We start from the raw sequence: 144,179 nt of genomic DNA, 5'->3' as shown, positions 1-144,179 counted from the left end.
TCTAGGGGTTGCTGGCATCATTTCCAGAGACTGGCATGTACGTTATGTAGGGATCCCCAATCAGTGGCTTATGAGCTGCATGTTGCTCACCACCCCTGTTGATGTTGCTCCCATGGGCCTCAAAGTAGGTGCCCATTTTTAATTTCTGGCTTGAAGACAAGTTTTGGAAGCACAGAGACACACGTTTACTCCTGTTTAGCTTCCTGCAGGCCAATACACATGGGGCTACTAAATAGCCAATCACATCCCTTGACGCCCCCAAATTAATTTTTCATGCTTGTAAATTAAATTTGTTAAACCAGCTGTGGCCTTTTTCACCCAAAATGAATGCAGGAAAAAGCTTGTGGTTGTTGACAGGGGCCCATCAAATTGACGCTGCCCCTGTTGTGTATTTATGCTAGTGACTATCACAGATGACTTGCTACCAAGTATATGATAACATTGCCCTTTCAGGTTGGAATATATTCAGTAGATCTTACAAGAAGTGCTGTTTGTACATGTTTCATTTCTTTAATAATAAATAAATAAGTAATAATACAATGAAACCAATCTTCAGTTCCAAGGTTCTAGACTGTTTAGTACTTAAAATGGCTAAAGCAACTTATTGCAAGCAATAAGCAAAATGCATTTCCAACAGAAGCTTTACTTATTGGGCACATGGTGGACACAAGCATTGCCCCTTTGATAGTGACAAGAAACTCATATGGCTCTAGCCCTGCTGTTTGGGTCCAAACCATTCCTTTGCATATTTATTGCAATAGATTTTCCTTAATGTAAAAAAGAATAAAAGATTATCACTACATGAATCCTCCCCTCGATATCATCCATTATGTAACAAAAATGTGCCCTTGTTTTTGTATTATTATTATTATTATTATTATTAAACTACATTGTTGTCTGTATGAAAGCATAGTAGCTCGGTGGGTGCATACCAGTGACTTTGGAATTGAGTTATCTGATGCTTTTACTGACTGTTCTAATTAATGGCCTGTTGATCCAGGAAATTGGCTGAACGTTCTAATTCTAGACAGCAGTGACCTCAAAATCTTGCAAATCAGTGAACTGAGAGATGCTTGTAAAAAAAAAAACCCAGGAGCTTGGCCAACATACACTGTTATGCAATTTTCAAAATGAATAATTCATTATTATGAACTTAACAGCTGGGAAAGAAAAATCACTCTCAAAGTTGTCTAAAATGTACCCAAAAAGACTAAAATGTGAACCGCCCTCCCCATGCAGCCTTGCTTTGGCTTGGACTTTAATAGAAGTCACAGTGAGAGCTGCCTTGAACCAATCTGTGCAATCAGATCTAAATGTCAGCAATGATGGTCAGTTATGACGGAGATATAAAAACAAAAACATAACTCTGCTGTATGAACACTAATCCACGAATCCAAATCCCGAAAGGAAAAAAATCGGATTGGAAATGAAAATTTTGCGACTTTTTCGTTGCCAACGCGATTTTTTCGGATTTGTCGCGACTTTTCCGTCGCCTCCGCGACTTTATCGTATTTTGCGCGACTATTTTGTCGCCGTCATGATTTTTTCTTATTGAGCGATTGTAAATGGCGGAAAAAACAAATCCGATTTTTTCGCAACAGCAACGAAAAAGTCATGGAAAATATATGAAAAAGTCGCGCCGGCGATGAAAAAGTCAGAAAACTACCGATCATTACAAAAAAAACGCATTCGGACGCCTTCGGACTGTTCGTGGATTAGTAAATCTCCCCCTAGCTGTACTCCTACACTGGGGTTTCAACTCAGGGTTCACTGACGGTCTTTATTTAAAAGGGAACTCTACTTAAGCTTTTTAAAAAATAAAAATAATTTTAAGCAACTTTGCAATATAAAATATAAAAATATACAGCCTTTCATGATTATAAATGTAATACTATGGTTTGGTTACCTAAGCCTGACCCCATTTCTCCTGCTGATCTGACTGACTACTTTGAGACTCAAAAGAAATTTAATGGTAGTCCCTCAGCCTGCCTTCAGCCTGCCTCCTCTAAATCCCACAATTCCCTGCACATGTGATGTCAATAAGGAAAGTAACACCACGTTGCAATGCATTATGGGGTATGTAGTTCCTGCATGCTGTCTGTAAGCTGTGAAGAAGTTGGGTTTTTTTGTAACATCAAAGTTTGTCTCTCCCCCCCCAGCCAGGATTTCAAATGATACAGAGAAGAACTGTTGGATTTTAACATATAAAATGGTATTTATTTATACTTTTGAAGAAACAGATTACAATGATAGGTATATTAAAGGTTTCTGTGTTGTTTGGGGCTCTTAACAAATTTTGGTTAGAAAGTCAAGGTTTCCCTTTAACAGTAATGAGCAGAACTGCAAAAAAAGTGCAAATGCATTGGAGTCAATGGGCTTTTTTTTTTGCATTAAATGCATTGGAGTCAGTGGGCTTCTGTTCTTATGCCAAATGCATTGAAGTCAATGGGCATTTTCTTTTGCTCTTAATACATTGAAGTCAACTGGCTTTTTTCTTAATTCCCATGCGAAAAAAACACACATTTATAGGCAAAAAAAAGCATTCCAAAATCCTCATTTCCCCACTCACATTTTCTTGTTTTTAGAGGTTTTTGAAACCAAGACTAAACTCATTTCCACAAATGTCAGTCATTTATCTAAAGATCCGAATGGAAACAGTACGAACAAAAAAAAGACATGGGGAAAAAGTGAAAACTACAACTTTTTTGTATGGTCACACTAATGACAGCACCCCGAAAACCTCTAAAACCACGAAGCAAAGAAAGATCTTCTAGTTGTAAAAGGGACATCTGCCATTGACTTATACATGTTCTCAACAGGTTTGAAAGGGTGTATTTTGCTTTCAGATTTGTCTTGGTTTTGTTGCATAATAAAATGTGAAAAAAAAATTTTCTGCTAAGAAATCATATTTTGCTGCAAAAAATACAAATTATGAAAAAAAATGTGAGCAATAGTAAATGCTCCCCGTAATATTTTCAGTCTACAGCCCTAAAATGTTTGATGCTACTATTGTCATTCCTGTTAAATGTAAGTCTCTAATGAGGTTTGCCTCAGCATTAGCCTTACTTGAGCATTGATGCATGGTTTCTGGCTCTTATCTCCTTGCTTTGGCTCCTCTGTTTCTAGTTCTGTTCCTATCCTGTTCCTGTTCCTTGCTCTAGTCCGGTTCCTTCTTCTAGTCCTGTCCTAATTTTGTTGCTGTCTGAATCCTGCCCCAGTTCTGCTCTCTATGTCCGCTCTGTCCCTCTGTCTTGACCGCACTATCCTGTTCTGTCCCACTTCAGCCACTTTATCCTCATTCCTGTCAGGTTCCAGTTTCTTCGCCCTCTTTGTCCTGCCTAATCCAGTCTTCAGTGTTCCGTATGCTCCTGTCCGCACATTATCAGCCCCTGCTTTAAGGACTCATACCTCCCCCATCTCCTCATCTGCACCCCCTACCATCCCTGACAGAATGCTCAGGCCCCAAGAGTCCACAATGGCTGTTACTGTGCCCTCTAGCCCTAATCCTAAGAAGTCTTAGTTTTCCTTGGCCACTTGGAGATACTTTGATGGCAACCCTGATAAACTATCGGTTTTCCTAGAGGAGGTTGAACTGCTCTCAAAGTTCTTCTTGAACTCCACCCCAGAGAACAAGTCTCTCATAGTGATGTGAGAAATGTTTTGCCAGGCATGGATTCACGACGAATTTCCGTGTTTCACCATTGGTGGATTGTTTCTCGAAACGGATAAAAAAATTCACCACAGAAAAATTTGCTGCACGTCAAAAAATTGTCGCCCGCGTCAAAAAAACCAAAAGAATAGCTGCGCGACAAAAGAATATCCACAGGTGACAAAAGAATAGTTGTTGGCGACAATTTTTTTTTTTGACGCACAACATTTTCACCGTTTTGCTAATATTCTTTTGAAAGGTTCACGAATTTTTCGCCGAATCGAAATGGGACAGATTCGCTCATCACTAGTCTCTCATATTATTTTCTTCCTATTGGAAAAAGTACCTTGTTCCTGGGCTGATGATTTGAGTTCTGCCATGTAACCCTTGGTTGCTCATCCTGCTCAGTTTGATGGCCCCTACCAGGGTTGAGGTCAGGACCAAGGAGAAAGCTGGGTTCAGAATGTCCAAAATGCGGTATCCAAGGGGTTAAACATGTCTCAGGTCTAATTCATGCAAAATTTGTGGCAGGTGGCAATCAGTGTAGTCAGGAGAGGTATCCACATGTATAACAACAGATTCTTAGAATTAGTGATATATTTGCTATTGCTCACAAAATGGTTAACATGGAAATATTACATAAACCACAGATCTCTGAACTGTGGTCCTCTAGCTCTTGTTTGACTTCCAGCAAATCTCTAACATCCTTTATATAATCCTAACACTATACTACTGATTTTTATGGAACATATTCATTATTAATTGTTATGCATCAATGTTACAGGAAAGCATGATTGTACATATTTTATCAATCAGTGAACAAAAATATTTAACTTTGCCCATAGCTTACAATTGCATTCAGTTACTCCAACCAGTCCACCTTCTGCAGGACCAAATCAAATACATTTCCGCCTTGATTTGATTGAATCTATTGGAATTTTGATAGAAATTGAGACAGAATTATTAGGAAGTCTACAGAATTATTAGGAAGTCTGCAGAAAACCTGCAGGATTTCCCATTCAATATTTTATTAGAATTCATTTAAGTTAATACATTTAATACATTTATGTAATAAGTTATAAATAAGTTGAAGTGGGGTCAAGCCCCTTTCCTATAGATTTGTACTCTATTAGGTCTGGCAATGATCAGGACAGGAAGACTAGCACCCCTGAGGTATGGTAATGACATCCTATTCACCCCCAAATATTTTGCATGCAAAAGAGTTATTTGGATAGATGCTATGTACATATGTATAATAATATCTCCTATTGTTTCTCCATAACAAAAATATGACCATCAAAAGCTAGGAATTCACATATATAGTTGTATATGTTGTGTCTTGCCCCAAAGTATTAACAACAGTTTAATGCCTAAGAAAAACAGATTTACTAAAACGCTAACATTTTTTCTTTTTAAAAATTTGAATAAACTAATTTTCACGAATGTCTGACATTTACTAATTTGCCTGAAAAATTATGGACGAGTTTTCCCATAGACTTCAATAGAGTTTTTATGCAATAAATAATCTGGAAATGGATAAGAAGATTAGTCAGTCATTGAACCCGGTCCATTATATCAAAATCTACCATAAGGAGTAAAAATAGTAAAAGGCCTGTGGCGGAATTGCTGGTGTACCAATGCAGTTATCAAACAAGAAGCTAATTTTAAGGAGGACTTACCTTTTAGAAACCAACATGGAAAACATGATTTCTACAGTAATGTCAGGTTTGTGCGCCTGAGGGCTGTTGGTTTATTTATTTGCACAATTAAAAGCAGTAATCAAATATTTTTCTCTTAACCACATGAAATAAGTACATTTTGTAAAAGGAAGGTTTGTGAAGAATGAAATTCAAGTCATTTCCAGAAATGTTTTGGCAGGTTTTTCCAATAATAGAAAAAAAAAAACCCTATTCAACTTCTTCGGTGCAAATATGGGTTTCATGAAATGTGCCACAAATCTTGTTTAATATAATTTTGTATTGGCAAAGTCAGGGCATGTATAAATTGTACAGCGGTGCCAGAGATTATTCAGCTTTACTTGCCTGCATCGGAAAGATTTATTCAGCGCTGATACCCAATACCCACGCACAAACACATCAACAAACTGCGTTTCACACTGGATATCTCACAAAGGCATCTACTTCATGAGTTCTGCATTTGGACAGGAGCACGACTTTTGTTTTTTATTATCAAATCAACTGAAAGAGTGTTATCTTTTTCTATATACATTGCATGTTCTGATTTAACATTTCAAAATGCTTTCTCATGTCAGTGACAATCTTAATAAAGGCCAATTAGTTCCACAAGGCACTTTGTGATGCACAGCCCTCTGGCTTGATTGCGGTGAATGGTGGGTATTTCCTGTCTTTAAGTCCACATATGGATTGAGTAAGGCAGTGGCAGAGAGACTACTGTTTTCCTTTACTACATCTTCATTTCATTCCCCCCCCCCCTTTTTTTTGTTCGGAGACTTAAGCCTCCCTTTTATTTTTCCTGGCTCTGCTGTGAAAATACTGAACAATGTTTTTTGGCTTGTGGTTTTGTTTCAGGTTGTGCCAAGGAAACTGTTTGCAAAGGAGTGTGGCAAAACATATTTTGCACTGATACTTATCATATATGTTCAATTACACCTACTGACCTGGCCATAGGAAAATAGCAAGACGTCAATGCTAGTCATGGAAGAAACCATTGTTTAGGCGATAGGGTGTAACCTTAATGCCATTTATTAATATACATACATTTTTTTATTTTAGTTATACACAGTTCTTGGGTTAAAAGTGCAATACAGTGTGCTATTGTGTTTGTATAGTATACAGTATATCCTTTTCTCCTATTTTACATATTTTATAAAGTGTATAGAACTCCCATGTGTAAATGTTTAAGTACCACAGAAGTGAAGTTCAGAGGCTCCTTAAGGGACTTTTTTACACTGATGTTTTGATGTATATGATTTAGAGAAAAAACCTACATTTTATTTTCTATGGTCCCCAACCTTTTTGACATGTGAGCCATATTCAAATGTTAAAAGGGCTGAGGAGCAACACACACAGGAAAAAAGTTTCTTGGGGTGCCAAAGAAGGGCTGTGGGTGGCTTTTTGGAAGCTCAATGTAGACTGGCAACATACAGGTGGCTCCGTTTGTCAGTACATCTGTTTTTTATGCAATCAAAACTTGCCTGTAAGCCAGGAATTCAAAAATAAGCACCTCCGTTAATGCCACGGGGAGCAACATCCAAGGGGTTGGTTGGTGATCTGTGGTCTCTACAGTAGAACAGACATGTAGGCTAATACTATAATATAAGAGGGCAAATTGCAATGTTATGCACTTTAATTTATAATCTGCAGAAATATATAGAATAAGAATAAATTCAATCTTAAAAAAATACATTAACAATATCATTTTAAATCTGAAATCATTATTTACTAATTTTTGAATTTAGAATTTTTGAATTTTTTTGAAAAAAAAAAACTTGATCGAATTAAACCACGAAAAAACTCAAATGCATGGAATTCGTATTCTAGTCATCATTTTCAATGGGTCTACAAATTCTCAAAAAAAATGCAAATGGAAAAAACACATACATTTTGTCTAGAACAACTCCCATTGACTTATACACAAAGTTTTAGATGCTAAAGTTTAACATTTGAGTTGTTTCCCCTTAATAAATATCAATCATTTGAGTTTTGGAAACAATAACTTAAATTTGGGAGTCTTTGTGGACCAATGGGAATACCAGTATGAACCAACTGTTTATTATGGCCAAGCTACTTTTAATCATTGTGGGGCTGTAGGAACTGTAGCACACCCTAGCACATTTATGGTAAGGAAAAAAAGCATTTTTGTGATTTACAGTTATAAAATTGCACACTGGTCTTCAGTAAAGAAGATAAACTCAGACTTAAGTTAAAGTCACACTGGAGCCGGTAATATTTTTTCCCTGAGTGAAATATTTATTACCAACCTGGGATGACCAGAACTTCAAGTCCCTTACCTTCCCCAGGACCTCCCTCCTGGTAGTGAAAAATCACCTCCTCTTCCATGTTAGCTTCTCCTGCCCTACTCCGCATGTTCATTGTGGAGAATTAACATCTCATTGCAGGCGCATGGTTTTTCCTTTTTCTCTACCCTGTTCTTTCCAGTTCACTAATAGTTTCCTAATAGTCTGGTGCCCGAAGCTACACTGAATTTAGTGGTTCTTAGATCCATTATAATGGAACCCTTAGATCCATGATATTGATACCCTTAACCCCAACAATATATCTATATCGCTCATTCTAGTTGAAACATCCTGCATATGCAGTATCATTTGCCCTTAGAAATACAAGCACAAGCAATGGAAGCACCTGATTTCACTACCACACATAATGACACAATCTGCAAGTCTGCTCCTAAAGGTATAGTCTTAGTAAACTGTATTTTGTCTTGTAAGTCTTGATCTACCTCCAGGCTGGGATATTTTATAAAAAAAATTGTTATTGTATTTCAGCCTGCTGTGTCACAAAGAACCACATACAAGCTAAATGGGTGACATGCCAACAGGCCTCTACATCCAAGCAGAAAAAAACTATAACTTTATAATTTCATAATGTTTCAGACACAGACATAGTACTGGTTTGTGATCAGTCATTTATTTAATCAGTTTACAGAATATTATTTGGTCTCAACATTCCTGTTCTACATTTACATTAAAAGAGAATACACTGTATAGATTTATATTAATAAGTTACTGTTGACCTGACAATGTTCTGATAAAAACATGAGTCTCTCTTGCTTTTGCCCAAATACATAGCATGTCATCTTTTAGTTATCCTAAATTATCCTTGAATTTACAATGCTTACATAAGATCAGCTGTCTCAGTGTGCTCTCCAATAGTTGTGATAACCCTGCTTTACCAACTGTCCACCCCCATCTACTAAACATACCTGATGCACCCCTCTGCCTGAACTTACCAACACAGAAAGGTGGCAACCCTACAGGCAATGGTACGCTAGTTTTACTACTGGGAGGCTTTCAATGGAGAGGATCTGGTTTACAAGCAGATATTGCAGAAAGATTACCTTAAACCTTACAATCCCCATTTCATACAACTTTCAACTACCTTTTACGCAACTTTTTAAGGGAGCATGTTCAGTTATATTAAATAAACATCTATTGGATAATAATAAGAATAATAAAAAAAGCCACTGCCATACAAATACAACACCTTCCCTTCCTCTAGCTTTTACCACAAGGACCCAGCTAAGAAAGGGTTGTTAATATAATGATGTTCTACCAGAGATTAGGCGAAAGCGAGGTACAGAGCCCTGTCCTTACCACTCTACCCGCTCTAAGGGCTGGGGTGCACATCCTGGTGCTGTTTTTGCATGGAAGCTGAATATTTGATATGGTGCTCTGTGTAAAGTAAAGCATGCCCCTGGATGCAAATAAAAGGGAGATTTTATGGTAGAAATTATGGTAGAGTGCAGAGCTCAAAACTGCCTAATGATAGATATGAGAATGGATTGGGATACTGTTGTAATCCCTCAGCAGACTGATTAATGAAACATAAACATTAGTGGGTCTTTATGCTAAACAATGATCATAGGACTAGGAAAAATAAGTCAAATATGACCAAATATGACCAAACATGACCAAACGGATGAGCTGGTATGGGGATGATCTGATGGGGCAACACAGTAGCAAAGTGGATAGTGTTGTTGCTCTGTATCACTGGGTTTCTAAATTCAATTCCAGCGCGAGCATTTCAGAGAATTTATATGAAAATTTATAAGAAATTATACACCGGGCTCCTGATACAATTGCCAGTGTGGGTGACTGTGAAAAAGACATTAGATAGTAAGCTTCACTTGGGAAGGAAATGATGTACAATCTCTGAATGAGTACGTGCTGCAGAATATGTGGGCGCTATATACATGAAGAATAGTAATGTAATATGGGACATAATCAGAAAAGAAGAAATTAAAAATGGAAGAGAGCATAAACTGGAAAAGCATACCCAGATTTGTTTACAGTCTGTTCTGACACAAAACATAAAACTCTATCTATAATGTGCATACCTATACACTAGGCCCAGTTTAGCAAATCAATTTTTGAGGTTAAAGTGCCTTTACTTCTGCAAATGACAGGGTGGATGTGACAGGGAAATCATACTCTTGCAAATGAAAAGCAGCATTATTTGAGAGTGTCTGGTAAGTGTGTGGTGGAGGTAACTGTGTGTACAGCAGGGATACATTTCTTTCCTGCTAGAAAGTGGAGGTAAGGGAATATTTTTTTACATCATTTGCAACACGAAAACACAAAACGAACATATTGATCCATAAGAGATATCATAAAAGGAAAAGGCCTAAACAGCCGCCCGTTTGTTTAAATTAAGAAAAGATGGTTTAATAGTTGTTTATGGTGGACTTGCAGCAAGATGATGTAGCGTTATGTGGACCTTTCAAACATACATGAGGGGAAGTGTTATTTGTATTGTTAAATTTACATTAAGCTCACCTCAATTGCATCATCTGCAAAATAGACCTTGGGATAATGGCATTTAGGGAGGAAATTGCAACCATCTTCAGAAGTCTGCAGTATAATGGAGAAGCCTAATTAATTTAACTTGCTGGTCTCCCATAATGGACGCACTTTATCATATCCACAGATGGAGCTTGAAAGAATTAACTATGTTCTTTATCCCAGCCGACATCTCCCTGAACTGAGCTACGCAGAAGAAATTTCCTTTATGGACTGCCTGATGGAAAATATATTGTCTACAAAAAAAGTTAATTTGTGCTTTGTATACATACTAATAGCTTCAAACATTGGCTTTATTTTCTTAAATATTGCAGGAATCCTGTATTTCCTGAATTAAAACTATTAAAATAAAAGAAACACCAGAAAATAAAAAAAATGGTAATAATTATAGAAATTCTCATTTTGAATACCTTTACTTTCTTTTCTTTTATGTCAACATACCTTATTTATAGTGGCAAACGCAGCTCTCCAAAATCACAATGTTCATTGAACCCATCCCACTGCCTTCTACCCCATGTTCTGAGGGAATTGACATTTTAGGCATCTGCCTGTCAGAGTTGATTTAGACCCAAATACGTGCAAATGGAACAAAATGTGCCCATCAGTGTCAGTGAGTAGCCGAGGATCAGCGGTTTTGCTGCTGGTCTATTAATGCCAGCGGAGAAACCACCACTTGTGGCATTGGCCTAATGTTTTCAGGGCCATCAAGGGAATTATAGAGCCAACATGTTGACATTTTCAGGTCAGAACTCTGGACCCAAGTGCTGCAAGACAGGATTATACAGTGTTACCATATGGCAGTGTTACCATTTTCTGGAGCTCCAAGACAAATACACTTTCACCTCCACTCAGAAACCAGCTCTGCTCTGATAATATTTTTTTTTTTTTGCTTTATGCCTGAAAACTGCCGACTTTACATGTAAATAATGACATTCATTTCAATCATCATGTTCAATACAAATGAGTCAGTGCAAATACATTGTTCAATTGTATATATTAGGATGAAGGTTATTACTTTAAGAATGTGGTTGAGTTCTTGAGTAAAAATATTCACTTAGTCTGCCAAACCGGAACATGAATTATTCACATTCTTTTCAAAACTGTAGGAAAAGGACCCCTGTTCGCCACTCTTGGGTTTTTGTGTCTTTTTCTTTGAAGACTGGATTTTTAATTTGTCATGGGATGCCAGGAGGCCACCTAACAAACACCAACTGCCTGTTTAATGCTTGTCTCAAATAGTTAAAACAAGTTCCAGTTTGGTGGTATTTTAGTGAATATGCTCATCTTTATGAACAAGGATTAATCCAATCATGGCTTGAGCAGAACCTTCAATAGGATCCAACCACCTTCTTTATGAACAAATAGCTCATTGATTGTTTAAAGTTGTGAATAACATTTACCATTTTTAGGGTTGGTTAGATACATAGTGGAGTAATCCTAAGGGCTATGACACAGGGTTACTTACTACTTTTAGCTTGTAGCTACTCGTGGCTACAAAAAGCCAGAAAATACCCTGCCATATACAATATTGAATACTGAGAAATGTCTCTGCTAAAACACACTTAGAGACAATTATCAGTATTGTCTATTTTGTAGCCACAACACGCCGAATACAAGTATAGTAGCTCCATGTGTCATTGCCCTAAAGCATGTTATCTTTTGTGTACATGGTTATTAAAGGATTTGAAAATAATAGGCATACATAATAAAATGCATGATTACCTACTAACAGATCATTAAAATGACAGTATACCACCTTTTCCTACACTGATTTAAAGAATAGGGTTTGTGATTTTATTTATGAGATACATATGGATTTTGTTATTTTTTGCTCTAAATGGGGTAAAATTTGCAAATGAAACTAAAGCCACATTCTACTTACTAAACCCAAAGAGCAGAGTCAAACAAACCAGCAGCCAATAAGAAGCCTCTGTATAATGATCTGCTATTTATTGAAAGAGATAACGGGCTATAGCTGGGGGGGATTTACTGATACAGATTTGTGTCAAGGCCACAAAGGCCCAGGCCTAGGGCAGCATGAACTTAGGGGCAGCATGCCGTGCTTCAACTTTACTCACATATGGAGCACTGTTGTATAGGTGAGCTGGACATTTCTGCGAGTCCTGCCCCCAGTGCTCAGTGTGTAAGACAAATGGATGCAATTCTGTGCAATCCTGGGGAGGGTGGGAGCTTGTGAGAGGCGTGACTGACAGGGGGCAGCCTTTGGGCTCCCATTGGATAAATCTGGCACTGGTTTCTAAAAAGGGACAAATACCTGAAAACCTGCATACAATAACTTATATTTTTATTTTGCGTAATTTTAATTTTATTTGCCACTTTAAATTAGCAGTGCAACTTGATCACATTTATTTTTTCTCCAGTGCTAGAATATTTATGAAAAAATCTAAAATCAGAAGATATTTAATTACACATGGTTATATTAGAGGCTGTAATTAGCAGAAATATTGAAATTTTAAATCCCCTAGGAAAAATATGTGAAACATTTAGTACCCCCTCTTGTCACAACTGATCTGACAGTAGGGGACTGTAGTTGTGAAATCATAACCGCTTTTCATGATGAGGAAGCATTGCAGGTATGGAATGATAATTATAATTGTTCTCTGTCTGCTGATAAGGAGTAGTCAGAGCATTTGGCAGAGCAGCGAAGTGCATGCAGCTGGCGGTTACTCACGGTAATGTTAGGCAGAAGATATTTATGGATGCTCCCTGTCATCATTACATATGAAAGACTTGATTCAATTAGGTGTTTTACTTTTTTCCTGATGTTCATTGGGACATTGCAGTACTAAGGAGAATAAGCACATTGTGCTACTTTATTGTGCCACTTGAAAAAGGCGTTTTGAGCAAAATAAGAACAATAAGTACAGCACTGTGTACAAAATTAGTGCTATATAAATATACATATATGAGACACAGACCTCCAAATAAACTATTTAATAGTGATGAGCGAAAATTGCGAAATGGTGAAAAATCCCTAAAATGCGGCTACTATGCATTTTTTTGTGACACGTCCGTAACTTTTTTTCGCAGCAAGTTTTTGCAGCAGTTTCACAAAAAAGTTCTCCAATGGTGAATTGGGGAGTTTTACAGCAAATTCATGCCTGGTGAAAAAAATTGCTCATCACTAGTAGTTAAACATTTTTTATTAAACCTGGAAAAAGACAATTTGCCCAAGCATAAATTCTTATCAAAACTCTTTAATTCAAATTCTTAAACATGTTATATGTCAGCAAGCCAGAGCAGCATGTGTTTATTCCTTGCAATGTGAGTTTTTTGCTACCCAACAATAAAGATCACTAATTAGTAGTGATGAGCGAATCTGTCTGTTTCATTGAAAAATTTGCAGAACTAGCGAAGAATTTGCGCTGGTGTCACGCAACATTTTTTTTACTCATCCACGCCTATTTTGCTGCAACAGCACCCATTTTGCCATAACCCATGCCAGGACCATGACTTTATTTTGATGCGCGACAAATTTCTCTGTGGAGAAATACAGAAATTTGCTGCAAATCCATGCCTGCCAAAAAAATTCGCTCATCACTACTAATTATCAACTTGCAGATTTGTCATTCTGTCAGGGAAATTGAAATGACTCCATATTTGGACTCCATATTTGGTCATTGAGAGGTAGATTATTAAATTGCCAGTATACAAGACCCACCTTCTCCTTTTGTTTTGTTAGCAGACGTCCATTACTCAGGGGAATTCTCTGTGTACTGGGAATCTAAGGGACACATTTATCAAAGTACGTCAGGTCCGAAATACAAAAAATTCGTATTCGTACGTACTGTGCGTATTTTCTGCGATTTTTTCGTACATTTGCACGAGTTTTCTGTACTTTGCGACAAAATTTGTGCGACAAAATAGTATTGTCGCGCCAAGTACGAATAGTTTCAGAATTCATTCAAGCTTTGGTATCATGACAGGTTGGAGCTGCAGAGTGCCATTGATTCCTATGGGAGGCTTCCAAAATCATGCACAGAAGGATCAAAGTCAGAAAGGTTTTCCCGCTGTTTACAATCGTTTAGGTACGAAAATTTCGTAATTTTGCTGATCACCAATACAATATTATCGTGACTATTCTGATTTTTCTGTAAGGATTTTCGTGATATTTGCGATCATCAGAAACTATCGCATCTAATCCGAATCTTTCCCATTTTGGGATTCAAACTCGTACTTTGATAAATGTGCCCCTAAGTATCTACCTAACAAGGACCAAACATGGAGTGGGTTCCATTTCCCTTTTTGCTTTGTTTAGCTCAAGAAATATCAAAAAACATCAATTTTGTGAGATTAAAACAATACAAAAAAGTATGTTCAGCACAAGCTCTTTTAATTAAATCCATGTTGAAAAGGGGAATATACTGTCCTTTTAATATTCAGCCACCAAAATGAAAGAATACATTTACTAAGCCTTTAAGTTTGGGCATGAGATCTATTATCCAGAATGTTTGGGAGGCTTTGTGTATAAGGAGGGATCTTTCTGTAATTTGAATCACCATACATGTCAACTAAAATCATTTAAACATTAAATAAACCCAATAGGATTGTTTTGCCTCCAATATGGATCCATGCAGCTTAGTTACCATGAAGTACAATGCACTGTTTTATTATTACTAAGAAAAAGTTTTGAAAAAAACTTTTAAAAAAAAGAATAATTTACATAAAATATATTCAATGGTAAATGCCCTTCCCATAATTTGGAGCTGTCGGGATAATGAGTCTCCAGATAAGAGATGCCAAGCCGGTATGATAATTTAGATTTAAGCTATATTATTGATATCCCACTGTGCTCCCCAACCTGCTGGAACTCTCTACACTTACAATCTATACCAACACTAAAGAGGTAAGGAATACTGCTGTAAATCTTTGATACAAAGATGATTTGAGTTAAATTTAAGAGAATTTCTACATGTGTTGTTACCCAAAACAACAGCTTTATGGATTTCAATTAACCAGTTTTTCATTGCTGTAAACGTCTCAGAGACAGAAAGATGGATTTACATTGCCTTACATTGCGCTGCTTAATCCTGGCCATCGAGAAGTTGTGGGCGTCGTTCTATCTTCGGTTATTAAAAGCACAAGTTTTATTTGAGAAATGTGAGTTCTGGATTTTTTACACATGCTATGTTTTGTCTTATGGTATATGAAATATATGAACCAATGTTTTGCTTTTCATGGTAGTTTCCTTTGAAAAGCTCTAGGAGTGGAGAACCCATGCTTTTTATTAGCCTCCCCAAGCACCAAGCTTACCTTCCTCCCACAACTCTCAGGAAATAAACTCTTTCAATGTTGCAGAATTCCTGGTAATGAAATGAAAAATATTTCAAACGCACATGGCTTCACACTTCAGGGGATTAACACAGAAGCCAAACTGAAGCCACACATGTGAAGCTGAAAGCGGACTGGTCTATCCAAGAAATAAATAAATATATAATTAAGAGATTCAACAATTTACATTCAAACAACCAGTATTAAACCTAAACCATCCTAAACACCCTTTTTTAACATCCAAAAATGCTGGTGATCCTATATGTGCAAAGATATTATGCACCAACCTATCCAGGAGGAGGAGTTGACAGTTAAGTTATCAGCTTGATGTGGGATCTCATTCCTGGTTCGATACCCTGTGGCAACTCTTATTAACCCTGGAAAAGTCACTTACATGACTTAAGCAGTAACTCATAGCAACCAATAAGATGTTTAGTTTTAAACAGGTGACCAGTAAATGCTACCTGCTGATTGGCTGCCATGGGTTACTGCTATTGGGCAAATTTAGTGATTTTTATTACATAACCCCCTTAATCTTTTGTTGTCCTGGTGTACTTGCACCCATAATAGCTGCCTTGCTTTGTGTAAAGTCCCATGAGAGAAAAGTGCAAATAAATGACTCCCTTTATACAGTTACATTTACAGTTTACACTAGTAAATCATCACAAGGTATTGCCCAATGTTTAAGAAAAAGTTATCGCGAGACAAGTATTTACTTAGAGACATTGGGTTTTATGGGAAGAAAAAATGTTCCCATGGTCGATTGTCAGTAACAGCCAATCATTAATTTACTTTCATTATCCTAGTAACACTAGATCAGTGATCCAAAACAAGTGGCTCAGGGACGACATGTTGCTCCCCAACCCCTTGGATGTTGCTCCCAGTGACCTCAAAGCTGGTGCTTATTTTTGAATTCCTGGCTTGGTGGCAAGTTCTGGTTGCATAAAAACCAATTGTACTGCCAAACAGAGCCTATTTAGGCTTCCAGTCCACATAGAGACTACCAAACAGCCAGTCACAGCCCTTATTTTGCACCCTCATGAACATTTTTCATGCTTGTGTTGCTCCTCAACCCTTTTTACATTTGAGTGTGTCTCACTGGTAAAAAAAAGGTAGGGTATCCCTACACTAGATAATAATAAAGCAAATTTCAGACTGGTTGCTAGGACATACTGTGCTTAGGAAACATATGAAATTTGGATCATGTAACCTGGTACACATAACACCATGCCTCCTACATTTTATCTACTCCTCTATAGTGATGGGCGAAATGTTTCGCCAGGCATGGATTTGCGGCGAATTTCCGCATTTCGCCATTGGCAGATTGTTTTGCGAAACGCCGTGGGAAAATTCGCCGCATGTCCAATAATAGCCGCGCGACAAAAGAATAGCTGCGGGCGACAATTTTTTTTGCCGCACGACATTTTCGCCGTTTCACAAATTTTTCGTCGAAACGGAACAGATTCGCTCATCACTACTCCTCTATCTTCCCACCATTTTATCTTTTTTTCCTCTTATGTACTGTACCTCTATTGCCACACTCACATCTACCCTTCTGTTTTCCTCTCTCCTTTTCTCATCTTTTTGATTTTCTCCTCTCTGTGCTCTGCTTTCTCTTTTAGTTTTTTTTCTCTTCTCAATTTCTTTTCTTCTTCCTTCCAACTATTTTATTTTCATCAAATGGGAATATACAGTATATAGCAGTAAATATTGCCCTTTTAGTTCTTTTTCCTTAAGCCACCATTTTGTCATGGTCTGTGTCATCCCTCAGAGATCACCTGACAGGAAATAATGCAGCTCTTACTGTAACAGGAAGAAAGGTGGGGCAGAACTCTGCCCATTAATTGGCTGATGTGACCTAACATGTATGTGTGCCCTTGGTTTGTTTGTGTGCACTGTGAATCCTATGATCCCAAGGGTGGCCTTAGTATTTGCAATGGCAGTTTTTTATTTCAGATACCCAAATGGCACACATATGACTACAAAAAAGTTTTTGTCTGAAAATGGTTTATTTAGATGAAGCAGGGTTTTATATGGGCTGTTTATGCAGTTTATTTTTATAGAGACCTGCGTTGTTTGGGGGTATAATTTTGCTTTGAACATTAAGTAAACCCAATAGCATTGTTTTGCTTCCAGTAAGGGTTAATCATAACTTTGATAATATCAAGTTAAGTAAAGCTTTTGTTTTACTATTACATTATATATATTAACAGGGGAATTATTTTAAGCAAAGGTGAATTATTTGATTAAAATAGAGTCTATGGGAGCTGGTCTTCCATAATTTGAACCTTTCTAAATAACTGGTTCCCGGATAATGGATCCTATACCTATAATATTATTATTGTTGTTGTTAAAACAACAGTTTGGATTATAATGACCCTTTTAGTAGCTATACAGTGGTATCTTCACATCGGTTTGTTTGTTCTTTTAACCTGTTCCCCATATGTACCATACAATCATTGCATTACTCTGGCTTCTTTACAATTTGTCATCTTCCAGCCATAGCTTGAGTGCAATAGGTCACAGGGACAGGCCCTCTGGCTGTTATAGGGCTCCAGTTCCCACACACCTCTAACATCTAGCTGGGGGATGGGTGCCAAAGTTGTGCAACAGCTACAGTTTCAACGAGTGCCTGTTCCTACTCCATGGGGAAGATTTATAAAAATTCCCATTTGAACCACAAATTGCAAATTTGAGTTTCTAAAACTTAAATTTTCGAGATTTACTGAGTGCAGAAAACTGGAATGGAAAAATTTGCATCCAAAACATTGTGAGTTCAGGTAGAAATGAATAGAAACTGTATTCTCAAAAAGTAATTTTTCAATTTCAGTTTTCTAGACTAATTTGAGTTATTAAAAATAAAGGATAGAATGTGATTTCACTGCATATGAGTAGTTTTTTCCACATTTTTAACCAAGTTTTTTACTAAATGACATTTTGAAAAAAAAAAACTTGTGAGAAATTTGTCCCTGTAATAGTACAGGTATCAGACCCCTTATCCGGAAACCCATTATCCAGAAAGTTCCAAATTACGGAAAGACCATCTCCCATAAACTCCATTTTAATCGAATAATTCACATTTTTAAAAATTATTCCCTTTTTCTCTGTAATAATAAAACAGTGCCTGTACTTGATCCCAACTAAGATATAATTAATCCTTACTGGAGGCAAAACAATTCTATTGAGTTTAATTACTGTTTAAATAATGTTTTTAACAGACTTTAGGTAGGAGATCCAAATTACAGAAAGACCTCTTATCCTGAAAACCACAGGTCCCGAGCATTCTGGATAATGGGTCCCATACCTGTATTACATTACTTGAGTTGCCCACCCTGAAATTATTAAACTATTACAGGCTCACACAATTTTACTGGTTAAGGAACAAATATTTTCTTTTGAACCCCTACATTTTATTTGTGGGAAAATTGGGAAAAATGTGGGGTTTTGCTGAATGAGTCTTACAAAGATTTATTTTGCTTAAAGGAGAAGGAAAGGCTAAGTCACTTGGGGGTGCCAAAATGTTAGGCACCCCCAAGTGACTTAAATCGCTTACCTTGTACCCTGGGCTGGTGCCCCTGTTAGGAGAAAACAGCACCAGCCCAGGGTACCTGTAGGAAGCGCTTCCTCCTTCCTTTTTCTTCTGCCGGCGAAATCCGTGGGCCGGCGCATACGCAGTAGAGTGAAAAGCCGACTTTCTTGTTTAAGTTCGGCTTTTCACTCTACTGCGTATGCGCATGCAAGCGAATAGGAAGTAGGAAGCGCTCACTGCTACCCCGGGTTGGGGCTGTTCTCTCCGTACAGGGGCACCAGCCCGGGGTAAAAGGTAAGCGATCTAAGTCACTTGGGGGTGCCTAACATTTTGGCACCCCCAAGTGACTTAGCCTTTCCTTCTCCTTTATTGTTATGGTAACCCACAGGACGTTTGTCGAGAGTATAAATAAATATATATATACAGATATGAGTTATCCCGAATGTTTGGGACCTGGGTTTTCCAGATCAGGGCGCCTCTCTTATTTGGCACCTCCATGAACTTTTATGATGCTTGTGTTGCTCTCCAAGTCTTTACATTTGACTGTGGCTCACGAGTAAGAAAGGCTGGGGATCCCTGCTTTAGACAGTGGTCCAATATTGCTGCATCCAGGGATAGTTAAGGAATACAGAATGTGCCTGTAAATGATGTTGCAAAGACCGTGCTGTATTGTTCATTGCTGGTCTCCCTGTGCATATTCATGCTTCCCTGGAAACCCTTGCAACATGCTGTCTCCCTTATATCATAACACCATCTGCCAAACCTGTGTTTTTCTGACACTGCCCAGACTGCTCACGACACAGTGCTACCATTGCAGCAGTGAATCCCTTTTTATTGTAACCTGCCCAATGTACAAAACTCTTTCTACTGATACCTTAGTAAATACCCCTAGGGTTTGCAATAGTCCCTTTGCTAAATCTGCATGCACAATCCAGAAGAGGCTAATGACTTCCTCAGGATTACTTGATCAGATGAAGGGCATAGTAGCCACGGTACTTGATCACTGAAAGAAGGAAATACCATGACATGGTGAGAAGTTGGCTATAAAGTAATCACGACATGAAAGATAACAGGGTATTGCAAGATTTTAGATCAGTGGGTGTGGGATGATGTCTCTTGTTCCTTCAATCACCAATAATTTCACTTTTTTACTGTTTTTTTCTGGATCTCTTTTTTTTCAACCCTCACATCCCTTTTTCTTCTTCATTTATAAAACACTCCTTTCTTCTTTGCTATTTCCACACTCTACGTCCACCCATTTGTTCTTATTTGCAGTTTTCCAGATCGCTAATCTGATTTTTTTCCCACACCCAAGAGCTCATTGAAATTGGAATGATCCTAGGCCTACTAAATTCCTGCCCCACTGGCTGGGGATGTTTCCTGAGCTGTGACACTTGATCGCAGCCATTGGCCTAGACATCTGTGCTGTTTTCCCTTTGATCAGTTGGAGCAGGCAAGCAGAGCCTGTTGATCACAGGAACAACACTTACTGGTTACTTAGATTTTATTTGATTTCCTTTCTCAGGCTCAGCCACAACAAGCAGTGCTTTTTACCTTATTCTGTGTTTTCCATCCGTGCCAAATACACATGCATATGTCACAACTCCGTACAGCCATCATCATGCTTGCACCTTACAGTAATATCTTTATAGCAAAATGACAAACAGTAGGAAAAAGAGAATGTGTGATCCCTGTTTCAATCATTCATTCAGTCTCCCCAGCCAACATGAAAAGCTGGGCCAGAGTTGGGCAACAGGTGGCCCAAGGCAATGCATATCAGATATAAAACCCCCACCAGTTCCTTAAAGCCTTTATTTACAACACAATGTCATTTTTTTTTCTGACCAAGGGTCAACTATCAGCTTGGGCTTTACACCTGAAAATCTGCTCTTTTGGTGACCTTGTCAATTTTCGCCCATTTATCTGATTTAACTAAAGGGGCTGAATCATCAGCTGTGCTCATGTGACCTGGTGGGGGGGTGTTTGCTATAATGTATTTATGTATGTATATCTTTATTTATAAAGTACTACTTATGTATGCAGTGCTGTACAGTAGAACAATAAATTAATACAACAAACAGGGGGTTATTACAATAATAGATAAATACGTAGTATGATAACAAATACAAATAAATACAAGGTACAGTTGCAATAAGTTAAGAATCAAAGAGACAAGAGGATAGAGTTCCTTGCCCCGTAGAGCTTACAATCTACAGTATTTAGGAGGGTAACTTACAGACACAAATAGGCAAATATAAGTGCTGCAGGTTACAATGGGTGACTCTACAATATAAGTGCTAGTTCCTCAGGTGCTGTGTGAGTGCTCCAATAGGCAGTCTAATAAATATATTGTCCTGGGGATAGGGGTTGGCAGAAATGGAAAGTTACCTGGGTAGTGATGAGGAAAAATGCCCCTTTTCACATTGCAAAAGAATTTACAAAATAGCAAAATTCTGCTAAACAACATGACAAGGGGACTCCTCAATTGCCCTTCGCCTTCAGCCATTCCTCTGAACCCCATTGTTACATACATTAATAAAACACCAGGAGCCGGAAATGGGTTAAAAAGAGGCCACAGCATTTATTCACATTTTATCAAATAAATAGGACCTTGCCAGCCTCACCCCAAGGCAATATTCAAAGCCAGAATTCCATAAGAGATCGCTACTATGATCTGCTGTTCCTTACTGAAGACTTGAGATCAGCACTATGTCATTATATCCACCACTGAGTATTAGGCTGCCTCTACCTACAGAGAGGATGGCCCCAAACTCTGCTACCAGCAGGAGCTGCATCTCCCACCATGAGAGAAGTTCAGCAGCCCTGCTGCCGGTCCTGAATCTGCAGTGCCTCGATGATAGGAAATCCAAGCAAGCTGTCACCTAGCACAAGCAGTAGTAGCGTCTGTATAATCAACCCACCGTGCAGTCAAAGGAGAGAAGCTCCTTTCTCCCTCTTCTAAAATTTCCTGTGCAGTACTCTGGCAAGGTCCTACCGCTGCTGTGACAGATACAACTTAAAATACATTAACATATATCAACTGTTTTGATCCAGAGGAAGGCAAAAAACCCCAGCCTGAAGCCTGTGCCAATTATGCCTCAAGAGGGAAAAAATTCCTTCCTGACCCCACCTGGCGATCGGAAAATTCCCTGGATCAAGGATTTGACTTTCATTTAACATAAATAATACCATGCAGACTCTCACATTCATACTGTATAGTGTTACCGAAACCACAATATAACAGTGCATATAGGAAAACTTTCACATTCTGTTATTAACAGATAATATGAGAGCATAAAGAAGGAAATATCCTGGCATTTTACAAAATATGCAAAAATAAGGGGAGGGTGGGTGGGATGTTTCTACCTGTTCAGAAGATAGGAAGTAAACTCCTTCTCTTGTGACATCACATCCCTATCCTTCTCCACCCCTAGCCCAGCTTTACCCCCTCCTTAACTTATTGCTTCTCGCCCAATCACAGCTGCATCTGATTTTTCCAATCTTTAAACATAAACCAGTGTAATCTGGCTGCTGGTCATTCGGATCCCTTGTCATGCAGCCCCTGCGTTTATAGCTTCAGGGCTTCCTTGACAAGGGGACTCCTCAATTGCCCTTCGCCTTCAGCCATTCCTCTGAACCCCATTGTTACATACATTAATAAAACACCAGGAGCCGGAAATGGGTTAAAAAGAGGCCACAGCATTTATTCACATTTTATCAAATAAATAGGACCTTGCCAGCCTCACCCCAAGGCAATATTCAAAGCCAGAATTCCATAAGAGATCGCTACTATGATCTGCTGTTCCTTACTGAAGACTTGAGATCAGCACTATGTCATTATATCCACCACTGAGTATTAGGCTGCCTCTACCTACAGAGAGGATGGCCCCAAACTCTGCTACCAGCAGGAGCTGCATCTCCCACCATGAGAGAAGTTCAGCAGCCCTGCTGCCGGTCCTGAATCTGCAGTGCCTCGATGATAGGAAATCCAAGCAAGCTGTCACCTAGCACAAGCAGTAGTAGCGTCTGTATAATCAACCCACCGTGCAGTCAAAGGAGAGAAGCTCCTTTCTCCCTCTTCTAAAATTTCCTGTGCAGTACTCTGGCAAGGTCCTACCGCCACAACGAGCCCAACTGAAAACCTTCAGTTGGGTTCGTCCCCACCATAAATTTATAACTATGTTATAAAACATTTCTTTTTGTATCACACATACTGTACCACAGGATAGAATAAAATTGACCATTAGCTCTATGGTATAAATATATATGACCATGTGCAATTACCAACATGGCCAGCTATGGATGTATATTTTTTGGACACGTTACAGCAAGGCAAAACTTCCCATTAGGATGCCTGGCATATCAGCCCAAATAGTTCTCAGCTAGAAGACTTGATGAGCACAAAAAACAAAACCACTGGAGCATTCTATTGGCCAAGAGACTAAAAATTTGTAGCATTATTTTGCTGCAAATTACAATGTATTCTGCCCATGTGGTAGACTAGGATGCAAACACGGCTTTTTAAAGGTAATCTGATTCCATCCTGGATACCAAACTTTCACTTCTATTAGTAACAATGGAGCACAAGTCAACCAACCACTTACCATGCCCTCCAGCTGTACACGCCTAGCTCAGAGGGTAAGATCAACCAACCACTTACCCAGCTGCTCTCATAGCTGCCTGTCCTCTCTGTGGAGACCTCCCTCCGGCTGTACTTGCCTCGCTCAGAGGGTAAGGTCATCCAACCACTTTGCCATACTGGTCCAGTAGCTGCCCATCCATACTGTGAAGACCCAGCTCAGAGACCCCAGCTCTGAGGGTAAGGCCAACCACCACTCCACAATGCTGCTTCCATAGCAGCCCTTCCACACCTGTGGAGACCCAGCTCAGAGACCCCAGCTCTGAGGATAAGGTCAACCACCACTCCACCATGCTGCTTCCATAGCAGCCCTTCCACACCTGTGGAGACCCAGCTCAGAGACCCCAGCTCTGAGGATAAGGTCAACCACCACTCCACCATGCTGCTTCCATAGCAGCCCTTCCACACATGTGGAGACCCAGCTCAGAGACCCCAGCTCTGAGGGTAAGGCCAACCAACCACTCCACCATGCTGCTTCCGTAGCAGCCCTTCCACACATATGGAGACCCAGCTCAGAGACCCCAGCTCCGAGGGTAAGGCCAAACTGCTCCTGTCACTGCTCCTGTCGCTGCTCCCATACACTCGCTGCTCCTGTACACACTACCGCAGCTCTGAGGGTAAGGCCAACCAACCACTCCACCATGCTGCTTCCGTAGCAGCCCTTCCACACATATGGAGACCCAGCTCAGAGACCCCAGCTCCGAGGGTAAGGCCAAACTGCTCCTGTCACTGCTCCTGTCGCTGCTCCCATACACTCGCTGCTCCTGTACACACTACCACAGCTCTGAGGGTAAGGCCAACCAACCACTCCACCATGCTGCTTCCGTAGCAGCCCTTCCACGTTGTGGATGCCCAGCTTTGAGGGTAAGGCCAAACTGCTCCGGTCGCTGCTCCCGTACACACTACTGTGCTTTTTGAAACAGCCCATCCCTTTGTGTAGAGACTTCCATCCAGCGTTGCAAGCCTAGCTCATAAGGGCCCAGCTTAGGGAAAAGGCCAACCAACCACTTTTTCTTAGGCTTTGATATTAAAGTCACTGTAGTGACAACTAGCCACAAAATAAATAAATAATAACCACGTCGAGCATGGGGGCTATTAGTTTCTTGCCTGCTTGTATGCTTACTCCTTGATCGCCCACCCCCCAAGTGATCAAATCATATACTGACAATGGGGAACTGCTTTCTGCCCAGAAAATTTAAAATTAAGTTCTATGAATTAAAGGCTAGCATTGTGCCAGGGAGCTAAGTGATCCGCTTAAATATATATATATATATATAAATATACATATACACACAATAAACCTATGTCTATCCCCCTGCGCAAATGGAAGCTACAGTAAGCAGGCCTCTATGATATAACTTTGGGGTTGCTAATTCTATATAATTGCACAGATATGGTGAAATTGTATCTACCCCTCAATTGCAAGCTGAGTGCCCTGAAACTGCAAGCGACATTGTGCTAAGCGTATGGTATTTTCACAGGCGCTGTGGCTTTCTTATACAAACCTTTTTTCAGAGGGAATGCTTGCCAGTAATCAACCACCATCCGCCTTCATGGACTACCTGGCATGCCAGCCACCCAACCGCTAGGGACTGGGTGGGCAAGTGTAACCAGGCAGCCAATTGTCATAACTCCTGCTGGACCCATGCCCATCAAGCACCTGCCTCGCTAACAGTCGGCTGCATCCCAGCTAAGCTACAATAGGCAGGCTCTGTTTTTTATACTTACCCATCGGTATCTGGACTCCTACTAGACTTACTAATAGAGGATTATACTATATGTAGGTTCTGTCTGCAGTAGCAGCAGATTGTCCTCTGAGCATTACCTGAAATCTGTGACTCAATAAATTAGAGGTAAGGATCCTACTAAAGGCTGCTAAATCGAGAACTATATCTATAGAAATACCATGCAATGTACAGACTTATTAAACCAAAGCCTGGGAAAGTTACTGTATTCAGGCTTTGCCCTATTCCTGACTAAGCTCCTCTCTGTAAACACAAACTAAACTACTGCTCTCTGTGTACTTTGATGAGTTGCAGTAGCAGCAGCTCAGTGTCACAGCCTGGATTTCTATATTTAATAGAGAGGATGCCTTTTTGGACCCAGGCTGACTCCCCTGCTGCCCAAGTGACTACAGTGCAATTAACTGCTGTAACAAACACAAGGAAACGACTATTGAGCAGCCTGCCCAAATAGTTCTACCCCCCATGCTAGCAGTATAATGAAGAGTAAATTTGTATATAGTGCAACTAATAACATTATGTAAAAAGAGAGAGGTCTGTACATGGTCCATGATACACTCACAGGGGCAATTGTACTGTAATCTCTCTCTCTCTCTCTCTATATATATATATATATATATATATATATATGTGTGTGTCGAAACACAGTAGAATTACTTCTGCCCTAGGTACACAGCCTGAGTGACAAAGTGTAGCCTCTACAGGAATGGCTGTGCAAGATGGCTATCTGGCACATTCTGTATGGGTTAATAATATATAGATAGATGACATCCGCAACTGGATAAGGCCCAGTAAAATTAGAGGTCAAACTCTGACAGCAGGCTGCTGAATCAGATGATGATATCTATAGCACTACTGTATAATACGTAGTGTTATTAAAGCAAAGCCCAGGAAAGTTACTGAATTCGGGCTTTGCCTTATTACCAACTGAGCCCCACCTCCAGCTACAGCTCTCTGTATACTCCAACTATAGCTCTCTGTATACTCCAACTATAGCTCTCTGAATATTCCAACTATAGTTCTCTGTATACTCCAACTACAGCTCTTTGTATACTCCAACTATAGCTCTCTGTATATTCCAACTACAGCTCTCCATATACTCCAACTATAGCTCTCCATATACTCCAACTACAGCTCTCTGTATACTCCAACTATAGCGCTCTGTATACTCCAACTATAGCTCTCTCTGTATACTTCAACTACAGCTCTCTTTATACTCCAACTATAGCTCTCTCTGTATACTCCCACTACAGCTCTCTGTATACTCCCACTACAGCTCTCTGTATACTCCAACTACAGCTCTCTGTATACTCCCACTACAGCTCTCTGTATACTCCAACTACAGCTCTCTCTGTATACTTCAACTACAGCTCTCTGTATACTCCAACTATAGCTCTCGGTATATACTGTAATGAGTTGCAGTAGCTGCAGCTCAATGTCACAGCCTGGATTCCTATATAATAGAGAGGGTACATTTTTGGGCCCAGGCTGACTTCCATGCTGCCTGAGTGGCTACAGTGAGATTAACTGCTGTAAAGCTGCAAACAAACAGCAAGAGCCTAACAAACAGCTGCCCAAATAGTTCTACCCCCAAAGCCAGCAGTATAGTGAGGAGTTAGTGTGTATATACTGCAGCTAATAACATTATATTACAGAGAGAGCTCTGCCTCATGTTTCTACCTGTTCAGAAGATAGGAAGTAAACTCCTTCTCTTGTGACATCACATCCCTATCCTTCTCCACCCCTAGCCCAGCTTTACCCCCTCCTTAACTTATTGCTTCTCGCCCAATCACAGCTGCATCTGATTTTTCCAATCTTTAAACATAAACCAGTGTAATCTGGCTGCTGGTCATTCGGATCCCTTGTCATGCAGCCCCTGCGTTTATAGCTTCAGGGCTTCCTTTAGAGTCAAAAGGTTTTTGTTTTCCTGTGTTATTTGTAGTGTCAGTGCATTTTAATCAATGGCTGTTTTTGTCATGCCAAAAGCATTTAAGTGAATGGGGGGATATTTTTGAACAAAATTCATTGGAGAAAATGGGTGTTTTTTTTCTCATGGTTATTCTCATGCTGAATTCAATGGGCTTTTTTTCTCATACCTAATGGGCCATTTTTCATAAGGTTTTTCTCATGGGAAATGCACTTTATGCAATGGCCATTTTATCTCATAACAAATGCATTGGAGTCAATGGGTGTTTTTGCTAAAGTTTTTTCTCACATCAAGTGCATTGGAGTCTACGGGTGCTTTTTCTGCACGATTTTCACTGCAAATCAGTACCAGGCAAAAAAACCCCACTCATCCCTATAACTGGGTGTTATAGATTAGTAGTTACTAGTGGTGTCATGTTATTGTAAGAATGTTTTACCACCCAGAGCTGACTCGCTAATGGCTCCTATCCCTGAGCTGCAGTTGCATTGAATGGATAAATATTCCTTAATAAAACCCTCTGGCCTGGTAATTGCTGAAGTCTTGCAGTGAATTCTGGTAGTTGCAGTTAAATGACTGAAGGTGGGACAGCCATAATAATAAGCGTTACTGACACCCTCTTGCCTTACTACAGCATAAGCTAAAGTTGCTGTCCTGTCCCAGAAAAGAGATAAATCTTTGAGTTACACTGGAATGTCTTTAGTTTCCCCTCTGCACAAAACTACTGCCTTGTGGGGTCACTCCCATTGAAGAAGGATGTGCCCCCCTTGTTTCAAGTTACTGCATTAAAAAGCATTCTATGCTCCAGTTTGCCATAAAATCCTTTATTTTGTTAGTAATCACAAGGCCTAATAGAAGCATTTTGACAGAACACCTAACGAGGAAGATTAATGCACGGCCGGCTTAAACATAACACTGCCATAGCCACAGGCTTTCTGGTGCCAGGACACTATGCCGAAAGGGGTCTGACATACGTGCAAGTTCCCCAAATGGTTGTTTTGGATCCCTGCCATTGTACGGAACACAATGTAAGCATACACTTGTAAACACATTCATGATCCTGCCAGTTATGTTTCTATGCATTTCTACCTCTGTTCCAAATAAATATTGTGTTTCTCAGATACATTTGCATTGAAACCTGACATGTGTGCTGCTCGCCACTATTCTGCACAGAAACTTCATTCACATTTTGCAGTGGTACAAGATAAACATATCATTCTAACTCAACAACAACAACAACAATACCCAGATAGTCAATATTCGCAAAGTTCTCTGAGGCAGTGACCTGAGCTGCACCCCCAAATATTTCCACACTGGCAGAATGCTTAGAAATGTAACCAGCTTATAATGTGGCATTTGTTGGTGCACACATGTTAATAATGGCCATAAGCAGGAGGCTGTGAAAGTGATAAATATCTCAATACTGATTCACGTTCCAACAGTACTGGGCTCATTTACCAACACCGGGAAAATTTGCCCATGGGCAGTTATTCAGAACAATGAATGTAATTTGATTGGTTACCATGGACTCCTTGTAGATTGTAAGTTCTTTTGGGCAGGACACTCTTCACCTCTTGTATCGGTTATTGATGACTTTATATGTTACTCTGTATGTCCAATGTATGAAACCCACTTATTGTACAGCGCTGCGGGATATGTTGGCGTTTTATAAATAAATGTTAATAATAATAATGGGTTACTGCCCACAGGCAGTTCATCAGTTCACAAGGGCACACAGATATCCAGAGGCATAACTTAGTCGTGCCAGGCCCTGGTGCAGAAAAATCTTTTGAGAGGGCCCAGCACGACCAGTCTCTTCAGGCCACAACTGCGCCTGTGCAGCTATATTTAAGGTAGGAGAGGGGCTGGGGATGGGGGACTAAGGTACAGCAGACCCCGTGGTTCAGGCCCCCTGTTGCCTAGGCCCCCCATGGCCACTGTATATGTAGTTACGCCACTGCAAATATACCATCTGCTGACACAGACTATCACACCAATGTTCATTATGGTCACTGAGTTTTTTCATCTTATTCACTGAGTACTCTCTTTTAAATATTGGAGAAGTCCCACCATAAAGAGTTTTATTTGTGGCCCTGTTTGACTGGACCTATCCCAATGGCTTAGATGTAAGTTATGCTTCCAGCCCCGATTTTGCCAAGATAAAATACCCCCCCCCCATATGTAATAAAAGGTAATAAGTTTGCCCAGTTTGCTTTTAAAAAGGTGATCCATATATTATACCTGCTGATTGGTTGCTATGGGTTGCAGCTTCTGGGCAGACATATTGCCTTTTATTACATAAAATAAATGATCCTACATCAGCTTTTCTATGCAAAATAGTCATTTACAACGCAAAACCATTCAGTGTGTACTGTACTAGCAGGCAGAGTATGGCACACACAGGCAGCATAGGGCAGGCAGAGTATGGCACACACAGGCAGCATAGGGCAGGGAGAGTATGGCACACACAGGCAGCATAGGGCAGGCAGAGTATGGCACACACAGGCAGCATAGGGCAGGGAGAGTATGGCACACACAGGCAGCATAGGGCAGGCAGAGTATGGAACACACAGGGAGGGTAGGGCAGGCAGAGTATGGCACTCAGACTGGGTAGAGCAGGGCAGACAGATTAGGGAAGGAGACAGGGAAGACTCACCCATATAGCATCTAGCACAGAGTAACATCTACATATAAATATGTAGATATTACTGTAAAAAAATTATATCCTGGGCTCCTAAAACAAATAGATGATACCCAAGAACAATGGGCCCCAAAACAGCTGCACCAACTATTATTATAGCCCTACTGTGTTTTCATTGCACAGACAAAAGGACAAGGATCTTATAATAGAATATATATCTGGTAACAATGTAAAGCCTCAGGAAGTTAGGGGTCTCATGACTCATATTTTCATAAATATTCCTGTTTTGTACATTATTAAACTTAAGAATTAAATTAGCCTTGGCCAGTTGTGTTATTAAGTCTTAAGTAGGGTGAAAAGACAATAATACATTCTAGGTATCCAGTTTCTAGCATATAAAGCATGTGTTGAGAAGCATCGCAATATAACAGCAGTCTTTTTAGCAGTAAAAAATAAACTGGCTCTAAAGTTTATTTCTTTATAGGCCATTGTTCCGCTTGAGGTACCATACTTGTTAGCTTTGGCTCATGCCTGATCTTCTTTATGGCTAAGCTGTTCATTGTCTCATCTGCAACTGCATTAAAAGACTGAATCTTTGTTTGTCCTTCTTAGGGGTTTACTCAGTGCAACTGGGGAAATGATGGACAAACTCAGTATATAAATGTTTGTGAAGATTCTCATACATACAGGTCATGGTATATCTGTAGTAATCGACTCAACTGGACTTGCTGTGTTTTTCTTGAAGACGTTTCACCGGTCATCCAACTGGCTTTCTTAATTCAGATGACGTAACTAGTGTGCGCCAACTGCTGAACCCTCCCTCTGTGGACCATGGAGTCTGCTTCTTCTATAGCTTCCACTATAATTACACCACTGTTTCTATTTAGATTCTAGAATGCCTCCATGGATTGGTGATGTTGCTGGAATGAATGGGTAGTGAGAAATGACATATTCTGCTTTGCTCTACCGATAGCTGACTAAGTCAAAGTAGCCTTTACATTTCCCATGTCCCAAGCTGACACCCATTATGGGTACTGACTCCATGCACAAAGGATCTGTCAGTGACCTGACCACTTTCATGTTCTGCAGGACTGTGGGAATAAAAGCTATGATGTTATACAACTTCCAGTCCATTATAGGCTTATATGTAAGGGAAATTCCAGGTACAAGGCACAATATCTAAGTAATGAGGGTTTTACCATAAACATGATAATGGGACAGTTATTCTTATTTTTCAATTTACAAAATGAACATGAACTTTAAGGAGGTGTAGTGCTGTTAAAAATAGTACAATTCATACCAAAAGACTGAGAAATATGGTGATGTCATCTATTACATTAAAGCTATCTTTGTTGTGTAGAATTTGCTGTTGACACACAGCTTGCAGCTACATAGGCTAATTTGTCCCAATTATAGAATGGGAGAAATGATCATGGCTTAACTCCAGCTCATGTTCCTCTATGTTCTCAGTCACACACAGCATTGCCTGAACTTCACATCCAGCATCACTGTCAACATTTCAGTTGCACAGCTCTTTACATTAATATTAAAAAACAGGGACCTTACAGTAATTTAACTAAAAAGAGTTTCATAATCAGAATGTAATCAAAGGGCCATATAAAATCTAAGGGGGTTACATTTTTAGGGATGAACACATTTTTTAGCCGTTTTTTTCTTTTTTTTAAAAAAACTTTTTGTATATTGATTGTTTTGTAACAGTTTTAAATTCTTAAAAACAATGAAAAAGGAAAAATGAAATAAAGAAAGTAAAGTTGTAATCACATATTAAAGAGGAAGGGGAGAGGGTAGGATGGGAAGGAGGGGAGGGGGCTCTCGCCTGATTTTTGCATTGTTTGTAAGATTTTTTATTTCCAGGTCTATCTGATATTGGGTATAAATGTCTTTTGATTTGATTGTGGGGTGGGTTGTTGCCTGAGTGTGTTGGTTTTTAGTCCATAAAGTCCATGGGGACCGAATCTTCTCATATTTTTCCAATTTGGGATGTATCAGTGCTGGCAGTTTTTCCATCGCAGATATCCACCAGATTTTGGGTATAAGCTCCAGAACTTGAGGCCCGTTTTCCATTTTTTTGCTATTCCGCATCTGGTTGCTAGCCTAATTTGAGTACATAGTTTAAACTCTGTTTTGGTTAGAAATTCTGACTTACAGAATAGTAGTGCAAGCCAGGGATCTGGCCGAACCTTCTTTTGTAGTAATTGGCTCAAGAGTCTAAAATGTCCTTCCAAAGTCCAGATATTACGGGGCATGTCCACCATGTATGTAGCTCATCGCTTTCTTCCCAACAATCTCTATAGGATGTGATGTCAGTTTAACTTCAGTGGTGTTAGGTACCAGTCATATAATACCTTATAGGCGTTTTCCTTGATGTTATCCAAAATTGTTTGCCTTTGGTCAGTGTCCAAGACAGTATGTGCCTTTGTTCCCAGCATTCCATGTATTTTGTTTTTTCTGGTCATTTATGGGTATTCAATTTACTATAGAGCCTTGTTGTTTGTTGTATGGGTGGTGGCATAAATGTTCAATTGGATGAAGCATTTTATTTGTAGGTATCAGAAGTATTCTCTGCAAAGGATTTCTTTTTTTTTTGCCATAGGTCATCCCATGTTAAGACTCTGCCTAGAGGGGTCAGACTGCTAATATCAGTAAAATTGTTTTATGTCCACCACTGAAATGCAAAAAGGTCCATACCAGAGGGGAAAATCAGGGTTGTTTACAATTAGAACAAGGGGGGAGGGATGTGAGCTGATCCAAGTCTAATGTTTTACCATGAATTTATCCCAGAGTCTGATTGTGTGTCTTAATATTGGATTTGTTTGTATGACTTTTGGTCTGGATGTTTATTTTGTCCATAGTAGAGTCCTTGGGGACTCTGGGGTTAGTAGTTATGTTTCTAGTGCGACCCATCTGAAAGGTGAGGGTGCACAATGACATTTAGCCATCTGAGATAGTTGGGCTGCTTTCCAGTAGTTGAGTAAATAAGGGAAATTCAAACCTCCTTGTATCACAAATCTCATGATAACTTGTTTATTCACTCTGTGGAGCTTGTTATCTCAGAAAAATGTGAACATCTCATTTTGTAATTTCTTTATATCTTGACATTGGAATGGGGAGCATACAAAATAAATATAAGATTTTAGGCTAACATCATTTTCAGAGTGTGGAGTCTTCCTAACTATGACATGGGTTTTTCCCAAAGACTGTATTAAAGACACATAGCATTGTATAATTGGTTATTTCATTAAATAAGTTTGGCAGGGATGTTGTGGGTGGGTGATAGTGAGTAGCATATTGTCTGCAAATAGAGCTATCTTGAACGTATTCTTTCTTACATTTATACTTTTGATATCTGAATTCATTCTGATCCTTTGAGCTAGTGGCTCTGCAGGGTTTGGGGTCTTGGTGGCTTATAATTTGGGAGATGGAGAGTACGGAGTAGTTTGTCGTGGTCATTGAGGTTCCGTATGGAGAGTGTACGGTTCTGGTGGGAGACTTGAAGTAAAAATGGGTAGCACCATCTGTAGGTGATCTTGTGTTGATGGAGGAGTTCCGTTAGTGGCTTAAACTCTCTGTGGTGTAGCAAATTTGTCAGTGCAATGTTGGTGCAACTTCTGTCTTTATCTGCTTGGTGTGTCAGTAATATCATCTTGGCATTTTCACCATTCTCTCAATATTGAGAAATAACAGTTGGAGATCTTGTTTTGTTCCACTTGTTTTGCAGACTGGTCATCATCCTGTTCTTTCTGGCTCTGCAGAAAGATGTGGCAGAGGTCTGTAGATGCTGGTTTCTTTAGTTCTGTTAAGCAGTAAAACTCCCTGTGTCTTTCGAAGCTTGTTTAGTTTGCCTCTATCTTGGTTCGCGGTTAGCTTTGCCCCCCCCTCAGCCTCAAAAAACAAAGGTAAAAGATAAAAATAGAATTATTTATGATTCACATGGAATATTGCAGGGAACCACATTAGAAGCATTAAAGAAAAAAGAAAAAAACAAAAAATGCAAAATCTGTTGGTCGTATTTATTTAAATAATACAGGATTACTTTTAGGGGGGGAGATGGGAGTTACGGAAGCCATTTAGTAAAAGGCTCTAATAGTTTAGGCCAGTAATGCCCAACCACACCCTTTACTCCTAGTGGCCTCAAAGTAGGTGCCCATTTTGGACTTGGAGACAAGTTTTGGAAACACAGAGACACAGTTTTTTCCAAGTAGAACCTCCTGCAGGTTGGCAGTCCACATGGCACTACCAAATAGCCAATGACAGTCATCAAAATACTTTTTTCATGCTTGTTCAGTATACAGATGATATTTTAAGACAAATAAGTGTATGAGATCTCCCAGACAGAGTATATAAGGATAATACCAATGGACCAAGTAAAGAACTTTGTTGCACCCTTACATGAAGAGGAACTGGCGAAGACATGTTTGTAATATAAGAGACTAAAAGTATAGGCCTAAAAAATAAAAAAATAAAAAAAAAAACAATATTCTGCAAAAAAGTGACATGAAAGCTAATAGCATGTGAGGCATGTTCTGTTCCAACTTATTTAAATTAGCTGAAAATTACACAAAAAGAAAAAAAATCAAGCCTAACTTGTGGTCAAGTTAAAAGCCAAACTTGACAAATGGTCATACCGTGTTGTGTAGAGTGGCTCAATAAATTCATATTTGCAAGGAATGTAGCCCTTCTGCTAAGTCTGCTTTTGCTCCTACAGTTTTTTCAATTTAGCTTTTAGAATTTTAGCTATTAGAATTGCCCTTACCACCAGTCCTAGCTTCAACTGGAGCTACCTGACACCACCAGTACTGAGGGTTCTTGACCCAAACCAAGACCTATACATTTTAAACTCAGGAATCACTAGCAGTTATGTTGTCTGAACTGATGGCAGTTCCCAGTGAAGTCAGCTGGATGTAGCGATGGTCCAAAACTCTTCTCCACTTGATGAATTGTGCCAGGTATAAGCTTTCTAGCGAAATCTCTCAAATCTGTGGTATCACATTTTTTGTATGGAAAAATATGCAAGAAAAAAATCCCATTCACTTCAGAGCACTTGGTGTGAGAAAACACTTGAGAAAAAATGCCCATTTACTCTAATACAGTGCTGTCCAACTGGCGGCCCGCGACCCCCCTCTGTGTGGCCCCCCACCTGTCTGGCTGCTTTGATGGCTTACTCTTGTGTAAGCTTTAAATGGTATCAGTACTGTGATTAACTGCCCCCCCCCCTGCATGGTTCTCACCTCAGATTCAGGCTGTAATCCCTCTGTATTGTTTAAATATGTAATTCCCTGTGTTGTTCACACCTTTTAATCTCTGCATTGTTCACCCCCTGCAGTGTTCACACCTCAGGCTCAGGCTGTAATCACCCCCATTGTTCCCCTGTTCACACCTCAGGAGCAGTAGAAACCCACAAATAATCCCTGCATACTACAAAAAGAACATATACTGAGGTGGTACTGCAATTAAAAAGTTTTTTAATATATAGTTATTGTGCAGACTGTAGGAGCAGTGCCAGCATTATGTCACTGTAGGCTGCCTGTGTGTGCCATACACACAGGCAGCATAGGGCAAGCAGAGTATGGCACACACAGGCAGGGTAGGGAAGGCAGAGTATGGCACACACAGGCAGGGTAGGGAAGGCAGAGTATGGCACACACAGGCAGGGTAGGGCAGGCAGAGTATGGCACACACAGGCAGAGTAGGGCAGGCAGAGTATGGCACACGCAGGCAGAGTAGGGCAGGCAGAGTATGGCACACACAGGCCAAGTTTGGCACAAACCAGCAAAGAATGGCACACACAGTGAAAGTATGGCACACACAGGCAGGGTAGGGCAGGCAGAGTATGGCACACACAGGCCAAGTATGGCACAAACCAGCCAAGAATGGCACACACAGTGAAAGTATGGCATGCAGGCAGGGTAGGGCAGGCAGAGTATGGCACACACAGGCAGGGTAGGGAAGGCAGAGTATGGCACACACAAAGGCAGGGTAGGGCAGGCAGAGTATGGCACACACAAAGGCAGGGTAGGGAAGGCAGAGTATGGCACACAGGCAGGGTAGGGCAGGCAGAGTATGGCACACAGGCAGGGTATGGCAGGCAGAGTATGGCAGGTTTTTGCTGTACTACAACCATTAATATGGGTATGGTCATGTGATAACATGGGTGCGGTTTCAAGTGGGTGCGGTTTCAAAAAGGGGAGTGGTCAAAACTGGCTTCCATTATCGGCCCTCCACTACGTAGGTCGGAAAAATTCCGGCCCTCGGTACAACAGAAGTTGGACAGCACTGCTCTAATACATTAGAAAAGAAAAAAAGCCCATAGACCACAAAGCATTTGGCATGAGAAAAAATGCCCATTGGCTGAGGGGCAAATCAAGGCCCTATGAAGTTTTCATTACGCTAAGCTGATGCCATGATGTGTCCTATGTTCCATTACCTATAAAGATTTGCCTTTTGTTTAGAGTGTCATTAGTAATTTCTACTAATATGATTAGCACAATCTAATCAAGCTCTCTTAGAAAATCCCCATGAACTCATCCTCGGGATACATTTTTTTTCCTAAGTGTGTATTATTGCATTACACCACAGTAACGAGTCGCAAACTGCTACAGATGTTTATGTGAAATGTAATTAACATGCTGCCAGTTTGGGTTCTATATAGACACAATCAATATTTATTTGTTTAAAAACAAATATGCTCCCTGTGTATGCAGACTCTCTGCTGATTTATTATCTAAAGAAATTGAATGAATGCATTTTTTTAAACCAAATGATAAAGTTTGGGTTCATAACTGTGATATCTGTAAGGAATTCCTATGAATTCAGTCATTCATTGTCTAGATATTTGTTTGAAAACAAAAGACACGGCACCCTTATATATGAATGTGTAACTGATGACAAGAGTTTGCCTAAGCTGTGTCAGGCAATAGGGATAAGGGGTAGGGATGAGTAAGACTGTTGACTTCACAAAAAAAATTCTCAAAACCACAGAAAAGTCAATGAAATGGTGAAATTTCAGCAAAATCTATTGGAGCTGATGGACTTTTTTATCACAGTTCTTTTTGTGCCAAATGTATTTGAGTCAAAAGGTTTTTTTCTAGCATTTTTGTCTCACACCAAATACAAATTAAAGTCAATGGGATTTTTTCTCAGGATTTTTCTCATACCCAATGCATTGAAGTCAATGAGCATTTTTGTCCAGCATTTTTTCTTGTGCCAAATGCATTGGAGTCAATAGGCGTTTTCACGCTCACTAAGGGCAGATTTATCAAAATGTGAGTTTAGAGGTTAATACATAAAAACTCACCCACGGTCTAATCATTACTATAGGATTTTAAGAAGTGTATTTATCAATTGGAAAACTATAATTTTCATGTACTGATAAATACATTCTAAAAATCACATAGGAATGAATAGAACATGGGTGAGTTTTTATGGATTAAGCTCTAAACTCACATTTTGATAAATCTGCCCCTTAATGTTTTAGAGCCAATGGGCATTTTTTTTTATCAGGTTTTCAATATATGGTGAAACTCTAGCTCAGATTCGGGCAAATTTCACTTGTGAAAATTTACATTTCATTGCAAATCTGTATAAGGCAAAAAAATGTGGTCTAGTTAGGGCATAAAAAACGCTGACTCTCCTTACTATGTACATTACCTCTACAATTTTTTAGACAAAGCATACCATCATCCCTAAAGAATTGACTATAAAAATGTAAATTTCTTTAACTTTAAAACAGTATTGTGGCTAGACCTGCACTTCTTCTTAGTATTAAATGCCAGATGCAAAGGTGCCTTTTTCCCACCTACATATATACAAATTAAAAATACTTTGATTCCAGACAGTGTCATTCAGTGGCTACTAAAGCAAATAAAGTGCTGTCTTGTATAAAAAAGGGCATTGACTCAAGGGATGAAAACATAATTTTACCTCTTTATAGGTCCCTGGTAAGGCCTCACCTTGAGTATGCAGTGCAGTTTTGGGCTCCAGTCCTTAAGAAGGATTTAATGAGCTGGAGAAAGTGCAGAGACGTGCAACTAAACTGGTTAAGGGGATGGATGGGGAAGCTCTCTTTTTCCATAAAAATGATCAGCGCACCAGAGTTCCCCCCCCCCTTTAGATAAGATGAACAGAACTTTTATGGTGAGGGCAGTGAGGTTGGGGAATGCCCTTCCAAGTAATGTCAGATTTTGTTGATGCCTTTAATAGAGGATGAGTTTGGATGAGTTCTTGAACAAGCATACTATCCAAGGCTATTGTGAAACTAAAACCTACAGTTAGTATTGATGTTGGTATATATGGTTTATGTATGTGAGTGTATAGATAGGTCAGTATGGGTCTGTATATGAGTGGATAGATAGGTCATTATGGGTTTATGTATGTGAGTGTATAGATAGGTCAGTATGGGTCTGTATGTGAGTGTATAGATAGGTCAGTGTGGGTCTGTATATGAGTGGATAGATAGGTCAGTATGGGTCTGTATATGAGTGGATAGATAGGTCATTATGGGTCTGTATATGAGTGGATAGATAGGTCAGTATGGGTCTGTATGTGAGTGGATAGGTCAGTATGGGTCTGTATGTGAGTGTATAGATAGGTCAGTATGGGTCTGTATGTGAGTGTATAGATAGGTCAGTATGGGTCTGTATGTGAGTGTATAGATAGGTCAGTATGGGTCTGTATGTGAGTGGATAGATAGGTCAGTATGGGTCTGTATGTGAGTGTATAGATAGGTCAGTATGGGTCTGTATGTGAGTGTATAGATAGGTCAGTATGGGTCTGTATGTGAGTGTATAGATAGGTCAGTATGGGTCTATGTATGTGAGTGTATAGATAGATCGCTTTGGGTTTATGTGTGAGTGCTGGGGTTCCCTTGGAAGGGTTGAACTTGATGGACTTTGGTCTTTTTTTCAACCCAACTTAACTATGTAACTATGTATGTATAATCAAACCACAGATGTATCCAACCCCCCTTTACAATCCATATTTCATTCTAGTTATTATCATTATTTTTAACTTATGCACCGGTGATTTGTTTATAGACATTATGCATTGTTCACATAAGTCCTCACCCCAGAGGAGCTTACAATCACTTAGGGTCAATTTTATTAAGTGCCAGTTACCTGTCCTGTAGGTTTTTGGCCAGAGAAGACAAGGATTTAGCAAGATGCCTAGTCCCTGACTAAAAGCAGCGACATAGCATGATGCTACTCCACAGTGTTTTGCAGTGTGTTTCTGTATTGTTGAACTAATATGGCCCAGGCAAAATGCTAATTTTACACCAATTTACAACCCCTTGAGCAAATCATTATAGAAGAATGGGTTAAAATCTATCCCTAGCAATGTGAAAAGCTGATCCAAAAAACTTATGGAGAAACATAAAAAAAATTGTAAGTGGAAACAATTGCATAAATAAGAACAATGTCATTCAACATTTATTACATTGCGAAATTAGAGTGAACATTTTTAAGACCTGCTTAAAGTGGTGTATATTTTCCAGTGGAAATACTTTTCAGAATGAAGTTTTATTTGATATATACAGTATATATATATATATATCTCCACAGTTTTTTCCCCACTGGAGAATGGGTTATTATTATTTTTATTATTATTAGTAGGAGTATTAACGTGTATTTATTAAGGGCCTGTTAAATAGTTTGCAGGTTTGGTAGCAAACAATATTAATTTGCAAAAGAGAAAAGGAATCATTTTTTGTATTGTGCATATTTTCTATAACATTCTCCCAATAAAGCTGTTATGGTATAGTATGTATGTACAGATATGGGATCCTTTATCCAGAAACCTGTTACCCAGAAATGCTCCTAATTGCAGGAAGGCCATCTCCCCTAGACTCATTTTAATCCAATTATTCACATATTTTTTCTCTGTGATAATAAAGCAGTGCTTTGTACTTAATCCCAGTTAAGATATAGTTAATCCTTATTGGAGGCAAACAATTGGGTTTAATTAATGTTTACATTATTTTTTTTAGCATACTTTAGGTACAGAGATCCAAATTCTAGACCCCTTATTCAGAAAACCCCAGATCCTGAGAATTCTGGATAACAGGTCCCATCCTTTTTTATATTTATTTATATAGTGCAACATGTGCATTTTGATTACCTAGGATCCCTGCATGTGTTTTTACATGCAGTAATTCAACTGAATGTGGAAGGGCTGGCACTTTGCCCGCTTTTCCAAGAGCAATTTAGTGCCCCATCTGTCATAACTTAAAGGAGAAGGAAAGCTTCTGAGGCATTTTCTTGTGCAAGATAGGGTGCCATATTTATTTTGTAAAATGCTTTACCACACCTAAGTAAACAGCCCTAGAAGCTCTCTCTGTTTGTTTTATATAACAGCTGCCAGTTTAGCTTGGCCTACACACTGCTCTGAGCTCAGATTACAGCAGGGATGGAAAGGAGTAGGATATGGGAGGGGGAGTTCATGCCATGCCCTGTGGGATTTTGCTAAGAGAAGGAAGTCTGACACAGAAGATCATGTGTACAGAATAGCAGGAAAGAAATGTGGTGTTTCTTTTCACAAGGGACTCAAAGCAGCAGTCCTGTAAGTGCTTATGGCTGTATTTAAATAGACCTTTCTGATAAAGCTTACTTAGTGTTTACCTTTTCATCTCCTTTAATTACATAACTGAGTTTCAGATATAAGGGCTCGTCTAAGTGAGCAGACCATTAGTGAGCAGAGCCATATGCTGCAGGTACACCTGGTGCCCAACAGAGCTGCATTCTGAATTTTGTGTCAGATTTGTAATCTGCTATAACTAAAATAGTGCCCATTATAGTACTCATTATTATATACAGTTAAATCTATCATGTGAAAGCAGGGGGCAGTCTCCATAGATACCAACAGCAGACACATAAGCATCTGAATTGCCATGTGTTAATATGTCATAGCTCCCATAGCCTCCCTATCGCATCATGTAGTTTGGGGATTACCTATGATATAAGAACCTGGGATTAGCATTTCTCCTAGATTTTTGAAATTATATTTGATGGATTTCCATCAAATAGCCATGGGGGCAGCCATTCAAAGGAGAAAAGGCACAGGTTACTTAGCAGATAACAGATAAACCCCCATTATATGGGGCTTAGCTACTAGTTATCTGCTATGTAACCTGTGCCTTTTCTCCTTTTTTCCAGCTTGAATGGCTGCCCCCATGGCTACACAGCAGCTTATTTATATAGTAGCTTTTCTGTAGCAAAAACACCAGTTTTTTGCAGAGCAACAGCCCATTATATTTTAAATACTTTAAAACACTTTAATGTTTTGATGTTACTGTTCCTTTAACCTGCCCTATCTACTCTTCTTATAACTGAATCCTCTATTCACCAAAATATTGCCATTGGGGGTGTGAACTAGCTGCTGATCTTTCCACCACAGTTTATTACTTTTTCAAATCCATCCACCATTTTATTTAATCAAATCCGTCCCCTCCCTCCTACTGCATTGGCCTCTGCTTGCTCAGTGAGTAGTCTATCCTCCCCCAGATTTGCATTCACCGTTCATCAATGAAGCAAACCCTTTAACTTCTGTATCTCAGAATGTTCTATGGAACGGCTGTTCAATTCAGTTTGCAACTCTCACTCTGCAGTTTGCATACTTGCTGTACAGCCTCTAATTCTATTAATTTTCAGACCATAGAACAAAAAAGTTTTATGTGAATTTAACTAATGAACCACCCCCTTAATTTGGTACAGAAAGGGAAAGAGAGGGAAAAAATGCTACTTTGTTCCAGCCAAAGCAAACTTTCAAATGAATAACATGGAGAGGTCCCTGGGTTCCCCTTGTCATTTCAATAAATTGCTTTTTATTCAGGCTTAGAAAATCTTTGATGAAAAAGTGAAGAAAAGAAGCGTCTCTGGGAGGTATTATATATGCTAACATAAAATTTCAAGACTAAATGAAAAAGCTTTTTTTTATTAGAAATGGACTTACTATTTCTTTTAATTAATTTTAGACATAAATGATTGCATTTTTTGTAGGACAGAGAGGCAGGTAGACTGCTTATGAGCATTTAATCGCACTGAAATGAAAAACAGATGTTCATTGTTCATTTTCATAGACGGCCCTTTGTAAAAGAGGAATATCTGGTATTATAACATATTATTAGCACAAGAAGAATTGATATTGTTCATTGGGTAGCTTAGCAAGTGTACCTGGAAAAAGACATAAGTAAAGCTGGCTACACAAGGGATCATGCTGGCTGCCAACTTGGTCACTTGATGTAGGTGGCTTATTGGCCCATGTATAAGGCCAAAAAGAAGGCTTCCCTGAGTGATATCTGATATCTGTCCTCTGCTGATGGGGCTACACTAGTTCCCATGTTATCCAATCTTTGCATGGGGCGAGAATGCATAGATTTGCCCAGTCAGTTCCTCTGTGTTTGGAGGTCAAATCAGACCAAAGTTCATTTATTTGGGGACCTGCCAATTTTTCTAGTGAATCGCCAGCTTAAGTAGTAGTTAAGCAAATCTGTCCCTGTTGCTTCACTGTAAAATTCACAAAACCTCAGTAACATTTGTATTGGTTTCTTTTCTATTGGCATTTTAGCAAAGGTGTTTTTTTTTCACCAAAGAATAAACAACATGAAATTTGCCACAAATCCATGCCTGCCAAAAAATGAGCAAAAAATTTGCTCATCACTAATCCTAATTTTATATATCAACTTTGAGAAGATCCCATAGAAGGGTCTTGTATAGCGCTGAAAAACTTTTGTTGCTTGAAAACTCTTATTCAATTCAAAGTCTTTATATTTTCTATGGAATAGGTTCCCATATAAAAACCACCATAGAGCTGTTTCCTCTGCAAAGCTCTATTATGCCCTCTTATCCTTGTCACATCAAATAAAGCCCATGCCAATAACTCACATAGTTTTTAATCACCTCCATCCTCTAATATAGAGCTATAGCAGTGATAATTCCATTGCATGCTACTGTGTACTTCCTGCTCAATGCTTTCCTTCCATGAGAGACGTTAATGTTGCCTACTAATAGATTTACACGTGTACGTGCTTGAACGCCATTAAGGATTGTAACACATTTTCCTTGATACACAAAAGGAAGGGGAAATCACAGTCAGTGTCGGACTGGCCCACAGGGATACCAGGAAAACTCCCGGTGGGCCCAGGTGTCAGTGGGCCCTCCTACTTCTAGCAATTTGGCCTGCTTCATGGTCATTCCTTATTATTCTACGGCAACAAAAAGACTAAATATATATATATATACTGTATATATATATAAAAGAATAGATTATAGTACAACCCGGATTCCAAAAAAGTTGGGACACTAAACAAATTGTGAATAAAAAATGAATGCAATGATGTGGAGGTGCCAACTTCTAATATTTTATTCAGAATAGAACATAAATCACGGAACAAAAGTTTAAACTGAGAAAATGTACCATCCTCTTTATGATGCGCCAAATGTTCTCTATAGGTGAGAGATCTGGACTGCAGACTGACCATTTCAGTACCCGGATCCTTCTCCTACGCAGCCATGATGTTGTGATTGATGCAGAATGTGGTCTGGCATTATCTTGTTGAAAAATGCAGGGTCTTCCCTGAAAGAGATGACGTCTGGATGGGAGCATATGTTGTTCTAGAACCTGAATATATTTTTCTGCATTGATGCTGCCTTTCCAGACATGCAAGCTGCCCATGCCACACGCACTCACGCAACCCCATACCATCAGAGATGCAGGCTTCTGAACTGAGCGTTGATAACAACTTGGGTTGTCCTTGTCCTCTTTGGTCCGGATGACATGGCGTCCCAGATTTCCAAAAAGAACTTCGAATTGTGACTCGTCTGACCACAAAACAGTCTTCCATTTTGCCACACTCCATTTTAAATGATCCCTGGCCCTGGCTTCTTCTTTGCACTGTAGAGTTTCAGCTGGCAACGGCGGATGGCACGGTGGATTGTGTTCACTGACAATGGTTTCTGGAAGTATTCCTGAGCCCATTCTGTGATTTTCTTTACAGTAGCATTCCTGTTTGTGGTGCAGTGTCGTTTAAGGGCCTGGAGATCACGGGCAACCAGTATGGTTTTACGGCCTTGACCCTTACGCACAGAGATTGTTCCAGATTCTCTGAATCTTCGGATGATGTTATGCACAGTTGATGATGATAGATGCAGAATCTTTGCAATTTTTCACTGGGTAACACCTTTCTGATATTGCTCCACTATCTTTCTGCGCAACATTGTGGGAATTGGTGATCCTCTACCCATCTTGGCTTCTGAGAGACACTGCCACTCTGAGAAGCTCTTTTTATACCCAATCATGTTGCCAATTGACCTAATTAGTGTTATTTGGTCTTCCAGCTCTTCGTTATGCTCAAATTTACTTTTTCCAGCCTTTTATTGCTACTTGTCCCAACTTTTTTGGGATTTGTTGACACCATGAAATTCTGAATCAACATATTTTTCCCTTAAAATGGTACATTTTCTCAGTTTTTCTCAACTTTTTTGGAATCCGGTTTATACATAGAGATAAAAAAAAAAAAGACTAAGAAAGTATAGCGTTTGAGTAAGAAGTGGAAGTTTACTGGTGGGCCCCTGGCATTCCAGTCTGACACTGATCACAGTAACAACGGTTAGAACCTCCCATTCTTGCACTGGGTGAAAAAGTTGGACTAGATTATCTTAACGCATTCAATAGTGACTCCAGTAGGGAGGAAATGTAAATGGAGGAAAAAAATGGGCATAGATGCGATAATGGCACACTATTGATCTATTTTATTTGGATCATTCTAAACATACTCAATATGTATTGTTTATTCAATCACTTCAATACAAATTTCTGTGATACTTAAGTTTATAGCAAAAATATGAGTACGTGTTGGATTTTTATGTGCCCCTCAGTTAAGCAAAACAATGCAAAAAGAAAAGGAAACAAATGACTTATGTAGCTGCTAAAGGAAACATAAATACATATAATGTAGATTTACATACATTTTTTAGAATAATACCTGGGCACGTGAGCATTTATTGTATCATTACTTTTTTTTTCCAAAGGATCTCTGATCTATTTTTCTTTTTATTATTTTGTGGAGTTGTTTAAATGTGCTTTGTAAGCACCAGTACAAGTTATCATTGATCTGTCTGTGCCTTCATCTCTTAGGGGTTTGTTAAATAATGCATGCACCCTTGTGAATTATCTTTCTAAGCATGCTCAGGCCATTAGCTAAATATAGAAACAGCACTATCTTTCAGCCTCTTGAAACCCATTGGCTTTTATTTAATTAAATTATCCCATTATGAAAAAGTCTATAATGAGATTAAAATTAATTATTTATCGGACACTTATTTGCACTAGGGACTTTATCAATTATTCAAGGCAGCACTAAACATTTTTCAATCCATCACCTTTCCTTTTTAAAAGGTGCAATTTATTAAGTGCAGTCAGAATTTGTAAAGGTTTAATAGAAATATGCCTTCAATCAGAGGTCATTGCAAAGGAACAAAGTCATTCTGATCAATCCAGGAATGTTTGCAATGCCAGAATGAATATTACTTCTGTTCTTTTTAGACTAAAAAAACAACGTCATGCAGTATACAAACTGACTTTTAAAGAGACAAGTTATTGGTGACATAATACAAAGCAAAATCATTTGGTATAGATGACTTAAGTAATGTGTGAAAAGAAAAAAATATATATTATATACACAAATATATATATATGGGTGTGCTTGTATGTGCAAGTTTATTTGCTCTACCACACTACTGGACTAAAATGACCATACATTTTGTCTGTGTGTGTAACTCAATGGCCCATAATTGGGGCTAAACTTGGAATTAATAAAGTTTAACCAGATATCAGTCAGGAAGGTCTACACAAGTCCTCTATGTGATCCAACCATTAGCACAAGACAAACAATAGTATTACAGCCTGGGTGGCCATGTATGTTCAGCTAATGTATGAAACATTTTATTGACCGACTGTCACCTGAAAGCGGGGCAGTGTTTGTCAGTGTACAATACTTACAGCAATTCCAGTGGCCACAACTGTCACCTTAAAACACAGTGGGACATGTCAACATTTCATATTTGTTGAAATTTTTACAATAGCAAACCAAACCAAGGGAGAAACCAAAGATAACAAAAATGGTAAATGCCCTGGTTTGTCTCCATCATAAACATGGCCCTATTTCCACTAAAAATTGTGTGGGGGGAAAAATGTGATGATTTGGAAACCAATTACTGTATATACTTGAGTATAAGCCTAGTTTTTCAGCACCCAAAATGTGCTCAAAAAGTCACCCTCGGTTTATACTCGAGTCGTCATGGGTCCCTCCAAACTATCACCCTCTGTCCTTTGTGTGCAAATTAGGCCACACGCAACCAGACCCTCCAGTGCCCTGGCCCGCTCCCAAATTTATCTTTATCTACCATCCTCACCTGTCCCATTCTACACTAGACTCTTAAGGTATCATTGTTGATAAAACAATTGTTTTTGTTGACCCTCCACTTACAGACCTAGTTTACAGTTTTTACTTGAAATAAATATTTAAAAACATATGCCCCACTGATGCCTCATTTAATGTAATTTTATTGGTATTTATTTTGATGAAACTTAGCAGTAGCTGCTGCATTTCCCACCCTAGGCTTATACCCGAACCAATAAGTTTTTCCAGTTTTCTTAGGTAAAATTAGGTACCTCGGCTTATATTCGGATTGGCTTATACTCGAGTATATACGGTACATGGATCTGAAACACTCACCTAAAGTTAAAAATAGTGACTTCATTTAGCATGCCCTGCCACACTGAATAGCACAAACAAGTTTTAAGAGTGACACCAACATGATTCTTCCAAATGATCATTTGGAAAGCCACTACTAAGCTGTGATGGATCATTGATTATTAATCTGCACAGAATCAGAACCAAGAACCAAGAGCTGCTTGTCAAGTTCAGAAGTCTGAAAACGAGTGGATTTAATGTTTAAGTCACATAAGTAATTTTGTCAACAAATGGGGCAAATAAGCTTCCAGCTTGGGTAGGAGAAGATTAACAACCAATGTAATTGAATGTGTGCTGGAGTTCAAATCGGTTTTTAACCCATTGTTACCTTGAGCAAGTTCTTCTAATATTCTGCACTTTAAGGATAATTGGGCACATATACGCCAGCTGAGAAAAGCCAATCCATTGCCTACACCCCCGCAAGAATAGTCGCAGGCATCAAAAGAATAGTCGCACATCCAAATTGTCGCAAGAATAGTCGCAGGCATCAAAAAAATAGTCGCACATCCAAATTGTCGCAAGAATAGTCACAGGCATCAAAAGAATAGTCGCACACCCAAATTGTCGCAAGAATAGTCACAGGCATCAAAAGAATAGTCGCACGTCCAAATTGTCACAAGAATAGTCCCAAGAATAGTCACAGGCATCAAAAGAATAGTCGCACGTCCAAATTGTTGCAAGAATAGTCGCAAGAATAGTCACAGGCATCAAAAGAATAGTCGCACGTCCAAATTGTTGCAAGAATAGTCGCAAGAATAGTCGCAGGCATCAAAAGAATAGTTCCACGTCCAAATTGTTGCAAGAATAGTCGCAGGCATCAAAAGAATAGTTCCACGTCCAAATTGTCGCAAGAATAGTCGCAGGCATCAAAAGAATAGTTCCACGTCCAAATTGTTGCAAGAATAGTCGCAGGCATCAAAAGAATAGTTCCACGTCCAAATTGTCGCAAGAATAGTCGCAGGCATCAAAAGAATAGTTGCGCGTCAAAAGAATAGTCGCAAAGATTTGCAAATTTATTGGCTAAGCGAAACGGGACAGATTCGCTCATCACTACATACAACGTACATACATTATCTTTAGAAGCTCAAAAGAAACAGTGCAGTCAAGAATGGGACAAAGTAATGTGAGAGAATTAGAGAGTTAGAGTTACGAGGAAACAAAAAATGAAGAAAATCTAATATTAGATCACTAAAAATAAGTGAATTTAGTTGTGAAAAAACAAAGAACATATTATATGTTCAACTGTATTAACAGGAAGAGAGGATTATGGTTCATAAAGTATGGGTAGTTAAGGGAAGGTAAAACTGTTTTCTGTAGTGCGGCTGAATTCCCTGAGTGAGGGGCATGGAACTGGCCAATACTGTATCTAGCAGGACAAATAATTATTATTAGCAAAAGAAAAACTTAAAATACAGCAGTTTATTGGTGTTAAAAACAGCAACAGTGGTTTCTGCCAGGATTCATTCCACGTTTTCACTAGCGAGCAGGGCATGTAAATACTGTTGAACAGAGCTGTGTAATGTATCCAGGCAACAGTCCAGTCTTGTAAGGTGAAACCACGTTAGAAAGCAAATTATCACATAGCTTATCTATGAGAAAACTCAGACAGTGTTGCAAGTTTTGAAAATGCCTCTATTGTTATAATTTTTTTCTTTAGAACGGTAGTTATTTTAAACAACCTTTCCAATTTTTTAACAGTTACCCACTTAGATTTTCTCATCTGCATTTCAAATTACAAACTTCAGCTGAATTTTCCCTCAGTGTCTCAGAAGATGCTTTCTTAAAAACATAATATTCTACATTGTGTACTTAAAATTGGACTCTAAAGGGATGATTTACCTACAGAAGGCTGTCTTTCTTGCGAAACGGCAAAAAATTTGCAAAACTCATTGACGTCAATGGGTGCTATTTCTCAAGTTTTTTTCTCACCCCAATGCATTAAAGTCAATGGCCATAATTTCTCAAGTTTTTTTCTCACTTCAAATGGATTCATATCAGCTGGATTTTTTTCTCATGCCAAATGCATTGAAGTCAATGGGAATTTTTTGTCAAGTTATTTCTCACTCCAAATGCATTGGTCATTGGGAGCAGTTGCAAAAAGTTTTTTCTCACTCCCAATGCATTGAAGTGAATGGGGAAACTTTTAGAATTTAGAATTTTGCTGTGAATTCATGCCTAGAAAAAGATTCACTCATCATTGTTCTTTTTGCTGTCCATTTCTCCTGCACATATGTTTCTTCCCAGTCCTAAACAGTAGCAGGGTGACATGATTGAACATGTACAAGACAAGCAAACTCTCTCTAACCTCCTAAACTGGGATCCACAGTAAGTAACTAACATTATCCCAGAATTTCTAAGGTCTTATGAAACTCACACTAGTTCATAGTAATCCATGACAACCGTATTACCCATGACTAGGGGCATGACCCATTGTTCACTCCTCCCTCCAACCGTTCCAAATAACCACGCGTCACCTTTTGTTGGATGGTATGGCCACAGCTTTATTTGTACAACAGTCATGTAGAAATACTTTATTGTTACATATCCGGAGAAAAAACGTTATTAATAAACATAGTACAAATTTGTAACGATTTGTAATAATAATTGCAATTGACAATAATTGGTAACAATCGGTAGCCCTTGGTAAAGCCCTCTGCCAGTCTGCACTTCCAAATGCCAGCAATGCTCACTAGCCACTTGCCCCTAGCTCAGTGAGTATGCATAGCGTTGTAATAACCACACTATAGCTGTTAAACAGAAACAATCCACAAGGGACCAAGCCCTGGGGAAATTAACTTAACATATTCAACATCACCGTGGGTACCCACCTTAGGGGTTGCCCCAACGGTCCAGTATTGTCCAAACCACACCAACATGCCCGGCAGTCTGGCAAGGGACCCGCCAAAGCTGTGACTAATACGCTACCATGGGTAGCCAATCTAGCCTCCCTATGTTGGGTTCATTTTAGGTACTTACCTGCCTTAACCCTGACTCGGAGCGTGCCAAATTCCCCCGTGGCCGAAGAATTTAACAAATGGGGAGGGTGGGTGGGGTTTCGTGCTGCTGCTGCCCTATCCTTCTGACCACTGTTCTTCCCGTGCACTGCTTGGTGCTTCCTTGTGCACCCCCTTTTTAACCCTTTCCTAACCCCATGCCCCGAGCTGCCCAATCGGCGCTCACATTGTCTGCCCAGTCATGTGGGCCCTCCTCCTATGCTGCGCTCGGAATCCAGGCCTTTCTTTACTGACCCAAAAGAATATCAGTTACTATGGATTGCTGAACTGGGGCCTCAATCAGAAGATTTCTGTCTCCTCGGATTACATTTTTTCCTAAATACAGTACATTCTGGGCTGCTTTATCAATGGTTGAATTCAAATCTTGTCCGCAATTCAAAAATTTTTGAGCAAAACTACCAAATTCAAATTGCTTCCAAAACTCGAATGTTCAGTATTTTTTAAGCTAAAAAAAAAAAACCTCAGGTGCAAAACATCATCTTCTAAAAGCAAATTCATGAGAGTTGTTCTAGGCAAAATGTATGCGTTTTTCAATTCGAGTTTTCTACATTTTTTTATTTTTGAAAATCCTGAGAAAAATATGAATTTGACACATTTGAGTTTTTTCCCAGTTTGATTTGGAGTTTTTTACTTAAATGTTTAAATAAATAGGCAAACATTTGAATTTGGTAAAAGTCCAAGTTTATTCAAATTTAAAATTGATAAATAAGCCTCCATGTATTTCAAGGCTCTCATTACTATACTTGGTCAATGTGTAGAGAACAAAAGAGCAAAACACTGCTGCTGCAATTTTTCCCATCAACAATGCAACATTCCTTCCCAGAATTCCAGCATAATTCCTGCACCTGATAGGAAAAGTGCACACTTTAGAAGTTTCAATTTCATGCAGTTCTATTAGTGTAACCCCTATAGGTACAACAAACAAAGGAAGCCCTGTTCCTCAGGGCAGGAATTAGGTAGAGGGCTCCCAGCATGCACAGTACCAAAGGAGGGGATAACCAGCAAAATGGTGCGTGGTGTTGTAACCATGTTGCAAAGAAATGAATAAAGAATAAAGCAATATTAATCCCATTCTAAATTATACTGGTAAAACTCATTGGAATTCAGCAAGGTGATTTTCTCAAGCTAAAAAAGTGGCAGGTAAAAATTTGATTTTTACATGATAAAGCACCTATAACCAAAAGTTAACACATCTCTCTGATCTCATTTAACACATCTCTCTGATCAGCTGACCCGTCTTCACCCACAGGGTATCAAAACTATATAAATAGTCAGTACACCATAGGAAGGACAAATCAATAAAAACTTTGTTCTTCTTTGCCTTTGAAATTGCTGTTTTTGGCAAAGCTATTTACAGAAGGAGGGGCTGCAGTTCTAATTAGGTTTGACTCAAAGCCCAAATATTTTAGGAACTCCTTAGAGAGGATGTGGAAATGTGTAGTAAAATAAATGTATTTGCTTTTATTTCACCTATTTAAGCTTTTCTTGCCTATGGTACCAACCAAAAGAACAAAACAAAAGAGATCTAAAGAGAGGGAGAATGAGTACCTCTTTTGGGGTCTTTTGGTCAGGAAACATAGTTACAGCTATTTATTCTAAAATTTGACATCCAGAATTTATGGGGAATATGGTTTTAACGATGAATAGAAAGGATTAATAAAAGGAATTGTTAAGTCACAGGGTATTCTTGCAAAGGCCTCATTCTGAAATGCTCCATGCCTAATATAAGTTTGTAAACATTAAAAGCCCCAATACAACTGATTTGCCATTAACGCTAAGGGAGTTATGTGTCAAAGTTTGTTTTTTTAATTCTTTGCGATTTGATTTTTTTTTTCTATATTTATTAAGTGAAAAAAATTCAAAAAAATGTAAAACTATGACATCATAAAGCTTGCATGTAAAAGTCTATAGGAGATGTCCTAGGCAAAATTTGAACTCTTTGGTTTTCCAATTTCTTTCAAGCTTTTTCAACCTATTAAAATTATACGAAAATGGTTAATTTGAGGTATTCATTTTTTTATGGTTTTATATGTTCAATTTTTTTATTTGGATTTTTTCATAAAAAAGGTAACATTCGTTTTTTTGCTTTTTTTAAACTAAGCTTCCTCATGATGCTGGGTTAGTTTATATATTACAAGGCATGGTGTTATTATTAGTGCGAAAATAGACACTTTTTTAAAGACATGGTAACAAAAGGATCAGAAGTATAATACATGAGATAAAATTAAGTATAAGGAAACAATCATATTTAAAAGTGACAGCTAACTCATGAAATGACACGAAAAGGATATATTTAAGTATCTGCAAACTGCAAACAAAGTCAATGTGTTTTGAATATATTTTGCAAAAAGGAAATCCCATCTGCAAGAAAAGAACTGGAGCAGACATCAAAAGTATTTCCGGGACATACATGGTATAATATATAAAGGAAGAGAAAGTATCACAAAAATGATCATGTACAATAATAAATAGGGATCAAAAAATGATTTTTATATCTTAAAAAAATGAGCAGCCAATTACAAGGCAACCTTCACTCAGTCTTATATAACAGTTACACCTCCTAGGTGCAGTTCATCTCCACATACCATTTTATCTATTTATAGACTGGTTTCTTTGTGTAAAGTGTAAAGCCAACCTTGTACCATCGTTTGAAACAAAACATGATTAACAAGAAATCATAGGCCTGCATATTCTGAAAGAAGAAATGTTTATTTCATGTTATGGAGTCCTTTAACAAAGACTGCTCATCATGTACATCAGTCCCTTAGAGCTTACACTCTAAGAACGCTATAACATTTACACACACAACTGCCTGTCTGTTATAGGAGTATAGAGAAAACCCATGCAGTCTTTATTTGTGACTGAATGATTGGCCAGGGCCCTTGTTAACTCATACCATATACTTTGGGTGCCTTGTACCATAGTAAAAGTTGTAGAAACTGTAATGTTTAATTCAATTTCAACTTCTTACTCACGCAAATCAGAGTCAATATATAGTTATAATAAATAAATATAAATTTTTAGGAACACATAATACATGCCCAAAAAAGATGATGAGTTCCTTGCTGCAAAGCTTACACCCAAGCTTGGCACCCAAGGTAAAGGGAGATTAAACAGACTGCCTGAGCGCAGGGGCTGAGGGTTTCTCTGTCAGGAGCTGAATCTCAGTATCCCTGAGTGAGATACTTGTGGCTTCCATTGACCCATTCCTTCTGCCCAAGAACATAATTTAATTTGAAAGCAGTTTTTTCAGCTCTGCAACCACACAACCCTCATGAAACAGCAATAAGAAAGTAATGCTGTTCTCTTTCACAAAAACAAAAAATCAAAGGAAGTATAAATTATCTATGATGTGTTATCTCCATTCTGATTGTTATTGCTACGAAGGGTGACAGCAACATGAATGAATCCCATATACAAAAGTATGGGACTTTGGCACAGAGCCTCCCCATATTTTCTCTTTGGATTTTATCATATGGGTTCCACTTCCTATACCTTTGTTTAAGTCATTTGTAAACATTCCAAAACAGAAGGAACTGTAATTAGTGTACAGTCAGTGTCATATGGAGTGCTTGGGTTGATGTGGATTCTCTTGTGCAGAATTGTGGCAATTAAAATGCCTGAAACTGCTGGAAGCCACTCCTCATTCTAGTGAATGGACATCATGGTACCTAGGACATACAGTAATTAGCTTCATGAAAGAAATACCAACTATCACATTGATTACAATGTGCCATAGGCAGCACGTTCCCTTTGAGCCGAATGGGAAGCAGCTGCTGGTGTCTGAGGTGTTTTGCTTTTCACGTTTCTCAGTAAAGAGCTGACTGGGAGGCAGACTGGTAAAGAGATATTTGTTCTAGGATTTGTAAGCTGTGAAATTAAGGCCTATGGCATATTTTGACTGCAACTGTGTTCTCATAAGGAACTGCAGAATTCAATCTGTCTGTCAATGACAGGAGGTCCCCATTCAGAATCCCTTGCTTTGGCAATTCTAAACCATGCCCATCAGTCTTTGCCAGTATCTGACATGGAACATTTCCCATGCTTCCCAATGGGGTCACAAAGGTCAAAACACCCCACATGCTATTGCCATAATTCTCAAACACAGATATATGAAGGCAATAATACCTTTACGTTGCATGCGGTGTTTTAACTTGAGAAATACGAAATAATATTCCCCATTACTAACTTGATGCTGTGTCCTATTACAAGGACCATCGACCTGTATCTCTCTGACTGCTGTTCAACTACACTTCCCAGCATTCCACTAGCTGTCAGGGCTGCTGTTCACAAACAACTGGAGAGTAAGAGGTTGTACATCCATGTCCTGTGATAAGGATTAACCCTTCAAGGCAACAATCCTTTTCTAACTTTATATACATGACAATGGCATAAAGTTAAAATGAGACTGGCTTTCTATCCACGTATGAATCCTTCTTCATGGCTCAGTACCAAGTCTGCCATATGGCAATATTAAAAAACAAATTTTGGATGGAACAGATTTCTACCAAAAGGAGAATCTCCATATTACGTCTTTACACACACCATAAACGTATCTGCTTTATTTACGTGACTCTCCATATACAAGTTGCAGTGCATTGCTCAGCTGTGATAACAGGCCTTCTATAATGTTTTATTTTTTTGCAGTTCAGTCTACTTTGCATTGGCTCTGACTTTAAAATATTTTCTGTTTTCCCTGAGCCCTATCACTCTAAAACATGTATAGCCTTTCACCTCCCCTACTGAGTTCTATTCTCTGTGGAACTGGCTAGACTAGAACACATCAGTGGATACAAGGAGCCTCCTATGGGGACAAAGAGGAAAGAGCAGCCAAACCATGCTGTGCTGGAATAACCCTTTCCCTGCCAGTTCATTTTTTAACTCTACCTGTGCAAATGTGTAGAGACAGAAGAAAAACTGCTGCCTTTTAAGCATTAGAACGCAGCATTATGTATTTTATGTTTAAATTATCCATGTGCTTTACTTCCTTACCTATATTTTGTGATTGCTTAATTGCTTGTATATTCTAATTTGCAGTAAGAAACTACTCAATGACCTTTACACAAATTTTATTCATCAGAGACTGTATATTTGTTGCATGGGGAGATTGCATTGTAAATGTTGCAATGCTTGAAGCAGAGGGGAAATTAATTATCTTTCATTAGCATGATACAAATTTATTTTGCAACAGTGCTGTAAGTCATACCAGCTAGACATTTCCTTTCACTATTCAAACTGAACTAGACAAATGCATTAATTGTTTGGCATGTGTTTTGTTTCAGCGTGGGGGTAAACTGTATTGGTCCATTAGTGTCTTTTAAAAGGCCATAACAATTTGGCACAGGAATAAAATCCTGAACCAATGTTCCACCCTTTGCTTTGGCCCATGGTGATTGATTTGGTTGCTTCTTCTTCTTCTTACCCATATTTAATTTAATTCAGCTGCTAGCCATTTCGCCTTCAATGCTTAATGGCATATATCCAAGTGCATCAGTTAATGCATTTGCGGTGCAGCACTATGCAGCACTACTTGTGCAAATTCATATTTTTCTTCCTTTTACACCTACTGGGATGCCAACTAACGCTGCATGCAAAAAACATCCCTTTGGGAACCAACCCGATGGGGAAAATGGAACCAGTTAACACTTGCATTGCCAGTGGATCACATAGCACTGCAGCCCATGGTCAACAAAATAACAACCACTTGCTGCTCTTCAAAACCTTGTTTTTTTAGTTAGTGTGTTTTTGCTTCTACAGGTATATTAAATATATCTTATCATTACATTTCATTTCAGTTAATAATTTTTTTGTCTGTATATAAATCACCATTAATGTTAATCCATTACTATATAGTTTTATCATTATGGTTTTGAGAAATATAGTGATCTGCTTTGGGTCAATTAAAGCAAACAAACTAAAATATTTTTTCTCTACTTATACAAGCTGAACATTGAGAAAATACAAGCGCAGCACAGAATGCACAGTGTTCCCTTTTGCCATTTCTGTCACAGATAATAAGCAACAGCACTAATAATGCTAACATATTATTATAATGAAAAACTACATTTGGTGATTTTTCTACATTAAGAGACATTAGTAACTTTACAGATTACAACGTGGAGAATGAGTTTCTTATGTAAAATTATGTCAGATACAACCAGATACAAACAATACATTCTCTTTATATTAATTCCATGTGTTCTGGTGGTCGTGACTTTATTAGTGCAGTTCTGCTTTTAAATACAAAACTTGGTAAAGGTTCACCTCATTTTCTCTATTTATTAGCAGTTTGAAAACAATATATCTTTACTTTTTTGTGCAAACAGAAGATTCTCTTTTGTGTCACCAATGAAACACGGATAAAACCATTACGTTTGTGTGAGGAAGGTACCTTTTATTGGCTTAAAGAGACATGATGTAATTGTAGCCCAGGAATATTAATTGGGAGCCACTGAAGAGCACACAGCTTGTTGACAGAAGGCTTGAGTAAGGCTTTTTAAACACAGCTGTATATTCAGGCATCACTATGGATTCATTTACATAATACTATTTTCTGAAGCTGCAAGGTTTACTCAGACAGCAGCACAGCACTCATTCCAATTGTTATATTTAAACCAATAAGGTCTGAACTCTGAACAAGGGAACCAGTGTGGTTTGCCTCCCTGAAACACACACACACAAAAAAAACCCCTCTGGATATGTGAGCAGATCTACCAGAAAATCCAAACAAATAGGAGGGAAGAGGATTATAATTCTTTGTCTTGGGATCTGAGATAGTATCTGTATTTACTGAGGAAGGAGCTCTCTCCTCAGAGCTGGCTTCAGAGTTCCGGCTGATTGCTGGAGATTGATGCTACAGTACATGCAGGCAAGCACCGCAAGAATAAGCTACTGTAAAAAAGTCTTCCAGAGAAAATCCAATGTGTTAATTTCCTTTCTCCAAAGCATTTCTTTCCTCCCAGACATTCAGGCTTTTGAGTCTGCAACGTTAATCAGGGATTTTTCCTCCAGAGGTCTGGTTTTACCTTCCAGAAGCAGACAATTCAGCTGAGATGTTCAGTTTATAAGGCTAGAAGCAAACGTATGACTGAACTCTGCCCAGGAGCTGTTCCTTTCAACGATGTTCAGTTTATAAGGTTTCGTAGGAGCAAAAACTCACAACTGGACTCTCCGCAGGAGCTTGCCATTGTTGGACTTATCGAATGGAGGGAAAGTGGAGGACTTGTTACTGACAGAACAGATATCTGTGAGTATCTCATTTATAATTTTTTTTTTGCATAATCCAGATAAGAAAACTTTGCAGTTGCATGGGTGACATTCTCTTTGGGGCATGTGAAACAACTGAAACTATCTTGTACAATTAGCAGAAAGGGATATTGTGGTAATTGCATATTTTAATCAGTGTATTGGAAAGGGTATGTCTTCCTCAGCAAACAAACAGTTCTGGCCATCTATAGTTTTCTTTTATTTATTGGAATACCTTGTATATCTAGCTGCAGTTTTTTTTTATCATTTATAATTTTTCAGACATCATTTTTCTACAGATTAAAAGACACATGTGTAACAGTTTGTCAGATTTTCAAAATTGCTTAGCATAATAATATTTTATTAAAAACGCCAACAATGGTAGCAATCTTCTTCATTAAATGCTTTTTATTGTTTACTATAAATTATATTATATTATATCACAATAGATACAAGGGACAAATCTTATCATTTGCAATCATTTTGCAGACATTCTGCTCCATTATATACTATTCATACACCAGCCAAAATATATATTATTAAAAAAAAACACAAATTCTGCAAAACAAATGTGTGAATGGATATCTTAATCATTGTTGATTATGTGTTTCTTTTATTCAGCATCTGTGGCCTATTGAGTTTGCCTATGTATGTGTAAAAATATAAAAAAACAACATGAAAAAATTCCAAACATGCATTTTCTCCTCACTCATATAATTATTTATTAATTATTATTTATAGTGTGGCTGAAATGATTACAGTTCAGATATTTTTCCAGTTCAGAACTAAAACATTTGACAGTATTTTTCATTTTATATAAACAACCTTCCTTTTGCTATTGGGTTTAATTGGTTATATAAACAACACTTTAAATATATATATTTTGGCAAAAATTGCCTTCACACACACACATAGATTTAATGGCACTAATGCTACTTTTAATCACATTCTGTGTAACCAGAGGCGCTGCTCTTCAGATGCAGCGCTCATATAAACAAATTTAACAGTAAGAAAATGACTCTGCTTGTCTGTTTTCCTTGGAAGGACTGAAAATACAACTCAACAAAAATGTCTCGCACGTCAGCTACATTTATTTTGATAAGACTCATACTTCCATTCCGAAAAAAAACATCTTTTCCTTTGGAAAAAAAACTGCTTTAAATTATAGTCATTTTATAAAAATTGCTTCAAGTAAGCAAAAACGACAAGGCTCGAAAAACCCATAATTTGCTTAGATTCTGCTTTTTTGCTTTAAAAATTTCCAAGCCGGTCCCATTTACAGTTTACGTTACACAGATCATTATTAACATTTGGGCTGGATCCTAGATCTGCTGTCAGGCGCTTTTGATTTTGCCATTTTACAAAGTATAATAAACACTAAAAAAGTCATGAATTTTCCACTGCATCCTGAGCTCTGTGGTAGGGAAAATGTGAGAAAATGTGAACGTAAAGTCTTGTTTGATGAGCTTGCTGAGCAAGCCTGCCTTCTGGAAATAATTTTTAGAGGTTGAAGAGCATGCTATTAACAGATTTAATGTGCCTATTCAATAGATTGTTTGATACGATGCAAAGTTTAACTCTTACGTGATCAAAGGCCCCGGCAGACCGAGGCACAGCAGCAATTGTGAAGCTTTTACACCCTACAGTGGTTAAAGAATAGGAGAGTTTGTCTGGCCAGTCAGCGAAACCTACATCTGTGAAGAATTATACATTTAATTAGTAAAAACAGGCGACTTAAATGACCTCATTAACTAATCAGAACTTGAATTTGCTAGCCTTAAATTTACATCGCAGGAGTCTGTTTTTATGAAAGGGTATTGCGCGGTGTCAGGGGTTGCAGCACCCCATGCTGTTAGAGATGCAGTCAGGATACTCCGTGGGGTCAAGGAAAATATGTCTCATTTACATGGCCTCTGGAAAAGTGCTGGCATTTTATTTTTTAACATAAAGCTGCTTTGTGTAATATTAGGCCCTTTTTTAAAAAGATACTTTTTTTGTGTGCTTTAAAAAAAAAAAAAAAACTGTGTAGGCTGTTTCATGTCATTGGGTTTTTTTTACGAAGTGGAAGCGTTCCATACGTCTATCACTTATCAAGCCTAAGTGTGGGATCGCTTAAGAATAACACATACAGTGGTGAAAAAATAAATGTCAGCACTAAGCAGAGATATATTTTCCTTGTCTCGATTTTTTTCCCCCCCTTCTACATCATCATTTTTACCATGCATATAAAGAGGGTTAGGGGAGCATGTGAAGTGTAGCATTTTGTAAACTGTAACTAATTTCACTCACATCTGTGTCTAATTGTTGTCTGCATTCTCCTTCTACAGAATACATTTATTTTCTCTGGGCCACTCTGTGGATTCAGCTGACCGGCCTAAGTGAGGATTAGGTCTCTTAAAGTTATTTTGATTAGGAGCCATTTCTTCTTAATCTGGTAACCCATAACAGATGGCTTAACCCAATGAGTGCCTTGTAGGTCACTACCGCCTGTCCTTTCCCTTGAACAAGAGCTTTTACATTTTGTCTGTTGACATGGGTAAAGCATTAACTGCCCAACGTAAATATAATAAGGGCTTAGAAAGTGCACTTACCTAGAACCCCACAGTATGCAACTGTAGAGGATGTATATAAGTATTTAAAGTTTAACTACATTTCTGCAAACTCTTAATAAATACAAATTCTGAACATTTATCTAGCTATCCTTGTATATGGGGAGAGTGAAAATAAGAAGCAGTAATAGAGGCTTCTTCCTTTTGGCTGGGCTCTCCAGGTGCTTAATGGCAGGGCACAAAAAAAGCAGTATCAGTAAGCCCTATCACCTTAGCTACTACGCCAGAAGTACAATAGCAACTATACATTGCCTATGTGAGCAGCAGAGAAAAGGACTGCAATGGTGCCACGCAATAAACCTTCCCCGCATTACTCTCTTTCCAAATCTTACTGTTTGATGTTATGCACTATGGTTTCCTTCTTAGTGTTAAAGTTAGAGCTTCTATGGAGATCAATGCAAAACAAACAAACAAAAATAATAGAAGTGAAGTTTGTCTGAATGAATATATTGCACTTAAAATGCCTCGTCTCTAGCCTCTGTTTAGTGCTCATCAAAGAGATGTCAGTTCAGGTCGAATGGAAATGCACATCAAAGTTTTTGGGTACAGGCATTTTAGACAATACATCCCTGTGGCCGCTGAAGAGTTTGTTTATTCTTTCATGGCTGCCGAAAGCCTTTCTACACCTGGACGTTATACTCTGCTGTGTCCCCCTACTATATTAGCTAGTATTCAAAAACACACCTTAGTCCTTAGGTAAGAACTCACCACAGACTGCAGGAAACAAAAAACATTATCTCTATATTGTGTTTATAACTGTAACTCCCCAAAGTGTTAGCTGCTATGAACAAGCATTATTCTAACAACACTATCACAGATATATAATTATTTTTGGTCAGAAAAGGTAGCATCCCCATTACGTTTAACACTTAGAAGGCATTATAAGCAGCACACAAAGCACAGTATAGGAAGTACTAAAGCCTGTGCCAAAGCTACACGCGTCAGTGTACAACAAACAGCTGCTTTAATATTTTAGCATTTCAGACAGAGATGCATCCATGCACAGGCATATACCTACCCTCTAATAATACTCCAGGACAATTCTCTGCAGAATGCATGCTTATCCTGACTGCAAGATTCAGCTTTTATTTCGTAGTTGGTAGTTCCAATTAGAGCAATAACTAGTGTCAGACTGCACAAGAAACGATTATAAGATAATTTCCCCATTTCCAGGTCGCTTCTGAATTCTGTTGAATTAAAAAAAAAGAGAGAACAAAATGTAAAACTGTGCCAACAAGGGCGTTGATTCATCAAGAGCTAAAGGGTGAGGTAGAGAAGCATTTTAGGCATTGATAAGAGAAGATGAAAGATGCTTTGAGGGTACGCTGGGTGTAATGCTTGAGCTACTTCGGTTATTGTGCTTATTCTCCTAATAGCCACCTTTCTCAAGCACCTTGTCCTAACCACCTTAGGGAAACTGCTTTGCATGTTGATTGGGGGAGGGGAAAGCCTTTTTGCAGCTGTCATAGACCAATGATGAATCACTATCCCTGCCATTTGGCTGCCTTCCCCCTGACAGGGAGAAAGAGGAGGAGAACAGCAGGGAGAATCCACAGTTGAGACTCTAAGTTAAAGACAATATGACTTTACTAGCACAGTGTCTTCTCCTGCGCTTGGTCTCAGACTGATAGCCCAACAATCACTGCTGCCTCCCCTCTGCCTCAGCCTGGATCTATCAATAACAGCATGTGTATTGGGACTTAATAGATGTGCAAAATAATCCAGTTCCAATGTTGCAGTTTTTTGAAGTCACAGGTAAGGAAAAGGTTGCTTTTTATTCAATGGGAATGACATATATAATTTATTTTTTGTTTTGTTCCTTAAAATTACATTTCACTAGCCTGTGCTTGGCTACTATTTAATCAAAATACTTAGCCTTTATAATAATTCAAGGGGAACTATCACTGCTGCATTGTTGTTATTTTCCTTTATTATTCTATGGAGTCAACATCTTTTTATCGTCTATAACACGCTGAATGTACAGAGCAGAGAAATGTGTTTAAAGTGCAGAGCAGGAAGCACGTCCGTTCATTTATTCAGCCAAACACTGTCTGCATTGCGACTGTGCTGTGATCTATAAATGAACCCTAATGCTCTTATTGTGTAACTTGAGTAGCAAATATACCGTGTATCCTATGAGCTGACTGTAGTGAAATGTATTCTGTAAGCTTGGAGAGCTAGCAAGCACTGATCGCTGGATATAAGAACTCGTTTGCACGTTCAATTGAAATATAAAAGCCCATTCAAGAAAAGTTTTAAAAGTGCTGTTAGACTGGCACAAAACAATATGTTTTCCATGTACCTTATTTTAAATATGTATGTATAACTTTATTTATAAAGCGCTACTTATGTACACAGCGCTGTACAGTAGAATACATTAATATAAACAGGGGTATTAAAATAAATAAATACAAAGTATTACAATAAGCACAAATAAATACAAGATACAGTTGCAATTGCAAAGTTATATGGTATATTTGTTTGAAAGAAATAATTCAGAGTTCTGTTTATTGTGGTGCAGCTGCAGTTCTAGGTTTGAATGTGACTTTTACCATCCCAGATTTCTGTACAAATGAGGGCCATCCCCTAGAATTCTGTACTGATCAAATAAAAGGACTTATTGGAACTTTCTGGGTCAGTGCATTTGCTCTAGGGGCAGCACCAAAGTATTCTCAAGCCTGCATGGACTCACTTTATATTAGCTTTATCCCTATTCAGTTGGGCACGCTTTATATAATCCACAGAGCAAACAACACACAGACATAATAATGCTTTAATGCTGCATTTGTTTCAACGGAAACAGACGGACAATTAAGCCGTTTGCCAGAGTAAACACATGCATCACGAATATCTCATCCCCTGTCACAGGGCTGCAGGCTATATCACTTGCTTCAAGTGCTTGGAAGCCCCCTTCTAATACAATGGGGTGAGGGTGGCCGTTTGAGAGTGCTGAGTGCTAATTTCCCAGACAGTAGGCAGTTTGCACTGATAATGCAGATGGTTATCTCCAGCAGAATTATCTATGTTCGGATGCTTAGAGAGGAATCACATCAGTCACACGTTGGCTGTCACTGCAGCATTTACTACTAGGAATTCATTATAAGATACATTTTATACATAGATATTTATACTTAGATATTTCGTAACTTTCTTAAAGTTTTGTTCTTTAACTCCCCTTTTAAATCCTACTTGGGACTCCAAGCTCTCAGCTTGTTGGAGTACTAGCAGGGCTGTTAGTTAATGCATGCTAGTTAGTCAATTTAGGCATCTAAATTTACCCTAAATGATGGTAAAGCTGTATGAATCAGTGCTGTCTGGCCTGCAGCTCTCCAGCTGTTGTGGAACTGCAAATCCCCAGCATCCCCCAGACAGCCTTCAGCTGTTAGGGCTGGAGAAAGTTGGACATACATGGTGTATATAACTAACAAGTGATACACAATGTAATATATCTTTTGTACATGTACCTACTTAGCCCAACCCCCACCAAGGGGCAACTAGGGGCCCAGGGCAAATGGTCCTTTACTTAAAACCATAGTTGAAATGGGCACCTTGTGGGGAAAGCCACAGGATATGGTCAGTTTGTATTTTTGAGAAATGTCTTATGCTAATAATAATATAGGATCTTGCTTTTTTATTAACTTCTATTTATGGCAAAATAGGCCTTGATTGTGAGTTACCTGAGCAGCGATGGCTGGAGGGTTACACGCTCTGAAATGCACTTCTCTTATTTCTAGGTCTATGGAAATGCAGGATCTAGCCAGTCCACATAGTAGACTTAGTGGCAGTGGTGATTCTCCCAGTGGGACAGGCCTTGATAATTCCCACATAAACAGCAATTCCATGACACCAAATGGCACAGAAGGTGAGTCCCATCAAGCCATTGTATTTATGAACCATTTTATTGTTCCAGTCTAAGACAGTGTTTGTTCTTGGGTAATGTATGTGTTTTTAAGGCTTTTGTACCTAGTAAATGTACAAGCCATGAATCCCCCACCCCCCCAAAAAAAGCTTTGTTCATGCCATGACTTTGTTGATGTTACGGGTTACTCAGAGAGGTGATGGGTCTTCTGGTGCTTCTTGCTGTGCAGTAACATATGCTACCAGATCTTTAATTGGCTTGCTAATTATTTACCCATGTGTGCTTGCAAACTAATTTTAGTCCATGAGACAAACTGAGATAAAGTGAATTGCTCCCAGTCCCACTGGTCGCTCAGGGTAGGCCTTAGACTACGATCCCTCATTGCAAATACAAAAAAGTAGCACTAAGCTGTTCACTAAAATGAAAAGCAATATGTGTTATCCCCTAATGGGAAAGTCATTAACTTACATGTAGCAATTTGTATGCTAATCCCATTGACTTTACATTTCTATTCAAGCCCCTGGGTTTGGTGAATGGTTAGAAGAATATATCTCAATTGATGATGTGTTAGCATTGAACCATATTATAGATATTAAATGAGAGAGAGAAAAACATTAGGTACTGTAATCAAAAATAGTCCCTATAGCCCAGAATGTATACAAATATCTCTCTTAGTATATCTGAAAGTGGAAACATTTGTAGGAGCTGCCATGGGTGTTACCTTGGCTGAAATGTTCTCTAAAGAGCTCCCTAAAATACAATTTTAAGTTATGTCAACTAGTAGTGTATTGTAGGATTTTCATTTTTACTGGTATAATTTAGACTTAACATAGAATATCCATGAAGAGTGAACTGAGAGTATTTTAGAACCAGTTACCCATTATCCATACATTTCTTGCGAAACATTTTAAATAGTTACTTTTGATAAAGCAGTAATATGGCATATATCACATTATGCCAAAAATAGTGACACCACTAATAACAATCATCATTTAAACTGCACAAATAATATATTGAACAGGTCAAAGGAAGACACTTTCTGCTTCAAAACTTCGGAAAGTTGATTTACAAGCTATAAATATTGTTATATTTGCTTTGTGGGATAAATAATAAATCCACAAAATCGCCACGAATGGTAGCTGCAACTGTCTTTTTTTAGTAGTTTTTTAAAAGTTGTGGCGACTAATCGATCTGTTTGGAATGAATTGACTTTCCCTGATCATAACCAGCCAGTAGCATATACCTTCATCATACAACTTTCTATGGGTTTATGTATTCAATACACCGGTATTGCAGTTTAAGATGGATCCTGGTTCTACAGTTACACAGAAAGCTCATCCCTCAGTCAGACAAGAGGCTCGATAAAGGATTGCAATCCTTTCTTTTTCTTAAATGTTTTAACTGGATTTGTATATTCCTGGCTAAGTATAAAAATATATATATGTGTGTGTTTCTTTTGCAAGATCAGCTCTATGTGTTGCCACAATAATTAGAATTCCTTAACTTTGGGTTATGTATATTTGTGGAATTGCTGTACTTATGTAGACTTGTATTTTATGTAGGGTACAAAGTTACTGAATATCAAGCCAGTGCCAAAGCTGCCTATGGTGGTAGCTGTATAAGAGAGTCAGCTGTGGCACAACACATGAATGCTGATATAAAGCACTTTCCCACCTATTACACTCAGAGCAATGTTGTTGATCGAGTGAGCTCCCAAAAAATGTCCAGTCTGCATGGCAAGAGATGAGTTTTACTTTTTGCATTTAAACTTCCCAAGACATGAGTGTGTGGGCCCAGGGTTCATTTAACATTCAGTCCTACACTTGTTAAAAATGTAACTGTAAACATATATGGTGCAATGTTCTACCTTGTAGTAGAGGGTCTGTATAGTGACTGCCTAGTATTTACCTTCTTGTGATATTCCAAGGGGGTACAAAATCGAAATAAATCACCAATTAGCTGTCAATCACCTGTTAACAGTAGAAAATGACCTGGTCAATATGGACGTCTTGGGTTGCGGTTCCTCTATGCCTACCGCCAGGATGATAGTGACAAACTTGAAGAAAACTCAGTAGGAACAAATAGGCTTAATGGCAGTCCTGCTGTTAAGCCTTTTTCTTTAAGTTTATCACCTGTAAATAGACTTAATATATAACTATTCCCTTACAAAGTGACTTCCTTTCAAGAATGTATGTAAGAAAACTTTAATCAATCATTTATCAAAAAACAGAATATATATTTGTAGCGATTTCTTAAACCATACTGGTCCCAACTGAAGTTCTTTGTCTTTTGGTGACCTTGAAACTTCCTCCATTAACTTTCAGTTGTCAGTGTAGGACAGGAGCCTTGGGTCATAATGAGTTTAATGGCTATACATTCCACACTGGTATATTTATTTAATTAAAACTTTTTTGTATAGTAAATGACATTTTTAATGTGGTTTAAATTAAAAATCCAAAAGCTATAGTACAAGCCACACATGGCACTATAGGAGGCATTACTTATTAGCTAGACAAGCTGTAGAAGGCAACTAGCCCCCAGGAAAAGAAAAGGGCTTATTGATGGAAAACAACTTGTATTTGTCCTGTTCTTTTAAACTGAGATTTGCTTTTGTTTGAAAGATAGCTCCCCGCTGTGCTGTTTTTCTACACAAGAATGGCAGGCTTTTAGGTAAAGGTACGGGGAAACCAATTTCTGCATTAGACCTGTTCATTTTGTATTAAAGACTGGCATTGTTTATACATCACTTTGGAGACAACGGTGATGTCTGATAGTGAACCTAATGCAATGAACAGTTCTCCACTTAATGTTGATTAAATCGAATGAAAGAGCTAATGTAAATAGATGTAAATCATGTGTGCCATTAAAATTACCTTCATTGAAATCTTTGATTTTTACTGCTAGATTTTATATGGAGCTTTTATATGAAAATTCCAGCCCTTGAGATAATATCTGGCTAATGTGTTGCCTGGTCAGTAATGGCAGCTCCTGCCAGCAAGTGACTGTTTGTCTTGTTACAGGAGAGAGATAAAAATGTAGTGGTTCACTTAAAGTTGATTTTTTTTTCATTTGCCTTAGTTTTTATTCACTCTGCTATAAAAATACTTAACTCTTCCCTGAAATATGTACTTTCTGCATATTGCATATAGGGCAGGAAGAGCGAGGGGCTTCACTCTGGATTCCCAAATTCAAAATGTCATTGCTAAATGAAAAGTATAATATATTATTAATTTGTGTGATCAAGTTTAGAAGCCTTTGCTACTGTTGTAGGAATGTCTGAAAGTCAGTGTCTATTGATTGATGGCCTATTCCTGCCACCCCCCCACCCCCTCTAGAACCTCATTGGGGCTCCTTGAAGTTCTAGTTTAACAGCTGAGAATTAAATGGTTGGAATTCCCTAGTTTACCCATTTCGCTTGATGATTTGTGGGTCATTTACACTTAAAGACTATTGGGGACTCTAAACACAGACAAAAAAAAGAATACTATATTTAATACAGCATGAATTTGCTGTAAACCTAGTAAGACTGCATAAAGAAATCTATTGTATCCTGTGTGCCTTCCTCATTCACATAGTCCCCCACAAAAAGTTTTGAAGAAATGGGACCACAACATATAGATATCTATTATCTACATTCATGGTAGAAAACTCGTTAAAGTTACTTTTTTTCACTTTTATTTATGTCCAAAAGCATTATACTATACTATGGGCAACACACTAAACCTGGACAAATGTATCGGCTTCACTAGAGGCTAATGGGCTCCCTGTCTTCTCCTGTTTTTGCCATGATAAAATAGTTGATTCTTTTGTGCCTATAGGCTCCTCTTATGCCCTGGCACCCCTCTGAGGTTGTTAAGAAAACACCACAGACTTGCAGCTGATTTAGTTTCCAGCATTTTGTTGGAATACACACTTTTCTTCGCTTTTCATCACTCTCTTATGAATAGCAGAGGGTCCATAACAAAGAGCATAGTTGTGGTTAATCTGGCAAAGGGTTTCAGGTTTAGGGGCTTAAAGGTGATATTTACATGCTGGTACCCACAATGTACTGAACAAAAATTCTGAACTTCTGCAACACAAAGTAGACTGTTCTTATTAATTTCAGTCCCAATTACCCATGGTTTCTGTAGAGTTGTTGTGTTCTTTGTGCATGTGGCAATACACAACAAAAAATATCTTTAGTTCCAATGGTATTTACCATTGCATTCTCTCTTGACACTTTTAGTTAAGATTTGTCCACGTGTCTAAAGATAGCAGCGAAAGAGTGAGGCCTCAATGACAAAGTTCAACTGAAGTATTATTTACACACGAAAAAGTAGCGTTTGTTTGAAATGATGCCCAACAACTCCTTTTGTTTGCGTTTTCCCTTCAGGGCACAGCATGAGTCTAGTGAACACTGTGGGCTGGTTGCTTAGCAAATTTCCCCAGAGGTGCAGGTTTGTGTAGTTTGATGAACAACATATCAGCATTCTTTGTAAGATAAAGGCATAATTATCGAAATACCGATATCCTATAACCATCCAAAAACACTAACAAATTATTTAAGATCTGATGTTATTGTGTCTGTGGTAGAAAGGTAGATTGTAAGCTTGTGGGGGAGAGACTGATATTACTTACGTATTATATACAAAAGCCATGAATATCCTGTAAATTATATCCTTATAAACAGTGTTTAGTGGTGTCATCAGGTATAGTCGGCGCTTAGTGATATAATTTATGTCACATGGCTCACTGAAATTAATAAATGATGTACCCCCTGTTGCAAAATATAATACAATTAGAAGTCACCTCTGAGTTCCAAGACTTTAGCCTTGGGTCATGAAACTCCTTGGTGACTTCTAATATCCTTATATTTTACAATAGGGGGTTCATTTTTCACTATATAATAAACAAGGGCCATGAATATCCTATAAATTATTTCCCTATAAACCTACCTTATTCACTATATATTTTATCAATATTTAGTAACTGGTCAAACTAACTAATATTAAATTAATTGGTCAGGTGGATCACTTCCTCAAATCACAAGGATATGGGAATAGCTGATAAATCTAGCCCTATATATGTATAGGTTGAGAATAATGAAGATTTAAGGTGGAATACTCTCCCCAAAAGGAGACTAATGGACTTATAGCTTCAAGCTTTCCCTTGGAAACCTTCTATTGGTAGCCACCCCAAATGAAAATTTCACCCTCCTCTGAATATATGCCGATCCATACACATAATATTTCAGGCACAATGAATTGCTACCCTGTAGAATTGTTTTATAGCAAGGGATCAAGGAGATTAGGTGACTTACCCAAGGTCACAGAAAGTGAACACAGGAGGTGACATGGGTGAGGTTTCTGACCTCCCCATATCAGAATCTAGCAATTTAGCAACATACAAATTTTTGTATAATCTCCAAGAGGCTGTAATAAAGCAACATGAAGCAGACAGAGGGTTAAGTAGCTGAATATAAGTGCCATAAAGATGATTGATGAGGCTTCTGTCAGAGATCAGAATTTAAGAAAAACATCCTAACATTTTCTTAGATTACAGATTAAGTACATGTACATACATGTACAGAGGGGTTTCGATCCACCCCATATATATATATATATAATATATGCTCGGCTATGTCCTTTTTGTGGCATTTACCAGACATTTGGACACGGTAAACCAGCACATTTATTACTTTTCCCCATTCATATTTACATGGACTCATTTGTGTATGGATCCACAGGGATCAGCCATTCCTGTTTCACTGGTGTTGACATCCCGCAAAGACCAAAAATGTGATGTAGAGTGACGCACATTGATCAAATGCTGTCCGTGGGCACAGCTTAGGAATTATGGAGAATAAGAGAAGTCCTATGCACAGTGGCTGCTCCACATAACAGCTGCTTGATATTAAGAATTACTGTATTGACAAAGGTGCTTGACGCAGCACTGAAACCGCATCTGACTTTAAGACCAATGTTCTCTGTTAAATGATATAGAAACCTGACGATTTTCCCAATAGTGTTCATTTATTGGAATGCAGACTTCTTTCTTACACATCAAGCCAATGCATTTCGCACAAAAAAGCTGTCTTCGGGGCTACAACACATTTAATGTTAAAAAAATGTATAATTACAGAGAATGATGGTTTTCCTTTTCAGTTGTTATATTAATGCTAGAGGCATGTCTGTTGCGTGCTGGGAAAATGATGAAATCCATCAAAAGAAATTTTACAGAAAATGATTTATATTGCAGGTACTAAAAAGCACGAGTAAATATTTGGCAAAGCCATATCTTAAGGAAGGAAAGATTTTAGCGGATGTTCTTTCATTCCACTTATTTAAAGTATTGGTGTAAATGCTTCTATGCATCTATTAGAGCTTTTAAAAGCATAGTTTTGTACCAAGTAGGCAAATTAAAATGGAAAGGATTGCCAGTAGGTAAAATCTCATGTATCCTGTTTCCCTTGGGCAGAATAGCATGCTGGGAAATGTAGTTTGTACATATGGAGGTTGTGGTTGAAAGATAAATATATAGTTGTATTATACTCTAGTTGTTAAAACTGAGGCTATACCCAGTCTTCTCCACATCGCTTAAAATAGGATAACTAATTAGTAGGAGGGAATAGCAGGTCATATTTCTCCTCCGTTTGAAATATTGATGTTTATACATCGAGGGAATATTTTTAACCTTCTGTTTTGCAGTGTACAGCATGATTTGTTGCTAGGTTCCCAACAATTGTAGCTTGAACATAAACTGTATGTTAACAGTTGTCTTGTCCAGGGTTGGGAAGTTTGGCTGGGTTCATTGGGCAAAGTTTGCTGCAGTTGTTGCACAAATAAATGGCATTCATTAAAGGTACTTGCCTTTTAAACCACTTCTTGCACTTCTGCATAGTTGTGCTCACAACGGCTGTTTCCTTTCTGCCTCCTCTTGCGAATTGTGCGCGGTGCGCATATTGTTGCAGGGGAACCCTGGAGCTACTGCCACCTATGATGGTGGTGGTAGCTCCAAGGCAGAAGCCTGCTTTAATTGATGCGGCAAACTTGTTCCAAAAGAATCGGGAGCAGACATCATTTTGACACCGAGCCCCAGGAAATCTGAATACCAAAGATTTTGGGTACAGTTGCATTCGGTTTTGGATGAAGCACACGTGAAACTGGGTTTGTTTTAATACAATTGCATTAGATATGTTGCCACCTAGCTGTCACAATTATTCTAGAATTATTGGAAAAAATGCGGCATTGAGGGTGAAAAATGATGAATTGCACCCTAAAGTGGACACTGCGGTTGTAAATAACACTTGGGGGCAGATTTATCAAAATGTGAGTTTATAGCTTAATATGAAAATACTCACTATTCATTTCTATGGGATTTTTAGAAGCGTATTTATTAATGGGTGAAGGTAAGGAGTCACCATCTGATAAATAATGTGGACACATTTTTATGTATTTAGCTCCAAACTCAAATTTTGATAAATCTGCTCCTAATTGTCTCAAAGTAAAGAGGGGGAAAGAGCACTGTATTTTTCATTGTTAGGAACATCAGATCATTATCCACCTACTGTAGGCTAGGAAACATTTTCAGAGCCTTCATCCCCATGACATTTTAGTTGGAATCATTTAGAATTTAAGGGTAAAGTAATTTATAGCCACATTTTATAAAGAACATAATGGGTTGAAAGTATAATATTGCATATTGTAAATCATTCCTATGACCAGACATTTAGGGGCTGATTTACTAACCCACGAATCCGACCCGAATTGGAAAAGTTCCGACTTGAAAACGAACATTTTGCGACTTTTTCGTATGTTTTGCGATTTTTTCGGATTCTGTACGAATTTTTCGTTACCAATACGATTTTTGCGTAAAAACGCGAGTTTTTCGTATCCATTACGAAAGTTGCGTAAAAAGTTGCGCATTTTTCATAGCTTTAAAACTTACGCGAAAAATGCGCAACTTTTCGCATAAGTTTTAACGCTACGAAAAATGCACAACTTTTTACGCAACTTTCGTAATGGATAGGAAAACTCGCGTTTTTACGCAAAAATCGTATTGGTAACGAAAAATTCGTAAAGAATCCGAAAAAATCGCAAAACATACGAAAAAATCGCAAAATACCGATCATTACGAAAAAAACGCAATCGGACTCCATTCGACCCGTTCGTGGGTAAGTAAATCAGCCCCTTAGAGATTAGAACTAGTTTGGAAACTAATTAATAAAAAACTGAGCATTATTATCATATAAATGAATGAACATTTTAGGTGTTTACCCCAAAGATTAGAGGAGAACCAGATCTGCAGCAGCAGCAGATCAGTTTTCTTCCTGTGAGGCCAGAACATATGGAATTGCATAGCAGGGAAGGCTTTCAAAGGTTCAAGCTATCTGAATAACCAAGGTACTAAGGATTGTTTAAAAAATAATGTAAAGAAGGGAACAAAGCTCATTTGAAAGCAACGTACCATTTATGTGTGGGGAATATTTATTTTCCTATGGATAAAATTCTGACCATGCCATGTGGACATTGGCACAGGGAAGCCATCATATATGTAGTTGCTAATTAATTTATGGCGCGTTGGAACCACTTCTTAAATATCATATGTGTATCTTGAATAAGAGTGTGAATTTGCTGCTTGCCTTCTTAAATTCTATGTCTCCTTGGATGTGAAAAATAGCCTGGCATACACCATGCTAAGCTGAAACACTCTCTGCCACTCTTCATTTCCAACTGCCAATTGCTGTAAATCTGTAACCACTTAAATGCCTTGTGCGCAGTCTGTACCTCTGCCAATAATGTAAGGGTATTACTCTCATCACGCTATGTGTCAATCAAAGCAGTAAATGCCTTATATTTGATAGTATACTCAATGCTAAGTTATAAGGGTGTAAGGTTGCCAACCTGTTTCCTAGACTCTCATGCGTGTATGAATAATTATATATGCATTACAAAAATTAAAAACATAAAAGGGGTCACTGACCACCACAAGTTCAGAGAGCTTAGTGCAAATTTGAGCTTAAGCACCATGTCTTTCCCCACAGTGTAGCATTTTTTACCAGAATTCCAGCATTGTTGCATTCAATAGGGTTAATTATAACTGATGCAATTGCAGTCAATGTGTCAAAATCTTGATCTTTGACATGAATTGGACACAATAGTGCTGAAGGTTTGGCCCGAGGGGCATCACTGCATCAAATGGCATTCAAAGTGCGAGTGAAATGCATCCTCTTTTTTGCAGTGCAAGTGCTCTTGATCCAGGCCACTGTGTTAACCCTGGAGCTACCACCACTTTCAAACTTGGGTCCCCCTGGGTCAGTAGGCACAACTGTGTTAGATTTGGCACAGGAGAAAGTTTGGCTGGCCTGCATCAGTGAAACTATATTGAAGTGCAAGAAGCATTTCTTGAAGCAAGTATCTTTAACAAATAAGATTTCTTGCACAACTGGCTGTGAGTAAAATTTGCAGGACAGTAACTACGCTAGTGGTCCTAATTGACCACTAAAGGATTTCATAGGTGCATTGATGAGAACAGACTATAGAAAAGTGTCAGTACCCTCAGGTTTTGTGAATGCAAAACTACAAAAATCAATGTTGATCATTTAGGGTACATTTTGGACTGATCATAAAGGAAACCCCACGTGAGTTAAGGAGTTTCAGGCAAAAATATCTCATTAGCTAAAGTTTTTTCCCTGTCCGAGCTTTCTTAAATAAGAAATAGCTCTACATCTAAAAGCTGCCGAACTTTCTACTATCTAAGAAATCCCGCTTGGGAAAAAAACCCTTACTAATGAGATTTTTTTGCCAGAAACCCGACTCAAGTTCCTCATGTGGGGTTTCCTCTATGATTGCCCAAGGCCAAAAGCTTAAGAAATCATAAATCTGGCCCTTGGTCTACACTTAAGGCCTTTATCATAAATGGAGGACATTAGACATAGAGAGAGAGTAAAGTCTGACATTTATGGGAGATAATTCCATCAAAAGTTACAATCATGAGCAATTCTGTCCGCTGCATAAAGTTGTGTAAATGAAAGAGAGGGAGCGATGGAGGTGCTTTGCTATATGCACTATGGAATAGAATTGCCTCCCTACAAATCTGGGGAGAAGCTAGTTTAACAAACTTATACTCCCCTGTAGATGATACTGTATATCTTTTAAGTACAGAAATCCCAAAATGGAATATATTTCTTTTAAATGGAAAGACATGTACAATTGATAAAAATGATCTAACACTTAAACTGATGAAATTGATCCTAGGGGGTTTGAAAGTAGTAGAGAATGTAGATTGTAAGCTCTTTTGGTGCAGGAACTGATAGCATAATTTGCCAGCACTTTATAAATAAAGGATAGTAATATAAAATACCTTTATTGCAGCCTACAGGTAATGGAATTGTCCAAAATTATTGATTATTTATCCACAAAAAATAATATATAAATAAAACATACTTGTATTTAAAATGATGAGTATATTACCTTTCTGATACTGTAATATAAATACATATGTGCATGTGACATTTAGATAAAGTCATGCTGGGAATCAGTCCCAAAAAAGGTTTATATTTAATCTTCCCAAAATACTGCAGCTGCTATCAATATCTGCATGTGGATCTTTAACCATAACTTGATATATTTTAATGTAAATGAAACATCTAATAGGCTGTGCAAGCAAATATACATTTGACCTTGAAATGTACCATGGCTGTTTTTATTTGCTGGAAAGTTTCTTAGCTCAGACATTTATTATAGGGATGCACCACAGTCGTGGAAATCTGCTCCCAAAAATATGGCTTTGTGTTGGAGGGGCAATACAGTATAAGGACTATAACCTGTACTCTCTGGCATTGAAGATCTGCAAAGAGTTAAATCTACTGAAACAAAAATTTGGATTTTGTTTCCTACGACTGCCATCATCTTTGTATTGTAATATGTTTCCCTTATTTCCCTACATTCTTAATGCAATATTTACTTACGAATTGTTAACCATTTTTCATTGCAAAGCACTTACGGCAACAATAATTGTTTTTCCTTTATGGTACAGCATTGTTTAACAGTAGTGGGAAATACTTATAATTCAAGGATGGAGTTAGGAACAAAAAGGTAGATGATGATACTGTATCATGTCACCGTCTTTTGGGCATGAAGTCGAGGGCTTCTAGCCTAGTCTCTGGCCCTCGCTATATGCTACAGAGGCAGGCTGCATACTCCTGGCTTTATGTTCCAGAAAACCTGCCTCTGAGGCCCATGTTCCAGGCTCTGCTGCAATGAACAGCATGTGTAGCTCATTGTCTATGCCTTGCCTTTAAAAAACCCAGTCCTATCACATGCCCTTGCCAAGTGCCTAGTTAGAAACCCTGATTCCTGGCGCCTGATTTTATTTCTGGCTCTTATGTTTCTGTATCCCTGGTTCCTGATTCCTGACTCCTACTTCCTGTTTCCTGTCTGCACCTGTATCATGCCTGTCCTGTGGCTGCTTCTGTGGAAGTAACCTTGGCCTGGCTCATTTTTGTCTGTAATGTGCTTTGGATCTGTAAACTCCGGTGCCAACCTATTCTATGTAAATATTTGATTCTTTTGGTAAAAGGGGGGTTGCTAGAGGTTGAAGAATATGCTGAGTCTTGGTATCTTGAGGGGCCTCTGGGTTTTAGCGTATCCCTAAATGTTTACTCACTAATATTTGCCTCTGTGCACAGTTCCAAACAATCCTAACTCAAATCTACAGATTCTGATTAAACATTATGAAAAATACTTTGAGAAGACGATCATATCACTGTTTATATATGGATTTATTGCTCAGATGGATAATTGTGTGTTACTGTCTGATCAGGTCAAGGCATGTTCTGCCCATTATGGATACAATATATGAGGGAGCATAGAGAAATTGGCCAATAATCTGCCTTAGATCCCATTCAGTTCAACCCCAATGTGGGGCAATTTAGCAACCAGAAAGCAATTTAGTAAGACTGTTGATAGGTACATACATGGCATGCCCAGCTAAAATATATGTGCATATATGCTATTTATGTATGTCTACTAAATATAGCATATTTGGAACTGAACTCATTTAAGAGTCTATAGCTAAAGTCAGGATACCACATAAATTAAACAGATTTTTCCCATAGAATATAAACAGAAAGCTAGATTGATATATGTATACACATATCTATACACATCTACATGCACATATAAATTTAGTACAGGTAGCAGATTATTTATTTGGAAACCCATTATCCAGAAAGCTCTGAATAATGGGAAGGCCAGCTTCTACAGATGCCATTTTAATCATTATTCAAACTTTTTAAAATTATTTTGTTTTTCTCTGTAATTATAAAACAGTACCTTGTACTTGATCCCATCTAAGATATATTGTCCTTTTTTGGTGGAAAAACAAACCTATTGGGTTTATTTAATGTTCAAATTATTTGTAGTAGACAAAGTATTGAGATCCAAGGTCCCTTATTCAGAAAACCCAAATATTCTGGATAATAGATTCCACACCTGTATATCTCAAGACAGTTGCTTGTTTCAATGTGTTTTTATATTGTAAACAAAGATATTGCATGAACAAAGCTTGTTTGGAATACTATCATATACTATGTGATGTTATGGAATGCCAACACTTTGCTTGTGTCTTTACATTACACAATGTCTCTTTATTTGCACCTTGAACAACTTTTTTGAAAATGAATGAATCATTATGAGGAGAAAAGAGGGGGCATTTATAAAAGTTAAGATTGATTAATTCTGATTTAATATATTTTTCCCATATTTAGAAATGTAAGCTATACCATTGATTACAATGAGGGTTGGTTATTTTTTTGTTCAAATAAAGCTTTGCACTGGGTTTTTGAATCCACTTGCTAAGAGAAGAATGTTTTTGATGTAGACATTTGTGTAGTGTAGTAGAACATAAATCGTTGTATATTTAAATCTGATACATTTTCAGTTAAAACAGAGCCCATGAGCAGCAGTGACATTGTGACCACAACTGCAGACGGACATTTAGACAACTTCTCAGGGTCAGGTAAGAATCATGAAAATCTAGTCTAAAGGTGCTGGGGTTTATAGTTGCTCAACTGGAATCTTAGTGCCAAACCATTTTCTGCAGCAGGAGATCCAACAAGAATCCATATAGCTGTTACTAAACCACAACACTCAACCTCCCCAGGCTGCTTTTTTTCACAGCGCAACAAAAAGAGGGTGTCTATGACAGACAAACCTTTTGCGTTACCCTGGCTTTATTTGCACGAGCCCTGTGCCAAAGCCAACAATCACTTTATATGTAGTCTTCTCTTCCAAATCCTCATGAACCTTCAGAACGAGAACCATACACAGGAGAACCATAGGTCCAATCAAAGTATCCATGTAGCATGGGAATTAGTAATAGCTCTAACCAAGATACCCCATGCATGCCATATTGCCAAATGTATAATACAAAACTTGATGTAAGTCAAAGTATTGGTAAGTGTAGTTGAGTAAAGCTTTCTCTTACTTTTCAATGATTATATTTGACAGTTTATTTGATTTTGCATTTTTCTTCTTTTATCTATGTGGAGTGATTGGAAGCAGTGGATATAGCCCCCGACAAGCCCAACAGTTTTCCCCACAAATCTATCCATCCAAGTAAGAATTAAAGGTCTAATTTTTATTTGAATATATGATATGATCTATGATATAGAGACTGCTGACTATACAATAATGTTGTTTTTATTTTTACTGGGGTTTTTTTGTGTTGTTATATTAAGTAATGACTTGCCAGCAAGTGTGCATTAAAGAGCAGATTGTTGCCCCTTTAAAAATAACCTTTTAATTAAGGTGATACTGATCCTAAAAGACTAGGCTTCAAATGTTAACGTAGATTAAAAGTTTCCTATAGGTCATGTTTCTCAACCTGACTGTCCCTTCTCAGCCTGTCAGTTATAGCTTCTGATGCTAACGGACTCCTGCTGTATCAATATGGCAGCCCCCTCATAGAGGAACATGGGGGATCAGATAGGTAAAGTAAGAGCACAGGGTAAATACCTTTATGGCAAAATTATAAAGCTCATGCAGAACAATGTTATGATAGTTGTAAAACAAGGTTTCATTTCTGGTGTCAGTATCCCTTTAATGTTCCTACTTCATTGCTGGAATACCGGTAGCTCAATTAACATTTTCAATCAATCATTGCATTTTCATCAATCAAGCATTGATCTGGTGAACAAACTGTCTGTAAGTGGACCAGAGATGGTCCTACAGTTGTTGGTTTTCTACAACTTCAAGTACTAGTGGGTAATGCTGAGAGTTGTAGCTCCTCAATAACAAAAATGTCACTTTGATATCTATAGCATGCACCTTGCTTTCCAGCATCATGCTTTAAACGGAATCTTTGTAGGGACTACTTTCAGTACCCAAAAAGTTTCATCTTGGGTTAGTCTGAACCCTATAGTATGACACAGTCCATTGTATTAAATGGCTACCTGTGAATATTTAAAGCCATCACGTAGCTCTTTGAAAGTTATGAAGGTTATGAAGTTTTGAAAGTTTGAAGTTTTACCGTATTACTTTGGTGTCGAGGTGTACTTCCTGGTTTCAGGTCAACTGCTGCCAGGGGAAGGAAGTTCTTCAGGTTTATATTGTGTTGCTAGAGCAACACCCCCTCCAAAGGTACCTCTAGGTGGGAGGCAGCTTACTTTATCCAGAATTTCTATTCCTGAAGCACTTTATTTACTTCACAGAAACCTGCCTAAAGCCAAAAAGAAGTAAATCCCTGTGTCTGAGAAATATGAGAAATACAATAAAACAATGCTTCATACTAACATACAGCTGGCTACATGGTTGTGCTAATTGTCCACAGGCATCAAAAGCACTTTAATATGAGTTTACAAAAAAGATGATTTAGTTATCTGACATTTCTGACAAATGCTTCGTTCTAATACTTTTGCAGTGGAAAAATAGTTTTCATAGTCTTGTCACTGCAGTATCTAAATGACAGTCCCAAGCAGCAGTACAGTACTGTCGCCTGATATAATATGCCCTTCTAATAAGACATTGGTGATTGAAGATAACTTTTAAACCATAGAAATGGATGACAGTTTGCTTTAATTGGGTACATCTGGTGCCATAACTCATAAAGCTATGTTTTTAAAACTGCAAAATGCAAGGAATACAGGTTTATTTTCACAAAAGGGCCTTCGCTTTTTCTGTGTTTATGCACTTTTTTTTCCCTATGTGCATGCATGCCTTTTTACAAGTAAGGGTTAGTGATACTTTACCCTTTTCTTTCCTTATAGCAGGGCATATCCCCATATTCTGCCTAACCCTTCTTCCCAAACTATGGCTGCATATGGACAGACACAATTCTCCTCGGGAATGCAACAAGCAACAGCATATGCAACATACCCCCAGCCAGGACAGCCTTATGGAATCCCACCATATGGTAAGCAGTCATCAACACTATTATTCATTGACTTTATTTCTTTTATGCTTCAAGAAACAGGCTACTTTTATTGTGCTACTGATATTACTTATAGTTGTGGTTATCAAATGCCAAATGAAACAGGACACCCTGTTTGACTTTTTCATTTAAATATATGTTTTTAAGCACTGAGTTTTTAATTCTACTGCATTTCTGATGGGCCTTGATAAAATGAATATATATGATTTTCGTGCTCTACAGCATTGCAGAGTCTACCTGAGTTTTAGTTAACAAGAAATGGATTGCAAAGGCATTTTAAAGACTGTTGGATGTACCCACAATTTATTTCAGGTTGACTATTTCACTGGGACCAATGTGTACAAGGCTGAACTTCCATTAAACAAACACGTGGACTAAATTGAATTGCTTTATACATATTCTATTTTTCTTGACACCTTTGAAAAATCTGCATTGTTCCTAAAAATTGGATGTTTATAGAATTTTCCACCGTAACCTTGTTAATCCTGAAGCACTGGGTCTGCTTGGTTCATTCTATCTATCCACATTATATATGTAAATGCAGGAAAACTGAGGAAGTGCATGTCCAATGCTATGTTTCTGATTTATGCTTTAGTACAATAAACAGCGCATTTAGCAGTACACCCTTCAGTAGTGTGTGTATACTGTAAATATATACATTATGTCTACTGTCACCTTGAAAAACTCCATCCTTGTTGTTTATAGTTGGACAAAGTTCTAAAAGAGGATTGTCTCTGAACAACCTCTTGTTTTTAAATGTGGTCATTTGTAATACCCCTGCTCTGTATATGACAACATTTATCATTTGACTATAAATTGTAGTTTAGAAGTAATTCAGCTAGGACCTCTGTATGGGCTTACCTTCAGCCATAGGGTCTGCTGTTTCTTTTGTTATGGAGTTGCCTTGTCTCGTTTATTTTTTTAATGAAATAACAATCCAATGTCTCTAGAGCCTGTAGATGGTGCAACCCAAATAAAAGAAAATTAAATATTATTCATGCAGTCACTGCCTGTGTTTGGACGCATCTGATGTTACTAACTGATTTAGGTGCATTGTGGGCAGGCATCAAGACGGAAGGTGGATTACCACAGCCACAATCACCTGGACAGACTGGATTTCTAAGTTATGGCTCAAGCTTTAGCACACCACAGCCTGGACAAGCACCATACAGTTATCAAATGCAAGGTAGGTCAGAAATAAACTATACTATATTATATTTACTTTTAGAGCATAGGACAGTGTTGTGTTAATTATATATATTTTATATATATGTGTGGCAAAACTTGATGTGAGAAATAGATAGTCTAGGGTATAAGAACATTGTTTTGACGTTGTGATGGTAACTAAACCAAATAAGAGGACATCTGTGACAAGATTAAGATTAATTTTATTTAAATGTTTTTTTGTAGCTACGGTAGGTGAGTGATGACTAAGGCAATGAGTGCTGCTGGATATGATTAATACAAGATAACATTTTGCAATGGTCATGGAAAGTAATTATAATGAGTATAGAAAGAAAATCCAGCAAAAACATATGTTTATTTGATATTGTCATGTTATTTAGTGCATGGGTATGAAACTTACTTCTTCCATTTGTTTGGAAAGCTTAACACAACAGCTGATGGACCATATGTCTGGGATTATTGTGTTAGCTTATATATTTAATATAATAATTGTGTGGCATTGTGCATCATGAATAAATATGTGTTATGTGAATATTGGTGTTTTTGCTTTTCCACTAAACTTACTGAAGTTGTTTTACAATTGTTGAACAAACTCTTTATGAGAATGTGTAAAGGCTCAATACAATGTTATAGCCATTTCAAAGCACTTTTTATTGTGAAACTCTAGAGAAGGCGTAACAAATGGGGCTAAAATTAGGAGTTTTTCCTAGCTGAATATATTGGCATATTTGTTTTAATATACATAAAGGAACATATTTATTTTACAACATAAATTTCTTTATTATTTTTTTATTGGGCTTTATGGTTATAACGCTGTGTAAAAGAAGTGGTGCAGTAAAATTACATTGGATAGTTCTGTTTTGATAACTACTCCAGCTCCTGTATGGGATTACTAGAATGGCACCTTTGCATACACTTCATCTTACTTCTTCACTGAAGTGAACATAAATTCTGTAGTAACTCTAATGTACAAATATTTATTGTATACCCAAAATCTTCATAGTAAAATGGGAAGATGACAAAAAGTTTTGGGAGTAAAATAAAATACATGCATGGTCCTATAAGAATCCTATGAAATACAACTAGTCATGGAAAATGTTGTATGTTTCAACTTTTTATAGAGCAAATTCCAACATTTTCCTAGTATATTTTTTTCTAGGCAGTTTTAATAGATATGTATAGTTATGATTATTTTATATTGAAAACTTTTGGTTGCAGTAAATGTGAAAATGCACCAAGAGAAACATACCAATAAGTCATGGAGACTGTTGTTTGTTTTAACTTTTTTAAAGCAAACATTTCCCTAGTATATTTTTAATCTGGGCAGATATTTCACATTTTTGGTTGTAGTGAAAATAACAAAAAGTGAAAACAAGAGGATTTAAATGTAAATAATTGTAACACATCTGCAAATAAAAAAAAATAATATATATATATATATATATAAACAACAAAAAAATGTTAGAGCCTTATGTCCCTGTAGACTGTCACCTAATTTAACTTTTGATGTTTATTGAAGTCCTATTAACTAAAAGAAATCTCACTTCTGTTTGGCAGATCTTAATGTATTGTATATTGATCTTGGGCTTTTCACAAAAGGGTGTGAGACCTTTACCTTTGAACTGTTAGTTGCGCTACAGCAGTTCTGCAGGGGTGACCATCTGATACAAATTCCCTTAAGTGCGGACACTCTGCTTGATCTCTTTTACAGATGGATGCAGTGAAAGCAAATTGTGCAGTGTTTGTCCACTACTGCCATGCAAAGAGCTGTGTAATTGCTTATAGCCTGTTCCCCTGCACTATATAAGTCACCATGTGTGTATATCTGCATAGGTTCACAAATAAAATATAATTATAATTGTAATAGTTTCTAAAACATGATTCAATTTTAACATTTCAGCTAAACTCTGTGTACAATTTCCCTCAACATTATTATAAGGGAAAAAGCTATGTAGCTTCAGTAAACTATGTATGTATATATAATCAGAAGTGATATTTTTATATAAAAATGTGTACACATGTACATGTGTTAAAACATGTGTTTTAACCTAACTTAACTGACATAATGTCTCATTTTGTGATACTGCTATACATAACATGGGCCTCTGAAGTTAGTTTTTTTAGTTTGAAAAAATAATCAACATTTGCTTTTTGTTGCAGAGAAATAAAAGATTAAGTAATCTTAAAGAAAACTATATTCAGTAAAGCATACAGTGAGAACAGATTTTTGGAGAAAGTACTTTATGTTTGTGCCTAATGGCCAGGAACTGAGAAAGACATTTTAAAAGCAGAGCTGAACGGCAGCAAATGTAAGAGGGGAAAAGATCTGGGATTAAAGAGTCCATCTGGCCTTCATAGACTTTCCCCCAGAGGATTGCACTAACTTCTGCCACATATATTGTACACTGATGATAGACATAGCCCATGGCAAGGAGGCTGATTAGAAAGCAAATGAACTTCTGTTCAAGATCTCAATGTGCGACCTATGTTTTAACCCGTCAGTAAGATGCTAGAAGTAAAGAAACATTCCCCAAAAATGCAAAAAAAAGTATTTTGTAGAAAACTAATGTCAAGGTTTATTGTATTTAAAAGGAGCAAACTCAACAGCCGAGCAGTGAATATTAAGTTAAAGCGTAGGCAAGAAATACATTAGAATGAATGTAAAACCATGCAACATCCATCATTTGCTGCAAATGTCTAATTTGTTTTTACAAGTAAATCGAGTTGAATTAGATGAAATGAACTTAGATTTTGCATGAATTGCAAATTTACTTAACTTTAAATTCTAATGTGAAAAAGTGATAAAAGAAAGTGTCATTGGTTTTTGCCATTGCTTTATTAACTGCTGCATCACAAAATAGAATTCATTAACAGAAAACATTTTCCTACAGCAGTATCTACTAACACTGTATATTTGATGTCAGAATCACCTGGTGTAGGTATGCTGTGGCACTTAAATGCATTTTAGAATTTCCAAGATTGGGAAAAATTTGCTTATAGAGTTTAAGGTTATCAGGTTTTGGATTGTATAGGCAGGAGGCAGATACATTTGCACCCATTAGGGCCCATACACTTAATTCTTGCGCCCGACCCATAGTCTGCTGTTAATAGGTTGTATGGTGCAAATCATTAACCTGAATCCTTGGCACTGCTATTTCACACACTGAATGATAAGCAAGGGAACAAATATGCCTGGCTCAAACCTTACTTATGAAAGTAATCAATGCCAAATACTGAAAGAATTCACTTTGGTCAAAAACATGGTCAAGCTTTGATAATTATCCAGATCGTGACATTTAATGATCATATAAGTCCTGCCTTTTTATATGAATGCCATACTAAGCATAGCTGTCAAATACCCCACCATGGCTCACTTGCAACTAGAGAAATGTAACTGTATGTCACATGGTACACGCATGGCACATTTGACTTCAACCAGTTTAGTGAAAGATTATTTAATTGGCATAGATGTTTGCAGTATAATGCTGTAGGCCTACCTAGATGTGCTTCTTACAATAGACTGGCTTGCTTATGCATATTTGTCTTTTTGGGGAGATAGACAGTACTACAAGACTTTGAATGACTGAGGGATTTCTGCTGAATGCAGAAAGATATTTCCCAAAGCATGAGAAATTGCATCCCATATACAAGAGTCAGGAGAGTGACAGTTGCTTTGACTTCTAGCTGAATCTTCCCAGCAACTTTCCAAATCATCTGTGGGATCCAAGCAGCATAATGTGGCTTATGCTCTGTATTAACAGTTACAAAAAGATTATAGTGTTTTAATTATTATTATTAGTAGCAGTAGTATTGTTATTATTAGTATTATTATTATAATCAATACATATTTATATGTGCCATGTGTTCTGCAGCGCTGTGCAATAATTGGGTGTATACATAGAAAATACAGACATTGCAAATGTACAACCGGTTCAAGAGGTAAACATGGCCCTGTCCAAAAGAGCTGTGATATCAACATTAATTTCAAAGAGGCTCATCTGCCTAATATGAAAAACTACATTTACTGTATCATGTGAAGCTAAAGCACCAGTTGGGTACACAATTGTCGCAAAGCCCTATAAAATTACCAAAGTCAGCCCATGTACATCTAGCTTTAGGCTGCATTGGTGTGGTCTTAAAGAAAGTGGCCTCATGTAGCTAGGAAAATATTTGTACTGCCCCAATATAAAATTAGCAGTTATCTCAGTTTAGCTCAGCCCCAGAAAAGTAAACATTCCATGTCCTTTGTGCATCCGAATTAGGAACATCAGAAAGTTCCCATCCTACCAACCATGTGGGTTGTTTTGGGACGCATAGGCTGTCTGTATTCTCCCGGAGAGTAAGATTCAGAACAGACTGCCAGACTTCCTCTTACAGCCTCTTACTCCTACAGCTGAACCACCTTCAAAGCTATTAAAGTTATATCTCCTCTTATGCTGCATTGGTTTTATTGGAGCAAATGTAACTTCTGCATGTCAGTACCTGCAAGAGTGCCACTTTTTGATCTCAGTAGATGTATGTAATACTTCTCCTTCCTACTTTTGGCACAGGACATAATGCCATGTTTAAGTGATAGGGTTGTCCTCTAGTTCTTTGACCATTATGTAGATTTTTATGCACCCTGCTGGTATCTCCACAAAATTGAAAGTGCAATATCTTGCCACTTCCAAGCCAAAACAAGAAGTGTTGTGAGAACTGAAAAAAACAATCTCCTTAAAAAGACAATCAGATAAATGTTTACCATAAGAAGTAATGTCATGGCATGGTAATATTTTACATCATGTTTGGATATTTATGAAATAAAGGGACACATCTAAATAATTAGAAACACTCAATCAAAGGAATACTGCCCTAAAAGTAAGACTTTTTTATTCATGCAAGATAGCATTTTGTTCACTAGGGAAATATATATATATACTGTATATTTTTAATTGTATGGAGAAACATATTTCATGCCATTTATGTCCCAAAGTCTCTGTCTTGTATGAGATCTATATGCATGCAGCTGTTACATTAAGCCATTAGAGATTTTTATAACACATCAATATGCAATTTTATAAAAGTATAGGCTACGAGAACCTAGATATAAACTTGTTTAATTAATACATAAATAGGAATAGCATTTTCTTATAGGAGTTGCCTAGTTCTCTCTAACTAACTATTGCTTTCCTACACTTTCTATTGCAGTTCAGTAATAAAAGTGAACTATCTGATTGCAGGTTGTGTTAAAAAATAACAAAGATAAACAAGATAATCATAGCAAGCTTTCAGAACATTTTAGCTTGAAAAAGCAACTAAAATGTTCTGAAAGCTTGCTATGGTTATCTTAGGTAGCCGATAAAGATATCACCTTTATACCACTTTTGTTATTTTTTATTTCAAAAGGGTTACCCTGTAAACATTTTTGACTGGTTAACACAGTACATCACCTTTTCCTGCAGGTTGTGTTAGTAACCAATTCCTTTGATGGTGGGTGGTTCAAAAAACCTCTGACTTGAAGTTTGACTTGGTCCCCGTAACCGTGCATTCCATTTTAAAACCATTTTACTAACATGTAATAGAGGGTCAATGCCTTCATTACTTCTGCTGATCAATATTCTAGAAGTTTGCAATAAGCAAGCCATTGAAAGTGGCAGCCGTGTTGATGTCATCATTATAATAGGATTCACCAAAGAGACTATTAAACAACTGGTGATATGAATTGCAAATAAACCACTGTGATATTCTCAAATTGTTTGAAGCTGTTGACCTATATATATTCAGCAATAACTAGAGATCCCTAGGTTAGAGATCTCTAGCAGTTAATGGTGAGTAAATGATTGCTGTAATGTTGGCAGCTAAATTGCACATAGTTGAACTTTTAAATTCTGCACTTTTTGGTTTTTTTTACCAGTTGGGAAATGTAAAAACTAAAGATAGATTTAAGTTTATTGACAGCTTGTAATCTGGTTTGTCAGGAACTTGTTTCTGACCTATACACAGTTGGCTTCTCTTAAAAAGTCATTACTGTATTATGCAGATTGTTTCTGAATCCCATTTTAAGTCTTTAGGCGGTGTCTGTATTTTGCTTTATCTCATTACTCTAGCTTGAGTTTGTTTTGGGAAGATGCCATTGTTACAAATCATGCACCTCTGCTGCCAACAGCCAAGGATCAATTCTCATTCCTTCCTCTAACAGATTGCTCATCCTGCCGTTGTATAAAACTGAATGCCAGAAATGTATTAATCTACTTCATGGGTTAGCAGATACATAGTTGATTGTACGATAAAATGGGATTTTCTTTTTACTTGTTACATTCTTGTAGCAATTAGGAATCCAAGCCAACATTTTATGCACTCTTAGGAATCCCGGATAATCTAATGTGCAGATGTTTTGCTTACTTAACACCAACGAATGACAACTAATTATTTTAACAATGCTAAAAGCTCTTATACTTGATATAAGTAGTATTTACATTAGACTAGAGGCTATAGATTTGTTTTGAGAGTTACTATGTAAAATGTATTAATACTGGTAATACTGGTTTAAAATATTTGTGACAAGTCAATTGCATCTTGTTTTTAGATGATTTGTGTTAACTTGTGTTAGTAATCCAAAATCATTCCTACATCTTACAAAATGTGAATGTTGTGCTAAAAGAGAAACTTTTCATGGATTTAATTGGTGGTTTTAATCACAGGGTAATTAGTAGTGATAGGTGAAATAATTTGGCAGGCATGGATTTGCGTCAAATTTCCGCGTTTCACCATTGTCGCCCACTTAAAAAAATGATGCGTAATATTTTCGCCATTTCGCAGATTTTTTGCCGTTTCGCAAATCATTTAAAAGATTTGCAAATTTTCCGGTGAAGCCAAATGGGACAGATTTGCTCATCACTAGTAATTAGCCCTTATATTTTCATGATATCTCTGAATTGTGGAACAGTAGGCTTTACTGTTATGTGTTAAGTTTGGGGCAAAAAGGGTTGTGAATGGGCATTCCCAGGTATAGGAATTCTGTCTATTGCATATTCCAACAGTTCACTCCCATTTTATATTACTGTGCATATATATATATTGTAATAAAATGGCTGGGTTAGTTGTAGATGGACGATATGTTTCTCCCAGGGTTTTGCATAGTTGGTACCCTGGAACATGGAATAATTAATCACAAACCCAGCCCTTTAATACAGACCTTAGCAGCAAGGTGATTGCTGCAGCTGAGAGCCTTTTAAAAAGACTCCAGTGGGGGGAGGGAGACTCTCTTCCCCACTACACAGGTAGCAGGAGCTGCGCTGCATGGGAAAGGTACTTATGATTTCTGATTTTGTTTGCTTCTATTAAGTTGGAGTTGGAAAAGCCACCCAACTGTAGTTAGGCTGCCAATTGTATTTAGCCAGCGCTCTGGTGCAAGGGTTTATTTTCCTGTTTCTTATTTTGTGTTTGTTACTGAAGTTTTGTAACAAAATAAACTGCTGGCACTTGCCTTTAAGAGAGCAACCTCTGTGACTGCTATGTTTACCCTAAAAGACTGTGGGAAGCGGCCCTAAGACACTGAACCAGATCCCCCTGTAGGTTCAAGTGTCACAATATATATATATATATATATATATATATTTCAATCCAAATGGTGTCCGCACTCCAAGGCTCAATATTCTGCGGGGTGCTTAGCCAAAATTATGTATGCATAGAAAATAATCATCTGTGGCCAGCACACCCTTCAATGTTTCATCAAAAAAATTTTTATTGCAGATATATTGTTAAAACCAACGTTTCGGTCCTTGTTAGGATCCTTGAGAAAGGTCCTAACAAGGACCGAAACGTTGGTTTTAACAATATATCTGCAATAAAAAATTTTTTGATGAAACATTGAAGGGTGTGCTGGCCACAGATGATTATTTTCTATATATATATATATATATATATATATGTGTGTGTGACATTTTTACTATTTTTTAACACGTTGTAAACAAATATTCAGGAGATTTCTTTATAAAAATGTTGGTTATTTGATGTTGAAGTTGTGACACAATAAAATTAATGAAGCGTTTCTCAGGGCTTCATTTTTTTCAGCATGTTGAAATATTTATAATGATATATGCTTGTCATAGTGAAAATATAAGCTACATCTAGATATAACATGAGATCCCCATTTAATTGTTCTCAAACCTTAAACTTCATTGTGCCATTGGAGCAAAGATCAACAAAATATTCCAGTTTTGAATGACAAATAAGGCATGCATGGCCAATGCATACAGAATAATAAGAAACAGTTTTAACAGGTTTAATACAAATATTGACCTTAAAAGGGGCGGTGGATTGACAACCCAGAATAATCCAATTTGAACCCTTAAGTATCCTTGAACATCAGAATGCACCCCACAGGTCAATTGTCAATAATGCCAGCCATAAATGAAAGTGTGTGTGAATCTCTGTCCAATAATCTTTATGACATGTAGAGGTTGCTGGGTACCAAGGTAGGCTTCATTATTCTATGTATAGGCCATCTCAAAGCATTTGTGAAAATGTCTTCAGAAGGAGTGAATATAAATCAATATGTATCCCTCTATTATGCATTTTATATGTAGATTCTTTAAAGGAACCAAGTGGAGCCATTATTTTCTGTCAGATATGTTTTGAGCTCTGAAGTACACACAGAACCTCTTGATGTTGCTGTCTGGGAGGTCTACACATACACATTTCAGTAATTTGAGGCATGTTCTCCTTTCATTTCAGGGAGCAGTTTTACCACAGCATCAGGAATCTATGCAGGAAGTAATTCACTCACAAATTCAACTGGATTTAATAGTTCCCAGCAGGTAAATGTCAAAGAAACAGGACTGTTTCTTCTTTTGCAAACATACTCTGTTCTTTCTTCTATGTATTCATGTGTTCATCTCATCCTCTCGGCCTTGAGCTGGATATTGCTCTTCCAACATCTAAGTGTTTCTGCATGCTGTCTTAGAAACCCAAACACATTTAATTCTGTCAGTGACAGATGAGCTTGAGATAAATGTTTCTATAATTCACTTAGGAGGTACCATGTGTCTGGCATATCTGCTTCTATCCCAATCGTAAATGCATGTAAGCATCGTATCATACATTTGTGGTATAAATAAGCCTTGAAATCTGGAGCAGTTATCTATTTATATGCACCATCAAGCCGGCCAATGTTTTCCATGTGGAGTAAGATGTTCAGGAAAAGATGCTGAATGGTTAACATGTGTTTGCAGTTATGTCTTGGAATCTCTTCTATAAAGTAGCAATATGTTTCATAAAAACACTATATTTTGCTTTTTGTGCGGTAGGAATATCCATCTTATCCCAGCTTTGGCCAGGGCCAGTATGCACAATATTATAACAGTTCACCGTATCCTTCACATTACATGACAAGCAGTAACACCAGCCCGACTACTCCCTCAACTACTGCAACATACCAGCTACAGGAGCCCCCGTCCGGCATCACCAGCCAAGCTGTTACAGATCACTCCACAGGTAACATCACATTTCTATCTGTGGTGTAAGGTATTGCTCTATTTTTGTTATGTAAGCGTTGAGCACTACACTTAACAGGTATATAAAAAAAACTGTTATTCCGATTCAGCAAGTCCCTGGAAGCTGGAAGGGAGTAGGAATGCTTAACAAACCTCTTTGACATCCTTGGATTGATACCTTGTAATAAAAATATGTAATGGTAATTTCAGTAGTAGCCTATTGACGTGCAAAGGTATTAGGTCTTACTAGCTTTACTGACCCAGCAAGGTAATTTTAAATAAGGTATAGGGATGAGTAGGGGAAACACTGCCATGAAATAATGTTTTCCTAGCTCTGGGTTTTTGTGTTTGCTGCTAATCCATGTTAGCTTTGCCACCATTATATTTATGCATTTATCGGCTTATCAGACAAACAAAGGAGGGAAGGCACTGCTGAATACCTTTCCAAAAATAGATAACGTCTGTCCTTTCACTAGTGTTCTGCAAATACATGATTTAACAAGCCCTTAAAGCAGTGAGGCAGGTCAGCGGGTGTAATTTTCTTGTATTATGTGACAGGTTCCTGTTCTCCAGATAGAACATGTCATATGTTAGCTAGGCTTACCGCATAACCTAAATCAGTGGGGCCCATATTAAAAACACATGCAGCAGGAATGAACAAGGATCAGTGCAGTTTAAATGCATTTACCCAGAAATCAATGCAGCCCTGTGATTTGTGTTTACTGGAGAGTTCTTTACAACATCAGATGATATAAGATCAGATATAACCTGATTGTTATCCATATCAGTGGGTGCAAAAAGTAGACATCAGTTGTTTATGCACTCAGCATGGATCCATTTTCAGCTGCAGCACTTGCTTTCAAGGCACACATGAAAGTTTTTCCTTTAGCCTGCAAAGATCTGTCATTTTTCAGGAAACGGAGCTTGTAAAAGCAAGTTAACACCTGACTTCAAGTCATGAGGAACAGACCTGCTTTTCAGTTCCCCTCACCCTACACCGTGATACTGGCAGCTCTGCTTTCCCTAATGACTCGGAGCTTGGCTGATAGCTGCTTTTTATGGTTTGGAAGTTGTTACATAAAAATGGAAGTTTTGTGATATGTGTCTTTCCGCTGTATGTGGAGCACGTACAGTTAATACAAAATAGCCTATAAAACTTGCTATATTTAGATATAGGATGCCTATATAATAAATTTTTTTTGTTTTGAAAAAAAAAAAAAAAAATCCCCAGCAACTGCCAGAACCTACCTGTGTAAATCCAGTGGCACCTAAGTTACATAAGAATGGCAGTTTTGTGATATGTGGCTTTCCGCTGTATGTGGAGCACTTACGGTTAATACAAAATAGCCTAAAAAAACATATTTAGATATAGGCACCCATGCCTAGTTTGAGGCCATGGGATGTCTATATAATAAATAATTTTTTTTTCTTAAAAAAAATGTAAAATTCCCCAGCAACCGCCAGAACCTACCTGTGTAAATCCAGTGGCAGAGCAGAGGGGTAAAGGGGCCATCAGGAACATTGCAATGGAAGTGATGTCACACGTAGAGGAAGTGAGGTCATACATAGCGGAGGTGACATTCCATGCAGTTGTGCCTCTGATCTCACTTCCACTAGCTAGTGGCCGTGATTAGGTCCGGTGCCTAGGGTGGTACCAGACCCAAATACAGCTCTGACCCTTGGGCCAAGTATTGGGTCACAGGGGAATCCTGTGCAAGCCTATTAGCCAAAGTGCAGTCACAAAATTGTTTCCTTAGACTCACTGCAACCCTTTTTAGTGTGACATTTAAAAACTGGGAAGGTTTCATTATAAAAAAAAATGCAGTAACCCATCAGCAGCAATCGGTAACTAGCTTTGTCTATTCCACTGCAGCTAGAATAATGTGAGGTGGATATATTGGGATAAACTTGTGCTTGTGCTTTAGTGGCTTTATGTCTTTTGTTAGGAGAAATGAACCTAATATGGGTAGCAAAGTACTGAGCAAACCAGGCATGCCATACTCCGCTTTATACATCTTTTATGGACATTTCCATTTGTGATAAAACCTATTTGCTTGCTGCTGGCTATGTTTGCAAGAAGCATTTCTTGAACACACTGGATGCTTGTGGTACAGTTGGCTGTGAAAAACTGTACATTCCATAATAAGTAGTCACAAGCCTGTCTATGAAACACGACTCTTGTGGCATGAAAGTTTTCTCATTCCAGTTTTAAAGAGCTTAAAGCAAAACGTATGTTATGGTGGGGAGAGCAGCGTGCATGTCTGCTGGGGAAGGCTGCTCCCTGTGTTTGTGATTAGTATAGCCACAGGTGCTTTTTAAAGGGGCAGTATTCAATTAAAATAAATCATTTTTATAAATATGCACATTAAGGGGCCCATTTACGTACTCACGAACGGGCCGAATGCGTCCGATTGCGTTTTTTTCGTAATGATCGGTATTTTGCGATTTTTTCGGAAAATTATCGCGACTTTTTCGTTACCAATACGATTTTTGCGGAAAAACGCGAGTTTTTCGTAGCCATTCCGAAAGTTGCGATTTTTTCGGAGCATTAAAACTTGCGCAAAAAGTTGCGATTTTTTCGTAGTGTTAAAACTTGCGCAAAACGTCGCGCCTTTTAAGTTTTAACGCTACGAAAAAAGCGCAACTTTCGGAATGGCTACGAAAAACTCGCGATAATTTCCGAAAAGTCGTAAAGGCGCCGAAAAAATCGCAAAAAATACGAAAAAGTCGCAAAACGTTCGTTTCCAATCCGAATTTTTTCCATTCGGACTCGGATTCGACCCATAGTAAATGTGCCCCTAAGTGTAATCACAGTTTTATATAGGAAGTTGATAAAGTAAATGTATTAGTATTGTATTTTAAGTAATATTAAGCATACAGTTTTCCACCTTTAGGGGGTTATAATAATAATAATATTATAATAATAATAATAATAAATAATAAAAGGCACTAAGTTTTCCTAGGAGCAGTAACCGATAGTAAGCCATCAGCAGGTAGCATTTACTGGTCACCTGTTTAAAAGCAAAACTCTTTTTGGTTGCTATTGGTTACTGCTCCTGGGCAAAATGAATGCCTTTTATTACATATGGGGGTTACTTGCTGAATGCTCATTTTCCATGGCTTATTAGCAATTCATTTATAGCTATACTGTTTTAGAAGCAGGAGTAGCAGCAGGAGCATAGGGCAGGAGTAGCAGCAGGAGCATAGGGCAGAAGTAGCAGCAGGAACATAGGGCAGGAGTAGCAGCAGGAGCATAGGGCAGGAGTAGCAGCAGGAGCATAGGGCAGGAGTAGCAGCAGGAGCATAGGGCAGGAGTAGCAGCAGGGGCATAGGGCAGGAGTAGCAGCAGGGGCATAGGGCAGGAGTAGCAGCAGGGGCATAGGGCAGGAGTAGCAGCAGGAGCATAGGGCAGGAGTAGCAGCAGGAGCATAGGGCAGGAGTAGCAGCAGGAGCATAGGGCAGGAGTAGCAGCAGGAGCATAGGGCAGGAGTAGCAGCAGGAGCATAGGGCAGGAGTAGCAGCAGGAGCATAGGGCAGGAGTAGCAGCAGGAGCATAGGGCAGGAGTAGCAGCAGGAGCATAGGGCAGGAGTAGCAGCAGGGGCATAGGGCAGGAGTAGCAGCAGGAGCATAGGGCAGGAGTAGCAGCAGGAGCATAGGGCAGGCGTAGCAGCAGGAGCATAGGGCAGGCGTAGCAGCAGGAGCATAGGGCAGGCGTAGCAGCAGGAGCATAGGGCAGGCGTAGCAGCAGGAGCATAGGGCAGGAGTAGCAGCAGGAGAAGTAGAGAGCAGAAGTAAGAAGTCATTCATAAATATTGATAGATGATAAACAGTGAGTTCTGTAATATACTCTTCTGCATGAAATAGAAACTTTTGGGAATAGATGAGCAATACACCAAAGTGGTTTCTTTTGAGATGCCATGTGTATTTACACATCTATTTTAAACTGGCTCCAATGTGACTGCAATATAAATGCTGAGTAATATATCCCCAATATACTAGTAAAGAAATGCCATTCAGAGCATTCTAAATAAGCAACTGATTGTTTTCCTCCTTTTTTTTTAGCCGAATACAGCACTATCCACAGTCCATCAACGCCTATTAAAGATTCAGATTCAGATCGATTGCGGCGCAGTTCGGATGGAAAGTCACGGGGGCGAGGCAGGAGAAACAACAACCCTTCCCCACCTCCAGATTCTGACCTTGAAGTATGTCATAAAGCAACGTGATACTTTACATAAACACAATGTTTGTAACAATGTGAGATGCCATTAAAAAATGATTAGAACTGGTTGCACTTTCATAAATAAAAGATTTCAATCACAGTGTAATTAATCAGGATTTTTTTTCTTGCATTTCAAAACAGCCTTATAAGACAGTCAGTCCTAAAAAGTGCTATAAATAACTTGCACTTCTTCAGGCATTGAAGTATTTTTAAAGCATTGTGCTTTTCACTGAATAACTAAACTTTACATTTAAAATACAAATGTATGTTCTCTTAATCAGTTATATATGAAGAAATAAGGTATTGTGTACAGAAGACATTCTATCTTTGTGTGTTGGTATTTTATTCATAGATAGCTGCTATATTGACTGCCTTGGCTGAGGCATTTGCCATAGAAAAAATAGACAAAGTGTCAAGTGCATGATCACGTGCAGGTTTGAGTGTATGATTGTAGTCCATTGATACAATCATCTGGGCAGCTCCAATTCATTCTGCAAGATAGTCACACAAATAAGTCATGATTTGTAAATAAAATGACATAAGCAGCCATTGGGTTGTTACTAGGCCTAATAACCCGGGGAACATATCCCATGTCTGCTGCTCAACTACCACTTGAAATGGAAATTTCCTATTCAAATAGCTATAAAATCTAAATTATCAAATTAGTCTCTTGTATCGGTTATTGGTTGCCCTAGTTGCAGGTCAGGGTACTAGCCCTTTGGAAAACAATTTAATATCGATGCCCCCATACTTAAACAAGCAACTGGGGTACACATTACTCGCTTACGTTCTTTTTCCAGTTTGCAGGTTTCCTATTTAATGTTTTCCTGTTTCTGACATTTGTTGATGGCTTTTCATAGTCAGAAACAATCTGCATAACTGTATATATAGAGAAGTTTCAAACAATTCAGGTATAGGCTACCTTCATCTCTCCAAATGTTGCAGAACTACTGCACAGAAAGACAATTCAATAGATTTGTTTTGTCAAAACCAACAACTGTCCAATTGTGAAGCTTGGTGGAACCCACTGTGCGCTGATCATTTCCATTTGAGAACTACTGTACAACACCAGAAAAAGCCTCCATCTGCTCAACTGTTGGAGGAATGCTGTAGTTTTGAAATATCTGAAGCATGGATGTTGGGAGGGGGCCTTTCTTAAAATTAAAGTGATTTTATATGCATTCATGTATGTAATGGTCATGGGAGTTCTTGCCTTGCCATGCATACTAATGTCACTGTCCATTTGCATTGTGTTCACAGAGAGTTTTCATATGGGATCTGGATGAGACAATCATTGTTTTTCACTCGTTGTTGACAGGATCTTATGCTAACAGATATGGAAGGGTAAGTGCATGGCGTTAAGACTGTGTTTTCGGAATTCTGGGCCTTAGTCTCAATTGAGTAACATTCCATAGGGTTCCAAAACATTACACTCATGTCAGTGCTCTCCTTCCCTGCCAAAAATGTTCAGATTCCCATGACTCCTCAAAGCACAGTGAGAGAGGCAAAAAGGGACTGGAAGATTTTGTAATGTTTATTGATTAAGGTCTGTGAATTGCAAGTGAAGTTAAGAATATACGGGCAAATTTATCAAGAGGTGAAAGGACAGGTCACCAAAGGACAACTCCTCCAATCTCTGTTTAGAAATTTGAGTTCTCCTCTGGTAAACTGTGGTGAGCAGTCCTCTTTTAATAAATATGGCCCATATTTGATTGTGTATGAAGCCTTTTTGTTATAGAGATAATGTTTTCATGCCATGCATTTGCATGGAGCATTCCCTTCAAGACTGGAGTTTGGGTATTAATATATTTCTTTAAAATCACTAAATCTAAATAATATTGTCCTTGAACAACACTCCCTAAAAGTGCATCTACAGGAGCATTTATATTCACTTATCTTTCAAAATGTGAGCAGGAACCCATAGTGTGGGCAAGTTAAAGGGGCGATATCCACATGTGTTTAACATGAGCCAATGTAATAGGGTTTGTATTCATTGTGCATATTCTTTCAATTAAAAATGTAATTCCTTGCTTAATTTACAAATTCAGCTGTTGAGCTCTTATGCATTATATAACAATGAATGACAACAACTGTAAATATATCTGGCATAATGTATCCCAGTGCAAGCCTACTTTATTGTGCTTAATCTTTTTGTAAGTGCTTGTATGATTGCCTTTGCTCTCCCCTCTCAGAGCAAGTTTTGCAGCCTGTGTACACTTACCCTGAAGTGCATTTTAGGCCAGTCACCTCATGACTGCTATGTCTGGAAGGTCATTGAGGGTCTTTCAGGCTTGCATTTTGCAGGACCTTTGTCCTTCCTTCCCTTCCTTCTGCTAGTCAGTGAGGCTGGAAATAGCCTCACTGAGCTTACAAGAGACACAAAGGTGTTTTTGGGGTATTATAATGGAGACCAGTTGTCATAAACTCACTATTAAAGTCAGATTTGAAGTATATTATATATATAATGCTGGTTTATGGCATCATTCTAGATAGCAAAGAATATGTAATATGTAGAATGTTGTATGTTATGTTAAAAAAACAAGCTTTTCAGGAGCCTTTGGCCACAAAGAGAGGAATTATATTACAGTTGGTTTCATATCACTTTGGTATATTTTCTCAGCAATTTTTCATAGCGTTGAAGCAGCAAATGTAGTCAGCAGTTTTGCAGTTAGTTATGTGGGGTGTTATGTGGTGATGTGCCATGAAGATGTTGTATTTTTGTTCAAATTTTCTTGTTTGAAAAACCTGGCACATGCATTTATAGCCAAGTAATAATTTAACCATTTGATTTTTGGAGAACTTTGGCTCGGTAGGGGCAGTACTGGAATTGACAACTGATTGTTATGGGAGGGGTTAGCATTCACCTAAAATAAAAATGTAAGTCTTCCAAAATTGTAACAGAATGTCAAATATTCTATAAATGTAGAGATGACATTTCTTCCATGGAATTCCCTATTGGATATGCCAACGGTACTTTTCAATCCAAAAAAAGATTTCCACTATCCCTGCTCTACTTTTAACCATCAAAATAAGTACCCTCTTTATACTAGAGAAAAAGCAACAATTTTGCCAGAAATAACAGTACAAAAATATAATTCTCTAACATTTTATATTGCAGACAAAAATGTGTTTATTTTACTAAATCATTCTAAATGTTGTGTGCAATATCTCTCTGTAGTTACATTTACATTCTTAATGTTTGTAAGTTTTCATTTTATAAGTTCAATTTTCAATATAAATATTTAGCTTGGGTTTTTACAAACTGCTCGGAAGAACATAATATTTATTTATGGATGTAACAGGGAGCTTTGAACACCCTTTGGATTTTCAAGAGGGTTTTTAATAAACGTTAGGGCAGTTTGTTAGTCTTTGGGGCTGCTAACAACGCTGAGATTGCTGGTGTGCTCGCCACACTGTGTATTTATGTTATTTATAGGTTTGTATGAATACTTTCGCCCGGTGCAATAGCATAGCCTCACGTCCAGTGATCATTTTATTTCAGCTTAGTATATAGAATAACTTCTCTGCATTAACTGCTTTCAGTAGGGCAGAATTTGCAACCATACTATTGATACATTTTTTTATCATGGATAATGAAATGGAACTCTCGCAATATCAAAAATATAAACTAAGCATCATTTCCTGGAAAAAAGAAATATTTAAAAATGTCACCATTTGTGAGAGAATCAACTTAATCTTTGCTATGCCCATCTAAGCAATCTGTCTCTGTCTCGACACACAAGCATTGTGTTGGGGCCAGTCTTATATTATGGACACTTATGCAAGTCACTTTTTTTTAATCCCATCATATATATTCAGTTTAATATTAATTTAATAGGTACAAAATCGCAAGAAAATCATGACCAATTTGTGTGGTTTTTGGTGCTTTTTTTTAAATATCATTTGAATTTTGATAAAGATGCCCCTTAGGCTTTTAATAAAGTGCATATAAAATTTTTGTTTTCATGATAGTTCCTAATTAAGGTAATTACACGAACACCAGTTTACCTTGAGATTTGCTTGTTACCATCCTGATTTTTTTACGAATTTGTACAGGTTTTTCATTCCATAACACAAACCAGCAAATATCAAGACCGCTGTGCTAGCTCCAATTAAAGGGTAACTATACCCTCCTTTTGACATGAGCTTGTTTAGTTATACTGACTATAAACTCTTTCTGAGCTTCCAGAAATAAATATTAATTCCAAGATTATTAATTTAATTCCACCATGATAGCCTGTCTCTGCTTGAAGTAGGGATGTACCGAATCCACTATTTTTGGATTCTGCCAAACCCCAAATCCTTCGTAAAGGATTCGGCCAAATACCGAACCAAATCAGATTCCTAATTTACATATGTAAATTAGGATACAGAAGGGTTAAGGAGTGTTCGGCCAGGAGCATTGATTCAGCTGAATACAGCTGAAAAAGACTGAATCTTGGCTGATTCCCGAACTGAATCCTGGATTCGGTGAATCCCTAGTTTGAGGGGATGAGTCCCCCAAGTCTACAGTATAATGCAACCCCTTCCACATCCTTTTCCTTTGTGATGTTAAGGATTCTGGGACTTGAAGTCCCTCTGCTTTCCAAAAAATCTGTGCACAATCCATTATGGAAAGGGGGACTTCAGAATCCATCACTTCACAAAGAAGCAAAGCGAGGTAGGGGTTGCATTAAAATGTGAGCCTAAGGAGTGTTGGGATGTCAAGGATGTCTGTAAAATACATTTATTGAAAGTCCAGACAGTGTTTATTCACTTTTTCTACATAAACTCAGCTGAATGAGCTGATGTAAAAAAAAGTGATATGTTTTACCATAATAGTATTATAGTATTTTCCCCTTAATAATATGATTTGAATATATTTTCTTCCACCTTTTAACTCAGATTAGAAGGGAAGAGTCTGCCTTGGCTGTTCTTCATTGCTGAGCAGGTCCCGGTGACTGTTATCTGGCTTTCTTGAATTCCCTTCCTGCTGCTTCTCCTACCACTTTTCTAGTAATCTATTCTAGGCACTCACCACCTGTTGTGCATAGCACATGCTATGTGCTTGAGTTAGTTATCCCTTTTCTCTGAAAACATTTCCCTTTCATCAGGGGATGCACCGAATCCTGAATTCTGTTTAGCTGAACCAAACCCTAACCCTTAATATCACTTGACATTAGGTCATATGATTAAGGGAATCATAACATTTATGGAGATTTTTCCCCATTTCCTTACCCTAATTTGGTTCAAAAGTAGATTTGGTGCATCCCTACAGCACAATGATGCATTTTCTATGTAAGACTGAAACTGTCAATACACCTGCAGCCCCTTCAGACCAAATCAGCAGCTGTTCTGCTGGATCCTTTCTGATGGCCTTCCTGACAGATATCTGGATGAAAATCATGCAGATATCTACCAGGTAGGTTTAAAAATACTGTTGCCTGAGGAACCCATTTGTGCCTTTATGCAGTCCTCTCCTGATAGGCCTGACCTGATCATTGGCCCACGGGACAAACAATCATATCAGCCCAATTTGGCCCAGCACGTAGATGGCCATATCAAGAAAAGCTCTGCTCTGCAAACAGACAGATATTTAAGCATATGACTAGCACATGGCTATAAGGCTATATTGTTTGGTAATATTGTAATATATGACAGTTTTATGTAGTGATGGCCCAGATTTTTTTTAAATTATGGAAACCCATGCATGAATTAGACCATCATCGTTCTATAAAACCAGAATACGCCTGTGAGAGCATAATCTATTCTCTCAATGAATTTTATGGGATATATCATTCCATTATTATAAGAAATGATTGGTTTGCTAGCCAATGATCAGATTTGAACAATCTTGCTATCCAAGCATGTTTCAGGTTAATATGTGGTCTGATAGACTGAACCAGGGGCTCAATCCCAGCGCCCAAAGTATATCTCACTTGCAGCAAGCTTTATTGACAAGAGTGGATCCAGAATAGTTAAAAATAATGCATACAGATTAGCAGCTAAACAATCCGGATAACTGAAGCCCATCTCAGCAGTATAATGGGGTATTGCTGGGGTCTTGCAGCAATATTAAGACTTTTTACCTTGATCTTCCTCGAGAGCTCAGTGTATTTTAATAGCAAATCCCCAGCATACCTCTTCTATATTTATAGACACATAGAGGCAGAAGCTGAGTGATAGAAATAAGTTGTCGTTCAGCCGAGGTGAGATGTAGCTAAATGCTGCTCTGCACCCAATGAAAGTGCTGAAACAAAACTTTTAGTGGCATATGGCAAAGTACAGAAGGGGGAAGGGTGAGAACCAAAGGCTAATGTGCTGCTAACCATATGTCTCTAAAATAAAGAAGGAGTTTTTAGTCACCTTCCTTAAGTGTAAAGACCAAGCTAAGCCAATTATAAAGCTAATGCCTGTTATTGTATGGTTTCCTTAATAGCCATTTCATGGGCGTCACTTTCTCAGTATTATAAATAAAAACCTTCACATTTTTCTAAACACTGTGTAAAATTGATATTTGTTTTGCTATTTGTCATTTTCTTGCATTTAGTATTTGGAATAATTCTGTGCAGGTTTTTTTCTGCATGGCTTTGTGATCGGTATCCATCTACAACTTGTTAATCATTTGCCTGTTTCTAGAAGCACAGGTGGGGCATCTCTAAATACTTTCTTAGATAATGGTTGTCTGAAGCTCTGGAATGAATAGGACAAAAGGTCAATTATCCGCCCAATAATCATGCGTGCTGCTGTTGCTAAAAGGGGGGTGGAGATGGCCGGAGGACTCCCTTATCTCATTAGACAGTACTTATTTTGCCTAATGCACCAGCAATCTTCAAATTAGTGGTAATTGCTACTGTTGTGCAGAGAGAGCGAGTGCGTCTATGCACATTGATCTTGATGTTACCTGAATTATAGGTTCCTTCAGACAATAGTAAAATAAGAGGCAGAATATATGACCCTAATGGGATGCAGTTATTGCCATGATTTTCTTCTCTACAGCAAAGTATCTTTTAAAGCACTACAATCATTTATTTTTCTGTAACATACATATGTATTATGTTATTTTTGTTTTACAGAGGCATAAAGGCACACACACAACACAGCACATGATTTACTGCTTTCTCTTGTTATATGAATTCTTGCCCCAAAGTGTACATTGTTGTGCCTTTCCCTAGGGTACATTAATATTATGCCTTGCTCCAAGTTATTTGCCTATATTCATAAGGGAAAAACACAATTTAGTACTTATTCATACCCATTCACCTTGCTGTACATCATTCTTTTGAAAATGAGCACAAAATCATTTTTGTGTACATGACCAAAAAATTACAGGGAAATTTGGTTGAAGGTTACAGGACAACTCAGAAAATGAAGGAGTCAAAGGATTTTATTTACATATGCCCCAGAGGCAGGTACAAAAGCACTAAGGGGGTGATTTATGTTCAAAGTCAATTTTTTTCCAAGATTTGAATGTTTTTGAGCTAAAAATCCCAATATTTGAATTATGGTAAAAAAAAACTTGAATTTTCAATATTTATTAAGTGCAAAAAAGCTTGCAAGTATTTAAAAGCTTGCAAGTGTATGTAGAAGTCAATAAGAGTTGTCCTAGGCAAAATTCAGGCCATTTTTTAATTCTAGATTTTTGAGTTATTAGAGGTTTTTTTCTAGTTTGTAAAATCACGAATTCTAGGTATTCAAATTTTTATTTAATTGAGTTTTTCATATGTGGATCTGTTAATGAATAAGCAAACATTTCCGTTTTTTTAAAGCTTATTTGAAGTAGAAAGAAGTAGAAAAATCACAAAATCACTTAAAAATTGATAAATAAGCCTTTAAGTAAGTAGCGTCCTGTAGTGCTCATGCAACAAGCACTAAAAAAATGCATACAAAAATTACGCCTGTTTTTACACGGCAAAGCCTGGCGATGTGTGGCAAATCATGGTTGTAGCTAAGTGGAATGTCTCATGAAATCATAAGATTCCGAGAGAAGGGGCAGTAGGGCATGATGTATTGACCAAGAAACCAGTAGGCTTAATGGCATTAATTGCAACTGGGCTAGAGGCAACTGAACCAATAATAATCACATGACACCCAAGTATTTCTGGGGAAGGCAGCATTCATCATGGTCATTAATATGATCCAAAATGAGAGTTTTTAGCAAAGTGCATAGCAGTGTGCCCGGCCATAGCTGTGCCCCTAGGAGTTATTTTGTTAGAAGTTTGTATGGCTGGAAATACATTTTCAGGTACACAGATAACATTTTGCTTGCTTGATAGTGTAAATGTGCTGCAATAATGTGCAAAATCCAACCGACATAAACTAATGTGGACTTGTATTTATTTATCAAATTATATATATGATAGTGTTTTAAACGAACCTTTTGTTTAGAGCAAGTTTGTATAAATTACATTTAGTAGTTCATTTCCAGTAAATAATAACTAACTCTTGTAGAAAGTAGAGGTTTCCCCACTAGATTTTTTTCCAAGTGCTTTTTATTTTCACATATTTTTTTTAGCTTTGCCATCTCATTGGAATTCAAAATATTAGGGAAAAGAACAGTTATTTTAAGATTTTGTTTTATTATTGCTAGTGGTAGACTCCACACAAGATTGCTGTGTTGATCCTTTCTGATTAACAGAAATAAGATTTTCTTTAACAGCGTCACCTCTCATTCTGATGTTAAAAAACAGCTGCCTCTTGGTTGGGCTGTGAGGGTAGAAATATGCTGGCACTCCATTTAGAGAAGTGACAGCTTGAAACAGGTGGGCAAACAGTCAAGCTGGGGTCTAATAGTCCCTGTAATAGCCCCTCACACTTGTGTACAGAGACTTCAGCAAAAAAACATTTTTTATTACCCCTATTATTAAGGACAATGATGAAGGTGTTAGAAAACCCTTCCTAGACTTTCATTTACTTTAACAATATGTAGATCTAGAAACTAAGTTAACTATTAGGTTTAAAATTATTATTAAACATTTTTATTTTACATCATACATTTCTGATACAGGTTTGGTTACAAAGATATTTTACATTTTTAAAACAAATACTTTGGGAGATTACTTTCAGTATTTTAGGAGATAAAGGGGGAGTTGAAAGTGGCAAAAATGTTTCAGGATATTTGAAAATAGAAAAAAACATTTCTCTTGGGTTTTTTTTCAGTAAATTAAAATTGCATGTAATAATGATCGAAATTAGTGATGAGCGAATCTGTCCTGTTTCGCTTTGCCGAAAAATTATCGAATCTTTGAAAAGATTCGAGAAACAGCGTAAAATTCTTTTGACACATGCACCTTTTTTTGATGCGTGTCATTTTAATAACACAGCAAAATTTGTCACCCGTTTTGCAAAAAAATCTGCCAAAGGCAAAATGCGTAAGTTTGCCGCGAATCCATGCCTGGCAAATTATTTCGCCCATCACTAATACAAATACATTCATTTGTAGACCAGACAAATTCATTTTAGGTTTTGCTACCTTTTCCACTGCTTAATACTTGACAAACGGGAAAGTTGCTTCAATTTCTATTGTTCATCTTTATCCACCACAGACTTGTCCACCTTGCAGCCCTTAGACTGGCAGAATGTATTATTTGGGAACTGCTATAGTGCTGCAGGTTGAATACTTTGAAGCCGGTTTGCTTTCCATAACAGCATAACTTCCCCTTCACAACATTGTTTTATTTATTTTGTTTTGACACCTATGTTATCACTTTGTTTGGTACTTTGCATTTGTTATTTAAGCATAGTTGCTAATAACAACAGCAAGTTCATATCAGTCTTCCTGAGGGCAGCCTGCCCATCTCTTTATGATGAAAAGGCCCCAGCAGGTTTGAGATGTGGAAATGGCTCTTAGCCATTATTTAATGTTATATGGTCCTTTGCAAACAAAACAAAAGCACTGCATAAATAAAAGCTAACAAAACAATTATATTGTCACTGCCCTGGGTACTACATTTGTACTGTTACCACATAAACATGTAGAAAGTCTTCAGTTCTGTTATAAATGTAATTAATTGTAATACAGGTATGGGATCCCTTATCCGGAAACCCTTTATCCAGAAAGCTCCGAATTATGCAAAGGCCGTCTCCCATAGACTCCATTTTAATCAAATAATTCAGAATTTTAAAACTGATTTCCTTTTTCTCTGTAATAATAAAACAGTACCTTGTAATTGATCCCAACTAAAATATAATTAATCCTTATTGGAGGCAAAACAAGCCTATTGGGTTTAATTAATGTTTTATTGATTTTTTAGTAGACTTAAGGTATGGAGATCCAAATTACAGAAAGCCCCCTTATCCGGAATACCCTTGGTCCCGAGCATTCTGGATAACGGGTCCTATACCTGTACCACCAATTTAATACAGCAAAAAGATTCAGCATTAAATATGTTTTGCTTGGGACATTTTGTAAAAAAAGTGGTTTACAGTGTAGAATTTGCTATTATTGTGCTTTATCCTGTTATAGGAAATTTCAATATCCAAAACAATAAGAGCCTTCCTTCCTTATTCAGATAATATGTCCCTATTTTTTAATAATACGTATTAAGTAAAATGGGTAGCTACAGAATTATCATATATGTGATAAGAGCTTTTACTCTTAACTGTATGAAATGTTGACGGTTTTTAAAAACAGACCAAATAGCGAATCCTAGAAATTCAGCAAATTCACTAAAATTTTTCCTTTTAAATGAAAGAGGTATTTATTTGTAGGTTTTTTTCTTCTTAACAACTGCCAAATGCATAATCCAACATATATAAGTAGAGCTCAGAGTGTATGTTCAATGTATAACAATCCTGAAAGCATTATACAAATGAAAACATGACAAACATCTGCATTAAATTTGGAAACCACAACTTTGGACACTGGGTTTTTATTTTATTAGCTGAGCAAGGAGCTAGTTGATACGGCAATTTCTTCCGAGAACATAAAGTGTGTTATACGTTAATCGCAAACAAAAGACCTTACTCTATGTGGGTGGCCTTGGCCAAATAATGGCGGTGATTCTTTACAGCTATTTTTTAGGCCTTTGATTAAGTTGGAATATCCATAACCTGCAAAGTAAATTTGATTAAGGGAGTGCAATTTTGGCTTCTCCTAAATCTGCTGGATATAAGGGTGTACGTATTCAGTAATGTTGCTTTTATGAGTCAGGGAACATTTAAATTCTGTGGATGTCAAGGAAATTTTGCTTGTTTCCTATGACAAATTAAAAAGGGCTATAGCTCTTTTCTAATTGTCATCACAAATTTCATAGGAGAATCATTGTTAATGTTGTTTGATCTCATATGATTGTACCTTAAGTAAAGGCTAGTTACCTGTACATTGCTTTATTGTGGTATTGAAATGCACAGAATATGACTCGAATTCAGTTGAATGGCTCTGTAAGTTGATACATACCTGCAACTAGTGAGTGCTACCAAAGGCAAGAAGGCAGCATTTCCCTAGCAATCCTTCTACAAAGGAACACACCCAGCTCCTTTTGCATTGTCACCTGTCTTTAGTCCTGCACACAAGGCCACATAATTGGTGGAAGCACCATAATACATTGAGACTGGCAATCTGTGGGTTCTGAGGGGATACTGATCAATTTGGGCCTCTGTATACATAAAATGCCAGGGCCTATTTGAAATCCCAGTCTGGGCCTGCCCAGGGGACAGCAGTGACAGCACAAAGGCTCGCCTACTGGCACATCCTCAGGGATGAACAGGAGATCCTGCCCGCACACCCTTAGCTCTCCAGAAAAATTTAGCGCTCGGTGCACACTCAGGGATGTCAGGGATGTCAATATAATACTTGGATTAGCTGATGGTTGTTTCTGATCAACACATTTCATCAATGGCTACAGACTCTCAGTGAGAAGAAATAATTACAATGAATCACAATGAAGTGAAACATAAATAAAAAGAGTAGTCTCTAATGTTCAGTCACTCATCAGTATCAATAATATCAGTAAATAGTAAATGCTGTGGCTCAGGCCTATTGTTGACTACATTGATATTTTTCTTCCCTAAAGGACCCACCCACATCAGTATCGCTTGGGCTCCGCATGGAGGAAATGATATTTAACTTGGCTGATACACATTTGTTCTTCAATGATTTAGAGGTAGGTACCACATGATGAATGAACATCCTCAAAATGTTTTTTGCTGCTGAATTTTGCTTTGGAAATCTGGAGCTGCAAAGTTGCAACCTGGAAGATAAAACATTACTACTTCAGAACTTCCATTTACCATAAGTACATGTGATTCCATAAAACATGAGTTGTGATGAATTCCAAGCTATTTCAGCCTCCGTTACCAAGCTCCCCATACAGCTGATTATTGAGTAGGAAAACTGACACCCACAGCTGTGCTTACTGACAAATAGTTGCGTGGCACTGCTCAGTGAGACAAGCACTTTCAGACTTCAGCGCCACTAAGACGGCACGAATGCACCTAGTGTATGAAGTCATACTAGATATTATTGAGCGCCATGGGTAAATCATAGGGGTGCAAACATCTGATTTACATGGCAGTACTCAGCTTTAGGCAAGGTTTTGGGAACCCAAGATCTAAAGGTTTCCTTGGGACTGCCAAAGCTAGTTCATTTCAGTTATTAGTTTAGATTTAACATGCTCTTATGTGCATATTTATAGCCAGAAAGTTAAAGACAAAAACTCTTAGGTCAAGGGATGCAAATCGTTTGCAAATTGTTTTTGGGGTCCAGGAGTATAGAACCCCTCTAGGGTGACTGATATATAACTTCTGCCATGTTCTGCAAGGTATGGGGATCCTTAGAAATCATGCCTAGCAGTTCAGTAAGTAAGCAATAGTCCTACCACTTATTGGACTGCTGTCTGTTTGTTCTTATGGCACAAGTTTTACTATAAACCCTCCGGTGTGAAAAGCACATTTCTATACACTATAATGTTTAGCTGTATGTTGGTCTATCTAGTTCTCCTAGAAAATTGCAAATACCAAAGTACTATGTGCCCTTAAGATACCAGCTTAAATATTAAAGAGGAATTTAGATTCTAAACACAGTGGATGCCACTTTGTGCTTTGATGGACCTGCTGGCCCTAGCCAACATTCCGTGGTGATTCTGGTTTACCATGGGAATGTACACACTGCTGGCAGGCCAAACTGCTTTCATAGAGTAATGCTGTTCAATTCTGGTATCAAGTCACACTGTACATTATTAAGATCAATATTTACCATGATATATTTCTATTTTTTGTTCTCTAACATGCCTATAGCCACAGAATGATTGGCATATTAGCCCGAGTACACTTTATTTAGAAAGCCACTTTTCTTTCATACTTGAGCTCACGAATCAGGCCACATTCAGTCGCACCGGGGGTACGGACAGCTGTTTATTTAAAACCCAGCCGTTAGGCAAGCTTGTGAGCTTGTGGTATTGCTGCCAACAGGCATTAATCATCAGGTTGCTGTTTTGCTGGATTTTGGAAATGTATGTTATTTCAGACAGAAGAAGGAATTTGAAAGATTCAATACAACCTTCCCTGATCAAAGTTAATTGGCAGCAATTGGCCTTTAAATATTCCCTGATGTTTCCTCGTACAAAATCAAGCAAAATGCACCTTATTTAATGGATGAGCCAAAATCATTTTAAAAATGCCAGTATGTGACAGACCTTAAATGTGGTTTCTTCAACATCTGCCCTGTATTTTGATTTCTTTTCATCTGTAAAGCAACTACTCACAGATAAATTGGCAACTTATAGTGCAATCACATCACTTGCATGGGCTTTATTTTGCTTCCATTCCGAGGCAAAGTGCTTTTTATTCTCCGCTGAATTTATATGAAATATTTTCCCTTCTATTTTATACTTGGCCAAGAAAATCGCTCATAGTCATTCTACACTGTTGTGAGCTGTCATTAATGAGGGTTTTGATTAGAGGCTTTATTCGTAATTACTGTTTATATTTCACTTACTGCACTTACACAAGTTACAGCCACTAGCCAGTATAACTGTCATAACATGTTTCTCTATAGTCGTTTCAATTACCTACATCTTTAAACCATGACCATGCCTTATTCCAACTTATTTCCTTGTATGAAAGAACATAAATGATTTTCCACGTTACCTGACAAAAACCATTGGATCCTGGTTTCATAATTTTTTAATTATACAAACTGACTCCAAATCTTTGTCTGTCTGACCAAAGGTATATGAGCCCAGTCCTATTTAGTCCAGTGCTGCTAATTTAAAATACATTGTGTCAGTATATAGTCCAATATTGATATGCAGATTTCAACAAACAAATGGGTCGCTTGAGGTAGGCAATATCAGGTTGATCCGATCAATTTGCTATTGGGCCTAATGATCGGATCACAATTGCCAGTATGCAGATCACTGGATCGAGGATTATCAGATTGCATTAGCGTGCAAATCCGGTAATCAATCCAAAGGTAAAATCAAACCTACCCCACCGACACCTGACTGATATTCAGCCAATAAACTGCTGACTCCATTGGCAGCTTTTATCAGCCCATCTGTGGCCACCTTGAAGGAAAAGGGAAAAAAACTAAAATAATGTTTTTTTTTTACCATTAATATTTATTTAAAAAGGCATTAACATGCAGCTTTATCCCAGTTCCCTTCTATGCAGATGTATTTTCTCTGCAGATGCCTTTTCTCTGTCCTGAGCATTATAATGAATATGTCAACAGGATCTCTTGTTAATGGTTTGCATACCTGTTTTCACAGCTAATGGTTTTGCATTCACAAAAGATAAAAAGAGGCATAGCCATGAAAACCACAAAGCTTCTGCAAACTTCCAACGATAGCTCTTCTGCTGGCTCTGATTTTTGAATGTTGGGGATATTTTGTTGTATATTTTGTGGAAGAAATGACTGCTTCAACTTGTTTTGAGAGGGATTACTATTTTTGTTTTGGTGTAGAAACATCAGCAGTATATTAGCAAATGTTCAGGAAAAGCAAGGATAAAGCTTGTAGGTTTGTTCATGAACACAAATACATTTTATAGCTAGAAAAGGTGGCTTGGAGTTGATGCTGGAATGGTAGATTGTAATCAGGGAAGTCTGGGTTTGATTCCTGAGACAGCTCCCTGTGACCTTGGACAAATCTATCTCTATAGGCCTCAGGCAGTAGATCTGGGATTATAAATTTGTCAGTACAAGCACTTAAAGGGGAAGTATGACATTCCATTCCACAACCCACCCCCTCCCAAAAAATAGAAAAAGAAAGAAAATGACAGACTTCTTATGAGTGACCACAATAAGAGGTTTGCCATTCTGGTGCTTTCAGTCCTTTGTTCAAACATTGCTGCAGTTGGCAGTTACCATGAGGTAGAGTTTTTGTGTACGATTGAATAGAGCATGAATTCACCCCCCTTCTCAACGTCCAAGTGTTTCTTGTTGTCATAAGGCATTATGGGGTTTCCTAAGAAAAGGCACTAGATTTGCCGAGGTGAAGTAACCTGTATTGTATATGAACACATATAGGGCGTTTTTGTCACGTAGTTCCATGTTAAACATGCCCTGTGTGTCCATGGCATGAAAAATATAGTTACTGTAGATTTCTACTGGTGTAAACAGCTGCCAGAGCCACAATAGCAGTAAATTCCTACATATAAATTATTTTAATTTTAGCATTTGCCTTTAAATATAGACAAGTGGAGGAAGCTATTGCTCACTAGGCACTCAGTGTAAACAGTACCTAGGATTGTTCTTCTTTTAAATATTTCCCAGAACATATTTAATCACATAATTATTAATACAGGTGATTGTTAGGTCTGTATGAGACCTAAAGTCAGTCACTGTCTGCTTATAAAAGGCCCAGATAAATCTGCTTTCTGAAATGTGCATCAACAGACAAAAATTAGCCTTGTTTTGGCCTTCAGGTATTTGCAATTTTTAAGACTAGAAAAGATGAAAATATTTTGGGAAATATTTTGAGAAAAAACTATTAGTGCAGCAAGGTCCAATCATTGGCTGAGTATCAGCCAGGTGCAGATGATAGCTGGCCTCTATTGAAACACTGATGTCCTACATTAAGGGCTGTGGCACACGGGGAGATTAGTCGCTGCGCAACAAATCTCCCTGTTCGCGGACGACTAATCTCCCCGAAATGCTATCCCACCAACAAAAATGCAAATCGCCGGTGGGATGGCATACGCGGTGCCACGATTTCCCAAAATCGTGGAAGTTGCCTTGAGAGGAAAAAGTTTATGGGGCATTTAAGAAAATAACTTTTGAAATTTGGTACAGCCTATAAACTGATAAATAAAGCCCAAAGCATGTAAACACGTGAGCCAGCAAGGGAGAGATTAGATAAGGGCTGCCTGTGAAAAAGAGGTGCTGACAAACTAATTAGGCACCACACCCTCTGTGTACTCTACTGAAATTAACATTTAATTAACATTTCAACCACTCCAGCTCTCTGTTTGTTTTGCTTAACAGCATTGGGCCACATTGAAAAGTCTGTTGAAATTCTCTTGAAATGAGTAGCCCAGGGCTGCCATTCCTAGGATTTTATTCATGTATTTATTTATGTAAAATAATCAAGGTTTCATCCCTGCTGAGATCTGTCATAGACTGGTCTTCAACACAACAGTGAAACAGAAAGAGGGCGGAGCAAATAATAGGGGAGCACAGCATCTTCTAGAAAACTGTTTTATAGAAATACGCCAAATCTATGGGGCACATTTACTAACCCACGAATCCGAATTGGAAAAATTCCGATTGGAAAACGAACATTTTGCAACTTTTTCGTATTTTTTGCTATTTTTTCGTCGCCTTTACGACTTTTCGGAAATTGTCGCGACTTTTTCGTAACCATTACGACTTGCGTTTTTTGTAGCCATTACGATTCGCTTGTATCTTGTCGCGACTTTTTCGTATTGAGCGCTCGTAAGCGGCGGCGAAACTTTCAGACTTAGCATGATTTTGGAAGCCTCCCATAGGACTCAATGGCACCCTGCAGCTCCAACCTGGCCCAAGAAAAGTCACCATATTGAAGCTTGAATGAATCCGAATCTTTCGTACTCGGCGCGAAAGCTGCGAAAAAGTCGCGACTTTTCGCGCAAGTTTTAACGCTACAAAAAAATCGCAACATTTTGCGCAACTTTCGGAATGGCTACGAAAAAGTCGCGACAATTTTCCGAAGAATCGAAAAATACCGATCATTATGAAAAAAAACACAATCGGACGCATTCGGCCCGTTCGTGGGTTAGTAAATGTGCCCCTAAGACTCGGTTTGAATCTAAAGGAAGGTTATGTAAAAAAAGGTGCAACATTTGCTATAGGTCTTACCAATCAAAAGGTACCATTTACAGGTCACCTTTTCCAAAACAAATATCTTATTGGTTGCTATGGGTTACTGCACCTGGGCAAACCTTGTGCCTTTTATTATTGTGTTTGATCCAACTGAAACTGAAACCTTAGGGTAATGGCACAGGGGTCCATATGCCATTAGCCTTAAAGTTATGCATCAAGCTCTGGGCAATTAAACTTGCACTCATGCAATTCAAATTGTTCTTAAATTTGAATATGTAAATTATGATTTGTATTTGGACGGTATTAAAGTGATACTGACACTAAAAAACTACTTTTCCAAATATTACTGTACAATAAAAGTTACCTATAGGGATTGTTTTTTGCTGATAGGGCTGCTTTTGTAAGTAATTGTTACTTGAAGTTCCTAAACCTGACTGTTTTGCCAACCTGACTGTCCCTTCTCAGCCTGTCAGTTATAGCTTCCGTGACATAAATATGGCAGCCCCCTCATAGGGGAACATAGGGATCAGCTAGGTAATTTAAAAGAATTGGGTAAATACTTTTAAGGCAAAATTATAGACTGCATTAAAAAAATGTTATGATAGATGTAAATATGGTTTAATATCTGGTGTCGGTATCTCTTTAGGAAATGTCTTTTGTGGAGGATTCACTAAGCCAATAATGATGGATACAGTGTATGCTTATTGTTTTATGTACAGTGATAGGCCATTCATTTAATCTACACTTACTACTTCTATAATATAGAGCAGGACTCTCCATGCCTATTTTAATTTAACAAATATACAGCTAACTTAGCATCCTTGCCAATGGGGGTGATGTTATAGATCTCAAAGGTTTTCACCAGGTCTAGTAACCCATAGCAACCAGGGATGTTTTCTTCAGTGTTTATGGGCATTTTGACATAAGGATATAAATATTTATTTCTGTTTCAAATAACCAAAACATAGCAGAACTTTGTAGCCATGATTTCATTTTGTTTCATTATTATTATTGTATTTTATAAAAGTGTTATTTCTCACTGGGCTATACAATAGGCCACAGAGATTCTTTTTGTTGTCACTTTAGCATGTAGATATATATGATTTTCCTCCTCCATCTAAGTGACTTCATGTTTTGTGTCTGTTCTTCTCCCTGCTGTCAGACATAATGCAGGGGATTTCAAAACCTCATTGTGCTCACATCCTGTGCTGGACCCACAGGTAATCCGCACCTATTTTCCCCTCCTGCCTAGAATAATTATGGTGGGAAAGCAAAGGGGATGCAAAGGTCACAGAGTTTACACCAGGGAAGGGGGCGACTGGGTCTGCCAATTTACTGCCAGTGTTGAAAACCTGTGAACTGAAGACTCATCCCATTCACATGGAGTCATTTTAAATGTTGAGAAATTTAACGATGAGATGGAAGAGCTAATTGCAGCTCTACAACTTTTATTGCTTTTAGCTGAAAGGCACTGAATGTCTCTGTGCACACAAATGGCAAACAGTGCTAAGCGAATCTGTCCGTTTTGCCGGAAAATTTGTGAAACTGTTGAAAAATTTGAGAAACAGTGAAAAAATTAGCAAAATGCATTGAAGTCAATAGGCCCAACAAATTTTAACTTTTTTTTATTACTCCAAATGCATTAAAGTGAATGGGTGTTTTTTTTCTCACTCCAAATGCATTAAAGACAATGGGCTTTTTTTGCAGTGATTTTTTTGTCTCAACCAACTTTTTTGCCTTGGCAACTTTTTTGTCTAGGCAAATTTTTTGCCGCTGCAAATTTTTGCCGCAGTTTTGTGAAAAAAACTGCAATGGAGAAATGCCGAATTTCACTGTCAATCCATGTCTGGTGAAAAAATGTGTTCATTACTTATGGCAAATATATCCTACTCTGTCTTTCATTGACTGCCCTGCATGGCAGTATAGTTGCCCAAAGCAGCATTTGATAGTTACAGTTGTAGCTACAGTCATATCAGACATAGATGCAAATAGTTTAGCAGAAACCAAATGTGCCCATGACATCCTGCAAATTTATTGTGATTGGATACTTTAAAAAAGGGCAAGTAAATAATACTTTTTCTTAAAATGCATTCATTTTTATAGATCCCCTTGCAAAGACAACTCGTTGGCTTTAACTGCGCTACATAGTATTGTGTCACTGGGTAATTTGTTCCCAGACAGCCTCTATGAAAACCAGGTTGTCCGGCTCAAAACCAGACAGGTGGCAACCCAAGGCTAATTGTGTCCAAAACTGCACTTTTCACATTACACTGTTGTAAATGACTACTTATGGCATTCACCTTATAGCATGGCTTTCCAAGTTTTGCATGAAATAGGCCAATTATATATATATTTTATATACATATACCACAATAAAATCCATGATGTTGAACAAACTGATAGAGCACAGGATGGAGAGGATATTAATATCACTTGGACCACATCCTGCTCAACATTTCCAGCTGAACAGACCTGCCTTAGAGGACAAAATATGTTAGTATTAAAGAAAAATAAGGCCTTTTTAATGTGTGCAGTGATCTGTAATTATGGGTTTGACTATTGAAAAGAAGACTATAGCAAGAATAATTTTCTTCCTATGCATGTTTATAGCCCAAGGATTAGTCAAAATGTGCTAAAGATTTATTTCCCAGTACCCAACTGTGTTTTCTCTGAACAGAAGTCGGATCCTTTTAATGCAGTGCAGGTTCTCACAAATTCAGCCAGGGTTCTTTATTATTCAACACGGAGAGGGAAGGGGTAGAAGTAATTGCCTAATGACAGATATGATGAGAACAGAGAATGCACTGATCATTTCCTGTACGCTGGCCTGGCTCCAACAGGCCTCAATGGGCTCGCTGATGTAAAAAGAAAATGTAAATTGCTGGTTCTAAGGGGATTTTTTCGTGCTGTTTTACTGTGTATTGGAACAATTGGCCAAAAGAGTACAGTGTAGGCTTTCTCACAATAATGCATTCATACATTTTTTGGGTTTTGGTTTGTAATGCCTCCTTAAGAGTTTTTGCAATGTATGTGAAATTTGTATGAAATGTGTCCTATAAAATACAATGTAAAAAGCATCTACATTATTTTTATGCTGCTTTGTCTTTGTCATGATTGTGGACAGCACCACATATCTCAAGGATTTCTGTTTCACATCATTAATCGCTGTGACCATATTGCAGCAGTTAAATTACCTGCAAGTCCAAAGTCTGTTGCAGTGGTTTTTATTGAGCAGTTTCTGTCCAACTTTAAACGTAAACATCCTGATCTTCTTTAACGTGGTAGATCATTTTTGGGTTCAAGGAAAGCTGTTCTGGAAGGTTATTTGTAGCTATTTGCAATAAGAGCAACAGTTCCTTTGTTACATACCTCCCCAGCTCTTAAGGTTTTTAACATGAGAGATATAGGTGAAGATACACTGCTACAAGACCGTTATCAGCCTCCGTTGCTGCATTCTGCGTGTCCCTCTATTGCAGATGTAATGGAAATAAGTATTCTTTCCATTCATTCCAAATAATGTGCACCGTCACCAATTTAGGATAAGCGTTGACTCATTAACACCCAAAGCAGTTAACCAAATCACAGTGAGTTGTGCCGATTAATTGACAATTGCAAACTGTTGACACCCACTGACACTTTAATGAGAACAAAAAACAAATGAGTCAAACAGTAGAATGTCAATAAGGAAATGCATATAATAGTCCCCTTATCAGGTGAGAGATAAGAAGGTCAAACAGAAGATAAAAGTAAATATGTGCATTGGTATCAAGGCGAAAAGAACAACCAAAGCAGAGGAATGTGGCTCATTACAATGCTAATCACAGGACACACTGAATAATTTCCCAGTAAATCTGCTGCATACATTTTAATATTTGACTTCAAAAAGCGGTTTAAGAATTATACAAAAGCTCCAGTAGAAAATAAATCCTAAATAGAATGTAGGCTGTAAAAGCTGCAGTGTTTCCTTCCCAGATTTCACATTTCTCTGGAATTTACCCACATTTTGTGCAGTCTCTGGGGCTGTATCTGTGTATTTAATACTGATAGGATAACAATGCTTGCTCTGATCATCATCATTTATTTATACAGTGCCAGCAAGTAATGCAACACTGTACATTAATTTATAAAAAAACAGGGACTTCCGATAACATAAACAAGGATTACAGAACAAAAATGGCATCCTAGGACCCTGCTCAAAAGAGCTTACAATTTAATGGCTGAGGTTACTTTTTCCTGCAACTGAAGAAATAATCACCTTCAGTGGAAACATTGTGCTCAGTGGAGGACTGCATGTTTAAAAATCTTTATTTTTTTAGTTCAGCACCTCCCAAACTATATGCACCACCTAGTAATGATTGGTAAACTGAGCTCAATAAGCAAGCCTTGTGTTGGAGACGGGGGCTGCCAACTATTAAAAATCATGTACAAAGTAACATGCATGAGTCTATCTATTCTGCCTGAGGCAGTAACACTGACAGGTCAAGAGGAACACCCTACACATTGCTCTGTTTCTAACATTCTCTTATAGTTGGTAACTCCATGCCTTTATGTTATAACAATGTAAAGCATATTATGAATATAGTTGGTTTTGAAGCCATTCAATGGTAGGGGTTAGTCCCAATCAGAGACTGGTTACCCTGGATCTTAAGTTTCAACAGACCATCACATACAGCGGCAAGGAGAGAATGCAATATGCACGGTGCCTTTAAAGCCAATTTCTTTCTCATATGAAATGGACTATAATATCATCAACAAATCTGTAATTTTTCTTACTTTGCACTAGAAAGGAAACTTAAAACAATAAAGCTGACTTTGCAAAGAAAGTACCAAACTCCATATTCTGTATTCAGAAATCACTGAATGGTTGACACTGAGGCTTCTCTGTGATGCCGTACTAACTTTTAGCAGTATGCTTCATTTTACCTATTCCCACATGATTTAATTAAACTAAATGCACATTCGATGTCAGTATCCCATGATTCAGTGCAAGCTTCCTTTGCCTTTGAATGAATTATAGAGAACTTTAGCATGAAATCATTGTGAAAGTGTTCCACAGTGAGACCAAATTTTGGTTCTACACTGGTAGCAAGGACTATGCTTAGTTTATTGATGGCTACATTTTCATTTATATTAAATTTTATTATTATCATATTAAGCAACAGTGTTCAGTTTTTGCTATGGGAGGACGCTAGAAGCTGTAGTAAATGGCAGATGAATGTGATATCCCTAATTTGATAAACAAAATACATAACCGTGGACTATTCTGTGCCCAAAATGTAAGAATCTAGAGGCTGTTGTTTTGAGGTTGTCAGACACCTATTTAATAAACAGAAGAGTTCAAAGCAAAGCTTTATTTACATAATTATGCATTTACAGCCATAATATGAGGCCCCTTATTCCCTCTTTTTCCTAATTATCTCGAGCAGTTGACCTTAGGAGGAGAGTAAAAGGTTACAGGGTCAAAGTCTTTTCCTCTTGGAGTTTGCTGCTTGCTGAGAGAAGGGTGGCTGGAAAATAGATGTTTTAAAAGTGGGGTTGAGGGTCACGGTTTAATTCTGTTACAGAACAGCTGGTTTGAGTTTTCTCAACTTTTACTCCACTCCATTTGAAATCTACAGGAAAAAAAGAAAAAAATATTCAGAAGGAGTTGGTAAGCCCTGATATCTGGTTGCACGAGCTATTGAGCTATTGAGCAATGCTTCAGCAGTTTGCAATACAGGAACCTTTTAGGCAATGTTATTACTACACCTGTTGGTCCATTTATTAACCTAAAAAGATCAAACATGGAGGAACTTCCCTGCTTTCCCTGTGTAAAATATTGACTTTCATGATTTTGTGATTTAGCACGAGCCACATTTATTGCACTCATGTTGCACATGCTGCTGTGCTTCCGTACCATTTCTAGAAAGCAAAATACTTGTTTTTCTGGAAGGGACAGAGTGTGCACATGTATTATGTAAGGCTCTCCCGAGCACAATAGGCCAGGTTGGACTTGGTTTCAGACAATGGGCTTAAAGCCAAAAGCAGAGCTGAAATCAAATTAAAAAAAAAAAGACCAAATAATTTCTGTTCAAAGAAATTATTCTACATGAACAGGAAATAAAGAGCATCTCAGATCAAATCAACAATTTTTATTTTTGGTGTTATTATTCTTTTATAAATGGCCCAAATTCAGCTTGATGCTGAATTTGGTCGGTCCCAAAAAGACAGTTTAGCAGTAGGCAAGCTATTACCATGCGTTTACTCACACAAGCCAAACAGCTCTATAAGTATTAAGAAATATCAATGGTTTCTGTTATTTCTGGAACTAAACAAGAATATGAAACCAGTTTCACTTTAGCACTTCCTATCACTTTCTGATGCTGAAGGACTTCAAATAAGCTGATAAAACTAATTACCAGTCCACTGAGAAGCCCCTGATAATGGGCTGCTCATAGGCTGCTGCTTACAGAAGAGAGGGGTTTAATTGTTCAAAAACACATAGGAAACTCTAAACAACTTACCCCGTTTATAAAGGAAAGGAGTGCTTTATAATAGCATAAAATAGACAAAAATGTTTTTTTTAAAAATTAAAACAATATGATGAGGTAAAAGTGTTAGATCTTTCATTGTTCAGGCTACTGCTAATACCTTCATCTAGTGTATGAATGCACAGAGATCTTAGATTTTACAGTCAAATTTTAGTATGTGTGGATTCATCCCCCTTCTTGCAGATTTCTTGGCATTATTGCTACACACTTGCTTTCATGGTGCCAGTGCCAAGCATTCATTGATCCTTTCAGTTGGAATGCTAATAGAAGGATTACTGCTGGCCATGAAACACATGGATTGATGTCTAAGGCCAGAATAACTGTGTATTTTTAAATACCAAGCGTGTGCATTTCTACCAGCATGCAGTTTGGTTGGTGAATATGTTTATAAATGATACTTTTTACTTGTGCCTTGGTCTCTGGTTTTGTGTATTATGAAACTGGAGGCCTATTTGCAAAGAATGTTGTGGGTAACACTGGATTTATCACACTGAGCAGCCACATTCAAAAATGAAAAATTATTGGTGAACTTTGTATAAAGTACTTACGAAAAATGCTTTAGCTCCTAGTTGTTGCTCTGTGCTGCAACCAAATACAACTGCAAAAATCCAAAAATAGGAAAAAAAGCTCCAGCAGATTAACTGCAAAACATTTATTATGGGTGTTACCACTACCCATAATAAATGTTTTGCAGTTAATCTGCTGGAGCTTTTTTTTCCTATTTTTGGATTTGAGCAGCCACATATCAGTCCTATGTCACTTCTCTCCCCAAGGCTGTTTTTAGAGCAGGGTACAGACCCCATTTGTCCGGGGGACCTAGCTTCAGAGAAGGCCCTTAGTCAGTAAATAGAATTGGTAAGAGTACAAATTAAAGATTTTTTTTTCTTTAATAATGTTTAACTTTCTAAAAAGTAATGCCCAACCTGCGGCCCTCTAGCTGTGCTTAAATTACAACTCTCAGCTGGAGGCCCTCGGACTGTTTATCTCGATAATTGATTTATTCTAAAATTGGGGCCCAAGTGTTTCTGCCTTGCCCAGGCCCCGCTTCTTTAAACTCAGCACTGTCTATTCTCCTGCATTTAAAGAGTAACTCAAAATGACACGTAATGTAACTGGGCCTAGAAGAAGAGAAGTTCAGTTTCACCTGCTCATTGCATTGTCCCCAGATTCACATGCTATTAAATATAAATATACATATTTATAAATATATATAAAATATATAACCCATGTTTAAGCTGATAAATGCAACTGTCGTTTTTGCTGTCCTAGAATCTATTTTACCCATGATTTTGCTGCATTGTGCAATCCCACAGAGCCTCTCACTGCCCTCTTTCTACCAGTCACCACCTGCTTCTAACCATGCATTTACAGCACTCATATAGGTACAACCTGTGCACTGCCAGTGGGCAACTTGGGTAGACAGTTCATCAATAAATACTTACTAAAGACATAAGCAAAGTGTTTGTTTTCTTCTGTTAATGGGATAGTATACACCTTTAAACTTACAATAAATCAGAATGTGTTGAAATTACATCCTGCCTATTAAAAAACATATTTTCCTATTTTTTGCCATTAAAAAGCACTTATTGAAGGTTGGGCGGTGTTCCCTGAACTCGCCCTCCTTTATAAAGAGGGCAGGGTATTCAGAGCTCCCTATCTACCTTTAAACAGACAAACCTCTTTCTTCTCTAAGGTGCAGCATTTGAGCAGCTCATTATCAGGGACTTCTCTGTGGACTGGTAATTAGTTTTATCAACACCTTTGAAGTTATTCGGGATCAGAAAGTGACAGGAAATACTGAAACGGTGAAATACTGTGAAACTGGCTTCATATTCTTGTTTAGTGCTAGAAGTACCAAAAACCATAGAAATTTCAATAGGTACAAAGAATGTTCAGCACCAGCTCTATTAATTCAGCTCATGTTGGAAAGGGTTGTACTGTCCCTTTAATAGCGCTCTTCATCTAACCCAGGATCCTGTTGACTTTTCCTACAATATATCTACAATGCTTATTTATTGTACTTGTAAGTCATTAGAATAATTGTACCCCTTCCTGTCTAGTATAGAGAAACATAAAACTCTGAAGCAGAGAGAGGAAAATTTGCCCTGATTCAGTAGCTCATAGAAACCAGACATTGGCTTTCATCAATAATTCACTGGTATGGATTATTGGGCCAAAGAAAATGATGCCCTTTAAGTCATATGGCCCAAGACAGACTGAAGGTATTACGTTATAACATCCAGAAGAAGGTTCTCACTTTGCTTGAAATACTTTGCTTCCAGCAATACCTTATTCTGCTGTATCTTTATAAGGGGAAAAAAATTACATTTGATCCAAAAGGAATGCTGCTACTAACATCTAAATCGAGTGAAATTGAGGTTGGTTTCAATATTTCAAATTCATATTTTCTGTATGGGTACGCACTGTTTTTAACTGAAGCAAAATAAATCATTCTCACAGGTCTCCAATAAATGGCAAACTAGTAACAGATTTTTGTCTCCGCTCTTCAGAAACATTGGCCTGGGGCTGTGTTAGTGTGTGGCTCAACAGCAATCAGAGGTCATAATTTCATTGGCGGTTAGCATCAGCTTTAATTCTTGTGGCATGTTACATTGCTGAAAGGTCTGGTTCCAGTTAAGCCAAATAGTGACTGCAGCGGCTTTAAACAGTAAGATGTTTTAAAGTACCTGAAAAAGCAAAGGCCCTTTATACAGCACATATGCTAATTGTTTTTAACAGCTTAGTAAATATTAAGAATGTGCTTTAAAATAAGAATCCGAACGTCAGTAAAATGTAATGACAGCTGAAAGTTTTTAAGGTACTTAAAAAATAAAATGGATATTTTACAAGGCTGCCACCTACTGATTTAAAAGACACTAAAAGGGAAACTGTAACTACCGAGACTAAGTGGCTCTTCATTTCTCATTTGCGTAACGAATAGCTACATATAGGCATATATATCTATATAAAGGTAAATGGGAAGTGTTCCAAAAAGGAAATGATTTCCATAGTGAATATAAAGACATTCACACATTTATTTTAATAATGAATACCATAAAAGGCTTATTATAGAGTCCCAATTCCAGCTATACATGCCAACTGCTATTGTAGCTGATGCTCAGGCACCTTAATAGTCCAGCAGAGTCTTATTAAGCACAGTAAATGGTTAACAGCAAATTATCTAGTGCACAACAAATAGGATTATTAGTTAATTATAGGGCCTAGATTGCAATTCTTGGCAGCTGGATTTTCTGCATCAGAAATAGTTTTAGGCTAGATCCTAATCTATCTTCATAAACAACTACAAAGCCTAGGTGGAATGTGGGTGCGGGGTACAATTTTTGTATTTTAAACTCCATGGTTCAGGAGAATGGTATGTACAATGTAGTTGTTCCCAGGTGTGGGGGTGGTTGGCTCTTCCTTAGGTCCCTGTATGTTCCTGACAGATGCAAAGAAGGGGGTTTATGTGTTTGGTTTAAAACTTACAGGTGTTATATGCCCTCAGTGCTCAGTGGTGGAGCCACACTACATTTTGTTTATGTGTGTCTGACCACTGCAAGCTACACGGTCAGGTTTTCACTCCTTCAGTGTCTGTAACAATCTTATCAATGCCAAGAGAACTGTCACCTGCTTATTTATGGTGTTTTGTAGCCTGTGATTTTTAGTAGCCCAACTATGGACCCCCTCTGACTTTTATAGCAATTACTAGAAAAGTCAAACACTTGTTGCTTGTAAATGTTGCAGTTCATGTATCCAGAAAAGTGCTTTGTTGCGCAGTCCCAGGCACTAATAAAGACAAGGAGGATATTTACGGCATTTTTGGCCCACCATCAGAGGTGTCCGAATTGCCCGATATGCTACTTCAGTGTAAATTTGTATATGTCTAAAGAGCAGCATGAACATATATATGTATTTTGTCTTCCTATAGGAATGTGACCAGGTTCATATTGATGATGTTTCTTCAGACGACAATGGACAAGATTTAAGGTATGTTTTTAGTAAAATTAAAGTTTATCTGGTATTAAAGTAGATGACATATAAATATATATATATATATATATATATATATTGGGCTTAGATAAAAGGTAATTTTCAAACAGGATTATTGAAGGTTAAAAAAGTAAAGTTACAGCCTTTGCAAAGGTTTTAAATCATGGGTGTCCAACTTGATCTCTTATAATCTTAGCAGGCCCAGCATTAGTGTTTTCCTCAAGTAGTCACGTAACATAAACTTGCTATTTTGCAAAATACATTACCCATAATCTAATACACTGAGGAAACATGGAGTGGTGTCTCATTAACTTCAATGGACGTTGCCTGATGCTGCTAGTAAGGCTGTTCTCAACTCGAAAATGGCTATTACATTGTTTTCAAGCCAATAACCTCCGGTACTTGCAATGCCAGACTGTTTCTTTGAAACCAATTCAATGTGGCACAATCAGTTTAGGGTGCTTCTCTGCCAGCTGAGATACATTATGTTGCAGAAGTCACCCTATGTGCCATAGCCCAAACAAAAATACTTATTGAGACTGGAATTGGACACCCCTACTTTAAAGCTTTTATTAGTTTTGCCTACGGAGAATAACAAAATTCCATCATAACTCAAATGCAGCAGAATTTCCAGTGGATACACCCATGTATGTATTCCTTATTGTGACTTTGACATTCTTCGTCCTCTGCTGTGCTAATATGATATCCTGCTTGTTCTTGATGCTATGTACTGCAAAGGCAGGGAATTCCATAGCTTCAATACATTCAGTGTAAAGAAATCTTTCAGTTGCTTCAGGTAAAATCGTCTCTGATTTCATCTCAACTGAAAGATTTTTATTGTCTCCTCATCTCTGTAAATGGGAAGTGGCCTAGATAGTTCACAAACCTTAAGTACATTTGTGTACAGTTGTCATGCCACTGTTTTGTGTTAAAAGCAGCACCAGCAGAACAAGCCATTTGAGCCATTGTGACAACCATTTTGGCTACAAATAGCTTGTATTCTTATTCTGCAGAGCCATTTCTGTAAAAGCCACGCAAATGACTAAAACCCAAACTTCAGTTCCAATCTGATCTCAGTCAGAAAATGAAAACTGCAATCTTCCATGAACATTTAAAGCTGTGGGACCCCATCTTCACAGAAGTCCCTATATTGCTTTACAATTGTTAGAGATCTTTAGTACATACACATGGAATATCAAGCCCGAGTCCTTTCAGGCTTTACTTGACTCCAAATCTTAGCATGAATTTCTCAGCCAACCCCATGAAGTAAGAAATAGAAATGAAATGAACTGGCAAAGTAATTTCTATCCATTTATGTTTTATGTTTCTGATCATATAACTGATTTTGGGTTGTAAGTAAACAGCAAATGTAGTCCCAGTGGCTACTTTTATACTGGATGTTTAACCATCTCTTTTCCCATTATTATAGCACATATAACTTTGGGACAGATGGCTTTCCAGCGGCAGCAACCAGCGCAAACCTGTGTTTAGCAACAGGGGTTCGAGGTGGGGTGGACTGGATGAGAAAATTGGCTTTTCGTTATAGAAGAGTAAAAGAAATCTACAACACATACAAAAATAATGTGGGAGGTAAATACATATTTTGTTTAAAATGCCATGCATTTCACTTATGGATATTCATTCCTAGCATCCACAGCAAACCAGGTCAGCTATTGACATTCCATCCTAACCTTTCCACTCAATACAAAGTTTTGCATATATGTTGAAAACTCTTGGAATTAAGTAAAAGATGGGCAAACTATTGAGCAACAACAAGAGGATAACCTTCATCTATTTTCACACTAAATACCAATTTAGTTAATAGAATAATAGGGATAATGAAATACAAAAAGCAGGTATGAAGCTTAGTAGTTTTTCTATTACTGGTATGCACCAAGTGTCAAACTATTTTCCTACTGTGCTCACCAGCACCATAACGTTTCTTCACTGCTCTCCTTCCAGAATGGCCAGAGCTAAGGTTGCTTTGTGGTTTGGTGCAAAGATTTGTTTAAAAAACCCATCTTTCCTCCCAGCAATAAACTAGCAATGGCAAATGGCACATGTTATTATTATTAAGAATAATAAACCATACGTATATATAGGTCCGTTATACACTTTGATATTTAGCACATTCAATTTCATAATCCTTTGGATCTTGAATTCTAGGTCTACTTGGCCCTGCCAAACGGGAGGCATGGCTGCAACTGAGGGCAGAAATTGAAGCACTGACAGATTCCTGGTTAACGCTTGCACTGAAAGCCCTTACGTTAATCCATTCTAGGTAATATATTAATACCTATACAGAATATGATTAGTGACCATCAGTTTTAACAGAAGCAGGAGGCATTTTTCATTTGTAATAATGTGTATACCTCCACCCCCATACAGGTCGAACTGTGTAAATATACTTGTTACAACTACCCAGCTTATTCCGGCCCTGGCAAAGGTTTTGCTGTATGGATTGGGGATCGTTTTCCCAATTGAGAACATTTATAGTGCAACCAAAATAGGTAAGTGTGATAAAGATATTATTTTTTAACATGTATAACTAAATTTTGTAGTTGGAAACTAGTGGGTGGAAAGCTACCGATAACCCAGTACATGTTCCAGATATAGCTAGATTTGAACTTCAGGGCTATTGTAGCATTGTTCTCTGCTTTATAGTGAAGCAGGTAAAGCACAGACCATGCACAGAATATTCAGCCAATAAGGTGGCTTCAGCAATAGTTCCCCTCTTTAAAAATATACCTCCTTGTCTGAGATCTTATGGAATCACAGGTATGCTCCATTCAAAGCAAGTATTCAATTTTCAGGACAATATGGCTATTGGAGGTACTATTTTATTGGCCATATGAATTACCAGTGATGTTTATACATGTAAAGAGTATTCCTACCTGTGTAGCCCTCTACTGTTGATCTCAGCCTATCATCTGTGCTTCCATATACCTGTACTCCCCTGAACCCACCCAGGCCTTCAGCCATTGAGTATAATGTAATAAGTGGTTTAAAGTTTTCTACAGGTTTATTAGTCCATAGAAACCATTCAGCAGGTGACATTTACTGGTCAGCTGTTAGGAAGCAAACATCTAGCTCTTTGTTACTGGTTTCTAGGCCAGGGTAAATGTTTCTCCTTTTTTTTACATGAACCCATTATAATTATGGAATTGTCCATTATAGCTATGTAAGTGTGTTAGGTGCCCTGTTGTGATTGACAGTTACCCTTTAGTACATGAAGCTGCACTAATAAATAGCTAATATGGTAGCCTAAGTCTAAGATTAACACAAGTCATAGCCTATTTGCTCCATAAAGCAATTTCTTTCAATTGTCACCTTTATGTATATATTTTTAAATGCTTCTAATGCTTCAAACCATTAAATATACTGTATATTGACCAAAATGTTTTTCTCTTGTGAAGGAAAAGAAAGCTGCTTTGAAAGAATCATTCAGCGGTTTGGGCGGAAAGTTGTATATGTAGTAGTAGGTGATGGGGTTGAGGAAGAACAAGGAGCCAAAAAGGTAATTATCGTGTGCTCTATAATTATTGGAAAGGGATGCCCAATGTGTGTGAGACATGGATAGGAACAGCCTGGATACATCTAGAGACTAATGTTTATCTCATTATATGTCAATATAACTATCTGAAGTCTGTTTATCAAGCAAATAACCTAAATGCTTTGCCCTTGGAATTCATAATTGGCAATTACGTTTTTTTTAATGGTCTTGGTCTTAGCCAGAGAACATAATAATAAAATTATGAATACTTCTTAAGCTAAAGGTTTTGATATAAGCTGTCAAACATATTTAAAAGAAACACATAATGTTTTCCATATTTTTATTCTTTCTCTTTTTTTTTCTTTTTTAGCATTCAATGCCATTTTGGAGAATCACAAGCCACTCTGACCTGATGGCCCTGCACCATGCATTAGAACTTGAATATTTATAGCAACAAATGGCACTTTGTTTTTTTCTTGAAGAGATTTAAAGGATAACACAAAACATTGTTTCCTCTGTCACTATGCAAATCAGTCATTTGTAACAAGCTATAATGGATTTACCATTGAAAAATCATTATTGTAAAATTGCTCGTGTTTATAACGTTGGCAAATGGCTACCATGCCCTGCGAACATCCAACATCAGCCGTCATCACTATTCTAGAAACAATATAAAGTTTTGTTCCTGTGAAGATAAACTGGACTACCTAGTGTAACCGGAAAGAGGGTAAATAGATGCCCCTCCCACGCAGCTCCATTCTCTCGGCCTCATTTCCTGACAAAAGAAAGTTTACTGTTTGTTGCATCCAAAGTAATAAAACTTATTTATGAATGGACCTCACATATAGACACACAAGGATTGATATGGTAAGGCACGTGAGCGCTAAACGGTTTTTATCATTTGGACTCAGTAAATACTTTGTGCAGAATAGTCTAACCTGTATACTGTAATTTAAACTATGTACATCACTGAGACAATCATGTACAGAAAGATTTTGGGTAAATTTGTAATAATGGATTCTTTACATATTGTTTAGGTAAATATTCTCAAAGGGTAGCAACGCCTTGGTTGGGCACATATACTGGGCGGAGTGTGTGTGAGCTGTTGTGCAGTGCCTTAACAAAGTGTTAGATATAAATATGTAGATATATTTTATTTTATGCTTTTTTTTTTACTGTAGTGGTATTTGTTATGACCAAAAGCATGGATGTCAAGTGTCAATAATGTTTTACCATTACCTCTTTTCAACACTAATGAAAATATAAACATGCTTGTGTGTTCATAACTCATGGGTGACAAGTTAACTAACCACCAGATAAAAAAAAAATCATCAACTTAATCCCAGTGACATCTTAGGGTAGGTCCAAAGAGGCAACTGTCTTAGCAATTACTCACTGTGAGAAAGCCTCCATTAATACTAGCTTGAGTGACAAGCCGCACTAAGTAGTGTCAGATCGGCGAGTGCTCCAACTTGTCTTATGAAGGGCAGTTCACACACAATCACAATCAAACTTCTCAGGTATGACATGCTGAGGGTGTTTTTGCCAGCCTACCTTAGTCAATGTGCAGCCACACAAGCTACACTAAGCATTGCCTCGTGGCCCTAGCCTTTCTGTGGCACATATACTGTATGAGTGCTTACCCCCCAGCACTTTTGTGCTTCAATATCAATAACTTGGAATAAAGACCACCCCCCCATACAATTATTTTCCAGTAACAGGAGTGTCTCTTTATCTATGCTGTTCTCCTATCCTATATGTCTATATCCTTTTTGTTGTCTCTGATTCTCTTTGTTTTTGATGTGTGTACACATTCAGTGCTCCTGGTTATATATACAAATAGCAAGAGTGTTCCATAGGTCTTCATACTTTGTACTATAAAAGATGATCACTGTGCTGTGCTTGATCAGCAACGGCTGGTTGAAATGTGATCTACTGATTAAGGCACAATGGGACAGATCCAGTTCAATAAGAAAAACTTATCTCATGGTTTATATATTGAAATCTCAATAAAAGCCTATAAGCCTATGGGAAAATCTGCAATTGAATTAGATCAGCTTTTCTTATTGAATTGATCCTAGCCCAATATGTTGGTCTTTATTCGCATATATCTACCCAGCTCTCTTGTATTTGAATCAAAATTTACTGTTCCTACAGTATATTAACCAAAAGTTCTGTTATATGGCATTGTAATTCACACACCTTGAATGTTCTCAATACTACATTGTTTAGTGTAGGGCTTTCTGTATGTTATATATTTCCCTGGCTGGCAGGTTAATGATCAGTGATGGAGTTGGCTATATAAGTATACTTCTTTGCATGATATGCCATACTGGATCTATGGCACAAAACAGACATTCATTGTCATTTCCAGTTTCTATATAAAATAATCCAGTTAAACCAATGTTAATTGGGAATTCATAAGATGCCAAGTAACAGGACTTTCACAGTGTATGGAATGCATTTGCTAGAGCAAACACATCTGACTGTAGGTGAAGATACAAAAAAATCAAATAAAATATTTTTTGGGGGTGGAATTGAGAGCCAAAGCTGATGTTTAGGGTAGGGTAAGTTCTAAGCTAGAAGGCCTGTAAAGCAATAGGCTCATTACTCTCAAGGTGACTTGGGGGGGCTACTGGAACCTGCTTGGCTGTCTTGGGTCTATTAAAAAATAAGTGAGCCCCGCTCCCTACCAGGTAATTGTAATGATTGTTCTTCTTGACCCTCAGATTGATGGAGCCCACTGAGTAACACAATTCCTCATCCATACAACATTCACATTCTGAGTTTACTGTTCTAAGCTGTAAAACCTATTCTTTGGCATAAATGGTACATTCAAGGAGTAATTTGGTGATATAGTATGCGTATTTCCTTTCTCAGCACTTTTCATTTCAGCCTCACAAAGGGTTTAGTGATCTCTAAATACATATTTACCTTTCTGTTTCTGCTTGCTTGGAACACCAGCTCTACACTATAGCTATACACTAGAAAAACTAGCTTGATAATAAACAAAAGCAAACTCCTCCCAGCAGAGGACTCGTATTGCTGCTAGAATCAGTAATTTGTGGGTATGACAAATTGCTTTGTTACCAACAGTGTAAAGTAGTGTTTATGTTCTGCTGAGAAGAATACACAGGGATTTTTTTAAACAGTCCTTATTCAGACATGTTGGCCTTATTGTACAAAAGATGTGTGCTCTATACGGAAAATGCAAATGTGTATAGGTTTTTTTTTTTTTTCTTTTCATCCAATTTTGTGTTAAATTAATAAATTTTAATTTGTGAAATATTAATTAAATTGTGCTTAATTTTATTTTTTACATGTACTTATTGTAATTATTGTATTACTTGTATGTTATTTTTTGGGGGGAGCTTCTGTAAGAGGAAAAAAATCTAGAAAAGTTGAAGAAAATCAGTTGAAATAAAATTGGAAGAGTAAATTACTAAATGTGCAAGCTGTTTTATTATCACCGCCTACGGTATATGATGCTAATGTTAAAAAACAGAACAGAGAATTTTTACTATCACCAAAGAGTTGTTGGTTGTGCCTCTGATTAGGGCCCAGATTAAGTTTTCTACAGTCTACTATAGTCTACTATCATTTTAGAAGAAAATTTTAGTAGGGCCCAGGCTGAACAGCTGACTCCCATATGGGTGAGGCATGCTGGGATGCTGACTGTGATGACATTGTGAAATTTGGGGGATAAAAGTTGGAATCCCTGGCCAAGATAAAGGGCTAAAGTTGTAGTCATAACACAACGAAGTACAGGTATTAAATGCTTTAATAAGAGGCAATACAACCCTTTTATTGATGTTTTCTATGCAAGAACAGGGTACAAGGTTTAAAAATAAAACTCATCAGCCCCTAAAGGAACAACTTTTCAGTGAAACCCCAATATCTAGGATATAGTAGGCGTAATATATATATATAGGGGTAAATATTCTATACCACCATATTCTATACCACCATTCTTATCACCAATTCTCTAATTACCCAACATTTCTACAGTTCACAAATTTCCACTTTGGCATTTTTCATACTCATTTGCTGCCCTTTTTAGACAAATTTCTTGATACTATCACAATGTTACAGAAACATATCTTATCCCTCATGCTGCTATAGATCTAACAATATCAAGGGAACCAAATCTTATTTTTAACTGTCCATCAGAAATATACAGAGAGCAAAGTATTTACAACAATTCTCTGTCTAACTAACCCTTTCTTATCCTACTAGATTTCCCAGTCATAAGAGCATCCCAAAGAATTCTAAAACACTTACATGTAAACCTTTCCCTTATTTATATTACACTCCCATCCTAGAATATTTTTTTTTTGATCATCCATGTTATAAACCAATGACAATCTTTAAAGGAGAAGGAAAGGTAAAAACTAAGTAAGCTTTATCAGAAAGTTCTATGTAAATACAGCTATAAGCAGTTACAGAACCGCTGCTGCTCTGGGTCCTCAATGAAAAGAAACACCACATTTATTTCCTTCTACTCTGTATACATGATCTTCTCTGCTTTCAGAAAAATTCCTCCAGGGCACAGGACCAGTTCGCTCACTTTGCTCCTCTCTCCCCCTCCCATCTCTGCTGTAATCTGAGCTGAAAGCTGTTCCATGCAGGGTAGCTGCCTCTAGGCATCTAGGGCTGTGAACTCAGGTATAGTAAATAGCGTTCTAGCATTCACTATTGTGACTAATCTATTGACAATAAAATGCCCAAATGCCTTTCTGTCTGCTTAAGTTGTAGAGATATAGCATTCTCCTCAGTTTAAATGTCAGTAGGCAACGCTTAAATGGCTACCCAAATCTGGAGGCTGCACGTTTAACTGAAACTGTTATGTTTGGAGTGCTGATACCTTAAGACAAATTGAGCACCTTTTTTTTAGGTGATGCTTTACCTGGAGTTGGAGAACTAAAAGCCCCCAGTAACTTTGAGTAGAATTTCCTATTTTTAACCAGAAATGTTGCTCTTTTAGTGTGGGATGGTGCAAGCAGGCCCTTTATACCTGGAATCCTACCCCTTTGCAGAATGGGTGCACCATAAGCTCTTCCAACTTGGATAACACAAAACGCCAAGAAACTTAAACTCCTTTAAACTCCTAGGGGCACATTTACTAAGACACGAATCTGAACCGAATTGGAAAAATTCCGATTTGAAAACGAACATTTTGCGACTTTTTCGTGTTTTTTGCGATTTTTTCGGCGTCTTTACGACTTTTTCGTTACCAATACGATTTGCGCGAAAAAACGCGAGTTTTTCGTAGCCATTCCGAAAGTTGCGCAAAATCTGCCGATTTTTTCGTAGCGTTAAAACTTGCGCGAAAAGTTTCGCCTTTTTCGTAGCGTTAAAACTTAAAAGGTGCGACATTTCGCGCAAGTTTTAACGCTACGAAAAAAGCGCAACTTTTTGCGCAAGTTTTAACGCTACGAAAAATCACCAGATTTTGCGCAACTTTCGGAATGGCTACAAAAAACCTGCGTTTTTTCGCGCAAATCGTATTAGTAACGAAAAAGTCGCAACATTTTTCCGAAAAAATCGCAAAATACCGATCATTATGAAAAAAACGCAATCGGACGCATTCGGCCCGTTCGTGGCTTAGTAAATGTGCCCCCTAGTCTGCAGACTCTTTGCAGCCTAAAAAGTCAACTCTGTTCCTTGAGTTTAATATTTATTATGTGTTTTCCTGGTTGCTACGAAACCACCTAACTGCATTCGCATTTTTTAGAAGTTTCTAGATCAGATGATTTTCAGTTGTTTCCTTAAATGCTTCTACATAGCAACAACATGTTCGTTTAGTCAAACTGGCTACAAAAAAGTATTAATGAACAGAAATGTAAACATGCCTCTTGCTCTGTTTAATCTAAATCATTTCAATGTGCTCTTGTAAATCAAACAAATAGAAACGTACACCGACAAAGCCACTGCATTCTCTTTATATGTCCAACAATTAAAATTACATTTCCATTCATTTTCTTGTTTCTCTTTGTCTAAATGTTTCCTCCAGCATTCAGTCCTACATTCTTCAAAGGTGCAATTACCCAAATTGACTGGATGGTTTTGTGACAGAACAAGAGCAATGGTGGGTAATTTTGAGACCCTTTGGCCCTGCTGAGCGCAAATACATTGTTTGTGAGAAGGAAATCCTGAGCAGGGCTCCATCACAGCCACACAGCCACACAGCCCTTGTCATATTTCATTTGTATGAAGATTAAATATAGACCATTTCCTCTGGCATCATGTATTTGTAAATACAAAGTAACCTTGGCATCTTCTGCCCTCTGGACCTTTATTTCCTTCAGGGCGTTAAATACTACATCTCTTTCTATACTTTGAATAAAGCCTTCTGACTGCGCAATAACATTGTAGATAATATTACAGTATAAAGGGATTGATGTTTATAGGTACCTTTAAGGCAAGGATCCCCAACCTTTCTTACTCGTGAGCCACAGTCAAATGTAAAGAGACTTGGAGAGCAACACAAGCATCATAAAAGTTCACAGAGGTCCTAAATAAGGGTTTTGATTGGCTATTAGGCAGCCCCTATGCACACTATCAGCTTATAGGGGGCTTTATTTGGTAGTAAATCTTGTTTTTATTCATCCATAACTACCTGGTTTGGGGGTACTGAGAGCAACATCCAAGGGGTTGGTGAGCAACATGTTGCCCCTGAGCCACTGGTTGGGGATCACTGCTTTAAGGTATACAGTAGAACAGGGATCCCCAACCTTTTTTACCCATGAGACACACTCAAGTGTAAAAAGAGTTGGGGAGCAACACAAGCATTAAAAAGGTTCATAAGGGTGCCAAATAAGAGCTGTGATTGGCTATTTGGTAGCTCCTATGTCAACTGGCAGCCTACAGAAGGCTCTGTTTGACTGGTTTTTATACAACCAAAACTTGCCTCCAAGCCAGGAATTCAAAAATAAGCACCTCCATTAAGGCCACTGGGAGCAACATCCAAGGGGTTGGCAACATGTTGCTCATGAACCACTGGTTGGGGATCACTGCACCCCAATTTAAAATTTTTCAGGGGACCAGAAAAACATGGTGTAAAAGCCATGTATTATGTGTTATATAACGGTAGGACCACAAAAAAAACTATGTAAAATGCAGGAAAACTTAAAATCAGGGTATGTAAAATCGAGGTTTTGACCATAATCAGTATAATTTTTTTAGATATTTTTATTATATTACTATTATTGTATTTATAATTGTATTTATAAAGCACCAGCATATTCCACAGCACAGGGACATATACATTAAACATGCAGATTTCATAGATACAACCAATAACTGATACAAGAGGTAAAAAGTTCCTGTCATAAAGAGATTAATAATATAGACTATAAAGACTCAAAGGCTTTTTGATTGGACAGTAAAGGACTTGCAATGGCTGTCTGAAAAACCAGTCAGTTCTGGAAGGCAAAACCCAACTTTTTATTTACTTTTTCCTGTAGGTAATGATCTGTCATGGGAGTTAAAGGAACAGTAACACCAAAAAATGAAAGTGTTTTAAAGTAATTAAAATATAATGTACAGTTGCCCTGCGCTGGTAAAACTGGTAAGTTTGCAACAGAAACGCTACTATAGTTTATATAAATGAGCTGCTATGTCAACACGGGGGCAGCCATTGAAGCTGGGAAAAAGGAGAAAAGGCACAGGCACATAGCAGATAACAGATAAACTTTGTAGAATATAATGGGGGTTTATCTGTTATCTGCTAAGTGCCTGTGCCTTTTCTCCTGTAAATGGCTGCCCCCATGGCTACACAGAAGCTTTATTATATAAACTATAGTAGTCTTTCTAAGGAAAACACACCAGTTGTACCAGTACAGGGCAACAGTACATAATATCATAATTACTTTTATACACTTTCATTTTTTGGTGTTACTGTCCCTTTAAAACTGTTGAGGTATTTTGTTTGTTTTTGTTTCCTTTAGAGCAGGGGTGCACAGACTTTTTAGCGTGGAGATCGACTTCTGACTCCTTCCTGCGTATGTACACAGCGCAGCGACCCAATAAATGCGCGGAACTGCCTCACTTTCGCATTTGCCAGCTTCGACGCAGTCCACCAGAAATCCACAGGGGATTGACTGGTGGACCGTAAACGATGTTTTGGCCACCTCTGCTCTAGATTATCAACAAAGCAAATGTCTGCCCGTCATGTTTTTAAAGATGAGTCCATGTTTCATGTCCACAGGCAAAAAGCTTACTGGCGCATAGCCCAAAGTGATGCCTTACCTAATCAACATTCAATCAGATATAAATCAATCTTTGAGGAAAATCCCATTGGCTAAAAAATACATAAGGGCATGGATCAAAGGGCTCTGCATTGCTAATTGGTCCCATTGACCTAAAATTATTTCTTTTGGGGAACTATACAGAATCAGAGTAAAAACTATCTATCTATACACAAAACCATATCAGTTCAAACCAGCTCTGTGTTAAAGGAACAGTAACACCAAAAAATTAAAGTGTATCAAGCTAATTAATATATTATTTAATGTTACCCTGCACTGGTAAAAGCTGTGTGTTTGCGTTAAAAAAACTCTACTATAGTTTTATTTGAACAAGCTGCTGTGTAGCCATGGGGGCAGCCATTCAAATTGAAAAAAAGGAGAAAAGGCCCAGGTTACATAGCAGATACCAGAGAAGCTGCAAAGATTATTTTTGTGTTCTACACAGCGTATCTGTTATCTGCTATGTAACCTGTGCCTTTTCTCTTTTTTCCAGCCTGAATGGCTGCCCCCATGGTCACACCACAGTTTATTTATAGAAACTATAGTAGCTTTTCTGAAGCAAACACACAACAGTACATTGTATTTTAGGTACTCTAACACATTTTCATAGTTTCTTTAAGAATGCAGGCATCCATGGAACTGCATTTGCTTTAAGTGGCATTTAAACTTTCAATAAAGTAGCTAATCTTATAAACATTTTAGAGTATGTCTCATTTGCTGTAAAATGTTCACTACTGAGACTGAGGTAACATGAAGCACAATGGTCCAATAGCTTTAGTTGCGGGTGTAGTTATAGTGATCATTACAGGTTTTCAACTGTGACAGTAATATATAGTTACATATCTTTATGTTCATATATATAGTAAGTACTGTATAAATGGGATGAGCTAGTTTGCCATATGCCTATCCTGAAGGTTAGGCATATGAAGCTTTAGGATAACCAACATACTAACGATAACAAGCTTAATTCAATGAAGTGTTACCAAATTCCCCGTAATATTCTTGACAGGTTTGTAGTTCCTGTGATTAAGCCTTATTCATGAAGCATGTGAGATCCCTGGTTTAACTAAGAACATCTTCTTGGTAGACTTTGTCTTTACATATTATACTTCCTGGTGTTAGGTTGACTATTCAGTGATTAAAGTAAGATTCTTTTCCCATACTTTTCAGTGAAACTGCATTATTTTTTTAGATATAGTTTCAGTTTTAGGCAGATCTCTTTTTCTGATATTCTCAAACTCACTTTCAACTGGTATGGTACGTATGGATTGGAGAAAAGATGATGTAATGGTGTCTAAATTTAAAAAGGCATTACAATCTCTGCCTGGCAATTATAGACCAGTAGGTTTGACATCTGTGGTGTGCAAGTTATTTGAAGCCTTGTTAAGGGATCACATTGAAGATTATGTTCTGGAGAATGGCATTATGAGCAGTAATCAGCATGGCTTTATGAAGGACAGGTCATGCAGATAAATGTAATTGCTTTCTATGATGATGTTAAGAGAAGTTGGAAAGTCGGGGTGCAGTTGATGCAATCTATTTGGATTTTGCCAGTCTGAAGCATTTGATACAGTGACACATAAACAACTTCTTTATAAGCTAAGGTTTGGTCTTAACAACAACAGCTAAGAACTGTTAGCTAAAGAACTGCCTAAAGCATTGTGTACAGAGGGGGGTTGTCAATGGTACATTCTCTACTTGGAGTAGGATTCTTAGTGGGGTCCCACAATTGCAAATAAGATATTATAAAAGGAAAAGAAATGGCAGGTAAGGATTCCTCTGTAGAAATATAAAATCTTGCACCTAAACAATACTAACAACTTCTATCAACTAATTAAAAGTAATCACATAAGTTTTGAAAGTTAGAAGTGAGCAGCCAGAAGGGACGAGCTAAATTTCACAAGGCTCAACAACTGAAGGTTTTCTTCTTAGAAATTACACATTACACATTAATGAAGTCAAGAGCAACATTTACTAATCCACGATTCCGAATCACGAATGGGAAAAAATCGGATTGGAAACAAAAATTTCTGAAGATCGCAAATATCACGAAAATGCTTACGAAAAAATCGTATTAGTCACGATAATATCGTATTGGCGATCCGAAAGTCACAGAATTTTCGTAACGAACAATTGTAAACAACGGTAAAAACTTTCCGTTTTTTTCCGCGCAAACATCAGAAAAAGTCGTGCAACGTACGAAAAAGTAGTGCGGATGCCCAAAAAAATCAGCGAAAATACGCTCGGAGCGTTCGCATGAACGCTCCAGCGTTCGTGCTTTTGTAAATGTGCCCCAAAGTGTAAAAATATATGCAAAGTCAATACAAAGATTTGTATGTATTGTGTTAAAACATCTAAGAAAATGAATAGAAACTAGAGCACATGAGCTTTAACTATCAACATGGAGTCATGGAAACCCTTCCTAAATCAGTCACTGGGGCTCAAGAATAAAAGGTATTTTGGGCATATTAGAATCATTAAACATTATTAATTTCTCTATAGAAATATAAAGTTAAGTTTCGGGTAAGTACTTATACTGTTTATTTTTTTTTCTTGTATGAGCCTGAATTGGTCCAGAAAGAAACAGCAACTGCAAAGTACAGGGTCATGTTATCACCAAATCATGAGGTATGTGCCTTGAACAGAGTACAGATCCTAGAGGTTTCTTTTGCTTGTACTACAATTTCATACTGTTTGCACATTCAGGCAAATTTCTTACTATGGGTTCCACGTACAGGAGTATTTCTTATTATGGGCTGCCACATTCATGTATATTTCAATCAGACATGAAGCCCCCTGAAACCACTCCTGCTACCTCTCCTTAACTTGAATGGGGAACCTTCTGACAGTGGTAGTTCAGGTCATTCTTGGATAGAAAATGTTGTGCAGCTTTGAGCCAAGAACCAGCAGTGTCAGGCATTGTTATTTAAGTCAGTTGGACATTTCATGCGCTAAATATACTTTGTGTTAAAATGGCCATACATCAATGAGCCAATGCAGTCCCCAATATGATGGGAAAATCAAACTTGCCCTATTGATAGCTGGCCTGATATCAGTCAGGTAGGCCCGTCAGGGACTCTATGGGCAAATCTACCCATGTTTACCTGCTAGTATTAGTATAACTAGTTTTATCATCCTTCATCATATCTCATGTTTTGACTGTACTGCTGGAGGTCCATGGAGAGACAAACATTAAATTTTGTTATATGTCCCCTAAAAAGCCTGAATACTCAACAGGCTTTTTAACTGTGCATTTTATTGATTTTAATTTCATTATCTGTGTTTAATTAATATTGTAATGGCTTTTAATATGCACGTAGTGGAAAACAGCCACAGTTCAGGCTTGGGGTATATCCATGGCATTCCATATATTGGGGTTTCTGGATATTGGGTTTAATAGATCTCATACCATTAAACATTATTATTGCCTACACTTCCTAGTACCTTCAGATTGCACTAGTCAGCTTTAACTGGATGCTGCATCCCTATGTAACATCTTGTTTTCTATTAGTGTTGCACTCTCAATAGATGTACTAAAACTTGCAACAAGCTTGCCACTAGCCATATAAACCACACAAGCAAAAATAAATGTTCTTTGTGGTGGCAGGTCCGTATGGTCATTCACATGGAACTAATCTGTGGTAAGAACTGGAGCTTGAATAGCCTTAAACTTAGCATCATGCAATAAGATCTTTTATTTATTTATAATGTTAAATGTTATTATTTGACATTGTACACTATATATCTCAGAAAATGAATATTATTAAATCATTTTAATTCTGTGTAGCCTAGAAATAAATGAGACGAAGGAAATACTTTCTTATGAATTTTAGACATGGATATTTCATACACATTTAATTATTATATACATTAAAATTCAATATTCATCAAATTACAGAGCATGTACTGCACAGAATTGTTTTATTCTCTAGCATTTAAATCTGAAACATGAGAGACCACCTGTATTTATTAAAAAATGATAAATGTGTACAATGTATCATGTATTCCAATCTAAAAATATCAAGCTAGAATACTGCTGTAGGTTAGCCAGTGACACTTTAATTAATCTGTATAATTCTAGAGAAAAAATGAAGTGATTTTACAGAACACATGTTTATAATATGTATTCGGAAGTAAATGCATAATGTTAGGGTTTACTTTCAGGTAGGGGATGCCCACACTGCAGCTCAGCAGCTAAACTACATTCCCTATAACGTACATTTGCCATTAACTTTATATATATGGGACCAGGATGCTCGGACCCTGAAGTTTTGTTGATAAGGGATCATAAGGGCAAAATCGTGTACATTAATAAACCCAATAGGCTTGTTTTGCCTCCAATAAGGATTAATTATATCTTAGTTGGGATCAAGTACAGGTACGGTTTTATTATTACAGAGAAAAGGGAATCATTTAACCATTAAATAAACCCAATAGGGCTGTTCTGCCTCCAATAAGGGGTAATTATATCTTAGTTGGGATCAAGTACAGGTACTGTTTTATTATTACAGAGAAAAGGGAATCATTTAACCATTAAATAAACCCAATAGGGCTGTTCTGCCCCCAATAAGGGGTAATTATATCTTAGTTGGGATCAAGTACATGGTACGGTTTTATTATTACAGAGAAAAGGGAATCATTTAACCATGAAATAAACCCAATAGGGCTGTTTTGCCCCCAATAAGGGGTAATTATATCTTAGTTGGGATCAAGTACAAGGTACTGTTTTATTATTATAGAGAAAAAGGGAATCATTTTTAAAACTCTTGAATCTTGATTGAAATGGAGTCTATTGATTGAAATGGAGTCTATTGATTGAAATGGAGTCTATTGATTGAAATGGAGTCTGTTGATTGAAATGGAGTCTATTATTTGCTTATAATGGAGTCTATGGGAGATAGCCTTTCCGTAATTCGTAATTTTCTGGATAACGGATCCCATACCTGTAACATATTAGATGAGGTTGAAAAGAGACTTACTTCCGTGAAGTTTAACTATTGTTTTTTTGTTAAGTGAAATCTTCCTAACTGCTACCTAATCCAGATAAATTATAACCCATTTGAAGCCCATCTGAAGCAGAAAAATGTGTGAATCTTTCAAAAGATTTGCACAACGGCCAAAAACAGCAAGACAATTCTTTTGATGAGAGAGACAATTCTTTTGCCAGTTTGCCAATTTGACTTAAAGATGATAATCAGACCAGTCCCTGAATCAACTTTGTGCTAAGACATGATTTCAGTAACCCTGCATTTTTTATCTTTAAAAAGCCATCCAACCCCTTCTTAAAGCTATCTTATATATCTGTTAGTACAACTGATTCAGGGAGATAATTCCACAACTTCCCAGCTCTTACTGTAAAACCCCTTCATAAGGGGTGAAAAATACAGAACCCTGTGGGACCCCACAACCACCCTCTGTATATGATCTCTGTACAAACAACATTACTAAGTCCAACAGACCTTACTTTAGAAAGCAGTTATTTGTGTTAATTTGTATTAAATACCTTTGCAAATCCAAATAGATCACATCCACTGCAACCACGATGTCCAACTTCCTACTGACTACATCATAAAAAGCAATCACATTTGTCTGACATGACCTATCCTTTATAAAGCCATGCTAATTATTACTTATAATGCAATTCTCCAGAACATTAGGAGGCAATTCATTTACTTGTAGAGATTTAGGAGAAATGGGCCAAACAAAAATTTGTACCTGAATAGTATTAAGTACTGGCATTATAAAGCTGGATTGTGAATAGCTGAAATCAATGCTCCCCTGTTAATCTGATGCTTCCATGAACATTATGTGCAGTATGTAATAATATACAAATAAGGAGTAGAAATGAGTAATGATGAGCGAATCTGTCCCGTTTCGCATCGCCAAAAAAAACAAAAAAAAAAGCACAATGGCGAAAATGTTGTACATAAAAAAAACAATTTGGCTCGCACAACGATTCCTTTGACACACAAGACAATTCTTTTGATGAGAGAGACAATTCTTTTTGCCGCGAGACAATTCTTGGATGTGCAGTGAATTTTGTTGCCCCTTTCGCAAAAAAATCCGCCAGAGGTGAAACGTGGAAATTCGCTGTGAGTCAATATGGGTTGCATTAATCGCAGCAAGTGCCATTCAATGTGGTTTTTTAAACACAATTCCGCATTTTCCCCCCATACAGCATCATTGCATCCAAGAGTTACAGTTGCACCAGCATTTGTCTGTTTCAAGCATGCATTGGAGCTATAGGTTTTTTGGGGATGGCATCACTTCTGGGATATACAGTATATTTTTTGGGTGTTAGTCTGTTACTGATTGGCAGAGCCTGCTGTGGGAATCCACCACTTTTAGGTTCCTGAGGTCTGCAGGGTTAGTTTTAATACAAAACAATACTTTTAATTTGTTTGATTGCTAGCAAATAGGCCTCTATACTTAGTACATAGTACTTGATAATCAGTAAGGGAACCCTTTGCAAGTTATAATAAAGTAAAAGACCCAATGTGCTGGGGCAATGGCTAGCCTTACATTTCTCTATAACCTTTCTCTACTATAACTATTCCGCTGAACAGATCTGTAATTACGAGCAGATATTGTAAAGAAAGAATTTCTTACTGGCGGAAAACCCTGATGAATGTGATCATTTCTTGCCTAAATGCTCATTGTGACAGTAGGGAAGGTGCATTCATTTTCTGGCTACATGTCTCATCCTGTGAGTTGATTTATGATGTGCAGTTTACTGTTCTCGTTGTGAAATGAATTTACAGACTGCTGCATATTGTTTTCATTTAGAAACCTATGTTATGAAAATGTTTCACTTCCTTTCCACTGTCCAGTGTTGACTGCAAGCTATTTTCAGAAGCAGTGTGTCTAAGACCACTTCTGAGCTCAGCGTTTTGATTAGGTATCCTTGGCTTCCGCTCTTCCTAAGCTGATTTGGTAATAAAAATGAACAGCCATTTGTGAGGATATGTATTGCCGAACAGAAAGCTCCAGTACACCAGTCCGGAATATATTAGGTATTACTTTTTTCATAACCTTTTGCTTTAACTATGGAAGTGAGAACAGGAAATGGCACACATCTATGTTCAGGGTGAGAATAGTAAGAAATATAGGACAGCCTCAAAATCATAGTATTTACTCGGCAGAAACACTGATAACTGCATATGTCGGTTTTATATTATTATATAGACTAAACATGACATTGTCACAGGTATATAAGTGATGAACTAACATGATGCCTCCATCCATAAAGCTCAGAGCCATTACAATATTACATTATATTACACTATACCTTCTGTCAATACACTGTAGCCCTGTTACACTTGTGCATTTTTAGTCCTGAGTAAAGTTTGCAAAAAGTGTTCCTCAATGTAATTAAACAGAATAGACTGATTATTGTTATATTTTAAAATTGTGCACATACTGTACACTTAGACTGTAAGCTCTGTGGGGCAGGGACCTCCTTTTTATTGTACCTCATACCACATGGCACCTAATCTCTGTTTATTTATATGTATTTATTTTATTTATTATAATACTTTTCCTCTCTGTGTGTACTTTTGTATACTGTAAGGGCAGTGACACACGGGGAGATTAGTCGGCGCGCGACAAATCTTCATTGTTGCAGGCGACTAATCTCCCCGCAATGCAATTCCACCGGCTAGAATGTAAATCGCCGTTAGGATGGCATATGCACCTCTGCGATTTGCTCTCAAGGCAACTTTGGCGACTTCAGCAAATCGCGGCGCCGCGTATGTCATTCTACCGGCATTTACATTCTAGCCAGTGGGATGGCATTGTGGAGATTAGTCCCCATGAACACACTAATCTCCCTGTGTACCCCTGCCCTAACACTGCACATTGCTGTGTATCCTTGTAGTGCTTTATAAATAAAGTATACATACATACACATATATATATACATACATACTGCATTACTCCAAATGTCTTTCAGAAACATATGGAGAGACATAAGGGGTGACTGACATAACCCCTCGGCAGAAATGCAACAGCTCTAAGGGATTCATGTATCCCATGCACAGAGTCTTTCTGCCTTGGGACTGGCCGGGCTCTTCTCCTAATGGTGGATTACATCAGGTGTAAGGTGCAAATGGAGGATCATGGGCACAAGCCCCATCCTTACTGCTGGCCATAGGCCCTGTTCAGCCTACATTCGCAGCCACTTGCATGTCTCAATGACACATAAGTTAAAGGACAGTAAGAGGACATGATTAAAGTATCAGTACAAAGTACTGCATTGTATTGTATTTATGTCTTTATATATGGCAAAAATATACACACCAGGGCCAGGTTAAGAGAAGCACGAAGGCATTAGAGGCACGTGCCTTGGCAGCAATGGTAAGGGGGTGGTAGGCACGTACCTCTTCTGCCGCCTACTCATAGTCTGGTCCCTTGTAACTGCAATTGTTTGCGTGAATGAACGTGCACACAGTGGGGGTGAGGTGGCCGACCGTGTCGCCTGGTCAGCTTGGCCTGGCACCAGTACAGTGCTTTACAAGGTGTGAGCACAAACTGGGGTATAGTTATTATTCATTTTATAGTAACAATAAATACTAGGAATGAGGTCCAAGCCTCAAAGAACAGATATCTAGTAACTAAGTGCTTTTTTATTCAAATTTATTTGTTTCAGCAAAGGCTGCTCTTCCAGAATTAAATATATATATGTATAACCCCTGAACAGATAATCTTATATCACCTGATGTTTAATGATCATAATGAGCAAAACTGGGTCAAAAAACTTACTCATCCTATTGATGCTACTAAATCAACATCAATATCCTATTTTTAATACATAAATCAACATCAATATCCAATTTTTAATACATACAATTTGAATATATACAAATACATTGGAGGCAATGTATTTGTATATATTCAAATTGTATGTATTAAAAATTGCCATTACACAACTGATTTAAAGTTGCAAGTTGCACATACTCCAAACTCATTTCACATTTGTGAAGTGATTCCCACTGTAAAACAAATGATCTAATCAATGTACATCAGAAATAACTTTAAAATGATGGCAAAGATGCTGGGGCTGGATTGCCCCAAGGTATTTATTAATCGCTTAGCATGTTTGAAGTGTCTAAGGAATATGCAAAGGTCAATATCCAGCGGAAAGGCTACAAAGGCATTAGCAAAGAGGCTGAGGTGACGATGTACAAATGTTTGTCAATATTGTCTAGTTGATTTGCAAAAATAGAACATTTGCAAAAAAACTGACAGCTCTGGGCATTGGGTATTCCAGGATTATTTCTATATAGTGTGTAAGAGATTGTTCACAATCATAATCTGTTCCTGTTCAGCCCATACCTATAACACAGTACTGAACAAAAATCAACGTTTGGGCAGTAAAATCTGATTTTCATTGGCTCGTTTAAACCTACCTACCTTTCTTAACCTCCACTTTTACTTAATTATGGAACCACTAGATGAAATAATTTGATCTCATCAAGAAATAAGTGGAATTCAATTGAGTCAGAGAATGTTTAAATTGTGTTTTGGAGCAAAATACTGGCAGTTTCAAATGCATTCATTTATTTATCGTAATATTTGAGTCTCAACAAAGATTTCAGAAAAGCATCTGGTTACAATGTTATTCATACAATAATAAAAGCATTAGGTACAGAACTCGCAGAAATATCAGAGGGGCAGCTTAAATGAAATAGTATGCTTGGATAGAAATGGGAATGTTTATAAGATTTATCAGTTAAGGTCCCTAAATCAGTCTTTTTTAAGTTCTACTTTCTCCTTTTACTACAGAACATTAATAAGTGATCTAGGCTAATGGTCTCCAAGGAAAACACTGTCTCTGCATTCGAAAAGTTTAATATTCTGATATTTCATAGTTGCTTCTAATGTATACATCAAGTGGGCTAAACATTGGAATATGTTGACAATTTCCGAGCCTTATCATAAAGTTATCAGCGCTTTTATATTCAGGGTGAAAGCTAATGGCACACTGGGTATTTTATATTCTTGGCTGCTTTTCTCCAAGGCTCCCTATTCTTAAAGGTGGAAAACAACCGAATTTTCAAAAATCACCTCTAAGAAACATCTAGTCTATAAGTCAAATGCTAATGCTATTTATCTTCCATTTATTTCCTTCTTTTATAGTCAATGATGTCTATCACAGCTTCTGTCAATACAGAATATTGGTTAAAATACAATAATAAAGAAAATGGCAATTACCACAGCACCCAGTCACAAAGGGCACAAAGCACAAAGGGCAATAATGATGATTATAAGAATACAGGACATTCTGGAGAATATATGGTTAACGGGAGTTTAAAAGAGTTTTAAGCGAGTTTTAAATTTGCAAAACTGCAAAAAAAATTGTAAAATGCAAGTGAATGAGCAACAATCTTTTTATGCATTACACTTATTTCTTATGGTCGCAACTTTTCTTTCTCATTCCAAAGACATTAAAGCCAACGGCAGTTTTTTCTAACTCCTACAGCGCAACTTTTTAGGCCGTTATCACCATTGTTTTGTGATAAAGACATGCTACTAATTGTGATGACTGTCAATAAGCATATTCTGCACTCATGCTTTAAGTAGAAGGAAAGTCATTTTGGCATTTTACTGCCAACAGATTTGCCACATTAGTGCCACCTAGAACACTATATTTATTCTGCTGAAAGCATTACCATACCTGAGTAAAGAGCCCTAGAAGCTTTATCTGTTTGCTTAAGACAGCAGCTGCCATTTTAGCCTGGTCTCCATAGCTTCCCACTGCAGCTCTAGCCATTATAGCTCAGATTACACATTCCTAAGGGTGGGGGGAGGGAGTTTTATAGGAGGGGGAGCAGGAGAGGGGAGAGAGAAGAGAGCTGCGCAGACTCTGGCCCTGGGAATGAAGGATTTTTCTGAGAGAGGAAGTCTGATACCAAAGAACATGTTTACAAAAAAGGAGACAAGAAATCCTGTGTCTCTTTTGATAGAAGACTCAGTGT

At 37.7% G+C, this 144,179-nt stretch overlaps 1 protein-coding gene across 9 annotated transcripts; it reads left to right on the top strand.

Moving 5' to 3' along the window:
* Positions 1-56,171: 56,171 nt before the first annotated feature.
* On the top strand, positions 56,172-128,396 carry eya1 (EYA transcriptional coactivator and phosphatase 1). 9 transcript variants are annotated; one of them, XM_031903759.1, is made up of 17 exons: positions 56,874-56,961; positions 63,304-63,431; positions 76,350-76,427; positions 76,960-77,026; positions 78,676-78,821; positions 79,888-80,025; positions 88,740-88,822; positions 89,312-89,498; positions 93,561-93,703; positions 94,981-95,064; positions 105,714-105,803; positions 121,400-121,458; positions 122,891-123,051; positions 123,628-123,742; positions 123,850-123,971; positions 124,878-124,978; positions 125,325-128,396. In XM_031903759.1, the coding sequence occupies exons 2-17, from the start codon at positions 63,308-63,310 to the stop codon at positions 125,403-125,405; spliced, it is 1,779 nt and encodes a 592-aa protein (XP_031759619.1). In that variant the 5' UTR covers positions 56,874-56,961; positions 63,304-63,307; the 3' UTR covers positions 125,406-128,396. The 9 variants fall into 9 exon arrangements, with proteins under 9 accessions (XP_017950629.1, XP_017950630.1, XP_017950627.1 ...); XM_018095146.2 differs by lacking the exon at positions 56,874-56,961 and adding an exon at positions 61,073-61,324 and having other exon boundaries at positions 78,679-78,821; positions 79,903-80,025; XM_018095144.2 differs by lacking the exon at positions 56,874-56,961 and adding an exon at positions 61,073-61,324 and having other exon boundaries at positions 78,679-78,821.
* Positions 128,397-144,179: the final 15,783 nt, after the last annotated feature.

This window comes from Xenopus tropicalis, chromosome 6 (assembly GCF_000004195.4).
Source record: "Xenopus tropicalis strain Nigerian chromosome 6, UCB_Xtro_10.0, whole genome shotgun sequence".
NCBI classification, from domain to species: Eukaryota; Metazoa; Chordata; class Amphibia; order Anura; family Pipidae; genus Xenopus; species Xenopus tropicalis.
This window is presented reverse-complemented; position numbering and strand designations above follow the sequence as displayed.

Bases quoted from the DNA above. Each gene is read 5' to 3' on its own strand.
- eya1 (XM_018095138.2), top strand. From the start codon at position 56,799: ATGACTGAACTCTGCCCAGGAGCTGTTCCTTTCAACGATGTTCAGTTT. The intron at 77,027-78,675 runs GTAAGAATTAAA...CTTTCCTTATAG, and splicing joins CCACAAATCTATCCATCCAA to CAGGGCATATCCCCATATTC. The intron at 88,823-89,311 runs GTAAATGTCAAA...TTTGTGCGGTAG, and splicing joins GATTTAATAGTTCCCAGCAG to GAATATCCATCTTATCCCAG.